Source organism: Rattus rattus, chromosome 2 (genome assembly GCF_011064425.1).
Source record: "Rattus rattus isolate New Zealand chromosome 2, Rrattus_CSIRO_v1, whole genome shotgun sequence".
In the NCBI taxonomy this organism is placed as follows: domain Eukaryota; kingdom Metazoa; phylum Chordata; class Mammalia; order Rodentia; family Muridae; genus Rattus; species Rattus rattus.
The window spans coordinates 95,785,995-95,929,880 of NC_046155.1; the positions used below are offsets into that span (position 1 = coordinate 95,785,995).

General features: G+C 43.1%; 4 protein-coding genes and 1 pseudogene across 4 annotated transcripts in view; 3 read left to right on the plus strand and 2 right to left on the minus strand.

The window, feature by feature from the left end:
- Nucleotides 1-11,467: 11,467 nt before the first annotated feature.
- Nucleotides 11,468-78,515, plus strand: Ints4 (integrator complex subunit 4). The gene is made up of 23 exons (XM_032892966.1): nucleotides 11,468-11,591; nucleotides 15,487-15,681; nucleotides 17,834-17,951; nucleotides 22,193-22,299; nucleotides 27,019-27,204; nucleotides 29,873-29,923; nucleotides 31,696-31,784; nucleotides 32,362-32,482; nucleotides 39,788-39,859; nucleotides 41,286-41,460; nucleotides 43,005-43,210; nucleotides 47,243-47,385; nucleotides 52,454-52,569; nucleotides 53,853-53,986; nucleotides 55,294-55,451; nucleotides 63,207-63,300; nucleotides 65,724-65,804; nucleotides 66,985-67,115; nucleotides 67,494-67,553; nucleotides 69,724-69,883; nucleotides 70,104-70,247; nucleotides 74,638-74,758; nucleotides 78,145-78,515. Exons 1-23 carry the CDS (start codon nucleotides 11,538-11,540, stop codon nucleotides 78,321-78,323), a joined length of 2,895 nt encoding a protein of 964 aa, XP_032748857.1. The 5' UTR covers nucleotides 11,468-11,537; the 3' UTR covers nucleotides 78,324-78,515.
- LOC116891699 lies at nucleotides 37,486-37,749 on the plus strand (annotated as a pseudogene).
- Nucleotides 49,102-49,570, minus strand: LOC116891698 (28S ribosomal protein S18c, mitochondrial-like). The gene has a single exon (XM_032892965.1). The coding sequence runs from the start codon at nucleotides 49,559-49,561 to the stop codon at nucleotides 49,130-49,132; it is 432 nt and encodes a 143-aa protein (XP_032748856.1). The 5' UTR covers nucleotides 49,562-49,570; the 3' UTR covers nucleotides 49,102-49,129.
- Nucleotides 78,516-86,572: 8,057 nt separating the features above from the next.
- Aamdc (adipogenesis associated Mth938 domain containing) lies at nucleotides 86,573-116,025 on the minus strand. The gene is made up of 4 exons (XM_032892967.1): nucleotides 115,897-116,025; nucleotides 100,492-100,641; nucleotides 94,161-94,256; nucleotides 86,573-86,970 (listed from the first exon to the last, which is right to left on the minus strand). Exons 2-4 carry the CDS (start codon nucleotides 100,621-100,623, stop codon nucleotides 86,830-86,832), a joined length of 369 nt encoding a protein of 122 aa, XP_032748858.1. The 5' UTR covers nucleotides 100,624-100,641; nucleotides 115,897-116,025; the 3' UTR covers nucleotides 86,573-86,829.
- A 158-nt stretch (nucleotides 116,026-116,183) lies between these two features.
- The window catches only part of Rsf1 (remodeling and spacing factor 1), a 115,881-nt gene continuing 88,178 nt past the window's right edge, over nucleotides 116,184-143,886 (plus strand). Inside the window, exon 1 of the mRNA XM_032892968.1 lies at nucleotides 116,184-116,645. Within this exon, the coding sequence (XP_032748859.1) occupies nucleotides 116,447-116,645 (199 nt within the window). The 5' untranslated portion in view covers nucleotides 116,184-116,446. The remainder of the gene's footprint in view (nucleotides 116,646-143,886) is intronic.

Below are 143,886 nucleotides of genomic sequence, written 5' to 3' on the forward strand. Positions count from 1 at the left end.
CTATGTCTCTTCTGCCCAGCTATTGGTTGTCAGCATCTTTATTTACCAATCAGAAATAACTTGGGGATAAAGTAACCTAACATCTTACATACAGATTCTCTCATCTCTGGGATAACAAATCTTAGGGGCCCCAAATTAACATTAAAATATAAACGACATTAAGTCAACCCACTACATTGCCACAGTACTGCAAAGGGAGGGTCAACAAAATTGTTCAGTGGGTACAAATACTTACTGCCAAGCCTGGTGACCTGAATTCAATCTCCAAGACCCATAAGGAAGGAGAGAACTCCTGCGAATTGTCCTCTGACCTCCTTGAAAGTTCTGTGAAACACAGACACACAGACACACAGACACAGACACACACACACACACACACACACACACACAGAGAGAGAGAGAGAGAGAGAGAGAGAGAGAGAGAATGAAAGAATACAATTGTATGGTTTTAAGCTACTAAACTTGTGACAACTCACTATGGCAACATCAGGAAACTAGTACAGAAAATTATTTATTTGAAATTATTATTTGAAAATAAGTTATTATGTTATGCCTATATAAGGCAATGTTATACAATGTTATATAACTTATCCTTATAGATGATTTCAAATAATCGGAGAAATAAATGCTCATTTAATTCAAAACACTGCCTTCTCCTTTCATCTTAACAGAAAAAGAAAAACAGTAAAAGTATTAACCATGTTCAAGATAACTGGGTAGTGCTGGTGTATGCCTTTAATCTCAGCACTAAGGAGGCAGAGGCAGGTGGATCTTTGTGAGTTCAAGGCCAACCTGGTGTACAAAGTGAGTTAGTTCCAGGACAGCCAGAGCTGTTATACTAAGAAAGCTTATCTTAAAAAACCTAACCAGGTCTGGAGAGATGGCTCAGTGATTAAGAGCACTGACTGCTCTTCCAGAGGTTTTAAGTTCAATTCCCAGCAACCACAAGGTGGCTCACAACCATTTGTAATGCAATCTGTTGCCCTTTTCTGTTGTGTCTGAGGACAGCTACAGTGTACTTTTAAAAATAAATAAATCTAAAAACAAAACAAAATTATTTACCCCCCAAACCATAACAAACAAACAAACAAACAAACAAACAACAACAACAACAACAACAACAAAACCCACTGTCCAAGATAGTATGTTCCATTTATGTGTAAGTCTTTCATATCAGTTTGGACTAACTTAAGAAACGGCAAGGCTGGGGGTTGGGGATTTAGCTCAGCGGTAGAGCTCTTGCTTAGCGAGCGAGCGCAAGGCCCTAGGTTCAGTCCCCAGCTGAAAAAAAAGACACCATTCCTGTTACTGGTTGGCCAGGATTAGCTACTTTTCTCATCACTGTAACCAGATACTGGGCAAGAAGCAATTTAAGGCACGGTGGCTTGTTTTAGCTGGTTTGGAGAGTGGAGAGATTTAATCCATCTTGTCAGTGAGTCAAAATATTGCTTCCTGTGCATGTCCACCAGAAGACATCCTTTCTACAAGGGGCTCTAAAAAAGTAAATGGATACGATGGTCCAGCTTATGGTGTCAGTCTTTTTGACCAGTTTTTTTCATATCTGCTAAATGGAGTTATGAATGAGCAAAATGCCCCCAAAGGCTAGGCATGGGTTCTACAGGATGGACTTCTTCCCATCAAAGCTAATCTTGCCACTGATGTATGCCTAACCTGTCCACAGCAAAGACCAATGGTTAACTCCTGATAGGGATGGCGTTGCAGTAAAAATAAAAAAAGCGGTGGGACCGGTTCCCACGAGTACCCTGGCAGTCTGGTTCTTGCTAGTTCTGGCTCTGGCGGACCATTGGAACTAGTGCTAATTTATCTAGATGGTTCCATGCTGCCCCCATCTGCTTTCTGACCTACTGTCTGCGAACCATTCCAACATGGCACCCTGTCAGGCCGCCCCGACCTCACTCACTCTTGTCTCTCTTCCACCACACCAGGCATACACATCCCAATTCCGTGGCAGGCCGGGTGCATCCTGACATCATGCACTTTCTTGAACTCAATTAAGTCGCCACATGACAGAATACATCACACAATATTCTCTGATCCAATTGATAAGGTATAATTTGCTCATCTAGACAACACAAAATCCTGAACACATCCATCCCTTAAGAATAGTCATAACAACTTGTAATATGTGCAGAGAGGAATCTTAACATCCACCATCATGTTTTAACTACCCCCTCCCCCTCCTCTGCCTCTCTAAAACTTTTCCCCGCCCACCCTTCCTTCTTGTCCAATGACAGGTCTTGTTCTATCCTGTACCTCCTGTCACCTGCATAATGACATCAACTTACAGGAGGACATTATTTTGCACAGGACTCCTTTTTAGAAAAAAGGTTTCCTGTCATTTAGGCTAGCCTCAGACTTCCTACGTAGCTGAGGATGATGACCTTGAACTCCTTTTTCTCCTGCCTCCACCTCCTTCATGCTGGTATTATAGGCATGTGCCACCATACCTGGTTCCTTTGGGGATTGAACCCAGTGCTTCACACATGACGAATAGACACACGTTCTACCAACAGTGCTACCTCCCTATCCTACAAGCACTCGGGCAGCAGATTTATATCACTGCAAACCACACTGCTAACTTAACCAACTGTTGGGAGACACTCTGGCATTTCTGAGCAAATGGCATGACAGCTTTGTTTGAAGATGTTTACAAATCTGCTGAGAGGCTAAGAGCAGATTTACTTTACATAACGGGATAATAAAACTACTATATCCCTCCATTCTTGGAGTTATCTCATTGTGATAGGTCTGTCTCCCCTGGATTGGAAGGCAGCTTTGTTTCTGGGCCAGTATAATAAAAGGCATGTGCATATTAATGCTTGAATCTAATCTATTACATCACTACTTCTGCCACATTCTGCTGGTAAATTTTAATGCCAACCAAAATTCAAAGGAGGGACGATGGAGTCTACCTTACTTTTTTTTTTTTAAATAATGACAGGGTCTTACAATGTAGTTCTGAGAGACTTGAAACTCTTTAAATAAACCAGACTGTCTTTGAACTTATACAGAGATCTGCTTACCCCTGCCCTGGAGTGCTGAAATTAAAGGTGTGTGCCACCACACCCACAGGATCCAGTGTGCTGCAGGCACATTGCTGATTGAGCCATCCTCTTAGTCTGTATGTATGTGCATGTGGAAGCCAGAACAACCTCCTTTCTAATGACTCAGTGGGTAAGCATAGGAACTGAATTCAGACCCCAGTAACCACCTGGTTGTGGCAAAGCACCACCACTGGGATTCAATGTCAGTCTACCCAAAATAACAACAAGTTCAGGGGTCAGTGGGGGATACTGTCTCAAGAAGAAAGGTGGAAGTGTTTGAGGAGGACACCTAACATTGACCTCTGGCTTCTCACCTATCTATGGACACACCACATATACAAAGGATCTCACCTATGTAGTGTTCCCCACCAATCTGAGAAGCTGAAACCTTTGCAATCTTTTGTTTAGATGCAGCTTTAAAAATATGGAATGCTTCATGAATTTGCATGCATCGTCTTTGCAGAAGACATGTTAATGTCAGTTATCATTCCAATCTTATCATGTGCTGTTGAACAAGTGTTTTATTTATTTATTCACATGTCATTTATGTTGAAAGGTATAATACAGATTGTTTCCTATTTGTAGGATTATAAGCATTACAGCTCAGAAGGAAAAGGTATCCTGGTATCAGGAGCCAAGGCATACAATAAAGTCATACCACACAACGATCCTCACACAAGAGATTTAGGGAAAGAAAAACCCAGAAGCGTGGCTACTTCTGACTGGGAGAGAAGCAGCAGAGAACTGGGCAGAACACAGGGTTTATATAGGGTCTCTCGGAAGGTGGAGCTTTCCAGGGTGCCCTGGGATTGGAGGGATTATGCAGCCTGATCTTGGGACAAACTCAGGGATTGATGGGATTTTTTTCCCTGTAGAGCAGGACCTGGCCACTATCCCACCATGAGGCTAGAAAAGAGCCATTAGGGTATATAAGGAAGTACGGAGGTGGGGCCTATATGTTATATTATATGTTATATAAGTGTATATTATATATGATATAAATATACAATAATAATATATATTATGGGTTAAAACAAAGTAACCAATACCTTTTAGAACTTTCCATTCAACATTTCACAACCTTCTTTTCTTTTTTCTTTTTCTTTTTTTTTTTTGAGTCAGTGACTTTATTTGAATGCATCTATTAAGATCTCACGTACAATGAAAATCTGAGTCTATGGAGGAAGAGAGAAAGAGTAGCAAAAAAAATTTCTGCTTAAGGTTTTCTACAGGCTTCAAATGGGAACTGAGAGATAAAGAAGCCCGGAGGGCATAGAGAAGCTGTGAGACTTCCAAGACTGGAGAGACAAGGTCACAGGGGTCCAGAAGTGCTTAAGGAAGCTGTGGGGCTTAGCGGGCAGCTCCTGAGGGAGGACTGCAATAGAGAGAGAGGAGCAAGTGTCTTAATAACTAGAGAGTTGCCCAAATTGTCGGGCCCTGGAGAGTGTAGCAGGCTCCAGGAGCCAGAGAAAGGCTCCTCACAAAGTAGGCAGGGAGAGACGGATGGGCAGAAGAGGTGGACGGAAGAAGCTGCTGAAGAGGTACACTCTAGAATTTGGAACCAAATGTAATAGGTGGAGGAAGACAGCAGAAACAGATGAACTGACCTGACTTTGAGTCACATGAGTCACAGGTCAGTTTGGAATGCTGAGACACAGGCTTGGCCCAAAGGTTAAGTGCTGCATCCTCTACCATTGTCCTGAAGAGAGAGGACTCTGGAAGCTGGTAGCATTTGAAGACCCTTGCTTTGTATGTAAGAGATGGTATAGGAGGTGAAAAGAGAAGACTGTAGGGTGACCTGAACATTAATGTGGTGGTTTGAATAGTTATGGCCCCTATAGTCTCATGTGTTTGAATGCTTGGCTCATGGGGTTGACACTATTAGGAGGAGTGGCCTCATTGGAGCAGGCATGGCCTCGCTGAAGAAAGTATGTCATTGTGGAGGCAGGCATTGAGATCTTACATATGCTCCTTACACCCAGTGTTGTACACAGTCTCCTGCTGACTGCATATTAAGCTGTAGAACTCTTGGCCCCTCCAGCACCATGTCTGCCTGCACACTGTCATGCTTCCCATCATGATGATAATGAACTACACCTCTGAAACTGTAACACAGTCCCACTTAGGTTTTCTTTTGTAAGGAAACATGAGTTGACATGATCATGGTGTCTCTTTACAGCAGTGGAAACCCTAACTAAGACAATTAATCTTTTTTTATTTGCATAGGTAAAGTTCGCCACACAGGCAAGGAGCCCATTCTTGGACAGTATAGTCCAATTTTTTGATAAGTATGCAATAGAAACAAAGGAAAGTCTTGGTAACCCAGGACCCCCAGGGCTTATCTCTTCTTTTTTATACATGGAGATAGAAGGGGTGATTTAGTTTTGGAAGATGGAGGAGGGTCTGTTGAGTAGCTTAGTAGTAGGTGCAAGAAGGGGTTAGTGTGAGGGGCCAAGGGCCACCTCCTACAGGAGGAGGGTCAGAAAAGAGAGAAAAAAAAACCCTAAGTGCTTAAGAAGCTGGTCACTCCTAGGAAGGATAGAATTTTATCCTTGGTGGTGGGGATTGTGAGTGACTGTATTAAGCGTTTTTTTATCTAGGGTAATGGCCTTTTGAGTTGAAGTGATAGCTAATCTCAGATACATAGTCTAAGGAGTGGATAGCTGGACCATAGAGGGTGAGACCTATATCCCCAGCTGTACAGAAAGTTTCATAGGGTAGAGGCATGTCAGTCTGGCTAGTTTTCAGGGATGAACTATAAAGGAAAAGATTGGCTATGTATTGTATAAGACTGAATTTAGGAAAAGACAACAGAATAAGTCAAAGGCTAGAGCCTGGTCAAATAGGTGTGGGATGTCCCAGAACCCTGGGGTAGGATGGTCTAAGTGAGTTCCACCTGGATGGAAATGAGAGTGTCTGGGTCAGTCCAAGTAAAGGCAAAGATACTGTATGGCTGTGGTCCCAGAGGAACAGAAAAGAAAGCATTGTTGAGGTCTAGGACAGAAAAATGGCAGGTCTCTGAGGGGAAGGTGGGTGGCAGAGAATAAGGTTGGGTACTATGGGGTGAAGGGGAACCACTGCTGAGCTGAGAAGTCAGAGATCCTGAACCAAGTGGGAGGGTCCACTGGGCTATTTTTTTAACCATTGAGCATGGGGCTATTAAAGTAAGAATAAGTGGGCACAGAAGATTCCTCTTTAAGAGGTCAGAGATAAGAGGCTTAAGTCCCCGGAGACCGTGGAATGAGAGAGAGTGGGACTGAACCTTGGTGATATATTTGGTGGGGTTTGGTGAGGCAGGTAAAGCTGTCCCCTACACTGAACAAAAAAAAGATGCAGGTCCCTAAAATTTCACTGGGACTGAGTAGATGGTCCCAGTGTCCAGAAGGATGGATATGGATCACCCTGATACTGTGATGTCTATCCAAAGCTCCTGATCAGAGAGGTGGTGGTCAGGCCAAGGAAGCCCGGGTCCCCTTGGTTGTCCATGGCCAGATCTATGAGGTCAGCTGAAGGGCAATCTGGGCTTGATGTTCCCATGCCATGTGGGACACGAGGGCAGTCAATACCCCAGTGCTGTTTTTGATGGCACCTCAGACATGGTCTAAGTGGTTTACAAGTGTTAGACAGGCCTGGGCCCAGTGACCCTCCTGACCTCTTTTGAAATGGGGATATGGAGGTTTTCAGGCCTTGGGAGCCTGGGCAGTTGTGTGGTTGGTCAAAAGACCTTCACTAGCATCAGGTATAAAGGCTACCACTAAGACTTCTGACAGCAGAGTCAGGGGTCCTTTCTCTAGACATTTAGTTTGGCTCTAATATTAGGGAAACTGATATTAGAAGAAGTAGGCCATAAGGAGTTGCTTTCTACCTGAGGTCTCGGGATCCAGACTGGTTTATGTAAGAGGCCTTCCTCTGTAAGGCTGTCTAGGAATTGAGATGGGTTTTTGTATTTGTCCTGGATGACCTCTTGGATTTTTTTTTTTAAAAAAACCTAATTTACTGCTTTGAGGGTGGCCTTGTGAAGTCCAGCCAGGAGGTAAATTATCAACTAATCTCTAGCAAGGATGCCTCCTGGGTTATTGCAATTCCATTTAAGGTCCTGGTAGGGGACTGCTTCAGCCCCGACTGGGTGAGTAGCCTGTTGCTGAGGAGGAAAAAAGGATATTAGAGAGGCTGGAGAGGAGTAGAAAGGCCTGTGGGTGCGACCGACAAAGGCTGGAGGCTCATTATTGTGATCTAAAATAGTGGAGGAATCATCTGGTTTGGACTTCACGGCTAGGAGGAGTTGTTTTTTCCTTGGTTGGCTTATGCCATGTGGTCACTTTTAATCAAGATGGGAGTGAGGTCACATGGCAAGGTTAATCCTTTCCAACCCTAATAAAGATGGCCGTCAGCCGCGTGGATGCCTTCATCTCAATGTGGGGCAGGGATGAGGTTAAGAAGGCAGCAAGCCGCATTTGTTTAAGATTACCTATGTGTAGATTTTTAACTACCAACCCCAGTGTTAGGAGTTTTCGGTTAAACCCTTTTAAAAACTGTTTTTAATCACACCCAATATGCTTACACATTTTGAGGTAAGCTATATAAACCTTAGCAAAAATTTTGGAGAGTTAAACTAACCAAGAGCACGCGGTGAGTGTCAACAGTCCCCGTTGTGAATGGTCCGTCCTTTTACTTCGTTTGTTCTCCTTTCTCTGCTACATAGTCAGGCTCGCCTGACACGGCACAGACATTTTACAGGAAACCTTTTTTTTTTTTTTTTTTTTTTCGGGGCTGGGGCCCGAACCCAGGGCTTTGCGCTTCCTGGCAAGCCCCTTCCCCCTGAGCTAAATCCCCACCCCCCCTTTTTTTTTTTTTTTTTTTTTAAAGTATTTCTTATGTACATTTGGGTGGGTGGGCACACGCTAACTCCAGAGCCAGCTTTTAATTGAAGTAGGACAGCATGAAACAATAGTCTAATGCCACTCATACTTAAAGAGCACCTAAAAGACACCCGAAACCCCATCAAACCGAATCCAGTAAGCTGAGAACAAAGGCTTGGAGACAGGAAATTGTTGAGCTCTAGCTATAGACAGAGGACACTACTGGAGGAAGCGGAGGGTTGCAGTAAGGAGTGTGTGTCAGGTATGTGAAGTCTGTTGCAGATGCACTGGAGATGGGGAAATAGGATCCCAGTGTGGCCCAGACTCCACACCCTGGGGGGAAACTCAGGCTAAAGGAAAGTCTCCCGAGTCACCTCACCACAGATAACTGTTATAGCTGCGATGGAAAAGGCATCCTGGTGATTGGGAGCCAAGCCATACAATAAAGTCATACTGCACAACACACCTCACACAATAGATTTATTGGGAAGGAAAAACACAGGAGTGTGGCTGCCTCTGCTTGAGAGAGAAGCAGCAGAGAACTGGGCAGAACACAGGGTTTAAATAGTTTCTTGGAGAGTGCAGCTTTCCAGGATGGCCGGGGATTGGAGGGATTATATGGCTTGATCTTGGGGTGAGCTCAGAGATTGGTGGGAATTTTTTCCTGTAGGGTGAGGCTTGGCTGCTCTCCTATCTTGGAGCTGGGACAGGGACATTAGGGCCTAGAGGAAAATGGGAGGTGGGGTGGGGAAGGTGGGGTAGTACCTGGCTGTTAAATTCCTCAGTTAAGTGAAGATGGGAATAATGGGGATAGTGTGGATGATGGGGATAGTGAGGGTGGCCACTTTTATGCCTTGAGGGTTTATAAAGGGAGTATCTATCCACACAGGGAGTTGGCATGAGTAGCCAACAAGGATGGCCTTGAATTCCAGGTTCTCATATCTCTACATCCTTGGTGTTGGGATTACAGATGTGGGCCATTATGCGTGTGTGTGTGTGTGTGTGTGTGTGTGTGTGTGTGTGTGTGTGTGTGTGTGTGTGTGTTTATTATAAAGAATGGGTTTCAGTATGGCATTTTTACACATATGTTATTATACTTTGACTTTATCCATTCCTTTATCACTACTTTTAGTTTCAGTTTTTTTTCTTCCCTCATATATTACATCCCAAAGGCAGTTTCCCCTCTCTCTACTTCTCCAGTTCCTCCCCAACCTCCCCTCCTCTCCAGATCCTCCTCTATTTTCCTTACATAGAGCAGTTCTCTCAGGAACATCCACTGAACATGGCCAAAGAGGATGCAAACCCTCATAGCAAGGCTGGACGAGGCAACCCAGGAAAAAAACGGTCCCAAGGCAGTAAAGGTACAAGAAACTTAGAGAACACCAAACAGATTGGACCAGAAAAGGAAGTTCCCTCTCCACATAACAATCAAAACACTAAATGTACAGAACAATGAGGGAATATTAAAACCTGCAAGGAGAAAAGGCCAAGTAACATATAAAGGCAGACCTATCAAAATTTCAGTTTCTCTTAGTGTGACATATAAAATAATAGTTAGCATAGGCTTGCCTTAAACTTGCTATAAAGCGTAGGCTAGCCCATAAGAGATCCTTCTATTTCGGTCTGTCTGGGGTTGGGAGTACAGGTACAAACCCAGCAGCTAGTGGTTTTACAGTTACCACCAACTTGGATTAGATAGAATATTCAAATATTGGAATGACAAAAACAGCTAATGTTTACTCAATGTACTGTTTGCTAATTATTTTCTTTGACACACTGTTATGCTCTGTTGTCTCTGATGCCTGAGATTCCTTTTTCCCCCTCTGGAAAATGTACTCTTTTAAAGTCAGATGAAAAACCCTCCTGAGGAAAGCTGGTCTCTTTGTAAGCCTCTTGAGGTGCATGAGTGTCTAGGTCTGCCCCACCCTCAGGACCTCCATCCACCAGCTTCCATCCACAGAATGCCTAACAGCCAGCCCCAGCCCCAACTCTAGAGTTTCAAAATAAATAAAAAGCTCTAGACTTGAAACAATCCCACCAATCCCCACCCTGGAAGCCAACCCCCACCCCCTAGGAATCCTATATAAACCCTGTCTCTCCTCAGACCTCTGTTGTTTCCTGTCTGAGCATTGGCAGTCACCTTCTGGTCTTTTCCCTGCCAACGAATCTTACGTGAGGTTTGTTGTGCAATGTGACTTTGTGGTATTCCCTGGCTCCCAACTCCTAGGATACCTTTCCATTTGAGTTGTAACACAATCTTCCCACATACAGGATAACGATAATCTTTTATGTGTTTTGAGTCCTCTGTGCCTACCAACCTCTTGTATCCTGCTCTAAATATCCCATCTTAACTTTTTTCTGGTTATAAACAAAGAACAGGTAACATTGCATGTGGACAGCACCACATATATTTGCTCACAGGGTGTTCTTGTTTCTGTGTCATTTCATTCCACTGTAAGCGTGTTTTTGTTAGATTAGGCATCACCAATATGATTGTCCTGAAGGTTACCTGTTCAAGTACCAGAGCCTTAAAGGAGTTTTGTGGTATTAGAATCTGATCCCTTATTTCTGCCTTCACTATTTACTTTAATATTTAATTAAACAAGAACAGGGACTCCATTCTCCTCATTGTTCAGCTTCCAGACTTGTTTCCAGAGTCTTGATATTTTATTTGTATTTTTTAGGTAAATTGAGATTTATGTTCCTATTACGCAGACTGTTTTTCAAAGAAACAGACTACCAAGACCTTCTGAGAATTAGGCTGCCTTGACTTGAAAATACAAGGCTTTCTGAAAACTGCCAACTCCAATGAATTTAAAAACCTGTAACTGTTTAAGTGCTGTAAAAGTTCCTCTTTTATTAAGCTTTGCTCGCTTGCAAAAGTCATAAAGAACCTAGGTAAGAATCCCGCTGCTATATTAGATGCTACCCCATCCTCCTACTAAGGGGGACTGTATTGATAAACTTTTTGCCTTTCAATATCAACATGTGGCTTCATCCTCAGTCTCAAGATTCTTTTCACTGCTTGCCAACTATCAGGAAGCATGAGTGTCTTCACCAGAGATACATGGAGCACACTGACAGTTCTGACAGAGACCTGGCTCCCGGGTGGACCACAAGCATTCTTATATCTTCAGACTTGCAGAGTAGTACCATTCAGAAAAATGATCTTAAACCTTTCATTGATTCAACACGAAGATTTTTGGCTTTCTTTTCTTTCTTTCTTTTTTTTTCCTGCTTCTTTTTTATCGATGGGTAACTTTTAAATTACTGGAAAGAAGAAAAATGAACTTCGGGGAGGAGTTGGAACTAAGGCAACATTCACCCTGAGGTTCTAGCAGGGAACCTCCAAGGTAGCCCCTAAGACAAAGCTCCGGGTTTTGCCCCCAGCTCCTAACAGTTTTTACTCCACCCATCTCTCAGGACGCGATCTAATTTCCGTCTCCCAGCAGAAGCGGCAGCCAATCGACTCACTGGGCAGTCGAGCTTCAGGAAGCGGCCTCTCTAGCCAGCTACCCCAGTGCATTGTGGGATTGCGGCGGAGTCGGTGCTGTAGAAAGGTTTACCTCCGCACTCTTGGCAAGTACAGTAGCCGAGAAGGTCCGGCGCGGCCATGGCGGCCCACCTGAAAAAGCGGGTGTATGAGGAGTTCACTAAAGTGGTTCAGGTAAGCTCTGGCAGAAAAAGTCATAGACCGGTCAGCGCGGGAAGTTGTCCGCACCCCTGCCTGTTCCGCAGATAGGCGCCTAAACTTGTGTGTAGCCGACTTAGGGTTAGGTTCTCAGGCTGCTTGTCAGGCAGGGGGCGTGTTAGGTCGAGGCCTCTGTTCTCAGGTGTACTCTGACTTTGGTTTTTGTTGTTGTTTGTTTTTTGTTTTGAAAGTTCTGGGGATAGAATTCAGGGTTTTAGGCATGCTAAGTTATTATTCTACCCCTAAGTCACACTCCCAGCCCACTTGAAATCAAAACGAAACAAAATCATTAGGACAAACAAAGTGATGTACAGTTTTAAAAACTGTCTCAAACTCGGTTGTGCCATATCGGGTTACACATGCGCCCTCCTGTCCTCAGTTAGGGGCATAACTCCTCACTCTTGTACCCCTAACTTTCAGAGACAAGTTGGGCAGTATGCAAAGCCCCAAGGCTGACTAAAGGTCTGTAGAATTCAAGGCCCAGAGAAAGCTGGCAAGAGTCGCAGGACCTCAATTCCATCAACCTCACTCAGTCTTTTAAAGGTGGACCAAGCCCCTGTCAGAACTGACAGTGTGCTCCATGGTATCTTTGTAGAAGAGTCATATTCTGCTTCTTAAATTTTCTTATCTTGAGGAATACTTAATTTTTTATTTATTTATTTTTTGTAGTAAGGGAGATTGAACCTAGGGCCTCGTGCATGTTGAGACGTGCTCTACCACTGAGCTGCTACAGACCCAGGTCACATTTTGTTAAATGCAGATTAAATTCAAAAGGTTGGTGAGGTGAGGCAAGATCTGCATTTTGACCAGGCCCCAGTTTATGCCAGTGAGTCGCCAGCATTCTTAGATATTTAAGTAGAGTGGTACCATTTAGGGAAAAAAAATTCTTTTTTGAGATGGGATCTCGCTATGTAGAGCAGGCTGTTCTTGAACACGAAGAAATCAGCCTGCCTTTTCTTCCCAAGTGCAGGGATTAAAGGTGTACATCACTATTCCTGGTGGAAAATGATTCTTAAACTTTTCATTTGCTCATTAAGTCAACAGGAAAGTTTTAAATTTTTTAAAATACTTTCAAAAACTTGAGTGATTTCTCTGTACCATTTGTGTGGTAGGAAGTCTTTGGCTATCAGAACTCTGCCTTTTGGGAGCACATAGTCTAACTGGAGAGCCAGAGCAGTGTATCTGTGATTGTCACAGAGAGAACTACATTGGCAAGACAGTATTCTTTCATTCTCTTTAGCATTTTCTCCTTTTCCTAAAACCAAGCTCTAACTTTCAGTGATCTAGTATTTTTGTCCCCCACTCTATCCTTTCTGCTATCTTGGCACATTTGTTTATTAGCTTTCTCTTTATTCTAACTTTTTCTTTAAAAAACTTAAAATTGTTGTTCTTTATGTTATGTGTATGGCTGTTCTATCTGCATGTATGCCAGTGTACCACATGTGCAGTGCCCACAGAGGACAGGACAGAAGGGGGCATCAGATACCCTGGAACTGGTTGTGAGTTACCATGTGGGTGCTGGTTATTGACCTGGGTCTTCTGCAAGAGCAAGAATTGCTCTTAATCCCTGAGTTATCTCAGCAGGTCCAACTTTTAGAACACAAACAAACAAGATCTCAGCTGGGGTGACTGTGGTAGAGGGATGGTGAGGTAGGGGTGAGGTGGCACACACCTTTAATCCCATCACTCAGGAGGCAGAGGCAGGTGAATCTTTGTGAGTTTGAGGCAAGCCTAGTCTCAGAGCAAGCTCCAGGACAGCCAGGGACTACACAGAGCAACACTGTCGGGGGTAGGGGGGGGCACAAAACAAAACAAATAAGACAAGGTTTCATATGGTCCAGGTACTGAAAACTTGCCATGTAGCTGAGGTTGAATTTTAAACCTCTTGCCGTCACTTCCCAGTTTATGCAGGGGATTGAACCTGGGACCTGAGCATGTTAGGCAAATTCTCTACAAACTGAGCTATGCTCCCAGCAGCCCTCAGGTAATAACTTTGACTGAACATTGGCTTTAATATTTTATTCTTCCTTTTTTCCATATAGTCAGTTCTGAACCTTTTGAATGAGTCAAGGGTCTGAAAGCTTTTCTAGCTTTTCAGAGCTCCTGCCTCTGTGGTTTCCTTTCTGGGATTTTCTGGCTCTGCCTTCCTTTCCTTCCTCCTTCTTCCCTTCCTTCCCTTCATTAAAGATAGATTTTTATCTCTGTGTATGTCTGTGAATGTCTTTCATGTGTTGACCAGAAGAAGGTCACTGAAGCTGGAGTTAAACACGTTTGCGAGCATCTGACCTGAGTGCTGGGGACTGAGTGTGGGGCTCTGAGTGAGCAGCAAGTGCTGCACCATGGAGCCATCTCCCCTCCCCTTTCTCTCTTGGCGGTAGAGTAAGCTTGCCGGCTTTCCACGATTGCTTTGCTTTGCTTTGCTTTTTAAGTTAGAGGCGTTCAGAACATTCATGTTTTTATATAGTGCTGCTTCTTTCGCTCCCTTTTCTACATCCCTTTTCTAGCACGCCATGTTTCATAGTCTCTGAACTTTCATAGTTGTCTGTTTTATACAAAACGCGTGTGCTTTAAGACCTGACTGAAAGTTCAGCAGGCGGTTAGCTTCTCGTGCTGCTTCCATCTACTATGTGTGCTCAACTACTTGATCCCATCGCCCAGTGCTGCAGTCCCTGCCAGTGTCCGTATGTCCCTACGAGTGTGTGTTCTTCCTTGGCGGCAGAAATATTAGGGCCTGGCTCCATAAAATGTTACTGACAGTGGCCGAGATTATTTCCTTCTTTACATATTCCCTCCAGGGTAAAATCATTCTTCACTCTTGAGCTAGCTGCAGTCCAAGTAAATTTGTGTGTTAGAGCTTCATGCTTCTACCTCCTGAGTGCTGGGGTTACAGGTGTAACCTGGGGGTCCAGTCATTGGAAAAACTGATTTTTAAATTTTTTATTTTAAATTTTATATCCATACTTATCATAGGGTGATAAAATGAAATCTCTGTACTCCTGGTATTTTTTCTTTGTTATAAAGATGAGGAGGGGGCAGGGACTGGCATGTGTTTAGGGCCTTTCACGTGTACAGTAAAGACAGGGTACTTTATGTTCCTCACATATCCCCTGGGAACGGTATTGGAATGCCCTTTCATAGATGAGAAGGCCTCGTCTAGCTAGCAGTGTGCAATTCTTCTGACTTCAAAGCCACTTTTTTCATGTTATATAATGTTCCTGACTATAATTATCCTGATAGAGAAAATTAGACGGAAATGATTGTTACCTACACTAAAATATTATAGTAGAGGGTAAAGAAAGTGATTCAGTGTGACATTTATCTTAGTTACAGTTTTTTTTCTGTCTGCCCATTGTGTCAGGACTTAAGGAACCTATAGGGATAGGTTCCCTTCTATACAAATTTAAACATTTTTAAAATATTTATTTTGTGCAAGTGTATATGTGTGTGTTTGTGAGTTGGTTCTTGGGGCTCGAGAGATGGCTCAGTGGTTAAGAGCACTGATTGCTCTTCCAGAGGTCCTGAGTTCAATTCCTAGCAACCACATGGTGGCTCACAACCATCTGTAATGGGATCTGATGCCCTCTTCTGGTGTGTCTGAGGACAGCAACAGTATACTCATACATAAAATAAATAAATCTTTGAAAGAAAAGAGTTGGTTCTTTTTCTACTATGTGGGTCCTGGACCTGGAACTCAGGTCAGTCATCACTTTACCTACTGAGCCACCTCACTGGCCTCAGAGGCCCAGAAATACTGTATTTCTTGTTCTATTAGCTAAACATATGTGTTAGAAAGGAAAATTATACCTATCCTGTGAATGCAGGTTAAATTTACAGACTGTTCTCACCTCTTACCGTCTTTACTGTCTTGCAGCAACAGCAGGAGGAAATCGCTACTAAGAAGCTCCGATTAACAAAACCGAGTAAATCTGCTGCTCTCCACATAGATCTGTGTAAAGCCACCTCCCCAGCAGATGCTTTGCAGTACCTACTCCAGTTTGCCAGGAAGCCGGTAGAGGCAGAAAGTGTGGAGGGGGTAGTCAGGATCCTCTTGGAACATTATTACAAGGTGAGAAGGCTATGAGGACCGGGTGGGGTTGTTTGTCAGAGCTGTGCTGTGTCTGCAGACTGGGTTAACATTGTAGAGGAGCAGGAAGGTGTTGACTCATACACCAGGTCCTGTGGGTACCCAGATGAAAATGAGGTATGTGCTATCCTCGGGAGCTTGCCGGGTAGTCAGAGGAGACAGGCATGTAAAGGACTTGCTTAAGGTACTGGGAGCTCTGCGTGTAGAGTGAAGTGAGAACACAGAGGAAGACTTAGTGTCAGCCATGTCTCTTGCTTTGTTCAACACTGGAGTGTACTTTGCTCATCATCCTGCTGTTCCAGGTTTAATTTAAGGTCCTCATGCCTCCTGTGATAGCCCTCTTAGTTTTTAAAGCAAAGTGGCATTTTTCTCCTTTATAGAGTGCCTCGCTGTGTAGCCCAGGATGGCATCATATCCCCTAGAGCTGGAGTTACAAATGGTTGTAGCTTCAGTCTACGTATTGGTAATCAAGCCCAGGTCTTCTGAAAGAGCAACAACTATTCTGAACTGCCTAGCCATCTCTCTAGCTATTGATATTCATTTTTGTAAAGAGTTTATCTTTATACTAGCTCAGGCTGGTTTCCACCACTTTCTCTTTCTCTGTACTTATACATTAAGATTAATTTTTGCAGAAAATAATGTTCCCAAAGTAATGTATAGGCTAAATGGCCTGGTCGCATCTGGTGCTTCTTTAGAAACTAAATGAGCTGGTGGTAGTGCATGCCTGTCCTCCCAGAGCTGGGAAAGCTGAGTCAGGGGGATTGAGAGACTGTAGCTAGCCTGAGCTGCACAGGAAGCTTCAGGCCATCGGGACTGTAGAAGCAGACCTGTCTCAGGAGACAATCCCAGGCCAGTCTGGTAAAGGTGCTTGCTGTGTAAAGCTTGACAACCTGAATTTAATTCCCAGAACCCACATAAAGAAGCAGATGCTGGCCAGGCTGTGGTGGTGCATGCTTTTAATCCCAGCATTTAAGAGGCAGAGGCAGGCAGATCACTGAGTTTGAGAGTTTGAGGCCAGTCCACGATAGCTATGCAGAGAAACCCTGTCTTGGAAAACAAAGACAGACAGACAGACAGACAGACAGAGAGAGAGAGAGAGAGAGAGAGAGAGAGAGAGAGAGAGAGAGAGAGGATACTGTGGCATATTGGTAATTCCCAGCATTCCTATGGAGAGAAAGGAGGCAGAAGCAGAAGAATCTCCTGGAATTTTGTGTGGCATGTGTATACACACACACAGATACACAAATAATAAATGGAAAATAAAAAATAAAACCACAACCAAAAATACATAGGTGAGGTGTGTGTGCAGAGAGGGTGGTCACATTTGCATGGCAGTTGATTTTTCCAACCCAAATTTAAATACTTTTGTCATTGGTATAGAAAGGTTACTTAATGTCAACACTGACAAGACCCTCCTCACCCCATTCAATTTCATATATATTTGTTAAACGTCTTTTCAGTCTTGGGTATTGTGCCAAGTACTTAACTATACAGTATGATAAAGAAAGAGACTTAATTTTTGTCTTGGGGAGACATTGCTTATCACAGCAATCTTAGAGATTAACCTCCTACTCTACACTGAAATGGCCGACATTTCATTTCCCTTTCTCCCTGAAGCTAGAGCCCAGGGCACATGATCGCCCTCAATCACTTGCACTTGCTTGTCCCAGCCTTTTTCTCAGGACCTGATGGTCCACAGGAGTCAGCGATGAAGGGTTTTTTTCTAGTGGTAAGAGTGGCCGCCCTAGTTCCCACTCTCCATCCATTCCAAGAGCAGTGGTCCCAGCAGTGGTGCTGGGTGTCCAGTACCAGCCATGTTGGTGGTGAAAATGGCTATGACATCCAACGTTTACTGAGTAGAGGAGGTAAGATACTTTTAGTGTCAAGTGCACATTTTTCAGTTTTAGAAGTTAACTACATCAAGAAGACTTAAACATTTCCATTTGCAGTATGGGTATGTCATTAATGGGGCAAGGCTGCCTTTTAAGATACATGAAGTGAATTTCTCAGAAACAAAGCTCCGGACTAGTTGGCTCTTTGAATGTACTTGGGATGTCAATCCTGTGTTGTGTGTGGTTGATGGCTGAGAGTAAGTTTTGAATGACAGATGTGTGTTGTTTCTTGTTTTTTCTAGGAAAATGATCCATCTGTGAGACTGAAAATCGCATCGCTGTTGGGATTATTATCAAAGACTGCAGGATTCTCTCCAGATTGCATAATGGATGATGCCATTAACATACTACAGAATGAAAGTAAGTTGCAGCTGACAGCTATGGAGTCTGAGTGCAAATCTTCAGTTCTACGTACAGAATTTACAACGGAGTTTGGTGTTGATTGTCATTAAAAAGAATTTTTTTTTTTTTTTTTAACAAGGTAGGGTCTTACTCTAGCCTAGGCTGTCCTGCAACTTATTAGGTACCCAGGATGACCTAAAATCTGAAACAGTCATCTGTCTGAGTCTCCTTAAGAAGGAGTTTGAAGATGGTTTAATGGAAGCGTGTACATGTATCTATATTAGGGCTGAAGTATAGTTTTATGGTCCAGGGATGTAGCTCAGTTGGTAGAATACCTATTTGGCCTAGCATGAAGCTGTGAGCTTAGACTCCATCACTGCATTAACGGGGCAGGTCATAGCTCAGTTGAAGAGGGCTTACCTAGAATGAAGTCCTAGGTTCTATACCTCCCCTTACCCATCACCACATAAAGTGCACATGGTGGTTCACAATGTAATCCTAGCACTTGGAGGTAGACTCAAAAGTTTAGGGTTATCCTTGCCTGCACAGGGAGTTAAAAACTTTAAGGTTCTGCCTCTGTCTATAGCTTCATTTAACAACTATCATTGTGACCTTACAAAGTGCTGTATATTTATTACAGCTTATTTAATATAGAGGTTGGATATTAATTTCCCTTTAAAAAATAATTCTAAGTACTTTTTTCTTTTGGGTTGACTTTTTGGTATTTTTGAGACATAGTCTGGTTGGCCTTGAACTCGCATTATAGGTTATGTGGGCCTCACAACTCACAGAGATTTGCCTGCTTCTGTCTTGAAGTATTGAGATTAAAGGTATACATTTCCAAGTATATTTTTAAAATGTTATTTTATAGCTGGGCAGTGGTGGTACACACTTTTCATCCTAGCACTTGGGAGGCAGAGGCAGGCTGCTCTCTGTGAGTTCAAAGCCAGCCTGGGTAGCCAGGACTACACAGAGAAATGGTGCCTTGAAAAATGAAAAAAATTACAAAAAGTTTTTTTTTTCTGTGTATGCACGCATGTGTGTGTGTGTGTGTGTGTGTGTGTGTGTGTGTGTGTGTGTGTGCGTGCGTGTGTGTGCGGTGTGTGCGGTGTGTGCGGTGTGTGCATGCGCGCGTGCGTGCACATGTGTATACCTGTGGAGGCCAGAAGATAAAGTCAGATTCCCTGAAGCTAAAGATACAGATGGTTGTGAGCCCTGATGGGATGCTGGGAACTGAAGGCAGGATCTCCAAGGTGAGTAAGCACTCTTAACTGCTGCACCATCTCTACAGCTCCTGATGTCCCAATTTTATAACTAAGTAAGGAAAGACTCAGTGAAGTTATTTGTTCAAGCCACATGCCATGTGGCAAGGTTGACTGTACCTGTCGTACATGCGGTAGTGTGAAGGAGAGGGAACATGTCAGTAAAAGACAGAGAGCTGGGAAACCAGGAGGTATTTAAGGAACTTGAGTGGGTTTTGTTTTTGACATAGCACCAGGGAGTGGTGATATGCTTTGAAGATAAATGTTAAGTCTTGAGTGCTAAGGAATGTGGGCCCCACGTTGGGCGCCATCTGTCATTGTAATATTAATTTTGGGGCTGTCTTTTACCTCCTCATAGGTCCAGCACCGTAGTGCCCCACATATCTGGTAGATATCTTGCCAGAAGCACACATCCCAATTCTGTGGTGGCCCAGTTTCTCCAGCTGCCACACACTTTCTTATACTTAAATCGCTACATGAAAGAACACACAACACAATAACCTCTGATCCAATGATAAGATATAATGGTCCACCTAAACATACAAAGCCCAGTACACATCCATCCCTTAAGAACATTCATAACAACCTGTAAAGGTACAGCGTGGAATCTTAATGTCAGCTTCCATGTTGTTTCTGCCGCTTCTCTCCATCCCTCCTCTCTTCCCCTTTCCGTTCCAGTCACCTCCCCTTCCCTCAGACTTTTCTCCCGCCCATCCTTCCTTCTCAGCTCTTTCTATCCTGTACCAGCCCTTACCTGTATGACATCATCCTACAGTGCAGGACTGTGAAGTTTTATGATTGAGGACAAACAATGATCAAGTCAAGTTTTAGAAAGACTATGGTACCTCTGGGGAATTTTGTTTGATATTGGGGCATCATTTACTGTCTATGTAGAAATATCCAGTCTGATTGCTCAGAAGCTCAGGAGAGAAACTAGGATCAGGATTTAAAATGTGTGTGTGTGTGTGTGTGTGTGTGTTGTGTGTGTGTGTGTGTGTGAGAGAGAGAGAGAGAGAGAGAGAGAGAGAGAGAGAGAGAGAGAGAGACAGCCTTGTGTGTAGGTTTCTTGAAGGCTAGAAAAGGGTGTTGAATCCATCAGAGCTGGAATTCCAGGCAGTCGTAAGCTGCTTGACCTGGGTGTGGGAAATAAAATTCAGTCCTGAATTAGGAGCAAGCTCTCTTAAAAACTGAGCCAGCTCTAGCCCAGGATTCCAGATTTAGATTGGATTTTTGATTTATCAAAATCAAATGTAAGCTTTGTAAGTTTTAGTTAGCTTTTTGTGGATGTTTCCTTTTTAAAATCAATATGGTAGCATTGAGGGTGTCTTTGCCTCTTAGGTTTCCTGTGATTACCTTTTCATATTTGTGGCTTATTTTATATGTGAGTCCCTTCTGCAGTTTGATCTGAAAGCCTTACACATGGTGGGCAAATGTTACCAGAGAAGTAAACTTCTTACTATAGCCAAGATCACTTGAATTACCTAAAATCCTCTTGTGTTCCACCAACATTATAAGGACTGTATTTTGAAAGACAGAAGCATGTGTGTGTGTGTGTGTGTGTGTGTGTGTGTGTGTGTGTGTGTGTGTGTGGTTTGCTGAAGTTTATTTTTGCTTTTTGTGTTTTCTTATGAGATAATTCCTCTGGTCATGCTAGCCAGTAATTTCGGCTGATCACAGATTTGTTTAATAGTCACTTGTCAAGCACCCATTTGATCATTGTGATGGGAAAATACATCCAAAGCATGCATACAATCAGAAGTTCCAGAAGAGCCTTTATATAAGGATGATCTAGTTGAAAAGATTGATGTAAGCCTTTTGTTTCTTTGTTTTTTGATTTGGTTCTTTGCCATTTATTAGGTATTGATTGAGCGCATAATAAGTTATTCTAGATTTTGAGACAATGGAGGTGAAGAAAGTATGGTCTTTGTCTTCAAGCATCTTTCTGTTTCTGGTTTAGTGTGATGGGCAAGTAAGTAAAGTTTCACGCCTGTGTGGAACCAAGAGGAGATGGACGATTAATTCTCTTGGGGATTAGGATAAACTCCAAGGATTATTAGGTGCACCCCGAAGGCCGAGAGGACAGTTTCTAGGTAGTCAGGTTAGAAGTGAAGGAGGTTGGGAAAAGTTCTAGAAAAGAGTTAAGAGTAACCAGGTGTGTGGCGCCCCTATAGCCCAGCACTGGGAGACGGAGGCAGCAGGTTCAGAGTCCTGCGTCAGCTTTGGCTACACTGAGAGTTCAGGGCTACATGTCTCAAAACAAACACGGGAAAGATCGAACACTTGAAGATATGAGTTACAAAGGGCAGGTTAGAGGCCGAGGGGGATGGTATGTGTGTGGGAAGTGGTACGTGTGCATGTTTGGACTTTGCTTGGAAGGCTTCCTCTTCATGTACCATTTTCTCATTTTCTTTTTGTTTTTTTTTTAAGGTTTATTTATTTATATAAGTACACTGTAGCTATCTTCAGACACACCAGAAGAGGGCATCAGATCCCATTACAGATGGTTGTGAGCCACCATGTGGTTGCTAGGAATTGAACTCAGGACCTCTGGAAGAGCAGTCAGTGTTCTAAACCACTGAGCCATCTCTCCAGCCCTTGTTTTTGTTTTTCAAGAAAGGGTTCTCGGTGGAACTGCCTCTGCCTCCCCAGTCCTGGGATAAAGGTGTAACCAGCACACTCAGCTCAGTGTACTGTTTGTTTGTTTGACACAGACAATGCTTTCCTGCTTTAGTGGCCTTCTGATTCACTAGTGCTTATACTAAATGTTTCCGAAGGACCTGCTTGGTGCATAGGACTATGCCTAATCCTGTGAAAGTCTCAAATTTCCAAGACTAAGTTCCTTTGGAAATTTAGTTTTTAGTTGAGGGGATAAAGGATTAGACAAATAATTAAGAAGGAAATAAATAAGTAAATAAGAATCTACATTCCTTCCCAAAGTAAATTAGTGTTGACACTGGTCTGTTGAAATGTTGTAATTCAACCTTTCCTCTTTCCTAGAGTCTCATCAAGTTCTAGCTCAGCTATTAGACACTTTGCTTGCCATTGGCAGTAAACTCCCAGAAAATCAAGCTACCCAAGTGCGATTAGTGGATGTGGCCTGCAAGGTAAGAGGATAAGTAGTTTTCATTCTGGGACAGAGAAGCTGTTGGATCTTTGTGAATTCTCTGCCCTGTTGTTTTTAAACAAAATCTCAAACGTTCAATTTTACTAGTAAAGGCTGGGGAGCCAGATGCAGGGTGAAAGCCAGCTAGCTCAGCGAGGCAGAAAGAACCCCGCAGATCTTCTGCCTCAGCTGACACCCAAGAAGGAAAAGGAAGCTCTCCTCCATACCTGCTCAAACAACACTCGGTGTCCTCCCTTCTACCTCCTGTGTCTCTATCCCCCCTGCTGACTTCCTTTTACTCTCTCTTCCTGTTAACTGTTGCTTGCTCTGCCTCTTGACCTGTTGTTGACTGTATGTAATTCTGTTTGCAAAACAGAAAGTTCTTGGATTAAAGGTGTTTGCTAGGTCTGAGCCACACCACAACAAGACACGGGTTTTTCCAGTAAACAGCACAATCTTGGGTTGTTCTTTTACAGTGTGATCAAACACCCTCCAGCACTGCCCAGTGTAGTCCTCAGAGTGAGAACTCTAAGAACTCTCGGTGACTGTAAAAGCTGCTCTTTTTAGTCCTTGGTGTTTGGCAATTAAGCTAAGTGCTGTAGTAATTCTTTAAAACAAATACATTTATTTGTTTATTGGGTGTAGGGGATAGCGAGTCCTAGCACATATTGGAAGTCAGAGGACACCTTGCAGGAGTTGTCTTTCTCCTTCCACCATGTGTTTTTGAGATTGGTATTGAACCTGGCTGCAGAGCCTTTACCCACCGAGCTGACCTGCCAACCCCTCGGTGATGATTCTTGGGAGGAAGAGTAGCTTGGATTAAAGTAGTGGACAGATGGGAGATGGGAGATGCTAGATTTTGAGAATTGCTTAGGGGGTAGTATGACATTGACTTTACTTATTTGTTTGTTTTTATTTTTTCTGGTCCAGGCTTGCCTCACACTTGCTATGTAGACCAGGCTGGCCTCGCACTAGACTAGGCTTGCCTCAAACTCACTGAGTTCCACTTGCCTCTGCCTCCTAAGGCATGTACCACCACACCAAACCTGTTTTTATTTTTCAACAAACTATTACGGTTACTAGAGATGTGATTTGTTGACTCACTCTATTAGTGTAAAAATGGTGGCACTTTGTGGCCTAACACAGTGCACAACAGATGGTTGGCAGCTAGCTCTCTTTTAGAAAATTTGTATGTGGTTTGTAGGCAGTGGGGAGGGTATGTTTGCCTTTGTTTGCATGTGTGTGCGAGTATGTGTGTACATATACACGTGTGTACGTGTGTGCATCTGCATGCATGCACGCATAAGCCAGAGGTCAATGTCAGGCATCCTTTTTTACTGCTCTCCATTTTTGAGACAAGGTCTTTTATTGACTCTCTTCTGCCCTGTGAGCCCCTAGGACTCACTGTTCTCCACCCTACTACCCTGGGAATACAGGTGTACTGGGCCACCATGATGGGATGGAGGTGGTGTGGAGGTGCTAGAGCGAGCTGGAATCAGGTTTCCATGCCTGAGTGACAGTCACTACTCACTGAGCCATGGCCCCAGCCCCACTTGGCAGTTCTTAATGATGATGGCTATAATGTGACCTGTGGGGGAAGGACATCATCATAAAATTATATTTGTTGCCTGGAGGGTATGACTCAGTGTGCTAAGATGAGTAATATGTTGGTTATGCGTCATTGTTGCCTGGTTACCTTCATAGAGGCTAGAAGGTTTTAGTTCAGTTGAAAATCAAATAAAGCACATATAACAAATGTGACATGTCTTCCAGGGGTTGTTTCAGGCAGTAGTTTGGTTATGAAAAAGGATGTTTCCATACTAAATATAAGTCACTTTAAAAGCTAGTAACTGATGGTCGTTGTCTGCCTCATAACTGGGTTTTACTTTTCTGTTCAGTGCCATATTTTTGTGAATATTTTGAGCACTTATTTATGAGGCTTTGTGGAGACAGAAGAATAGGCTTTAACATTTTAAAAAAAATTATTACTCTATGCGAGCGTGCGTGTGTGTGTGTGTGTTAGGGCACGAGCAGAGGTCAAGATGACAAATTCGTGGAGTTGATTCTCTCTTTCCACTTTTATATGGGTTCCAAGGATTGAACTCAAGTTTCCTAGTCTTTCAAGGCAAGGATCCTTAACCTGCTAAGCCATCTCGTCAGCCCTCACAGTTTTCTTTTCTTAGATATGTGCAGGCAGAGAATTAACTGAGGTAAAATGCTTGATGGTACATTTTTGGAATTTTTTTTCTGTGTTGAGATTAGAATTTAAGGCTTTAGGCATGGTAGGCAAAACCTCTACTAGTGAGTCACACACTCAGCCCCTGAGTGGGCCATTTTTATAATGGAGATTCCCATGCCGAGAGCCCAGCTTCTTGAAAAGGAGCTTTCTCCTGTAATTTCCTTTGTCTCGTGCCCATGTAAACCTGTGGTATTGAAGCAAAAGTTAAGAGCAAAGCTAGGCAGGTGTTCTGCCACGAGTGCAGCCCCAGCTGACCCGATTATTCTTCCCTTATGAGTTGGGGATTACTGAATTAGAGCAGGAGAGGATTGCATGATTTCCAAGATGCTAGAAGAGACTGTGTCCCACATCAGAGACATCAGAGACAGAGTGACAGACTGACAGAGACATGGGACAGGGCAGGGGACAAGAAGGAGGGCAAAGGGAAGCTAATACTGCATATTTAAACCAGTGATTTTATGCATAGAAAAGAAGCTAGGTATTCAGACTGGGAGGAAATAGGTAACTTGTTTTGGCAGTTGTGTGTGTGGCTGTTAGGTCCTGAAACTGTGTGTGTAACTTTTTACTGTCCTTACTGTTTTAAATGACGGTAGCAATAGTTGATATTAATACTATGGCTTATAGTAAAAAGTTATTTTAAATATATTTTTATTTCTAAGCTTAGCTTTTTGATAGCTCATAAGGAAGACAGATGAGGAGTGTGCAGTTCTGAGAGTCAGAACCTGACCAGACTACATGGCCAGTTGTCACAGCTGCAGTCTGACATGATCTTTCTTCTTTCATGTATCTCATGACTTAGAGCTTACTATGCATGCATGCATGCTTGCTTGCTTGCTTTTTTTCTTTTTTTTCTTTTTTTTTTTTTTTTTTTTTTTTTTTTTGTTTGAGCTAAATCCCCAACCCGCTTGCTTGCTTGCTTGCTTGCTTGCTTGCTTGCTTGCTTGCTTGCTTGCTTGCTTTCTTTCTTTCTTTCTTTCTTTCTTTCTTTCTTTCTTTCTTTCTTTTCTTTCTTTCTTTCTTTCTTTCTTTCTTTCTTTCTTTCTTTCTTTCTTTCTTTCTTTCTTTCTTTCTTTCTTTCTTTCTAGACAGTCTTGCCATGTGTCCCTGGCAACCCTGGTACTCACGTTGTCTAGGCTGGCCACATTTATGCAATCCTCCTGTCTCAGCCTCTGAGTGCCAGGAGTACAGGCATGTGCCAACACCCCCAGTTTTTTTGCAGTCTTGACTATATTCCATAATTTTGTAATTTTTTTCATCTCTTCAGTTTTTGTCGTGCTGTAGTATTTTAACACGAATCTCTTGGCATCATGTTGTCCTTCACAAGGACTTCAGAATATCTCTAAATGATGGATGTGTTAAAGAGTATTGAGGGCACAGCTCTTAGCAGGAACTTCTTAATAACATACGTGCTTGTGTTAATTGCATTAATTGCACTAAATATACCCTTGGCTTTGTTTTTGTTTTAGATTAGGATCTAAAAGACCCACATACTTGTGTGGATAGTCTCAAGTTTCTTTCAATCTCTTAAGACTATTTTTACCTTTTGTGTTTTGTCTTTAAATGCCATTGGCTCATTACCTTGTGGAGTAGTCCATGTCTGTCTGTTTTGATTGCTTCCGTTGGTGTCATGTAAATATTAACAGTATCTTTAGATCAGAAAGGTGGCTCACTGGGTAAAAGTGTTTGTCTTGCAAGCCTGGTGACCTGAGTTCACTCCTTAGAACCCCTACTGGGGAGAAAAAAGTGACTCCTGAAAGTTGTCCTTTGACTTCCACATCCATACTGTGACATACATGTAACCAAACTCACACATGTACATCATACACAAACATATAATAGTAATAAAATTAAAGAAAGGCTGTATTGTCTTTACTTTCTGACACATAATATCCCAAATTCTTCCACAGAGTCTTACTTTGTAGCCCTGCTGACCTAAAAGTCTGTATGTAGATCAAGCTGGCCTCAAATTTGCAGAGATCTGTCCGACTCTGCCTCCTGAGTGCTAGATTTGAAGGTGTGTGCTACCATGCCATTTCTTTATCTGGTTCTTAGTTTATGTATGTATTTAGTTTGTGAGAATTCACTGAGCTGGAAACTTGTTTTTTCATGTTTCTGTATGGCTATTAAAAGTTCCTAAAATTGGCTTTGAAGAAATGACTCAGCAATTAAGAGTGTACACTACTCTTGCAGAGAGCAGGAGTTTGATCAGCCCTAACACCCATGTCGGGTAGTTTATACCACCTGCCCTCCATCCCCAGAGGATCTGACACTTCCTTTTGGACTCTTTGTGGGCACCATCACTCATATGTGCCCAGGTGTGCATATATAATAAGTGAGTTAATTAATTTAATTAAAAAAAGCAACATTTGGGGAGGCAGATGAGTCCTTTGGCAATGTGATGCTACACATTTTCCCCAAGTTTTTGTTAGTGTTTTAAGCTGTCTTAATTATGTTCTTTGGCTTTCTCTTTTCTTTTTATAGCACCTGACAGATACGTCCCATGGTGTCAGAAATAAATGCCTGCAATTACTTGGCAATCTTGGCTCTTTGGAGAAAAGCGTCACAAAAGATACTGAAGGCTTAACTGCCAGAGATGTCCAGAAGATTATTGGGGACTACTTCAGTGACCAAGACCCACGTGTCAGAACAGCAGCGATAAAAGCCATGGTGAACATATAAAAAGTGAAAGGGGATACTTAAATTCTTTTTGTTTTCTTCTCTTTCTTTCCCTTCTCTTCCGATATAGGGTCTGACTGTGTGTAGACCTTCCCTTCTCTTCCGAGATAGGGTCTGACTGTGTGTAGACCTTCCCTTCTCTTCCGAGATAGGGTCTGACTGTGTGTAGACCTTCCCTTCTCTTCCGAGATAGGGTCTGACTGTGTGTAGACCTTCCCTTCTCTTCCGAGATAGGGTCTGACTGTGTGTAGACCTTCCCTTCTCTTCCGAGATAGGGTCTGACTGTGTGTAGACCTTCCCTTCTCTTCCGATATAGGGTCTGACTGTGTGTAGACCTTCCCTTCTCTTCCGATATAGGGTCTGACTGTGTGTAGACCTTCCCTTCTCTTCCGATATAGGGTCTGACTGTGTGTAGACCTTCCCTTCTCTTCCGATATAGGGTCTGACTGTGTAGACCTTCCTTCTCTTCCGAGATAGGGTCTGAGACCTTCCCTTCTCTTCGAGATAGGGTCTGACTGTGTAGACCTTCCTTCTCTTCCTGATGTGTGTAGATATAGGGTCTGACTGTGTGTAGACCTTCCCTTCTCTTCCGATATAGGGTCTGACTGTGTGTAGACCTTCCCTTCTCTTCCGATATAGGGTCTGACTGTGTGTAGACCTTCCCTTCTCTTCCGATATAGGGTCTGACTGTGTGTAGACCTTCCCTTCTCTTCCGATATAGGGTCTGACTGTGTGTAGACCTTCCCTTCTCTTCCGAGATAGGGTCTGACTGTGTGTAGACCTTCCCTTCTCTTCCGAGATAGGGTCTGACTGTGTGTAGACCTTCCCTTCTCTTCCGAGATAGGGTCCCTTCTCTTCCGAGATAGGGTCTGACTGTGTGTAGACCTTCCTCTCTTCCAGATAGGGTCTGACTGTGTGTAGACCTTCCCTTCTCTTCGAGATAGGGTCTGACTCTTCCGAGATAGGGTCTGACTGTATGTAGACCTTCCCTTCTCTTCCGAGATAGGGTCTGACTGTGTAGACCTTCCCTTCTCTTCCTTCTCTTCGAGATAGGGTCTGACTGTGTGTAGACCTTCCCTTCTCTTCGAGATAGGGTCTGACTGTGTGGACTTGAATTTGACTGGTGTAGACCTTCCCTTCTCTTCCTAGAGATAGGGTCTGACTGTGTGTAGACCTTCCTTCTCTTCCTAGAGATAGGGTTGACTGTGTGACCTTCCCTTCTCCAGGGTCTGACTGTGTTGGACCTTCCTTCTCTTCTGACTAAGAGGGTTATGTAGACCTTCCCTTCTCTTCCGAGATAGGGTCTGACTGTGTGTAGACCTTCCCTTCTCTTCCGATATAGGGTCTGACTGTGTGTAGACCTTCCCTTCTCTTCTGATATAGGGTCTGACTGTGTGGACTTGAATTTGGGGCAGTCCTTCTGCTTCAGCCCACACTTGGCTCATCTCTAAGATTATGGCGTGTGCTACTCTTGATGTGTTCTGAAACCCCCCAGTACACATCTTATTGGTGGTGGCCTTATAAAACTGAAGATACAGGTTTCTGTATGACAGGTGTTGGGGTCCAGGAACTGCCCCACAAACCACATGACACTGATCTCAAACAGAGATAGTTTACTGGACACACACCTCGGACTGATAGATCAGTGGTGCAGGTCAGACTTGGGAGCTGAGATGGTGATCCCAAGCCAGAATGCAACAGAGCTTTTAAACCTTAAATCCATAAACATCTGTACCGAGTTGCCCTACCAGTCAGGATTTAGGGATAAGGGACTTTCTTAGGACCATGTCTTTGTGGTACACTTGTTTTGTTCCCATTGGTTGCGTTATTCAACTGTGCTGGGGCAACCTGTCTTATGTCAAGCAGGATGCCAGTTACCCAGGGGGGGGTCTTGGGAACTTAAACTTTATTAAACCACTTATTAAAAATTGGAGTTTTTTTTTTTTTTTTTTTTTTTTTTTTTTCAGAGCTGGGGGCCGAACCCAGGGCCTTTCGCTTGCTAGGCAAGCGCTCTCCCACTGAGCTAAATCCCCAACCCCTAAAAATTGGAGTTTTATTAAAAATGGCTGTGGTAATGCCAGAAAGGCAGTTGTTATCTAGGCCTTAATGTGCTTTTCTTTGGGCTCTGTTGGGAGCCTTTATCTCTGTCTCTGAAGCAAGGATGATATACTCTGTACTTGTTACAATGCCGAATTAGAGCTCTGCTTTAGGTATCTGGTTCTACTGAGAAAGAGTGTGACTTGGTATTATGTTAACAATGTAGTAGGTGGTGCCTTTAGAAATGTGGGTGAGAGGAGAAGTGTTTTTAAGGGAAAGTCTTGGTAATCAATTGTTCTTTGAGATTTTTTTCTTCTGGTGCTCAGAACTGAACCCAGAGCTTTGTTAATGACAGGCAGATATTTTACCATTGAGCTGTATATCCAGCCGCCTTCTTTTTCTTTCTTACTATTATTTCATATTTTTCTAACACTTTGAAATAGTGCTTGGGTTAGAGTTACTGAATACCCTAAATGTCTATAGAGAATAGTCTTTGACCATGTGTTGTGTTGAGACTGATGGTACCTGTCTTAGTCTGATGTGATGTTAAACGTGGGATGATGTGGAGATGTTAGAAACACTGACCTTCTTCACAGAGGCTTACACTGTATTTTTTATCTAGTTGCAGCTCCATGAAAGAGGACTGAAGTTACACCAAACGATTTATAATCAGGTACCTTAAAATGATTACTATGTGGAAGGGGAGGAGCTCCGAGAAGCTGGGAGGGTATCCCACTCCTCAGAGTTTGAAATCATGAAGGCTTTAGCTGACTACTAGTGGCCATATTTGTTGGGCCATATCTGAAGCATACTTTTGAGAATGATGTGGGATGTGTATGTAATTCAGTGGTACTAATGCATGTAAAATTATTTGTAGTGAGATTTGTGTAACTCAGAATGCGTGAATGCTAACTACACGAAGAAAGTATGATTAGAAGTAAGAAAAGTGGGCTGGGGACGTGACTGGGTGGCAGAAAGCTTGCCTAGTATGCACAAGGTCCTGGTTCAATTCCTAGTACTGAAAAGCAGTAATAATTAGGACAGATTAGAGTCTTGCTATTTACTCTTCGACTGGGCCATACTTGAAGTCAGTTCTGGCACCACACATGGTGAACTAGAGAGTTTCTGGAGGGTGGCTAAGACCATGGATCATATGAGGAAACGGCGTACGAATTTAGTATTTTAAAAAGGCATAGTGGAGCTGTGGAAAGGCTGTTTGACAGCTGAATCAAATGCCTTTCAAGGTGGCATTTCAATATTTGTTTGGTTGTTTGGTTATTTGAGACAGGATTTCTTTGTGTAGCCCTGGTAGTCCTGGAACTAGGACCTTCTGTAGACCAGTCTGGCCTCAAACTCACAGAGATCCCCAGCATCTGCCTCCCGAGTTCTGGACTAAAGGTGTGCGCCATCATGTTTGGTAGTCTACGTCTACCCTCACCTCAGATTTTGATATCTTACCATGAATGGTTTTACCTCTTGGTGGGAGTTAAGATCGGCCACATCTCTGGGACTAAGGTGTAAATACCTTTTTTGGTACTCTGGGCTTTGAGTGCTCTGAGTAGCTTTGTTAGGTTTGATGCTATTGTAAATATCTGTTCCACTGTGTGTTCCACTGTGTGTGTGTGTTCCACTGTGTGTGTGTGTTCCACTGTGTGTGTGTGTTCCACTGTGTGTGTGTTCCACTGTGTGTGTATTCTACTGTGTGTGTGTGTTCCACTGTGTGTATTCCACTGTGTGTGTGTATGACACTGTGTGTGTGTGTTCCACTGTGTATGTGTGTTCCACTGTGTGTTCCACTGTGTGTGTTCCACTGTGTGTGTGTGTATGACACTGTGTGTGTGTTCCACTGTGTGTGTTCCACTGTGTGTGTGTATGACACTGTGTGTGTATATGACACTGTGTGTGTGTGTTCCACTGTGTGTGTGTTCCACTGTGTGTGTGTGTTCCACTGTGTGTGTTCCACTGTGTGTGTGTGTTCCACTGTGTGTGTGTGTTCCACTGTGTGTGTGTTCCACTGTGTGTGTATTCTACTGTGTGTGTGTGTTCCACTGTGTGTTCCACTGTGTGTGTATGACACTGTGTGTTGTGTCCCACTGTGTGTATTCCACTATGTGTGTTCCACTATGTGTGTTCCACGGTGTATTCCACTGTGTGTGTTGTGTCCCACTGTGTGTGCTCCACTATGTGTGTTCCACAGTGTATTCCACTGTGTGTGTTCCACTGTGTGTTACAGCTTCTACTTTCCACATAGGCTATCATGTAGCGTAGTTAGAATACAGCCTGAAAAGCTTACACACGCTAATGTTTCTTTGTTGGGCAACAGTCAAAAGCATTTCGAAGTGTTTTGACTGACATCCTTATCTAGCCATCCTATCTTCATTTTGAAAGTATTTGAAAATCATTTGTGAGAACCCAGACTGACAGACGTGTGATCCTTCTTTGCAGGCCTGTAAACTGCTCTCTGACGACTACGAGCAGGTGCGCAGTGCTGCGGTCCAGCTAATCTGGGTTGTCAGCCAGCTCTATCCTGAGAGGTCAGTAGGTGCGAGTCTGCCGTAATGCTGAGCCATTCCTCTCTCCTTCCACCATACAGAAAGCCACCTAGCGGAAAGAACATTGTTTGGATATTTGGAAGGCAGTGTGAAGTAGAGGGGAGAATATAAGCTCTGTGATAATCAGACTGAAAATGAGCTCCACTTATAGTTACTTACACACACAGACACACACAGACACACACACACACACACAGGTCTGTCTAGAGCTTACTTTTGTCAGATTCAGACTTCCAGGTCTGTTTTGCATAGGTTCTAGGGAATTGAATGGGGGCTAGCACTCACTTTACCACTGAACTATGTATACATCCATCCCCCAGTTCTTGGTTTCTTCATAAATCCTTGAACCTCTGATGGGTTGCACACTCTTATTCAAGACATTGAAAGTTTGCGGTGCGGCTATTGGCACCCTTTTCTCTGGGCGGGAGGCCTGCTGGAGAGTGTCTTTCAGCCTTAGATTTCCTACACACAGTTTTCGTTACTTGTCCTCAGAGTGCTGAACTTGCAGCTCAGGCACGTGTTTTGTCATGTGTGCTTTCTCCCTTTTCTTTTTATTTAGTATCGTTCCAATACCTTCTTCTAATGAAGAAATCCGTCTAGTTGATGATGCATTTGGAAAAATTTGCCACATGGTCAGTGATGGCTCCTGGGTAGTTCGTGTTCAAGCTGCAAAGCTATTGGTAAGTTACATGTTTTTAATGAACAGAGTGCTTTTAAGTTGTTACAAACATTTTTGAGAGACCATAGACATGGTCAGATATGTCTCATTTTTAGAAACCCCATAATTTCTTCAATGGCTTGACCTCTGCACCCTCCCCCTTTTACGTTATATGCTTCATTACTGTGTTTGTCTACAAAAGGAGTGCCGTGAATATGTCATTAGCAAAGACAAGCAGCAGTCCCTGAGCTGTGACATCATATAGATGTCCCTGCACGGAGGCTGGGGGTGGAGTGTCAGGGAGAAGCACACAAGTGAATAGAAAAGGGTTAAACCCTCACCACTCAAGTTCAAGAACACTCGGTCTTCATCCATGTGTGAGCCAGGGATTAAACTCAGGGCTCCAGGCTTGTCGCAATGCCCTCATTCGGTGAGCTATCTCATTTGCCCACAGTTTGTAGTTTTCTTGTCTATAAAATGAAGACTCTAATATAAAACAGAGAGTTTAAAAGATTAAAGATTTGCCTACAAAAAAGTGCACATAAATAAGTATATATAAGTATTGATATAAGTATATTTCTATATAAGAAATTAGGCATAAACTATATGTAAATATGTGCATATATATGACTAAAAAGCCTAGATGGCTAGAAATGTTATAAATAGTAGCAACTATAATTACTAATGTTATTAGCAAGATTGGATTATTAATCACTCTTGAATACAGACATAATTACATAATTTGGAGCTGTGTAGATTTGAAGTCACTAAAGCAGGGCTGTAGAGATGGCTCACTGAGGAGACGGGCCTTGCTGAGGCTGAGGAACCCGTTTAGGTTGGCAGTAGTAGGGAAGTAGTACAGTGTCGTTCAGGCTAACAGGCAGACATGAAAGCTCCCAGTAGTGGATAAGGGATGTGTAACAGGCTAAACTCAAGGGGAGAGGAGAAACCGAGGAAGGTGCTTAGGTGAAATGATACGGTGTTAGATGTCTGTGCCGCACAAAAAGTGAGAATTTCCACTCTTCGTTATAGCAGGACAAAAAACTCCACATGTGGGTTTATTGGAAAACTTAAGACCATTCAAAAGAAACTGGATTAATAATATTAATAACAATAGCAACACTTCTCAAGAGGTTAAAAAGAGGTGCCCCGAACTGTGACTTCTAAGTAAGCGGATCCATGCTGCCATTAAGAATACAGTCACTACTTTGAACTTAGGTCTATCTGGGATGTGGATTTTCAGTGTGGGAGCGTCTTCAGAGTATATTGAATTCCTCTTATCCTTTAAGGATTAAACTACATTTAAGTCTTTGTTCTTAGAAATTGCAGCTTTTTAAGACTCTTTGTGGTAGTGCTTCCCAGTATGTCAGGCACTGGTGTTCCCTGGGGCAAATGCTGACGCATTGAGTTAGTTAGGGGGGACTTTATATCGGATACACTGTCCATCTCTGTTGGTGTTTTGCTGTCTTTCAATCTCCTAATAGATGGAAGCTAGAAGCCTTAAGCTAGAAAAAAAAGACTTAAGAGCATGGGCCAGAGATGGCTCAGCTGGTAAAAATGCTTGCCACACAAGCCTTGTGACCTAAGTTTAATTCCTGGAAGCCATGTGTAGGTGGAAAGGGAGAAGACTTCCAAGAGTCTGACTGACCCATGGGCGTACATGCACACACATAGTATGTATATGCACACAGTAATAATACAATTTTTGAAAGCGGTTTTTGCTCTGGAAGCATGTTTGACACTGTTAACAATCTTGTTTCAGAGATTGTTTGTTTTATGTATGAGTACACTGTAGCTGTCCTCAGACACACCAGAAGAGGACATTACAGATGGTTGTGAGCTACTGTGTGGTTGCTGGGAATTGAACTCAGGACCTCTGGAAGAGCAGTCGGTGCTCTTAACTGCTCAGCCATCTCTCCAGCCCATCAGAAACAATTTATAGAGCTCCAGAGGGATTACAGTTTAAGTTGATGGTGGTAGTATGCAGTTGGGGAGGTATGCTGGAACTAGCTCTGTAGATCACGCTAGCCTCCAGCTTACAGAGCTCTGCCTGCCTCTGACTCCAAAGATGTGTGCCACCACCGCCCAGCCTTAACATATCTTTTATCCATCGGTTCATCATCTTGTATCAGTTCTGTCCCTGTGATATTACCTAAATCCACCCTTTCTCTTCTCCCTTTCTGCTGGGCCCATACTAATGTAAGCATCATCATTTCTTGGTTGAATTACTGTGCTCTTGACATTTGTGAATTTAAAATGGAAAGTTTAGCTATTATTAGATGACACCGGAAATGTATCACAAGTGACATTAAGTGAGGCTCGACATGAATAATACCTCTTCTGCGCTGGTGTAAGAGAGCGCAGCTGAGAACACTGAAGGAGGAGGAGGGTATTGGAAAGTGTGGACAAACAAACTTACTAAGAAGTCAGTAGAAGGTTCCTTTGTCAGGGAAAATGTTCTTCAAATCCAAGTAATACTGTGATAAACTTCAGAGAAAGTCAGAGATCTCACCAGTGTGTGGTGCATGCTCGTAATCCCAGCAGTTGGAAGCCAGTCTACTTTTATGTAGTAAGTTCCAGGCCAGACAGAGAAGAAAGATCCAAGCCTGTGTGAGCATTTCCATGTGTTACCATAGGAATCCCAGAAGTACTCAGATACAAGCTTATGGATGTCTCAGGCCTACTTTTGTAGACTCCTATGCTGGCAATTTTGCTTTCATTTGACTGTGTCTGGTCTGTTCACCACATTGCTTCAGGGAGACCTCTATGAGATATAAATCTACTTTCTCCTTTATTTGAAACAGGTAAACTAGCTAATTTCACCTTCAGTTTTTCACATTAAAAATAGATATTACTGGTGCTTGAGAAATGGCTCAGTGGTTAACAACACTTACTGCTGTTTCAGAGAATCCAAGTTTGATTCCCGGTATCTACATAGCACACATCCGTCTGCAGCTCTAGTTCCAGAGGACACCCTCTTCGGACCTCCAGGGGCAAAACATCTATGCACATAAAAGAAATTAAGATTTAAAAAGAAGAAGACATGGTTAAGTTACGGTTTAGTCAGGTGTAATGATTCAGGCCTGCGATCTAGCACTTGAGAGGATGAAGAGGGATTGCCAGGCAGAGTTAGTTCAAGGCCAGCCTGGCCCACATTAGTGAGTTCCAAGTTAGCTTTAGCTAAATGAAAATAAATAAAAACAAGAAAGTTACATCGGCGGCGGTGGCACATACCTTAGTCCCAGCACTGGGGAGGCAGAGACAGGCAGATCGCTGAGTTCAAGACCAGGCTGGTCTTTGGAACGAGTTCTAGGATAGTCAGGGCTACACAGAGAAACCCTATCTTGAAAAACCAAAAAAAAAAAAAAAAAAAAACCAAAAAGGCAAAAAAAAAAAAATGGGATGGGGATTAAAATTCACGGGTTGGGGATTTAGCTCAGGAACCCCAAACCCCAGGAATCAAACCCCAAAAAAAAAAAAAAAAAAAAAAAAAAAAAAAAAAAAACAAAAAAAAAAAGAAAAAAAAAAGACATTCGTTCTTCATGGAATTAGTAGGAGAGTTAACTTAACAGGAAGTAAACATTTTGTACACTGTTGATCTTATTTAATGGTGGGTCTTATTGTTTTTGTAGTTTTGTTGTGTTTCCTTATTTAATTGTTTATTGATTTCATTTATTATTTATTTATTTTGAGACATAATATGTAATCCCGATTAGTCTGGAACTTGCTATGTAGACTGAGCTGGCCTTGAACTCACAGAGATCTGCTTACTTTTACCTCCTTAGTGCTGTAACTAATGGTGTACACCACCATACCCAACTGTTTTAAGTGTTTATTTTTTATTTTTGTTTTTTATGTTTTGTTTTTGTTTGTTTTGAGACAGGATTTCTCTATGTAGCCTTGGCTCTCCTACAACTCGTTCAATAGACCTTGCCTTGGAACTCATAGAGAGCTGCCTGCGTCTGCCTCCTGAGTGCTGGGATTAAAGGTGTGCATCACCAACCCCTGACTGTATTTAGATTTAAACAGACAAAAAACAAAAAAGTAAGCAAAAAACAAGACAGTTTTATGTGTGCAAGTATTTTGCCTACACATATGTATGTGCCCATGTATGTGAGGTCAGGAGAGGACTCTAGTTTGTTGACTCTAGTTATGTAATTATATACATAATTACATAATGAGATTATGTCTCGAAGTAAATAATAAACAAATGAGTCCGTCAACAAATAAACAAGTAAATGTCACAAATGACAAACTAGATCTCCTGAATCTAGTTACCAGTGTCTTTGAGGTACCATATTGGTGCTGGGGACCAGACCCTGGTCCTCTGTAAGGGTAGCTGGTGCTCTTAACTGCTAAGCCATCTCTCCAGCCTCTCCTGTGCCCCTTGCCTTAAATTAAATGCTGTAGCGATTATCTAATACTTTTTTTTTTTTTTTTTTTGTTCTTTTTTTCGGAGCTGGGGACCGAACCCAGGGCCTTGCGCTTCCTAGGCAAGCGCTCTACCACTGAGCTAAATCCCCAACCCCATCTAATACGTTTTTATCAGGCGGACTCCTTACTCCTGATGACAGGATTTTTTATTTAGAGTCCGATCCCGGTCTTTCATACCTCACTTTTGGTCCCCTTGGCCTATGTTCTGTTCATAAAGCCACTTATTAGTCCTTTCCACATGGCATTTCCTCGTACTTCACGTGTTTGCGCTGTGAGTTCCCATTCCCCAGCCAGAGGTGTCTTAATCTGTACTCATGCTGCTGATTCTCTTCGTTTCTGTAGCAGCCTTTATACTTTATAGATGCATATTTAACCTTTCATACCATAACAAAGTTGTCTTGGTCTTTTTATTTTGTTTTCCTGCTCCTGATAATTGTAAGCATATAATTTAATCATTATTATGTAAATACTTATTTTAATATTTGAGAATATATATAAATAAATGGTTGGAAAGAGTAGAATAAGAAGGAATGGCCTGATGGGAGGTGGAAACATAAATATTAGGAGTTCAAGACCAGATTCGGGCCGGTTGCCAAGGCCTCAGGATGGCTCGGACCATGGAACCCCTGGCAAAGAAGATCTTTAAAGGAGTTTTAGCTGCTGAGCTCGTGGGCGTTTTTGGAGCTTATTTTTTGTTTAAAAAGATGAACTCAAGATTGCCAAGATTTCAGGCAAACAATGAGCAAGACATTTCCCTTCATTTTGGAAGTTTATTACAAATCCATTGAACAGTCTGGAATATATGGGGTTAGAGAAAAAGATCAGCAAAAATGGCTGGGTAGCAAAAATTAAGGATCTGGTCCCCGACCAATGTTTATCTCTACAAGAAACCAACGGTATCACTCAGGATTACAATCCCACAGCTGACATGGATGGAGTTTCTACTGTGTGAAACAAAATATAAATTGTAATTCAGATCTTATTCTTTGGCCTTGAAAAAGCTGACTGAAGAATGTTTACTGTATTATCAATAAACTTTTATTTATGCTACTGAAAATAAAATGTATTAAAACTCAAAAAAAAAAAAAAAAAAAAAAGACCAGATTCGGGGGATAGTGAGGTCTATCCTGGGCTATATGAGACCTTGACAGCCCCCCCCCCAAGATCTCTCAGACACTGGACCACCAACCAGGCAGCATACACCAGCTGATATGAGGCCCCCAACACATATACAGCAGAGGACTGCTGGGTCTGGGTTCAGTTAGAGAGGATGCACCTAATCCCAAGAGAATGGAGGCTCAGGAAATGGGGAGGTCTGTTGGTGTGGGTGGTGGTGGGGTGTAGACATCCTCATGGAGACGGGTTGGGGAAGAGGTATAGGATGTGGAACAGTCAGAGGGTGGACCAGGAGGGGATAAATCTGGAGTGTAAAAATATTAAATAAAATTTTTAAAAAAGGAAGAAAGGAATGAGGGGTTGGGGATTTAACTCAGTGGTAGAGCGCTTGCCTAGGAAGCCAAAGGCCCTGGGTCCGGGCCCCAGACCAAAAAAAAAAAAAAAAAAAAAAAAAAAAAAAGAAAAAAAAGGAAAAAGGAAGAAAGGAATGGGAAAAGATGATGAGGGGTGGCTAAAAGAAAGTTTCTGGAGTCTCAGTTTTTATTTCAACTCTGGATTTTGTGACTGTGTTACTTAATATTTTTACATTCCCCCTTGCATAAAATAGGACTAATGATGGTGTTAACTTCATAGTATTCTACTGAGAGTTAAGTGGGTTGAAATATGTATACAGAATAGTATATATATGGAACAGAGTAAGTTCTGTGAGAGGTATTTCTTCTACGCTATCGTTGGTATTTTAGTTCACGAATATATCCCTGATGATTTAGAATTTACAGATATCTTAGCTATCAAGAATATTGAAGGGCTGGAGAGATGGCTCAGCGGTTAAGAGCACCCGACTACTCTTCCAGAGGTCCTGAGTTCAATTCCCAGCAACCACATGGTGGCTCATAACCATCTGTAAAGAGATCCGATGCCCTCTTCTGGTGTATCTGAAGATAGCTACAGTGTACTTTATATAATAAATGAATAAATCTTTAAAAAAAAAAAAAGCAGAAAGAAAGAAAAAGAATGTTAAAAAAAAAAAGAAGAATATTGAAGAGAGTCCTTAAAAGTTATGATAAAAATTATGAAGCTGATGGTGTGGGGTGGGACTTCTTAAGTGGGGTGGGGAAAGACTCAGTCACCTTTAAGGGGCTCAACATTGGGAGTTTGACTATGCTCCAATGAGTATATAGGCAATACAAATTGGACTTGGTGTGTTGGAGTGTTTTTTGTTTTTTTTTTGGTGGGGGAGTGGGGGGGTAGGAGGGCACAAGGGTAGGAATGTGGACCTATGAAGACTGGGAAGCAAGTGTGATCAAAGTGTATTATATGAGATTCCTAAGTAATTAATAAAAATATTATGTTGGAGGAGAAGAGAGAGGACATAATACACCTCAAAACAACTTCAGGAACTCCCTGAAACCGACAGGATTCAGTCTGCTTAACTTCCATGAAGAAATTCAAGTCACTCATGCTGCTTAAAAGAGGTTTCACAAATTGAGCCACTGAGATCAGATGGTTTTTCATCTGTAGATGTACCTACATGTGTGTAGTGTGCTCTGGGTGTGTGGTTTTCATAAGCTATTTCTCATGCTGGTTTGGAGTTAAATAATGGCAACTGTCTTTGAATACCTTTCAAAGCATATTTCTCTAACCCAATAAAGTTTGTTACTTTAACAGCAACAACTAAAAGAAAAATGTTACCTTTGCATTTACTTTTAAACTTTGTTACTGTGATGTTTAAATCACAGGAGTTGTTCAATATGCTCTGGATTCTCTCTTTTTACAGGGTTCTATGGAGCAAGTCAGTTCTCATTTCTTGGAGCAGACTCTTGATAAGAAGCTGATGTCAGATCTGAGGGTAACTTGACTTCTTTGTTTAAACTGGGTTTCTATAATCAACATCAGTATAGCTATACGTTGGGCCGTGTTGATTTAATTTAACAGTCCACATTTGTTACATTAGTGTAGGTTATTAGATTACATTTTAATTCAAAATTATAGTAACTTGAACCAAATTAAAGCTACATCATGAATTTCATTTTGTAATAAAATACTTTGCAAAGGTTGTGTCAAACAAGAGGTAGGATTTACTTTCTGTTCCTTATAAACTATGGCATTCTGGTATTTCGTTGGACATGTGACATGGTGGAAGCCCTTTTTAGTACAGTTCCCATGGACGAGTGAGTAGAAAAGTGACCCCCCTTGTCTGGACAGTATCCAGCTGCTTCTGGGGAGCGCCTTAGACATTGACTGTGATGCTCTCGAATGTGTTTGGTACTCATTGTCGGTAACTTATTTTTGAAATATAAGTTTATAACAGTTGCTGAATTTTTTATAAATATATGAGAAAATAGCTTACTTATAGTCCCAATAGCTTTAGCAATTTTGATATCTTCTGTAGCTTTTTAAATGTGTGTTTTAAACACCGAGCCATAAGTATATTCTTCATGTCTTTAGTGACTGTGTACATTGTTAGGTACGTGTGCTCTCACCCTCTAGCCTTTCACTATGCTAGGCTTGTAGATTCTCTTGACTTTTCACACTGTAAATCATGGAAAGGATGCTATTGTGGTGTCCTTTGTGACCTTTATTTTATTTTATTTTTTTTTTGAGTTATTCCATAACTCAATGGAATGGTTCCGGAGTTGATATATGTAGAGTTCCTTGACTCCAGTTGGTATTTAGGTATGTTTTTGGTAGGCTAGGGGGAGAGTAAGGAAGGACATGTGCTGAATAAGAGGAGATGAGAAATTTTGGTTTCCAAAACACATTGCAAGGTACAGGCTGTGATGTGGGACGTGACCCACATCCTTATAGACTCTGATACTTTGATCCATTGATGCTTCTGAAGTGACCATGCATGAATCATCAGCCCATTTCTAAGATGTTTAAAAATTACTGTGTGAAGCAGGGTGGCAGTTACTTATTTGGGATGTCACCACCACTGGCAAAACAGTGTTTCCTAACGAGACTGAAAGGCTATTGTTCTTACAGTGGGTATATTTTCTGTAGAGGCCGTATTCGAAGAGGCACTGCTCGCTTGCCTCTCAGGCTCTCCTTTCCCCGTGTTTAATGACGGCATAACCACCTGACCAATCACCACTGTCTAGGTCACTTGGACATTATTACAGACTTGTGAGACTTGTCTCATTTTAAGTTGGATTTGCATTTCTCTGCTCTGAACAGGCAAGTTGTCTTCAAGAGTAGTTTTGTTGCTTACTTGCTCTGTTTGAAGTACACCTTAGTGTTCTCTTGCAAGTAGTAATTGTTGTCATCTTCAACAGAGGAAACGCACCGCACATGAGCGTGCCAAGGAACTTTACAGTTCAGGGGAGTTTTCCAGTGGCAGGAAATGGGGAGATGATGCTCCCAAGGAAGAAATAGATACAGGGGCCGTGAACTTGATAGAGTCAGGAGCATGTGGAGCCTTCGTTCATGGGCTGGAAGATGAGATGTATGGTAAGTATGCTTGTGATGTCAGAGCACCCATGTACTTTGCTTTGTGTGCATCACCTGCCCCTGCCAGGCTCAGCAGGCAAAGGTACTTCCTGCACAGGTCTGGAGACCTGAGCTCTGAGAACCCACAGAAAGGGTAGGCGGAGAGTGCCGACTCTGCACACTCCTTTACCTCTGCACATGTGCCATGGCCCTCGTACCTCGCTGACACTCATATCGCACATGCAGATAACATTTACAAAGTGCATCTTTTCGTTTAGCCTTGCGATGACTGTGTAAAGTACCTATTATGAAGGAGAGGCATAGGTCCACAAAGTATAATGCAGTGGTTAAATTCACATTTCAGCATTTCTGTAAAGTGGGGGTGATAATAATAAGCTTTTTTTTCTGAGCTATAAAAATTAAATGAGATTCTGTACACATAAAGTACTTGGTGTGAGATACGCAATCTATTTATAGTAAGCACTTCGTAATAAAAAAGTCATACTAATAATACTATTTTAGTTACTCAGATAGCAAGATTTAAAGTCAAGTGTTTGTGATCAGAAAGTCTTTCTTTTATCTTCCTTTGGCCTTTGTGTAAAATGTTGTGTCATATTATCTATCTGTCTGTCTGTCTACCTTCCTACCTACCTGTCTCTGTCTGTCTGCCTGCCTGCCTGCCTGCCTGCCTAATGGAGTCTTACTGTATATCCCTGGCTGGCCTAGAACTTGCTATATAGACTAGGTCAGTCTTGAACTCCGAGATCTCCCTTCCTCTGCCTCCTCAGTGCTGGGATTGAAGGTGTGCATTGGCAAACCTGTCCAGTTATCCCTTGAAAGCTTTTCTGGTTGCTTTACGCTTTATGATCCTAGAGGTTTCTATGGTGTCCCTCTGCATCCCCCTTCCCCCCATTTCGTTTCGCTGTGAGAAGTATCTCCCCATTTGACTCTTTCTTCCTCCTTTCCCCTTTCCTTTCCCTTCTCTTTGTGTTGTTTTCAACCTAGAAAAGTTCAGTAGAGAGTTGAGGTTGTAGCTCAGCTGGCTTGTTACTTCCTAGCAGGCATGAATTGGTGAAGAGGTCGCTGTAGTCTGCTCTGAGACCTCTCTTCGTAGGAGCAGCATGTCCCTTAAACACACTTAGCATGACACTAGCCTGGGATTACAGGTGTGGGGGCTAGCGTTTTCCCTTACTGACTTTGAGGCAAGTGAACAAATCTTTATTCAATCTTGAAAGTGGTAAGTCACTTAACATCTGACATTTAAATATATTTTCATGTAGTTGGATACTGAAATAAGGCAACACCATTTTCAAGAAATTCAAGAAATTTAGGAAGCTGTGTTACTTTATTACACTCATGTGGATAAAATGAGGGCCTTCGCCCTTGGAACAAAAGGCCCACGTTAAGAATCAGTGTAATGGGAACAGAAGGATGTGCTCCAGGGAGAATCTGTAGACTGAGAGAAGAATAGAGAATAAGAATGGTCTGAGTGAGAAGGAATCCACGTTTTTATGGCTCTTAAGTAGTGTTCAGTTTAATTTGTGTTTTTGTTTTTCGTATTTCAGAGGTTCGCATTGCTGCTGTGGAGGCTCTGTGTATGCTAGCCCAGTCTTCGCCCTCTTTTGCTGAAAAGTGCCTTGACTTCCTCGTTGACATGTTCAATGATGAAATCGAGGAAGTGCGTCTGCAGTCCATACATACCATGAGAAAAATCTCTAACAATATCACCCTCCGAGAAGATCAGCTCGATACTGTCCTGGCTGTGTTAGAGGTGAGAGTTTCTAGCTGGTCGTTCATTTCTTCATCAGAAAGCTTTAGGCTAGCCCCTTTTAAAACCACATATCATTTTGAGCACTGGTCAGTACATCAGACAGCACAATTCTGCCATCTCACTATAGTCCTCCCCAGAGTGGAGCTGGATATTATGGGAAATATGAATTAGCTTGCTATGGTACGACCAGGGAAGGGAATAAGAAGAATGTCTAACGTGAGTTGGCTGAGTCAAGGAGATAGAAAACATGCTGTGAGGACACTTTGGGGAACAAGGAGACATAATGAGGCATTTGTCTTTAGGAAGGAAGTGGTACCATTGACTAGGTAGACGGGAAACAGTTTACATGGTTTCTGAAGAACCACAGGTTAGCAAGCACAAGACACCCTGGAGTTCACAGGTGCTCATTGCGGTGGTAGCATATGGTTGAAGATCTGAGAGAGGGTGGGAAGTACCTGTCGATGAAGTAGCAGATACACAGTGAAGAGTTCTTTTCCATTTTCCTTTTTATTCTATTTAGGTGCTGTAGCAGGAGAAGGTCTTAAATTTCAGTTCTTTCCACCGTATGGTTTTATAGAGAAATAATTTGTCTGCGGTCACAGTCAGTTAAGTGGTTGCTTTGTGTCACACAAATTCTCACTTCCTAGACTGTAGAACTCGTGTTCTTGGGTTATTTTTCTGAAGTGTCTGGATCCACTAGCTGACATTGGCTTCTCACTGTTCATACATGGGATCTGGCCCCTTGCCTACACCCATCAAAGGAAGAACAAATTTGATACCTCACTATTGCATAATTATTTCAGATTTCTGCTGCATTCTTTTTTCTTAAGATGAGCAGGTTTTTCTTAATTACTTATCTTTTATGTGCATTGGTGTTTAGCCCGTATGTATGTCTGTGTGAGGATATTGGGTCCCCAGGAACTGAAGTCACAGTTGACAGCTACCATGTGGTGCTGGTAATTGAATCTGGTCTTCTGAAAGAGCAGCCGGAGCCACCTCTCCAGCTCCTCCCATCGCATTCTCTGTAAAACACAGTGCTTCTAAAAGGTCCCTATCACTTTTCCTGAGCACGGAGGTCCATAGCATTTATTTATGCTTTGTGTCTTGTTTGTCATAGGTAGTCTCTCTCCTTTTTAGTTTCTTTTTTCTTTTGTTTTCTAGACAGTGCCTCATACTGGTTAGAACACACTGTATCCTAGGCTGGCCTTGAACCCAAGATCGTCCTCCTCCTTCAGCCTCAGTGATGGGATTACAGACCTGAGCCATCTGCCTGTCATTTTAGTTTTCTGTATCATGGTTCCTGACCCTGAGTTTCATCCTATAATCACTTCTGTGTCTGCATGCCTTGACTTACTACTTTGCCTTCCGTGTAGTTTTCCCTTCTGCTTAGGAAACTGCCACTGTTCACTCAGTGGATTCTGTTTCTCTCCACAGTATATACGCTCTTCCCCTCAGATATTCCAAGAATTCAGACATATAAACTATTTTCCATTCTGCTGGTCACAGCTTCCTTACATTTCCTGTGTTACTGTCTTTGCTTTGAACCTTAGCTAGCCAAATCTTTCAGCTGGAATTTCTGTTTTGGACTATGCTGGGATATTGTCCTACCTAGAGAATTTGTTTACTCATCAAGTACTGTCAATGGATTGGAAATACTGTGTCATTCTCGTTGAGCATAATTATAGTCTCAAGAAAGGTAACAGTTTCAGATGGTGACAGATCTTGTACATAAACTAAACTGTCTAGACATGTGGGAGACGTTATGATATGTCATCCAGTTAGTCCTGCTTCTTAAAGGACAGAGCAGCCATGCCTGTGAAGACAGGTAAAGATCTGTTCCTGGAAAGGCTAAGGGTCAACACAGTTAAGAATTTCAGTTCAAGTACAGCTTAGTGAGTAAATGGAGGTCTCAGAAGTAGTGAGAGGACAAGTGACTTGTAGGCCACCGAATCTTCTTTTAAGCTTTTTTTTTTTTTTTTTTTTTTTTTTTTTTTTCGGAGCTGGGGACCCGAACCAGGGCCTTGTGCTTGGTAGGCAAGCGCTCTACCACTGAGCTAAATCCCCAACCCCTTCTTTTAAGCTTTATGGAACATTGTTGAAGGATTTTGTGGAGAGAAGTTGATATGGATTTGCCTGTCTTTCAGCATTTCTCATTTTTGAAACCTTTTTGAAGTTTACATCAGATTGTTCTATTCTGTCAATCATTTGATGCATGTTAAATACCAGTCTTATGTGTCTCCCCTTTATTTTTCTTTTATCATGTCTATCGGGTTTGTCTGTTTTATCCCCCAATGAGATCATTAACTCTGTAAGTAGTCACTGTGTGATGACTGTTTCATTATGTTCTTTTCAATCGAGTGGCTTAGTTATAGTGAATGTGTAGCCAATATTTCCTAAAACAAATCTGCACAAGTTAACTATATAACTGGCAACTGCATAGTACTTAAGAAACACAAATTTAAATTGTTTCTTGCTAGTTTGAACTTTATTGTTTTCAGGACATCACTGTAGCTTCCACGGTCAGCAATGGAGATTTATGGTTAAGTTGGCAGGGTTTGGAGTCAGACAGATCTGAGTAAGCTGTCCTTTCTTTGGTTTTTTCCTTTTACCTGTTGTCTTTAGTATATCTGATGCCTTGTGCCAGGCACTGCTGTGGGAGAGGTAATAGTGACTGAAAGCTACGATCCTGCTGTCTAATGGGAGTCAGAAGTAGTTATTAGAAAGGCAGAGTAGTGAAATAAGCACGCAGTATGAGTGAGACACTGTAAGATCCGTCAGGGGAACTCAGTTCTTTAGGGTTAGGAAGTACAGTAGTCAGGGTCTAGAGGATCTAAAGGAACTAGGGACTAGTGTGGCAGGAATTGTTGACACTGAGGTGGAAGGACATTGCCAGTAGAAGAGCAGAGATGTAGGTCTGCTGTGAGTGGGAATGTGGCACATTTGTAATTTGTATTCTAAGACTAAAGAGGGCTGTGCATCAGGAAGACAAATGACTGAAGTGTGCTGTGACATTGTGCGGGAGGGGGTGGGGAGCTCATGCAGTGCACATCTCATTTGTCGGTTTGTCTGGCCACACAGACTTCCATGCTGCTGTTTTGTTTTTGTTTTTGTTTTTGTTTTTGTTTTTTTCTTCTTTTTTCTTTTTTTCGGAGCTGGGGACCGAACCCAGGGCCTTGCGCTTGCTAGGCAAGCGCTCTACCACTGAGCTAAATACCCAACCCCTTCCATGCTGTTTTTAAGCATTCTACTCTAAGGCCTTTATGGTTTTTGATCCTTTTGATTATAAAATACTCAACTCACCCTAGTGGTCTTTCTTTCTTTTTTTTTTTTTTTTAAAGCTACCTGCCTTGTATATGTGTGGGGCTTGTTATGTATTTAGACTGCCCTCAAATTGTCATCCTTCTGCTTCTGCTTCCCAAGTGCTGGGGCTGCAAGTGTGAGAGCACAGCAGCACAGCCTGCTCTTTCCATGGTTGTAGGAGCCTCTGATAATGTAGACATTGAAGGAAAAGTTTCAGACACTGGGAAAAGAAAGAGTAAAGAGCAAAAGGGGCTGGGCATGATGGGACAGAGCAGTAATCCCAGTGCTTGGGAAGTGGAGGCAGGAGGATCGGGAGTTCAGGGCCATCCTCATGTCCTCAGCTATATAGTTCAAGTTGAACTTGGATTGCTTGAGACCCAGACTCAAAAGAAGCCAGGTGAGGTGATGATTTCCTTTAATTCAGAGCTAGCCTGGTCTACATAACAAACTCTAGACCAACTAAGGCTACATAGTGAATGAAACCTTGACTCAAAAAATAAACAAACAAAATAAATAAAAACAGGAAGAGGGAGAGAAAGAATAGAAGGAGGTAAGGCCCCTTCTTAGATCACTGAAATGAGGTCTTTCCCAGGAATTTTAACTAGCAGATTTCTAAATATTTTTTTCATATGCACACGCTAAATTGAAAAGCAGTCATGGAGAAGGGGATGGTATACGGAACACGAGCTACTATTGTTAATTATAACCTTTCTTTTTTCTCTTCTGAAAAAGGATTCATCCAGGGATATTAGAGAGGCTCTTCATGAACTCTTATGCTGCACTAATGTCTCAACAAAAGAAGGGATTCATCTCGCACTGGTGGAGCTACTGAAAAACCTAACCAAGTACCCTACTGACAGGGACTCCATATGGAAGTAAGGGCACTTACCTCATTACTAAGTCTCGTCTAAAGAAACGTGCAACGCAATTACTTGGTGGATCATCTTAGACTAGGTATAGCCCTTAGTTTCACCTTTACTTTAGAACCTGGGTCACCTTTTCCAAACTCAGATTCCAAGAATCAGATTCCTAAAATGAATATCGATATTAGATTAGATGTTCCCACCTATCTATCTCATAAATACCATGTACCTGTCATGTATGGACTGTCAAGTCTTAGGGTTTTAGAGAGGAGTCCTAGGTTTCCCTTTTCTCATACAGTGCCTTGCTCTTTCCCACATTGTACAGCATTGTAACCATCATCATTGAGTTTAAAGGTAGAGCTAGCATTTGGTTTACACATAGGAAATCTCATAGTTATCCATCCAGTTACCATCAGCCTTACTGACTTCAGCCAAACTTCTTTTTTCTTCCATTTTTATTAAATTGGATATTTCTTATTTACATTTCAAATGTTATTCCCTTTCTCGGTTTCCAGACCATCATCCCCCTAGCTCTTCCCCATCCCCTTCTATATGGGTGTTTCCCTCCCTATCGACCCCCCCATTATTGCCCCCCCCAACAATCCTGTTCACTGGAGGTCCAGCCTTGGCAGGACCAAGGGCTTCCCCTTCAACTGGTGCTCTTACTAGGATATTCATTGCTACCTATGAATTTGGAGCCCAGGGTCAGTCCGTGTATAGTCTTTGGGTAGTGGCTTAGTCCCTGGAAGCTCTGGTTGGTTTCAGACAAACTTTTAATACTGTTTATGAACCTCTATTTGAAGAACTACCTGTATACATGTAATATAAAATACATGTTTTAGTATCTTACATATTTCAATGACTTTATCTGCTGAAGTCATTCCAAAAGGGAAAAAATCATGTTAAAAGAAAAACTGTTAAGCTGGGGATGGTAGTACACACCCTTAATCCCAGCATAGACAGCCAGTGTATCTGTGAGCTCAAGGCTGCCCTGGTTTACAGAGCAAGTTTCAAGACAGCCAGGACTACACTGAGAAACCATGTCTTCAAAAGAACAAAAAAGAAAAGCTATTAGTAAAATACCTGTGGGTTAAATCAGGTCCTGGGAGATGTACACACACACACACACACACACACACACACACGCATGTCAGTGCTGAGATAAATGATATGGATCTTTTGCTTTGCCATGTGGTGGGCAGTCTACCACACAGCCATATTCCCAGCTTCCTGGCAGATACAAACTAAGAAATGCCTGTGGAGTCTTGTTCTAGATCACATTTTTAAAATTATGTTTATTTGTGTGTGTGTGTGTGTGTGTGTGTGTGTGTGTGTGTGTGTGTGTGTATGTATGTGTGTATGTATATGTATTGGCCATGGCAAGTATGTGGAGGCCAAAGGACAGCTTGTAGGAGTCAGTTTTTTGTTCTACACTGTAGGTCCTGGAGTTTGAACTTGGGTTGTTACTCTTGGCAGTGAGTTCCTTAACCCACTGAGCTATTTCACTGGTCATAGGTCACATTTTTTTTAAAAAGATTTATTTACTATATATAAGTACGCTGTAGCTGTCTTTAGACACACCAGAAAAGGGCATTGGATTCCCATTACAGATGGTTGTGAGCCACTATGTGGTTGCTGGGAATTGAACTCAGGACCTCTGGAAGAGCAGTCAGTGCTCTTAACTGCTGAGCCACCTCTCTAGCCCATAGATCACATTTTTGATACCTATTTTTTTTTGGCAGGAACTTTACAAAATTTATTCTCGGTATCTGATGTTGCAAACTTTAGGGTCTTTGAGATATGCCGGATCCTTGTATGTAACTGGCATAAACCCCATTTTCTGGGCTCGCTTAATGGCTTTAGTCACTTCCTTCTGCTTCTTCCCACAAAGACCTGTTATGTGCCTTCCATAAATGCATCTGGTAAATGGAGAAATAAACTGGGACAAAAGCTGTACATTCTTGTAATCTACACGTTTCTCACACAAGACGCACTTCTTAAGAGGCTCCTTATAGGGGTTTTCCATTGGGATTGGCAGGTCTTCATTGCTGGTTACCTGTTCATACTGTGAAAAACATCTTCTCCATGGCACAGAAACCGCGTGAGTTGCGCGATCCGTGAAGCAGCCAGTCGCGGTTGTCAAGTTCTTCCTCCCTATACAGCTGCGCAGAGCAAGCAGAGCTGCCATGCTTCTCCGCCCTTCTTCTTCCTTTCTTGATACCTATTTTTGCTATTTCTCCATGTTGTAAATCTATTTCAGCTCAATTCAACATATATTTGTTGATTGTCTTTAAGGAACATTGTTGGTCATTTGGGGGGTAGATACATAATGGTGGCTCACAGCTCTATCAGTGAGTATAGAGACACGAAGGACTAATTCTCCTTTCATCAGAGGTGAGATTGTGAAAATTTGTAGGTGCTGGAGATCTAGCTCAGCAATTAAGAGCACTTGCTGTTCTTCCATGGGGCCTGGCTTCTATTCCCAGTACTCACATGGTGGCTCTCCAGTCCTAGGGTATCTGAGGTCCTCTTGTGTCCTCCAAGGTCCCTGCCTGCATGTGATGCACACACAGCCTTACATGTAGACAAAACACCTATACACATGAAAACAATTAAATTTTGAAAGTAAAATATAAAAATGAAAAATATTAATGGTTGTTTGATCTTCTGTGGTTTCTGTGTACACATACATGCATACATAACACACACAGTTGTGTGTATACACATACATGCATACATAACACATACACACAGTACATAACACATACACACAGTTATCTTGGTTGGGCATAAAAGGAAATAGGAGAAAAAGTCTTATCTCAGAGTGCTTCACAATATTTTGAAGTTACTTATTTTAATAGTCACTTAAGCCTTTTCATTCTCTAGAAATGTTAAAGGAGACAAAAGGAATAAAGGGACAGTCAAAGGTGTGTTCTTAAACTGTTAAAAATAAGTGCAGAGATGTAGAAGTGGTTGTTTGTTTTTGTTTTTGTTTTTTTGAGACAGGGTTTCTCTATGTACCCTTGGCTGGCATGGAATTTGCTGTGTAGACTAGGCTGTCCTCAAACTCATATCGTTACATCTGCTTCTGCCTTCCAAGTGGTGGGATTAGAGGGTGTTCTGTTTCTGTGTCTAGTTCATTCCTGAATGTTTACTGAACACTTGTGTAACACTTGTTATAATGCCATCCCTGTGTTAGGTCCTGTGTTGGAAGGTTTAGAAATGGCTTAGCTTGGGCTGGAGAGATGGCTCAGCGGTTAAGAGCACTGGTTGAACTAAGAGGTCCTTAGTTTAGTTCTTAGCAATCATATGGTGGCTCACAACCATCTGTATGGGATCTGATGCCCTCTTCTGGTGTGTCTAAAGACAGCTACAGTGTACTCATATAAAAAAATAAATAAATCTTGAAAGAAAGAAAGGGGGGAGAGAGAGAGAGAGAGAGAGAGAGAGAGAGAGAGAGAGAGAGAGAGAGAGAGAGTCAGTCAGTCCATGTTGGGTAGCTTCCTTCATGTTGCTTTCCACTTTATTTAATTTTTAAAAATTGTTTTATGTGTATGGGTGTTTTGCCTGAATGTGTATCTGTGTACCACATGCATGGCTGATGCCCTGGGAGACCAGAAGAGAGCCTTAAAACCCTTGGAACTGAAATCACAGATGATTGTAAGGCCCCATGTGGGTACTGGAATTAAACCCTACATCATCTGGGAGAGCAGCCAATGTTCTTAACTAGTGAGCCATCTCTTCAGGCCGTTTATGTTTTGAGACCAGGTATCTTAAGAATCCAGAGTTTGTTGCCTGGACTATCTGGCCAACAGGTTCCCCAGAATCAGCCCATTTCAGTCTGCTAAGTCTGGCATTGCAGGCACAAGCTGTCTAGTTTTGTGTTTTGATGATTGCATGTGTGCTCGGGGTTTCTGTCCACAGGCTTCAAGCTTTTTACCACCCTTCAGCTCCTCTTTGTAATTCAGTGGAGCCAAGCTATTTACACTTCTAAACCAGAACTTAAGAAACAAAATTGCCTTTCCTGTGTAGTTTTGTAAAGCTTGGAAAAGCCCTTCACTTTCACAGTAATAGCTCGTTATTACTGGGCCCTAACTAAAAACACTCTTAAGTACTTTGCCTTTTTTTTTTTTCTCATTTAAACCCTATTTTATAAACAACCTGCTCAAGCTAGGTAGTTTCAGGACGTCCCCTAGGATATCAGTTGTGTTATTTTGACTACAAGTTTAAAAAAAAAAATCTGGCTCAAATCATCTTAAATAATAAATCTAATGTTTACATAACAATCCATGATAAATTTGTTTCAGGATTGACCAGCTTGTCAGAGTGAGAGTCCTGGTTGATGACTTCACTCGGCTTTCACCCCATAGCTACAAGATGGTTCCTTCATAAGACAGCATCTAAAGACCCAAAGGAAGGGATGTTCCCTTCATGCGTTTCTTCCTATATGCTTAGAGAGTCATTACTGAGCAGCTCCCCAGCATACTTCTCTTGCTCCATTTACCACAATTGAGTTTCTTGACTCTCGCAAACCAGCCCCATGAAATGATGTGAATGCTGGGGTGTGTTGAACCGATGCAGTGCAGCCCTTGGGCTGGCCATCCTTTCTGAGCGCCTTACTGCCTTCCTGGTACCTGAGGAATCAGTTTTCTTGGCAAGGAAGATGGAGGAACTGGTTGTTAAGCAACCAGTAATCTGGGGCCTGGAGAGATGGCTTAGCAGTTAAGAGCACTGACTGCCCAGAGGTCCTGAGTTCAATTCCCAACAACCACATGGTGGCTCACAACCATCTGTAATGGGATCTGATACCCTTTTCTGGTGTATATGAGGACAGCGACAGTGAACTTAGGTAAAACAAACAAAAAACCAACCAGTAATCTGCATTTGAGCTCTTTTAACTTCATGATGGCCCTTTCTACAAGAACTGAGTCCCTGAGTAATTGGATGACTTACCTGAAGTTGTACTGTTGTGGAAAGTGGATAATTATAGTTTCCATAGCAAATAGGCTTTCTGATATAGTTCCTGCACTTGTTGAAGCACTTGCTAATTACTAACATGGTTCCTGTTTGTTTGTTTCAGGTGCTTGAAGTTTCTGGGAAGCCGGCATCCGACCCTGGTGCTTCCGTTGGTGCCAGAACTCTTGAGCACTCACCCATTTTTTGACACTGCTGAACCAGACATGGATGATCCAGCTTGTATCCTCTCTGCTTAGCTCACATGGGCCCTGCTGTCTTAGCAGAGAGCAGTGGATTCTTCTGACTTTTACTTAAAATGTTTTCGTTTGGCGCTGTAGTATGTCAGAGGGACTCTGGTGGCTATCCCCGGCTTACATGGTTTTTATAGTAATTTCATCTTTGCTGTTTAATAGTAACAGATATTACTACCTTTTATTTACCACTTCAGACATTGCACATATTCATCGTATATTTTGTATAATTTATTATGACTTACCACACAACCTTGGAAGTGGAAGGAGGGGGAAGGGGATTTTTATCTTTTTTTTTTTTTTTTAAGACATAATTAGGTTTTAAGTAACTCAAAAAAATCAGATTTGTAGCCAGATGTTATGCCGTACACCTGTGGGATGCTGTTGTGTCAAACCTGGCATACATCCAAGATATACTGTGAAACTGGTTTTTTTGTTTGTTTGTTTGTTTGTTTGTTTGTTTAGTTTTTAAGATTGGGGTAGGATGCAAATGTAGCTTATTGGTAGAGAGAATGGATGGGCTTGAATAATATAGGCAAGGCGCTCTTCCTCTTCCTACACCACAAGAAAGAAAGAAACAATAGATCTGCCACTAAAGCTTGGATGTTTGATTTCAAGCTTACATACTTTTCTGTCTTGAACCCTGCTCACCCTGACCTGCAGCCTGAGAGAGTCTACCTGGGGAGTGCCTGCTCACTGCTTCTAGTTGAACTTCAGTGACTTTGGCTTTCTCATGGAGCTTGACAAGGGACTGGATTGTTTTCCAGCAGTGGGACTATGCTCACACCAGTGCATCCTTACACTCCCTAGGTTCCTTTGCTCCACATGCAGATCCAGATGCAGCCTGAGTTTTAGGATCATTATTCAAACATAATCATCCAAACATGTGAAAAAAGGAGATCATTGCACTCTCCCTTAGTCCTGTTTACCCTCACAGTGTGCTGGGTTTGTTTATCAGTTTAGACAGGTATATAACCCTCTTTGGCCTTGAGCCTGATTTCCTGGATCTCCCGAGTGCTATTACCTGAAGTTACAGGCCTGCCCCAGTGTGTGATGTGGGATGCCCCAATTCTGAGGATTGCACCCAGGGCTGCTGACATGTCAGACAGGCGCTCAACAACTGGGCTGCAGCCCTGATTTTGCAGTGTTGTGATTATTGGCAAATTGTGCTTCTTTAATGGGAACTTTGGAAACAGGAAGCGAGACGACAGGTTATATAGGCAAACCTTAATCTTTCATATTCCAAGTTCACTTAACCCACTTACGTACCAGACATTGCAGTTTTAGTTCTTATCTTCAATGCTGCTAAAACCTGTCCTACAATGCCAGCACTGTTCTCAGATCACACCCTCCGGCACTATGCCTACCTCCGAGACAGCCTTTCTCACCTTGTTCCTGCCTTGAGGGTATGTTGAAAGCAGGTTGGTTGGCTATCTGTAGTGCCCTGTGGTTTATTAAATAGCACTCTAAGCAGACTGTATAGTCTGTGGAAATCCATCTATCCACTCATTCTTTTTTATCTTGGGCTTTGTTATTCTGTACTTCTAAGATTTTTATTTTGAGACAAGATCTTTCTGTGTAGTCTAGGCTGACCTTGAACTTGCAGTTCTTTTGCCTCAGTCTCTGCAGTACTTGTGCTGTTGTGCTTGACTTCCTGTGCTCCAGCTTCTGTGGTCATGTCCCCCCCAACCATGCTCCTCCTTCCCACCCTCTCTCCCACCCTTCCTCCCTCTCCTTCTCTTCTTTACCTCTCTCTCTTGTCTTTAGGCTGAATATATAACCAAGGACACCTGCCTATCAATTTGTATGAGTGTGTCTGATTCTTAATTATATAATGTTAGATAAGAAAAAAATCTTTAGCACTAGATTACTAAGGGTAAACTTGTGATATTATCTTTACAGTTATTAGTTTGTGTATGTGTGTAGAGGAGCACGCATGTGCTGTGTCATACATGCAGATGGAAGTCAGCTAATGGGAGTCAGACCTCTACTATGTGATTGTGTCTGAGTATGTGGGTATGTGATGCCAAGCCACGTACATATCACAGGTCAGAAGACATGTTTTGGGAGTTGCCACATACATATCACAGGTCAGAAGACATGTTTTGGGAGTTGCCTCTCTCCCACCATTTAGGTCTCAGGGACAAATTCAAGTCCTTAGGCTTGGTGAGTTTCTTTACTTGCTGAGTCATCTCACTGACCCTCCATCTCTTTCTTAAATAATAACTTCTTCTAACTATTAAAATAGGAATTACATTACCCTCGTATAAAACATTTTATAGCATGCTTCCTAAAATTGGGAATAAATTTATCAATCTCTCGTTAAATGAAACACAAGTCTTAAAAATAAAATGTAACACTCAGATTAACTCTTGGTTCTATTTCTATGCTCAGCAACTGAGATACAATATATTCTTTTTTTTTCCTACCATATTATTGGGTGGGTCATGTTAGCATTCTCATTTATATTTGTGCCTGCTTTCCTAGCCTTTTTCCTTGTGTTCCTCCCCTCCCCTGCCCATGTCTCTCTGTTTCTCTCTCTCTCTCTCTCTCTCTCTCTCTCTCTCTCTCTCTCTCTCTCTCTCTCTCTCTGTGTGTGTGTGTGTGTATGTGAGAGAGGAGAGAGAGACAGACAGACAGACAGACAGACAGAGAGAGAGCCCATAAATTGAGCCATAGAATTTGCTGATACTGATGTTCACTCTTTTCTTAGTTACCAGGGAGAAAACTGGTGTCCTCCGCTGTCCCCTCTAACATCACCCCCCATGAAGATCCTTCCCAGCAGTTCCTGCAGCAGAGCCTTGAAAGGGTGTACAGTGTTCAGCACCTGGACCCTCAGGGAGCCCAGGAGCTGCTGGAATTCACCATCAGGTAAGCAGTGTGGCTACTTCCTCTGAGAGCTAGCACTCTCATGCTCAGCCTGATTGCTTTGAATTCCTCTAGTTTCTGATTGTTGACCTTTACTCTTGGGATTGTAGTGGGTTATTGTTTTCTAATGCTGTTTGCATTCATGAGTCAAAGAGTAGTGCAAATAGCAATAGTTACAACAGCACAGGCCTTTAGTCCCAGCACTTGGGAGGCAGAGGCAGGTGGATCTCTGAGTTCGAGGCCAGCCTGGTTTACAGAGCAAGTTCAAGGATACACAGAGAACCCTGGGGGCGGGGAGGGGGACAGAAAGAAAGAATTACAAAGACACTTTAATTCCCTTTCTTTCTTATATATTAGTTAGCTGAGTGACAGAAGTGCAGAGGAAGGACGGTTTAGGAAGACAGCCTAGGAAGACAGCAGGTTCACCTCCCTAGTCTCACAGGGCTGAGACCAGCATGGGCCCATGCTCATTTTCCCTGCGTCTGTCTTCCGCTGCCTGTGCTCTCTCTGCCCTGCAGTCCCATGATCCCTATTTCTGGTCTACTTTTCCCTGTGTGGAGAAGAAAAGGCCCTCATTCTACATCTCATACTTTGAAAGACAGGTTCCAAAAGGTGTATCTTCCAGGTTTTTATAATATTGACAGGATAGCCACATGATTCTCTGTCTAATCAGGGAGCCAGGGTCGGTGATCGGTATTGTGGGTGACTAGTGTCTGGGCAATTACGGCTTCTATTAGGAAGATGCTCTGCTGAACAGCATGGAATGGACCATGCTGTCCAGCCAACCTTTTACAGCTAGTGGACTGCCACTTTTGTATGCTAAGGGCCAGCCATGGCTCTGGGAGCCAGAGCTCCACTGCTCTTGGTAGCTATGTGAAGTGGGCTTCCGCTCTGTTTCTCTTTTCTTCTTCTCCGTGATAGTGTGTAGTTTTGGAGGCCACTAAAAGCCTTCTGGCCCCAAGCCCAGGAAAATAAGCTTTGATTCCTGATTCATTCCCATCTAATTAAGCATTTAGGGCTTGTCCTTGACAGTTTATCCTGTTGGCACTAAAGCAAATGTAGAATGCATAAAACAGGCCAGCTTGTTTAGCTTCTTTAGCTGTGGTACTGTTGGTAGGTCTCGGTAAACACCTGCTGGGTTGTGTTGTCCTCATGAGCTAGTGTTTTATCTTTTTCTCTTACATTTTATTTAGTATGTTTCTCCGTGCACACACATGCATGCTACCTACATCCCCCATGTAGAAATAAAAGCACAATATGCAGGAATTGGTTCTTTCTTTCCACTCTGTGGGTCCTGGGGATTGAACTCAAGTCATCTGGCAATTGTCCTTTTAGGCTTTGAGCTGGCAAGACCTTTGTTCTAGTGCCCTGGCTTGAGTTTCTGGCTTGAGTGCATTTGAAGGAGCATAATCAAAAGAGTGGGGATACATGGGAAAGGAAGCAGTGGAGCAGTAGTATTGAGCGAGGCTCACTCTGCTTTATAGACATTGCTGGATGTGTTGGGACCAGAATGTGAATGGAGCTCTGTCTGACTCCCAAGTTCCTGTTGTGGGATATACAGTGGTGTCATGTAGAGATTAGAGCAGATGATCCTGTGGTTTGGCCTGATAGAAATGTCACGGTTGGCAAGGGGCTTGCAATAGGACCTGAACTCAATGCCCAGAACCATATAGCAATGCTGGGTGTTGCCTGTAAGCCCAGTGTTGATGAGGTGAACGGATCAGATTCCTAGGTCTTGTTGGTCAGCCAGTTGAACCTTACTGGTAAGCTCCAGACTAAAGGCAGACTCTCAACAGAGCTGGATGGTGCCGAGGATAACTGACTCCCAAGGTGGTCCTCTGGCCAGTGTGCATGTGCATATACACAAACGTGTGTGTGTACATTAAAAAATGATGATCCCTAAAATTCCTCAAAAATTACTTTTTTTGAGACAGAGTGTCTCTACATTGTCCTGACTGTCCTACAACTTACTTTGTAGATCAGGTTGACCTCGAACTCACAGAGATCTACCGGTCTCTGCATCCCAAGTTCTAGAATTAAAGGCGTACGCCACCACACTCAGCTTCAAAAATGACCATTTTTATAGTTGTTAAAAAGTGTTGGTTGGAGCTTTATGTACAGAATATTCTCTGAGTACACCCACAGCCACACATTCATTGCTAATGATGTGAAACAAGCTTTACTCTCGTAGTTACTCCCCTCGTTGTCATATCGTACCAGCAACATTTAGACTTTACCAGGCTCTCATCTGTGGGAATTCTGACAGTTCAGTAAGAGCTCAGGGAAATTTTATTTTTGTTTTATTTTATATGAGCTTTACATAGATACTTTGCCTTCATTGCTGTGTCCATTATAGGGATTCAGAAATGCTTGTTACAAACAATAATTGTGACAACTTAAGCAAGAATGATGGTCTGATTAAGTGGTTCTCAGGCTGTGGGTCATGACCCCTTTAGGGTCAAATGACCCTTTCACAGGGGTTACCTAAGACTGTGGAAACCACAGGTATTTATATTGTGGTTCATAACAGTAGCAAAACTACAGATATGAAGTAGCAATAGCAGTGAAAATGATTTTATGGTTGGGGCCACCAGAGCTGTATTGAAGGGCAGCTTTAGGGGGGTCAAGAACCACTGCCCTAAGTGGTGAGGGAAGAATGAGGAGTTAGCTAAGTGAAGAGGAAAGGAGCTTATCACAGACTAGGGATAGCAGAGAAGGACTACAGCTTGGTCCCTCTCGCCTCCTGTTGAACTAACATTTGTCCAAAGTTAAAGCTTCTAGCGTAATGAGATGTGAAGGACTGGCTCACATTCAACCTACGATCCATACCTAGAACCTACAAGGGAAGAGAGCATAGACTCCAAAACGTGTTTTCATCTCTACACGTGTGTTCTGTTTCGACATATGTGTTGACCCATGCCAACAGAGACAAAAACTAGGTAATAAATAAATGTAAACCAATTAAAAATTAACAAATTTGGGCTATTTTGTTAAAGATTTTTTTTTTCTTTTCTTTTTTTTTTTCCCCCCGGAGCTGAGGGCCTTGCACTTGCTAGGCAAGCACTCTACCACTGAGCTAAATCTCCAACCCCTTGGGCTATTTTGTAAATCATGCTTTTTTCCTTTTTAAAATTACAATATATTTGTACTTTCTTTTGTTTGTTTGTTTCATTTTTCCGTTTGAGACAAGGTTTCATGTGGCTGAGAATGGTCTCACACTTTCTGTGGCTGCACCCAAATTCCGATCTTCCTGCCTCTGTCTTCCAAGTGTACACCCCACACTAGCTTGCTTGCTTTATTTGTTTGTGTTTGTTTGTTTGTTTGTTTGAGACAGGGTTTCTCTGTGTAATCCTGGCTCTTCTGAAAATAGCTTTGTAGACCAGGCTAACCTCAAACTCAGAGATCCCCCTGCCTCTGACTCCTGAGTTCTGTGATTAAAGGCATGTGCCACCATGCCTGGCTTAGCTTTAATATTTCAAAAATGCTGTTTGTTGGCTTTATGGACCAAGGATCACTGATGTGTGTTTCTGAGGGGGGCATTTTTGTCCTGCCAAATCACATTGTAGAAATAGAGTTCAATATAGCTGGTTTTTGGTTTGGTTTGTTTCATTAATATTTTATATATTTCTCAAATAAAAAAAGCAAACAAATGGGGAATTATATGATAATGGTTAAAGAAAAGGGTTTTAGAATCAGACAGGCCTGACTTTGTGTCCTGGTTTTGCCATTTTTAATTCTGTGACCTTGTGCAAACTAGGTAATGTTGGTCTTTGGTTTCATGCTTTCTGAGACAGATTAACTGCGATTCATGTTGTGAGGATTAATGGACTCAAGTAAGGAAATACCTAGCAACAGTACAGCTGCACACAGGAGGTGCTCTTTGTACCTTTCACTGTAAAGGGCTCACAGTCTGACAGTAGTGTCTAGACCAAGGCTTCCTGACAAAAAGAGGACAGGAGGACACACGCTGGAACATAGACGACTTCACCGTGGCTAGCAGTTTCCATTCGTGCCTGTCAGTAGTTGAGGTCTCTCACAGCTAATTGGGTAGGGCTGTGACTTGTTCTGAGAAACTGAGAACCATTGCTACACTCCAGGGGCAGTGGACTAACATGAGACCTGCAAGCACGCAGTGCATGATCAGCTTGGCAGTGTTCTTTTAATAGTAACAGAGGGCAGAATCTTGCCGACAGTAATTGCTTCAGCAGTAGACGGAGTCTGCCCTTCTCTTGAAAGAGATGTATTGGAGAAGTGAACTGCAGAGGAGTGAACTGCTGGCCACCAGAATTGTAGTTCATAGACATGGATAAGCCAGGGTCTCTCCTTCTGTGTGGTTGGGCTCCTCAGGACAGAGCAGGCCACTCAAACACATGACATGATATTATCCATAGACGTCCATGTCTTCAGTCACTGGCTGTCTTTGCTCTGGGCTTGCATGTGGGCACCTCCTTCCTACGTTCATCATCGTGCTGCGCATGCTGAGCATGAGATTAAAGTGAGGCACTCCTTCAATGGACAACTTTGTCCGGGCTACAAGTAATCTGCTATGCCTGAAATGACTTCTCAAGTGATCCAAGCTTTCTGCTTTTCTAGGAAATTTTATGTACAGACTTTTTATGTTGCCATTGAAAAATAATGAGGCAGGGGCTCAGTAGGTGAACTGCTTTCTGAGCAGGACCCAAGTTTGGATCATCAGTGCCCACATTTAAGAAAAGATGGGAGTGCAGGGCATGTGCCTGTAGTCCTGCTCTTGTCAGTAGGTGAGCTCCAGGCGCTGTGAGGGCCACGACAGAGGAAGACATCTTGGCCTCTGGCCTCCTTAGGATGACATATACTAGTTAACTTAATTGGATCCAACTCATTACCTAGAGATGGGTTTGAGTGTGTGTTCTCTGGAACAGAATCAGAGCTCAGCTAGTAATAACGTGGAAAATGGCTTGTGTGTGTGTGTGTGTGTGTGTGTGTGTGTGTGTGTGTGTGTGTGTATGTGTCTGTCTGTGTCTGTGTGTCTGTCTATGTGTGTGTATGTGTGTGTATCATATTTTATCTTACATATGTGTGTTTGCCTGCGTGTGTATGTGTGCACTACCTTGTGTTTGGTGCCTTGTGGAGGTGACAAGATGTTGGGTTCTGGGTCTGCAGTTAAGGATAGTTGTGAGCTGCCGCCATGTGGGTGCTGAGGATCAAACCTGGATCCTCTGCAAGAGCAGCAAATGCTTTTCCCCACGGAACCAGCTCTCCAATCCTTTTTACTCATAGAACTTTGAAAATACTTATAAGCTTTTAAGAGGTTCTCTCTCTATAGCCTTGGCTGTTCTAGATTTCACTACGTAGACCAGGCAGAGATCCACCTGCCTCTGTCTCCCAAGTGCTGGGATTAAAGGTGTGCACCACTACAAGTAGCATTATCAATTTTCTTTTACAATCTTTATTGACATTTTTTTTCTCCAGAAGTCATGTTTGGTTGAATCCTAGGTCTCTGGGATGTCCTGCTTCTGGCTCCTGGCAGTCTAGGCAGTGTCAGTTGTGGGCTCCCTCTTGTGGCCTGGGCCTCAAGTTGGGCCAGAAAATGTCCCCTCCCACAGGTTCTGTGCCACCATTGCTCAGCACATCTTGAAGACAGGAGAGGTTGTAGGTTGAAGGTTTTATGGCTGGGTTATGTCCTACTCCACTGCTGGGAGCCCTGGCTGGTTGAAGAAGACAGTCAGTTCAGGCTCCATATCCTCCATTCCTAGGTCACTCTTCGCTAAGGTCACTCTTACAGAGTCCAGGGAGCTTCCAGTGCACGGTGTTTCTACATTGCCCCTAAATACCCCCAATTCCAGTCTTCCCTCCCAGTACTCTCTTCCTCTGTCCTTCTGACCCCCACACCCTCCCTCACCTGATCCTCCTGTTCCCATCCCCACCCGCCCTCAGTCTTCCCATAAAATCTATTCTATTTCTTCTTACCAGAGAGATCCATATGTTCCCCCTGGATCCCTCCTTGTTACTTAGCCTCTCTGGGTCTGTGGATTGTAGCATTGTTATCCTTACTTAACAGCTAATGTCTCCTTACAAGTGGGTCTGGGATATCTCACTCAAGATGGTCTTTAGTAGTTGAATCCGGTTGCCTTTAAATTTCATGATGTCATTGTTTTTAACAGCTGAGTAATGCTTCATTGTGTAAATGTACCACATTTTCTTTATCCATTCTTTGGTTGAGGAACATCTGGGTTCTTTATACATTCTGGCTACTATGAATAAAGCCACAATAAGCATGGCTAGGCAAGTGTCCTTGTGGTAGGATGAAGCGTACTTTGGGCATATCCCAAAGAGTAATATAGCTGAGTCTTGAGGTAAATTGATTCCTAATTTTCTTTTTTTCTTTTTCTTTTCTTTTCTTTTTTTCGGAGCTGGGGACCAAACCCAGGGCCTTGCACTTGCTAGGCAAGCGCTCTACCACTGAGCTAAATCCCCAACCCGATTCCTAATTTTCTAAGGAACTGCCATATTGATTTCCATAATAGCTCTACAAGTTTGCACTCCCACTAACACTGGAGGTGTTTTCCTTGCTCTGCATCTGTGCCAGCATGAGCTGTCACTGTGGTTTGGTCTTAGCCATTCTGATGGGTCTAAGATGGAGTCTCAGGGTCATTCTGACTTGCATTTCCCTGGTGGATAAGGATGTTGAACATTTCTTTAAGTGTTCTCAGCCATTTGAGATTCCATTTTGTTTTTTAATAGATATAAAGTATTTTATTTGGCTGCACCATAATTCACTTAGCAATATTTATCTTATGGATCTTTAGTTAGTCACTGCGTTTTTACATAATAGTCTTCATAGCAATGAATGTTATAGGGCATAAATCATTTCTGTTGATTGTTTCCTGAAGGATTATTTCCCAGCATAAAACTTTTGATGAAAAAAAAATATGGCTTTATAACAATAGTTGTAGGCACACATTTTTTGCAACCTACTTTTAATAAGTGTTCAACTGCGCTAGCCCACCACCTAGCAGAGGTAGTGAAAGAAAAGTTATTACGATAATGGGGAAGTAGACTCGTCTAGCAATAGCTCTTTGGGGGCAAGCTCTGTCCTCTTTGGCAGCAGCTGCAGAGCAGTACTCTAAGCAGGCAGACACCACACACAAACCAGCAGTCGTAAGTCAATCCTGAAGAAACCACAAGGCAACCTGCCTGAGGTGAGGCCTTGGAGCAGCAAGCTGCACCACAGGAACCTCACAGGCAGTTCTTGGGCGAGTTTCTGCCTGGCATCTCCACTAGTGGAGATCAGTGGTGCTAAGAGGAACCAATGCGTGAGTGTTGTTAGGGTAGAATAGCGAGGCAGAGCAATCCAAACCAATGCTCAGTGCTTCTCTCCAACTGCCTGGGGCTACGTTTATGCTCCTTCCTCACGGGTCCTTTCAATGGACCCGTTATATCAAAACCCGTTATATCAAAGCATCATTTGACATAACTGACTTTCCAAAGAAACCACAGGTTCCACTTCAAATAGTTGTGTTTTACAAGTGAGTGTGTAAGAGTAAACTGCTTTTTAAAAATTTACAGGAGGGTCTGGGAGAGATGTGTGGCCTAGTTTCAGTATAGCCACTCCAGTATTGGTATTGTCACCTGTTACTTGGGCCCGTTACAGCTATAAAATGGTTAAACAGTTGTGACTTGACCTTTACATAATTTGTGGCTTTATCTTCCTGCTTTCTCTCACCTGAGTTGGTTTGCTTTGTGTGTGTTTGTTTTCTGGTTTTGTTTTTACCGTAGAGATCTGCAAAGACTTGGAGAACTTCAGTCTGAATTGGCAGGGGTAGCTGACTTCTCCGCCACCTATCTTCAATGTCAACTGCTCCTCATTAAGGTTTGTTTGGATCAGTATGTGTATGATTTTTGATGCTAAGAATGAACTTAAATTGATCCAGCAGTGTTTGAGACCCTAAGTAGAAAAACTTACTCTGTGAAACCATCAACAATGGGAAAATCACACATCTACAGGACGTTGTATTCTATTTAAATAAATGTTAACTCATATAGTATGTTAGACTTTCTCTTGCTGTGATGAAACACCCAACCAAAACCAACTTGAGGAGGAAAGGGTTTGTTTAGCTTACTCTTCCATATCTCTACTCATCACGGCAGGAAGTCAGGGCAGGAACCTTGAGGCAGGAGCAGATACAGAGGCATGGAGGTATTTCCTCAAGGGTCCCTCCTCTCAGATGACTTTAGCTTGTGTCAAGTTAACATAAAACTATCCAGCATATATATGAATTTTTTATTTTAGAATTCTTTCATCATTATCAAATTAGAACGTGGTAGTACACACCTTTAATCCCAGCACTTGGGAGGCAGAGGCAAATGGATCTCTGAATTCAAGACCCGTCTGGTTTACAGAGTGAGTTTCAGGACAGTCAGACCTACACAGAGAAGCCCTGTCTTGAGAAATCAAAGCAAAACAAAAAACCAAATTAGAGTAGGTTTTAATTTTAGAATCCTAAGGTTGAAGCAAGGGATATTTACTTCGTTGGTAGAATGCCTGCTTAGTCTTCCGAGGCCACCGAGGAACGGAAACAGCAGGGCTATACGTTTATGGCCAGGCCAGGCACCTTAGTGAGACTGCCTTCAGACTGAAAACAACTGCTGATGCAGCTCAGTAGGAGACCATTTGCCTAGCTTGTGTGAGGGCAGGGTTGCTGGCATGAGACCCTGGCTCACTGAAAAAGAAAAACGAAGTCCGCTTCTCTTAGTAGCACAATATGAGAGGGGAATAAGAAGACATTGCTCAACTATGCTGATTCCTTACTCAGTCTGGAACCTGGGCTATGAGTGTGTTTATAATAGGGAGGAGCTGAATAAATTGTGGCATCTACTCAACCCTTAGGCCTATGGTGGTAATGGTCTGTGTGGAGAATCACACCACAATGTAACAAAACCAGTGTAATATTATGTACTCCAAAAAAGATACAAAAGCATTCTACTCCAACAACAAGCTGTGTGAACGCTTTATGTGGGAAGTGATAGGAAGTATGTATTCACCTGTCGTGGAGTAGAGTAAGGTGGAAAGGCCCGGTTAGTAGGTATGGGTTTAACTTACTTAAATCACTGCTTGTACTGCCTGTTTGCCAAGCATGACTTCACTTGCAGCCTGGAACAGAATGACCTGGAGAAATATCTAAAACAATTGGTTGTTGCCCTTAACAACCTGGTGATTGCCACTTATGCCTTCTGTAAAATCTTGCTTGCCTGCCCAGCTTGGAGTTTTTAGAAAATAAAATGAAAATACCCAGTGGGCTTGGCATCGAGGCCTCTCAGGACCTATCTGGCTTCAGCCCACTGATAACATCTCCCTCCTGTCATGGGTGACAGGGTGCTTATTCACGAGATTCCTGCAAGAGTCACACTAGTAATTTAAAACATACTGACCCAGCACTTGTTCTTCCAGAGAAGCCAAGTTCAATTCCCAGCACCCACAGGCGCCTCTTACCCATCTGTAGCTCCAGTTCCAGGAGATCGATTGCTCTCTTCTGCCCTCTGAGGCATGCATATGGTTCACAGACCTAGAAACAACAAGACAAACAGACAAGCAAAACCCATCACATTTGTCAAAGTGCTACTATGCTGGAGTCAATCGAGTAGGATAGGACAGGATAGATCATCAGGCATGATTATGCTTACTTGTAATCCTGGCTCTAGAGGGGCTGGGACACGAGAATCCTAAGTTTGAGGCCAGTTTGGGCTACATACTACATAAGGCTACCCTTTCTGAAGAAAAGAGCAAGGAAACAAAAGAGGAAAAGGAAGCTTCCCAAGAATAATCTTCCCCAGCAGAAGTGAATGAAGCTGGGTCACAGACAGAGGGGTCGGTAATAAAATCTGTGGCTGTTGGTGATAGTTTTGACTGTTGAGAAATTGAGAAAAAGGAGACCGTAGGAGAGCTGCCTGACCTGTAGTTGGGTAAGTGAGAGGGTGCATTGCAGGACACTGCGCACAGGTGCAAAGAGAATGGGTCTCTGCTGCAAATGTGACAGGTCAGGGTTGCTTGGGTTGGTGCATTGGCCCTGTGAACAGCCCCAGGGCTGACCTGCCTGCTGATTTTGGTGAGGGTTTTTAAGCACCAGCTGCCATTCTATGTCTGCTTAGGTAGCTTTATTATAACAGTAATCGTTATGGAGAGGAAGCCCTAAGCATGGTCCATTTTCACACACAGCAGGAGCACAAATCTCAGTGTGAATCGTTTTCCCAGTTTCTGACCGCTGCATCTATCTCTTCTTTCATTTGTCTGAGTAGGCCTTGCAGGAGAAGCTGTGGAATGTGGCTGCCCCCTTGTATCTAAAGCAGAGTGATTTGGCCTCAGCAGCAGCAAAACAGGTGAGAGGCTCCTCAGACAGGTCTCTGTCAGAGAATTACCCAGTCCAGAGGCTCCTATGGCCTGTCTCCGGGCTTCTGAGTTTTCAGGCTCTGGGAGAGCTAGTCAGAACTAGGCCTTTGTGACTGTGCAAGCACTGGGCTTTGGAGTCAGGGGACTTGGGTTCTAGTCTCAGGTCTTCTCCACCTCACGAGGTGATAAATTGAGTAAGCTATTTGAGTCTCCTGGAGTTTCTTCCTCTTTAAAATGTGGCAGTTGAATTGCATGATTTCTGAGATGCCTTTATTTATGTTCTAACATATTACCAGTTTGTGGGCCAGTGTGGTGGCTGGTTACAGTACTTATTGTGTAGGACTGATAACCTGAATTCAGTTCCTGAAACTTAAAGCACCCACACGCTCACATATCACATATATAAACACGTTTTTATTATACCATTTATATTAGTATTTGTTTCAGATAGATTAAAACCCAATAAAGATGTGAATCTTTCATCTAAAAATACATGTAAATTGATTTTGAGGTTGTTTAATATTTTTATTCTTTGATAATTTCATACAATGGAAGTTTTTGGTCTTTTTCTTTTCTTTCTTCTTTTTTTTTTTAATGAGACAGGGCTTTTCTATGTAGCTGTGCATGACTGTCCTGGAACTCCCTCTGTAGACCAGGTTAGCCCCAAACTCCAAACTCACATCGATCTGCCTGCCTTAGCCTTCTGAGTGCTGGGGGTTAAAGGCATGTGCCACCACAGACAACTCATACAATGTATTTTTATATTCACTTTCCCTAAATCTACCCCTACTTCCCAATTTTGTGTGTATGTATGTGTTTTGTTTTGTTTTGTTTTCGTTTTTCTTTTTTTCGGAGCTGGGGTATGTATGTGTTTTAAAAATGATCTGTTGAGTCTCGTTCATGCTGCCTACATGGCTGTAAGCCCACCCATTGGAGTGTGGTTAGCCCACCAGAAGTCAGTCATACTCTTAAAGAAAACTGATCTTTCACATTTCTCTCAATAAACGAGACCATTACAAAAACAACAACCAAAAAAAAAAAAAGAAAAAAGAAAAAAGAAAACTGATCTTTGCCCAGAAGCCATCAGCTGTCCATAGCTCCTCAGTTAAGGACAGAAAGCCCTTTCCTGACAGGATATTTTACTGATTGCTAATTGTCTTTTCCTTATAGATCATGGAAGAAACCTACAAAATGGAGTTTATGTACAGTGGTGTGGAAAATAAGCAGGTTGTGATCATACACCACATGAGGCTTCAGGCAAGAGCTCTGCAGCTTCTAGTAACTGCACGGACTACCCGAGGGTAAGACGTCCTGAGCTGGGCGGGTAGGTGCCAGCTGTGTCCTGAGGATATGGGCAGACACGCTCACAGCTCTCTAAGGCTATCGAGGAGCAAGACTTAGGGAGGTCACCTAAGAGATGCGTCTGCTTGTCCGTGCTTGGGTCAGGGTAGATCCTCAGAGACAGCACTGCCTTTGCTTCTGGCTGTTGTCTAAGAGCTCAGTTTTACGGTGTACCAAGGTCACTCTCCTCGCACAGAAGCTCAGGACTCTGGGACTTTTTGTCCTCCTTAGTTCAGAGTCATAAGTTTTTTTATTTTTTTGGAGCTGGGGACTGAACCCAGGGCCTAAATCCCCAACCCAAGTCATAAGTTTTTTACACTTTGCTTTTTTTCCTACAGAGTTGACCCCTTATTTGGAATGTGTGAAAAATTTTTACAGGAAGTAGATTTCTTTCAGAGGTGAGTATTTTTTTTTTTAATCTTGTTTATGCAGAAAATAACTGGCACCAAGCAAGGTCACATAACTTGTGCTGCTGAGCTATTTGCTACCTGTTATCAGTGTGTCCTAATGTGGTATTCTCTTTACGATACATAAACTGTTGTGAGTCTATAAGCGTACACCTCAATAATAAAAACATCAGGAACCATTTGGATTCTGCACTTAGCTGCGCTACAGAAAAAAAAAGTTCTCAGTATTCTTGAGAAAAGATCTTGCTGTGTTGCCCAGACTGGCTTTGAATTATTGATCCTCCTGCCTCAGCCTTCTGAATGGTAGGATTACAGGTATCCTAGTATGCCTGGCTTTGTTCTTTGCCCTTTTGAGACAGGGTCTCAAGTAGTCTAGGCAAGCCTTGAACTTTCTGTATTGCTAAAGCCAGCCATGAACTACAGACCCTCCTGCCTGTACTTCCTGGGTGCTAAGACTCTTGGTGTGTATTACCATACCCAGATACTCTGTAATTTTGTAGGTGAAGAATAACAAGCCAGGGTTGGCGAAACATATTTTTAATATCAGCACTTTGGAGACAGAGGCAGGGGATCTCTGTAAATTTGAGGCCAGCCTGGTCAACTGCTACATAGTGGAATGAACTCTGGGAGAGAGAGAGAGGAGAGGGGAGAGAGAGAAAACACAAGTGAACACCTCTGGCCTATACACACACGTGCATATACACACATACGCGGGCATATATATATATCCACACAACTCGTGGGGGAGAGAGAGAGAGAGAGAGAAAGAGAGAGAGAGAGAGAGAGAGAGAGAGAGAGAGAGAGGAGAGAGAGAAATGGAGAGAAATGGAGAGTAGAAAGACGATTGAGCAGTTAAGAGCAGTTGCTTTTCTTTTAGTGAAACTGAGTGGTTCCCAGCACCCATATTGGGTGTTTCAGTCACCTGTAATTCCAGTTCACGGGACTTGTTGCCCTCTTCTGGATGCTGCCCGTACTTGGACTAATGTGCATATACGTACACACAGAAACATGTGCACACATAATCAAAATATTCATAACTCTTTTTAAGTAACAATAAATACATAAATAAACGTGTCTCGAGCCAGGCACCAAAGAGCGCGCCTGTAATCCCAGCTGGATCTGTTGCTGAGGCAGAGGGTTCACTTGAGCCTATGACTTTAAGACCAGCTTGGGCAAAGCAGTGAAATGCGTGGCGTGTGTGTGTGTGTGTGTGTGTGTGTGTGTGTGTGTGTGTGTGTGTGTGTGTGTGTGTGTGTGTCGTCTTTCCTGAGACCATACCACACTGGACCTGGAAGTGGTTGGCTTGTCTAGGCCGTCTTGTCAGTAAGCTCCAGGGATCCTCCTGTCTTAACTCACCCAGTGTATAGATGTGAGCTGCTGCTCCCAACTTTTTAGGGTGGAACTCAGGTTCTTGTACAGTTGAAATGTTTCCTCAGCTCTGGGTGTGGTAGCCCACATCTTTAATCCCAGCACTCGGGAGGCAGAGGCTCTCAGAATTCAAGGCCATCCTGATCTACAGAGCAAGTTCCAGGGAGCCAAGGACACAGAGAAACTCTGTCTCTAACACCCTCCCCCTCAAAAAGAAAATAAAAAAGTTTCCTTAGAGTATTGATGAAATAAACTGTTTAAAATGGATACAATAGAAGAGCAGAGGGGTTGGGGAAGTAGTGGGGGTGAAGGTAGTGAGGCCAAACTTGTTTTGTGTTGACAATTCTTTTTTATGGCAGGGAGCATAGTGGCAGACAGGCAGGCAGGCAGGCATCGTTGGTGCTGAAGCAGTACCTGAGGTCTTCACATCTTGAGACAGCCCCACAGAAAGAGCCCTGCCCCAGGGTAATGCCTCCTCCAAACAAGGCCACACCTAATTTTGGTACCAAGTATTCAGACACAACCTAGGGGAGCATTCTTGTTTAGACTACCACAGCCATACAACTTTAACCATCGTGTTCATAGTTGCCATCATTGCCCCTGCCTTCACAAAGCTGATAAACCAGACTTTAAAAGATTCATTTACTTTACGTGATGTGTCTCTGTGTGGGTGTGTGTACCATCTGGGTCCCCGAGGAGGCCAGAAGAGGGTGGTGGAGGCCCTGGAACAGGAGACACTGGTGTTGGCAGAGTGTGGGCTCAGCCCGTGGTGAGGGAGTTGCTGTGTTTGCAGGTGCTTCATTGCGGATTTGCCCCATCTTCAAGATAGCTTTGTGGACAAACTGCTTGATCTCATGCCCCGACTCATGGCTTCTAAGCCTGGAGAAGTGATCAAGATTCTGCAGACAATGCTGCGGCAAAGCACCTTCCTCCATCTTCCGCTTCCAGAGCAGGTCAGAGTCCTGTGGCCCCTCTGCAAAAGGGGAGCAGATGAGCTAGGGTCTTTCCTCTGAGTGTTTATAATTACATGTATTAATGGGGGAGGGGCACCGCACATGTGAGGTTCCCTGGTCCCTAGGGATCAAACTGGTTATCAGCCTTGGTAGCAGGGAGCCTTTCCCACTGAGCTCTCTCATTGGCCTAAGAATCAGCATGTTTTCTTGTTGCTTGCAGATCCACAAAGCCTCGGCCACCATTATTGAGCCAGCAGGAGAGTCAGACAACCCTTTGCGGTTTACATCTGGGTTGGTGGTAGCCTTGGATGTGGATGCAACCCTGGAACATGTGCAAGACCCCCAGAACAGTGTCAAGGTCCAGGTGTGTGGGGTTTTACACTGACATTGTATATAATTTATATAATTCCCTAAGTACCAGTAAGTCTTTACTAGTGACAGGTCCCTCTGTGTTTGTATAATATAGACTTTAGATCTAATCCTTTTACACACACACACACGCACACACACACATTGAATTCATCAAAGTGTTATAAGTTCCATTGCTTCGTCAGGTGGTGGACAAACTCATAGATGGAGAGAATGATTATTAGGATGCCTTTTTTCCAAAGTTAGATAAATAAGCTATAATCACAGGAGAAATTTGGTGAGCCCGGCACTTCCAGCCACCCCTCTTTCCTTCCCTCCCTTCATGCATGTGTGCTTTCTTCAGTGTGCATGCTAAGGGCTGGAGCTGTGGGGCAGTTGTGAGTGAAGGTCATTGCTTCGGCACACAGGCGGCACACTGTGCACACAGTCAGCACACAGTCGGCACGCTGTGCAAGAGAGGCAGGCTCTGTGGAGGTGCCGGCATGTGGTGCAGCCTGAAAGGATGTATCAGAGCAAAACGGAATAGCAGGAGGAGGTAGGGATGAGAAACTGAGCACTGGCAGGACAAGTAATCAGATGGGAGATGATGGCCTGCAGTGGGCACGGCACAGCAGGCTTCCGAGACAAGGGGATGTAAGAGCGACTTTATTCACCTGATGTAATTGTCTGGGAGCTTCTAGCCTCCATACAGTCTTAGCTAGACCTAGAATGTTTTCACCCTCTGAGACTTACTGCTGAATAAACTCACCTTTCCTTGTTCTTTCTGAACTCTGGCTGGCTGGTTCAGCTCAGCTGTAATGGCTCAAAACTCTCCACATTCCATTCTCTCTTGGCCTCTGACTGAACTGTTCTGCTTGGCCTCAGACTCTAGCAATCCATTCAAATCTTATGGCTGCTCCTCATTCTCTTGCGTGGTCTGTCTTCACCCGTGTCTAGCTTGTTCTCTCTCCAACCTACTCTGTAAAACTCTTCTGGTGAATCTGCTTCCTTCCTGTCTCTCTGCACTGCTCTCTCTTATGTTGCCTCTGTTTTCTCTCTGTTCTCATGAGAGCTGGACAGATCCTATTCTGTCAAATCTTTCTCTGATTCATCACTTTGTCTGCCACTAAATTATATATCAGTTTCAAACATGAGTGCTTCCTTGTACAAACTAACTTTACTTTAATTGTTTGGGAGTCAATGTGTGTACTAAGGGCACGTCTCTATTCCAGCCAGAGGGATTAAAGGTGTGTGCTAAAGGCTGAGCCACACCACAGCTAGAAACAAGTAATTTTAATAAATCACACAATCTCAGGGTTCACAGTGTGATCAAACACCTTGTAACAGATCATACCTATGAGGACTTCTGAGGAGTAGAAAGCTGTAACTGCTGGACTTTTTTATGTTTTAAGGTTATCCACCCTGGCTGTACTTGTTGGTTACTTAAAAACTGATAAACAGGGGCTGGGGATTTAGCTCAGCGGTAGAGCGCTTACCTAGGAAGGGCAAGGCCCTGGGTTCGGTCCCAACTCGAAAAAAAAAGAACCAAAAAAAAAAAAAAAAAAAAAACTGATAAACAGTCCTCATTGATCCTATACCAGTTAAATCAGAATCCTGAGACTAAGCTCAGAGTTCTTTCTAAGAGCTCACAGGTAAACTTAATGCACTGTGTAGTCTAATGGGGACTTGTTTTGTTGTGTCTCTGAAAAGTTCTCTGGGCGATTAGGCATAGACAGTTGCAGGTGGATTCTTGACAGGTCATCTGCTAAGTATCCTGAAAAGAATCCACTCTTAAGGCATCTCTGCAGCCTTCCAGGCATATACACATCTGCATGGGATCTAATGGGGATGCTTTCTGCCCTGTCATGAGACACATCTGTAGCAGTTTCAAAGTCCAGCTACCGTACTCAGAATACCAGAACAGAGGTGCTCAACATGCAGCTGTCACCGTGCCTCAGAGACTTCATGGAGTCTATTCTCTGTTAAAATTATGGATGTCTTGGGGTTTTTTGTTTTGTTTCTGTTTTTGGGTTTTGTTGTTATTGTTGCTGCTTTTTTGCATTTTTTTAGTTTGTTTTGGTTTTTTGGTGGTTTAAGACAGAGGCTTTCTCTATATAACCTGACTGCCCTGAAACTTTCTATGTAGACCAGCCTGGCCCAACTTCAAACTCACCTGCCTGCTTCTGCCCCCCCAGTGATGGAATTAAAGACATTTGCCACCATGCCCAACCATGTTGTCTACTTTTAAAGCAGCTTCACTGAGAAAGCTTAAGGGTTCTGCTGCTTTGTCCCTTTCTTCCTTCTTATCCTTCCTCTCCTTATATACCCTCACCCTACTTTTTAAAACAGGGTCTCATAGACCAGGCTGGCCTCCACCTTTCTCTTTGAACTTCCGATCTTACCACTTCACTCCCAGGTGCTAGCATTGCAAGCAGGGACTGCTTGGTGGGTCTAGAACCTGTGTCTCACACAGGCGAGGCAAGCACTCCAGCAGCTCAGCTCTATCTGTGCCCTGGATATGTCCCCCTATTCCAGCTCCTCCTGGACACCCACTCCATGATCACCTCCCAACTTCTCCTCCACCTCTTTTAAAATAAGCTCTTAAAGATGACAAAGTTCTAGAAACTACAGCTTCAGATGGGGCCAAAGCACCTAGGAGCAAAGTAAGAGAGAAGCGGCAGTAATTACTGTTTTTGCTGTTGTAGCCAAATGCCCGAGGAGAACAACTTGAGAAGGAAGGGCTTGATTGAGCTCGTAGTTTCTAAGGTCTCAGCCTGCAGTTGGCTGGTTTCATTGCTGTACTCCTCGGGTGAGCTGTAAGGGTGTGGCGAGGAGTGCATGATAAGACGGAGCTGCACACCTCAGGACGTATAGCAAACTGGGAAGGAGGAAGGACTGGAGACATGGCAGGCCCTTGGTGACCTGCTTTCTCTGCCTCCCCACAAAGTACATGAAATTATGAATTTACTTTGTCTCTTGATTAATCAAAGCCCTAATGATCCAGTTACTTTCCTTAAGCCCTTACTTCTGAACATTACTTGAGGGACTAAGCTTTCAACATACAAGTGTCCATCTAGCAAGGCTGGACTTAGTGAGCAAGATTAGAATTTCTAGAACATAGAAATCTAGGCATGGCCACACATTCCTGTAACAGCCTGGGCGAGAAGGAGTGGAGGTGGGGTATTCCTGGGAACCCACTGCCTAGTCAGGTCAGTCCTCAGGTCCGGTACCTCCTCCTGGGGTCTACTTCCTCCCCTCATACACACCCTCCCCCAGAAAGAGAGACAGACAGAGACAGACAGATTGAGAGATTGAGATTTGTCAGCCCTTGGGAAGGCCTAAGGTATGTGGAGAGACCTGAATTTCAGAGGCGAAAGGACAATCTGATTTCTATGTTTACACAGAGCTTGTCCAGTCTGGTCCTACAGTTAGCTTTGTTTCTCTTTTGCTTGTTCTCTGTGTCCCATAGTAGACTCCACAGAGGTGACGGCTGGGAGGCCCTCATGTTGTTGTCCCATTGGTGAGAGGTGAAGACCTGGCTATTGATTTGAACAGAGCCTTCTTTGAGTACTCTGTAGAAATAGGCAGATAAATGCTTTCCTATCTGATTGAAATCCGGTTAGAGACTAGTTACAGAATATGCTTTCTCACCAGATCCTAGATGAGTACTGAGTGCTGGGCCCTGAGATGCTGCAGGGCCAAGGAGGGAAAGGGGTTTTCCAGTTAGACTCATTGTCTGCTGTCTGTTAATAGATGCACTGTTCCCATCATTTACTTACCAGACACTGCTTCTGCTAGTGTCATGCCACCCCCACCCCCCTTTATGTTCAGATTTTTGAGACAAAGTTTTTCTGTGTAGCTCTGGCTGTCCTGGAACTCTCTCTGTAAGCCATGCTGACCTTGAACTCAGAGATCACCTGCCTCTGCCTCTCAGATACTGCCCTTTATTTATTTATTTATTTATTTATTTATTTATTTATTTATTTTTAATTGGTTCTTTTTTTTGGAGCTGGGGACCGAACCCAGGGCCTTGCGCTTCCTAGGTAAGCGCTCTACCACTGAGCTAAATCCCCAGCCCCGATACTGCCCTTTAAGAAGCAGTTTTTAGGGCTGGAGAAATGGCTCAATGGTTAAGAGCACTGACCACTCTTCCAGAGGTCCTGAGTTCAAATTCCAGGAACCACATGGTGGCTCAAAATCATCTGTAATGGGATCTGATGCCCTCTTCTGGTGTGTCTGAAGACAGTGTACTTATATACAATAAATAAATAAATTTTTAAAAGAAGAAGCAGTTTTTATATAATGGCTCCGGTCATCTTCCTGCTACTCATGTCTGGGTCACAGTAGATGTTATCAGTTTTCTGAGCCTATATATCTTCTGTCATCCCGTTCCTGTCATGTTGTAGGTCTTGTATCCAGATGGCCAGGCTCAGATAATCCACCCCAAGCCAGCAGACTTCCGGAATCCTGGCCCAGGGCGGCACCGTCTCCTCACGCAGGTGTATCTCTCCCACACTGCCTGGACAGGTAAGAGCCTGTGGGGCTGGGCAGGCAGGGAACATGTCCCCTCTGATCTCGGTACCTTCCCATTATGATTTGTTCTTTTGTTTGTTTGTTTGAGATAATGTGTCACTCACTATTTAGCCTCAGCTGGCCCAGGACTCTGTAGACTAGGCTGGCCCCTAACTCTGCCTGCCTCTGCCTCCCCAGTGCTGAGATTAAAGGCATGTGTCACCATACCCTGATTGACTTGATCTCGTAAGTGAGGAATTCATAAGCTGCAACATTAGTATATTTGGACTGACTAATTTGCTGTTTGCATAAGGAGGGACCAAGCTTTTGTTAGAAGACACTCAGGAGACTATAATAGTGTGGAGACTCAAGGAAAGAGGTTTACCGCACACCAGAGACTAACTGCCTATGATACAGCCTTGTTCTCGGGAAGTCTCTCGAATCTTCCTCTTCACGTCCAAAATGAAGATAATAATTCTCAACCCATAAATTACTGAGGATTATTCTGGAAATTAAAGTTTCGTGCTTCTTAAGAAGCATTATAAATCATTTTCTGTTTGTATACGGACAGTCCAGCTTACTTCCCTGAAACAAATAAGTAACTGTCCTCATCTATGAACTGTATGGGGGCTAATACGGGTGTTTATTTTTACAGACTTAGAACCAAACCTGGATAGTTAACGTCTGTGTATGCACAGACAGACAGACAGACAGAAAGGCACACACACATTATATATCATATATAAGATACAATGGGAGGATACAGATGTGTAAGACTTTTATATTGCAAGATACAGGCCATGTTTGGTTACAGTGGTGTTCGTGAAGTCACTGAGCTAACTTAGGAAAATGATTTTTACTAGGAAAGGTAACAATGCCACCAATTTGATTTAATAAGTAGGGGAATACCTTCTAGAATTTTATACTTTCTTTTTATTTTGTGTTTTAATTTTTTTTTCCTTCAAAACAAGGTTTCTCTGGCTGTCCTAGAATTCACTTTGTATCTCATACTGGCCTTGAAATCACAGAGATCCACCTGCCTTTGTCTCCCAAGTGGTGGGATTTATGGCATGTGTCACCAAATCCAGCTTAAGGGTATTTTGTTTGTTTATTTTAATTCTGAAAAAAAAAAAAAAAAAAAAAAAAAACCAAAAAGGTAAAAAGCAATTGAAGGAGACACTGCTCTTGACCTCTGGCCTCTGACTCCCACCTGTGGCTATACATGCCCCAGTACACACGGAGTAAAGAACGCACACGGCAAACTTCAGTGTCATCAAGGTCTCCTTCTGTCAGACATGCTGGGTGCATGATAATGAAGTTTTTATGAAGAGGTGGTTAGGGAGCCCCTTCTTTCTGTGATCTAGGACCTGGCTTCAGGGTATCCTGGATCTGCTTCCCAGTGTCCTTTGTTCTGTATCCTTGTAGTATCTGTTTGTACTATTTGTGTGTCTAACTTTTGCTGTCTCTCCTCTCCCTTCTTCCTGAGGCATTGGCTTCCATTGCCATCTGTTATCAGATGCTGGTAGAGGGGGTGGGGCAGAGACTTTGTATGTCAGTACTATATGGAGACTTTGTAGGTCAGTACTATATGGCCTCCTCTCACTTGCCCAGTACTTAAGTACTGTGACTGCCACAGGCACTTGTGATGTGCTGTCTGGGGTGGACTAGGAGTGTAAGGAAAAAGCTAATGCTGGTCTTGTCCAGGGTCCAGCCTGAGTGGGAGACCGTTCTGGTATTAGAGCAGCACTTGTGTCATTACTACATGCATGGCTGCGTCAGGCCTGGTTGTGGGTGTGTGTCTACATGGTTAACGATATGAGGCTCGCTTGGTCCTCATGCTGGACTCAGTTGGCCCAGGTACTCTGGCCTTAGCTTCTTGGAGGATAGCAATCTAGTCTTTGCTCTGACCCTGAGAGACCAGAAATAGACTAGGAGTCCTGGAGTCTTTGTCCTGTTTAATGTGAACCATTCAGCTCATTCTTGTCCTTTGCGGTTTTTAGCCAGACACTTTTCTTTTTAGCTCTTACACCAAAGTAGGGAGCATACCCAAGCTCGTTTTATTCTCTGCCTTGCACTTGCTATTGGTCCTTCTGAAATCTTCCCCTCTCCTTTCTGTGGAAGCCACATGATTACCAGAAAAGACTGTGAACAGAACTCAGTTTCTTAAGGGTGGATTTGGGCAGCCACTTAGAACTGTCTGAGCTCCTGGACTTTTGTCAAGATCGTGACAGTCTTTTTTCATGGTATGGCAGAAAAAGAATTCCTAGGGTTTTGTGCTTGGCACAGAGTGGGTATTCTATCCCAGAGCCTTCCTGCACTCTCTCCTCAGTACATTTAGACTCACTTAGAGCATGTCCACTGCAACTCAGCTGCAGCATCCAAGAACTCATAAGGGAGTTTGTTTATTCTCATTAAACCTGCCACAGACAAACACAAAATCTGCAGTGCAACCTAATGAACGAAGCAAAAGAATTCTGATAGTTGAGGTCTATGAAGCATGTTCCTTTCCAGTGTGACTAAATTTTGCCAGAATGTTCTTTTTTTTACGCCTGGTTTTGCTGGGCATGGCAGCACACACCTTTTTTTTTTTTTTTTTTTTTTCCCCAGAGCTGAGGACCAAACCCAGGGCCTCAAGCGCTCTACCACTGAGCTAAATCCTCAACCCCCAGAATGTTCTTTTAAAGATAGACTTGTCTGTTTGTTTGTTTATTATGAGTACACTGTAGCTGTCGTGAGACACACAAGAAGAGGGCATCAGATCCCATTTACAGATGGTTGTGAGCCACCATGTGGTTGCTGGGATTTGAACTCAGGACCTCTGGGAGAGCAATTGGTGCTCTTAACCACTGAGCCATCTCTCCAACCCCAGAACTGTTTTCTAACTTGAAGCTCTCCTCTCCACTAAATAAGTCAGTTCCAAGATGCACACAGCCTAGAGTCTTAACATTGAACTCCCTATCTTCTAGGCCTACAGCCCCTCAAGTTCCTCTCAGGTGGTCTCACTAGTTATAGCTCGGAGCTGCAGGAAACACATAGTCAGGAGGCAGTGGCAGAGAAGCATCTGCAGATGCAGGTCAGCCTCACAGGGTTCAGGCTATAAAAGTGTTTTGTGTTTGAGGGCCAAGGAAGGATGCAGACATAGGAAAAGTCCATCTTTTATATTTTGAGACAGCATCTCACTATGCAGCTCTGGCTGTCCTAGAGCTCACTGTGTAGACCAGACTGGCCTCGAACTTACAGAGATTGTCTGCCTCTGCCTCCCTAGTGCTAGGATTAAAACTGTGTGTAACATTACTTGGCTGTGTAGCCCATCCTTGATGGGACTTTATTTGCAGGTTCATTGGAATCCCTAAAAGTTACCTAGTGATAGACTATTTCTTGGTTTGTTTTTGTTTCTCCAGAACCATGCCAAGTGGAAGTGAGGCTGTTGCTGGCCTACAACTCTGGTGCACGAATTCCAAAATCTCCATGGCTGGAGGGTAGTGAGATGTCACCACAGGTGGAAACCAGCATCGAGGGCACCATCCCCTTCAGTAAGCCTGTGAAAGTCTACATAATGCCCAAGCCTGCAAGACGCTGACCCACAAGCAGCCATGGACTAGAAACCCTTTTTAGGCACCAGGGAGCCTCACCTGGAAGTGATGTGTATGTTTAGGCTTGAAGAACATGTAACCCTTGCATACCATACACAGGACCAATTATTTCTGCATTAAAACAAGAAATCTGCTGGTTTATTTCCTCTATCCCCATAATAAAGTTGAGAAAACACCTAGCTCTTCTAGTTTCTTGTCCTTAAAAATAACCCGTAGCAGTAATAACACATGCTTAATCCTGAGATGTAAAATATATGGTCTGATTTTCCAGGCATTTCCAAAGTCCTGGTTATTCAAGCCATAGTCTTGCTTCTTGAAGTAACAAGTTTGTTTACCAGAGTCAACTCCAAAAACACTTTAGCAGCTGCATATTTATTACCAAGAGATTCTGAAGGGCCTGGCCACCTGTTGCCTTCCTGAGAGACCTAATCTCAGACAATGGATGGGCCGAGAAGTGATGGGATAGCAGGACAATGAGTCCATTTCATTGTGAGATAAATGCTTGCTCTTTGCCTGCCATTATTCTCAGAATCTCGTTGCCTTTAATAAAGGCATAAGAACCATATTTTGGAAAAGAAGTGTTATGGAAGATGGTTCCCAGTAGAACAAAGGAAGTCCTGTCTGGCAGCGTCTCCGCTGTACTGGAGCTGTGTAAGAGGTCCAGGTGAGATGGAGGAAGGCTGTGCTACAGAGAGGTTAGCAGAATAGCGGGGCCTGTACTGTGTACCCTACCTTGTCATTTCATGTGAACAGCATCCACATACGGCTTAGAAATTATGCCACAGCTTGGAGGCTGTGGTTAATACTCAAGCCTGTAGTGGTTTCAAAGGCTCAGGCTGTTCCACTAGAGGGGAAGTATGTGGGTTCTGGCTTGAGTGTCTCCCACATGCACATCACAACATTGTTGGAAGGTAGGCCTCACAAGGCTTGGTACAGTTGTGAGAGCCTGCGTTAATTTCATTATGATAGGAATGGGTTACTTAGCAAGAACAACATTTTCGGGGCTAGCCATGGTGATGCACACCTCTAATCTTAGCACTTAGGAGGCAGAGGCTGGTAGATCTCTGTGGGTCTACATAGTGAGTTCTAGGACAGCCAGAGCTATCTATTGAGACTCTAAACAACAACAACAAAACAACAACAGCAACAAAAAATCCCCCAAACCCAGCAAGGTGGTTTTGTGTGTGTGGTGGTAGCAGGGTGGCTAGGAAGAGCTGTGCATGAGGACCTGAGTTTGAATTCCTAGCACCCACATAAAGCTGGACTTGGTGTCAAGTGTAACTGTAGAATGGCATTGGAGGAAGCAGGAAGGTCCTGAAGCCACCATAGTCGAACTGATGCCTCTAGATTCAATGAGAAGACTCTGTCTCAGGAGCAAGGTGGGTGGGGGTGGGGTGGTAAACCTTTAATCCCAACACTTGGTTGGCATGGGCACGTGGGACAGCCTGGTGTACATACTGAGTTCCAGGACAGTGAGGGCTACCCAGTAAGAGGAAGAACCCACTGCAGTGCAGGACAGGAGGATTCAGTATGTTTAAGTGCCCAAGAGCCTGCCGCTCAGTTTGAGGGGCAGTCCTGGATTAGGTGGTCCATGTGCTCCAAGTCCCAGCCTTCCTCCTTCAAGATAGAGGACGGGACAGGTTCTCTTTCCTTTGTGAAGGGCAGGGCGTCCTGGAATGGGTTCGCCCCGAGAGAGGGAAGCAGGGGCAGACTCACCCAGAAGCTCACGGGCAAGCTACCATGCAACATGCAGCACGGGAGAAACGAGACCTTGCCTCAAAACAGTGAGAGAGAGAGCCAACTCCTGAAGGGTTTCGTCTGCTCTGTACACACACTGGCAAACATTTAGGCATATTCAAACCATACACTCTCATATACAATGATAAATAAATACACTTAACATACATTTAATTTGTATGGTTGTTCTACTTGCCTGCCTGGTGCCCTCTGATCCCATGGGACTGGAGTGACAATGTGAGTCTCCATGGGGGTTAAGGTAGAGAGCAGTTGAGGACCCCTGAAGTCACCGCTGGCCTCCACATACGTGCACACACTTGCACCTCCATCCACACACAAAGCAGTGTGAAAATCCGTAATAGACACCAGGCAGGACTCACGAACCAAACAAATTTCATAAATCGCCTCTTCAGGTATTCTGCCACCTGACTTAGACATTTGAAATGTAAACAAAAAAAATCCAATAAAATAAAAAAAATAATGACTTCAGACCTTCAAATGTCTGGCTCTCAGGCGTCTTGTAAAGTAGGAATAAGTACACATTGTGCTGGCTAGTTTTATGTTAACGGCACAAATCTGAGAGGAGGGAACCTCAGTTGAGAAGATGGGGCTGTAAGGAAGACTGTAGGGTATTTTCTTAATTGGTGATTGAGGGAGGGGTGGGTGATCCTGGGATCTATAAGAGAACAGCTCGGCAAGCCACGAGGAGCAAGCCAGTAAGCAGCATTCCTCTATGGCCTCTGCAGGGGCTCCTGCTTCCAGGTTCCCACTCAATTGAGTTCCTGCCCTTAACTCCCTCAATGGACTGTGACTTGGGATATATATAAGCCAAATAAACCGTACCCCTTACCCCGCCCCGGGCTTTTGACACTGTGTTTCATTTCAGCAATAGTAACCCAAACAAACACATGTCAAGGATTACTGATGAAATGAATCAGGTGGTATTTTGTAGTATCTGCATCTATAGTCGATCTTGATCGTACTTGTAAGTTAGAGAACTTAGAAAAATAATAGTAAGAGACCGTCTTTGATGGTGCATGCTTTTAGTCCCGGCACTTGGGAAGTGGATATTTGTAAGTTCAAGGCCAGCCTGGTCAACAGAGCTAGTTCCTGTACAGCTAGGGCTACACACAGAGAAACCCTGTCTCAAAAAGCAAAACAATTAAAATTTAGAGAAACTGAGCCAGTAATGTGACTCAGAGCAAAAACACTTTCACCAAGTCTGATCTTGAGTTCCATCTTTGGGACTCAAATGGCAAAGGAGAGAACCACCTCCTATAAGTCGTATTCTGACATCCATGTTCCACGTCATGTGTGCTCCTGCTCCTCCACCCTCTTAAATAAATGCAATCTAATTCTTTAAAACCCATTACAAATTTAGAGAACTCACATAACCTGCCCTTATAATACTGCAACTAGCAGTACACTAGCAACTGGCATACCTAAGACTTTTAAGCCTTGCCTGCCTGGTATTCTGGCTTAAATAGGCTGTAACTGGGGCTGGAGAGATGGCTCAGCGGTTAAGAGCACCCGACTGCTCTTCCAGAGGTCCTGAGTTCAATTCCCAGCAACCACATGGTGGCTCACAACCATCTGTGATGTGATCCGATGCCCTCTTCTGGTGTGTCTGAAGACAGCTACAGTGTATTCATATAAATAAAATAATACTAATACTAATACTAATAATAAAAAGGCTGTTGAGCTGGCAGCGGAAGAGTGGAGGGAGTGGATTTTCAAGCGTTTTTCTTTTTCATAGCTCAAAGATGTCAAAACAGTACAAGACACAGAAAAGATGCCTACCATGGAAAATGAAGGTTAAAGGCACCTGGCCCTGAGCTGCCAAAAAACTGACTGATAAATGAAAACATTAAGATCCATGGCTGATAACCGAACTAAAAGTTACATTAATGAGTAGCTTTTGAGAACCTAATGGAAGAATGTGCTGGACACTCTTCAGATACCCCTCTTTAAAAATCCCTACCAGGCCTGGAGAGACGGCTCAGTGGCTTGTGTGCTTGCCGTTCACTCCTGAGCACAGCGTTCAACTCCAGTATGTCAGGCGACTACAGACACACATCAGATCTACACCTCCAGCTTCGGATTGAGGGCTCGAGCCTCTCCCGTCCTTCACAGGCATGGACAGATACTTACAACAGCAGGTGCACACACGTAAGACTTAAAAATGTCTTAAAATGTCGCTTCAGCCTCTCCGTTGCAAGTGGGCCAGGCTTCGAGGGAATATCTGTTTCCTCAGAGCCCAGGCTTGCACCGTTCTCAAAGCTCCAGATGTCCTTTTCCTGTACAAGGTGGACGCACATTATGGGGCAGATTTTGGCTTAGGAAACCTTTTTCAAAGCTGTGTGAGAACTGGACAGGCTAGGGGATGTGGAATGTGCCATGCTGGTGGGGTGGGGTTGGACAGAGCTTCAACAAATCCTGACAGGCCTCTTCCTGAGGAATTTGATTATCTGAGGAGGTAGGCTCAAACTTTTAAATTTCTTGTGCTCAGAAATGTCTGGTTCTATAAAATACGCGTTTTTCCTTTTCTACATCTGGCTCCATGTTGTTTCCAGCGATGAGAACTGCTGGTGGCGGTGTGTCTGCAGCCTAGCTCCTGGCATGTGCCAGGCAAGGCCAGAGCCTTGACACTCATCAAAGCAGGCCCGAGTCCGAGCTGCTGAAAAGGCATCTGGAGTTTACAGGACCAAACTGAGGCACTGCTATGCAGCACACGGCTGATTCTTGTCCTAGGAACCACTCAGGCTGGAATAAGCAGAGGCTGTGCTTCCTGAATCAAAGGCCTTAAAGGATTAGCACACAGAGGTAAGTATAACTGCGCAGGCCAACAGCTTCTCTCCAGGTTCCCTGCCTATCGCTGGCCACATAAACCAGATTGGAAGCGAGTACTTTTTATTAGCAGCTTTCGTATGAATGTAACGGCGATCCTCCTCAGCGAGGTTTTACTGCTTCCCCCTTGGTTTCTTTTTAGTTCTGTAGGGACAATGCAGCTTGTAATGCAATTACAACCACGCCTGACTCAGTACCCACTGGAGCCACCTTCATTTAGGGGGCGGGGGGGAGGGCGGGAATCACACTACCAGAGATCCTCATAGCTACACAGGATTGGCTTACCTGAGTCTGCTAACTTTTGCACACCTGCTGCCTCCCAGTCACCCCGCCTCCAGCTCCCCTCCTCACGCTGCTGCTGTGCTCCTGCTAGGCCCCTGCAGAGGAGCGGGGATGGCCAGTCCTCCCACAGTGGGCCTTGGGTTAGGTGACTGGTACCAGAGCCAGCAGCAGCCTCCTGCCTCTCTTCCTTCCAACCACCTGTCCATCTCTATCTTCTGTTCTGAATTTAACTCGCTGCTTCTCTGGCAATGACCAGTGGGAGGCAAGGGGCAGGGCCCAGGCGTCTTGAAGCCAGAGCACAGTTACCTGGGCATGTGTAGATACTGAAGGTGTTGACCATTCATGCCCCTCTACCTTAACAGCCCCTAGGAAGTGCTGATATAGGCCCCCATTTTGATTCACTTGTAACTTAATGATTTTAAGTATTAAAATGTTTGTTTGTAAAATAAAAAAAAATAAATAAAAATATGCCTTACTGGGCCACCCATGTAGCTCAGAGCAAAAAAAAGAAAAAGAAAAAGAAAAAAAATCAGCCTTTAAGGCTGTTGCTGTAACATCAGCCCAGGCAGAGTGATTTTACTTAGTTATTGTCTTAGTTAGGGTTTTACTGCTGTGAAGAGATCATGACCAAGTCAAGTCTCATAAAGGACACGTTTAATTGGGGCCGGCTTACAGGCTCAGAGGCTCAGTCCTTCATCATCAAGGTGGGAGCATGGCAGCATCCAGACAGGCATGGTACAGGAGAAGCTGAGAGCTCTACATCTCCATCTGAAGGCTGCTAGTGGAAGACTGACTTCAGGCAGCTAGGGTGAGGGTCTCATAGCCCACACCCACAGTGACACACCTGCTCCAACAAGGCCACACCTCCTAGTAGTGCCACTCCCTGGACTGAGCACACACAAACCATAGATGTGATAAACACAACAACTAGGAAATGTCTAGTTCAGGCAGCTGCCAAGTGAATCTGGTGAGCCGATGGACACTGAAGTCTTTTTTCCATTTATTTACTATGTGCATGAGTGTTTTGCACATGTATGCGTGTGTCACAGGGGCCAGAAGAGGGTGTCAGATTCCCTGGGACTGGATGTATAGACTGCTGTGAGGCACCATGCAGGTGCTGGAACTCAACTCTGGCCCTCTGGAAGAGGCCAGTGCTCTTACCTGCTGAGCCATCTCCAGAGACTTAGCTGGTGTCGTCTCCTTGGTGGGGTCCCTCCTCGTTTTCTTCCCATCCTGATGGCGCTCAGTCCATCTTTTCTTTGCACAGGCACCAGATCTTGGAACTAGGATCTTACCATATAACCCTTGGTGACCTGGACCTGCTGTGTAGACCAGGCTGGCTGGGAATTAGTGGTGATTCTCCTGCCTCACCTCCTCGGTGCTGGACTACAATTGTGATTGTCCCGCCTGCCTTCCCTCATGCCATTAAGGTTAAGAACAGTAAGCTGCACCTCTGCAGACTCCTAAGACCCAGCCACAGCCGGTCCTAGAAATGCAGTAGCTATGTCTTCAGGAAGCGAGCGTGGGGGATGATTGCTGAGTAGGTGGGACTGCATCTGGGCTCCCACATGCAGTACATCCGTGAACTATAGAGGAGGTGTGATGACCTGTTGGTTTACAGTCGCTCTACAAATGGAACGATGATGGCAGCGATGTTTTCGGTTTATTGAGTCCTCACCACATGCCAGGCAATGAGCAGAGAGTTACCGAAAGTTGTCTCATGTCATACCTACAGTGGCGCAGGTACTGCCAGTGGAGAACAGTGGAGCTCGGGAGATTAAATAAAGGCCCTCCCCATGACCAGCAGAGAATGGTTCTCAAAACCAAGGCTGTTTGACAACAAAGCCTGCATTCACAACCCTCTCCTGCACCCCCGTCCCCAGACTCCTCATGCTGTCATTTTCAAACTGACTCTTTCTCTGTAGCCCAGATGGCCCGGAAGTCACCAAGTAGCCCAACTTGGCCTCAAGCTCCAACCTTCTGCCTCTGCCTCTGCCTCTGCCTCTGCCTCTGCCTCTGCCTCTGCCTCTGGAATGCTGGGGTTACAGCTATGTGCCACGAAAGGGAAAAATAAGGAGAACAAAGATGGCTTGGAGGTTAAGGGCACTAACTACTCTTCCAGACCTGAGTTCAATTCCAGCACTTAGGCAGTGACTCACAGCATCTGTAAGTCCAGTTCCATAGGGTCCGACATCTTCATCTGGCCTCTCACACATATGCTACACAAGCATACATGCAGACAAACATCCATACATATAGAATTTTTAAAAATAAAAATAATAAAAACAAGGATGATGATAGTTTAAAGTTCTCTCAAAATAGGCTGAAGTTTCACAGAGGCTACCCTGTTATACTAGATAATAGGGGAAACTATCTGAGCCTGTAGGAACTTTTAAAAGGCATTTTGAAGCAGGGTTTCTCTGTAGCCCAGGCTGGCCTCAAACTCATGAAGAGCTGCCTACCTCTGCCTCCCAAGTTCTGGGATTAAAGGCATACACCCACCATGCCCAGAAGGAAGAAGTTACTTTAATGGAGAAACTCTCCCTAGCATTGACCCATAAGCAAGTCTATAGGCCATTTTCTTGACCTGTGATTGGTGTAGCAGGGCTGTGGCTGGGGCCATCCCTGGGCACTGGTCCTGGATGCCGTAAAAGCAGGCTGAGCAAGCCATGGTGAGTAAACCAGTAAGCAGCTCTCCTCCATAGCCTCTGCACCAGCTCCTGCCTTGGACTCCTGCCCTGACCTCCCTGCATGATGGGCCCTAAGCTGTAACCTGAAACAAACTCTTTCCCCAAGTAGCTTTGATTATGGTGTCTCATCAGAGCAATAGAAACCCTAAAACAGACTTCTGGTCCAGCCTCAACATTTTATATTTAGGGGTCTGAGACCTGTTGGGCTACGGCCCACAGCCAGTTACGAGGACGGTCAGCCTAGCTGCTGTAAGTGCTCCTGGACTTCACTCAATGCTTGTCCATGCCAACTGCACAAGATCCTCCTGACCACATATCTGAAGCCTCCTTCACCCATCTTACCACTCTTTCTCACATCTGAGTTCAGTACAGCCTATATTTCTTTACTAGCATCATGAAAACAAGTCATTTTGCTATTTCTCTGGAGCCTAGATCAGTGTCTAGTGTATAAAGTGCTTTAAAAAATAGTTGGGTTGGGCAAGGTGGTGCACACCTTTGACCCCAGCTCTCAGGTGGCGGAGGCAGGCAGATCTCTGAGTTTGAGACTAGCCTGGTCTACACGGCAAGTTCCAGGGAGATGTGGTCTTAAACCCTCCTATCTCCTGCCACCAAAAATAGTTTGGATTAATGTTCCAAAGCATCAACTATGGTGAGATCTTTAATGCTCTCAACCTTTCTCATTGGCTTCTAAGCTTCAACCTTTATTTTTGTATGCACTTTCTCATACTTTGAACCGAACACATAGTACAATATTAAAATCAGCAAATCTCTCTTCTGATTTAAGCAACCTGGAGGGCAAGAACTTTGCCTTAGCCTCCCATCAATCTGTTCCAAGAACATGAACATGTGTCCAAAGTACACAGTGGAGGCTGATGTGGAGATGGTAAGGCAGTCAAGGCATTGCTGCCCAGAGGTTTATTCTCCTCTGTAGGCTGCATCAGCAGGTGGAATGGAAGACACCTCCTACCCTTATCCCCCGGTCAGCCAAGGCATTGTACTCCTTCACTGCCTGCTCTGTCTGGAGGACTCGCACATCAATGCCTTGTTTCTGGAGGTACTCCACAGTCGATGGAGGCACCTGGAAAGAAGGAAAAGAGATGAATGAGAAGGGGAGGAGCCCAGAATTCTTTTCCCAGTACAAGGCAAATGCACTTTACAGGATTAGACAGAACACCTGTCACTTCTCAGTCATCTGATGTGTCACCGTTCCAAAATTAGGCAGGAGCCCCAGTGAGTTTCAGAGGAGTCTCTGAGGAGCTGGGGTTGCACTACAGTGGCTCAGAGTGTATGAGCATGCACGAGGCCCTGTGTTCACTCCCAGTACCACCAGGGGAAGAGCAGTATTTGTGGATCTGCCCTGGTTAAAGCCTTTCTAGCACTGTAGTTCTGAGTAAGGAGCCAAACTTGGGACTTATTCCTGTGATAATAAATCAGATCTAGTCATAACAGGTCCACAGGGCGTTATGAGAACTGAGTTAAGGTATAGAGAATGTCTAACTTGGTGCATATCCTATGCTGTGCAAATATTTAATCAGTAGTAGTTTAACCAATAGTTTGATCATTCCAATTTAAGTCTAAAGTCAAAGTTTCCCATGTACCAAACCAAAAGACCTTCCATCAGCTTTTAAAAGTGTCCAACCCTCCAGTTTGCAATATTTGTATCACAGAATTTGTATGTGGATGTCACTGATATGCATTTACTCTGCAACTCAAATATCTTCTCAGGTTAGCCTTTCGAGACTAATCATACGCAACCTTTCCCAAGGCACCATTTTGTTTAGAGTATTTGTTATCTGAACTTATCTAGTTTGCTTTCTTTTCATTTTTAAATAATTTTTAAAGATTTTATTGTTTTCTGTGTATGGTGCTTTGCTGGGGGCATGGAATGTAATTGGTACACAGACATACATGCAGGCCAGATGTTCTCTGCTTACGAGGTCAGCAGTAAACACAATGAATGAGTTCCAGAAGAGCTGAGGCTACAAAGTGTGACTGTGTCTCAAAACAAGCAACCAACAACATATCTGTAGCTAAATTTATGACTATTTTAAGTATTTTCTATAGCTTAGCCATTGTTTTTTATCTTAGCCATTTCGATTGGTACAAGGTAAAGTAGCAGGGTTGATTTGTATTTCCCTGATGACTAAGGATGTTGAACATTTCTTTTTTTTTTAAAGGTATATGAGTACACTGTAGCTGTCTTCAGACACACCAGAAGGGGACATCAGATCCCATTACGGATGGTTGTGAGCCACCATGTGGTTGCTGGGAATTGAACTCAGGACCTCTGGAAGAGCAGTCGGTGCTCTTAACCACTGAGCCATCTCTCCAGCCCAAATAATAACTTCCTTCTTTTTTTTTTTTTTTTTCCTTCAGAGCTGGGGACCGAACCCAGGGCCTTGTGCTTGCTAGGCAAGCGCTCTACCACTGAGCTAAATCCCCAACCCCGAACATTTCTTTAGGTGCTGCTCAGCCATTAGAGATTCCTCATTGAGAATTCATTGTTTAGCTCTGTACCCCCCTTTTTAATTAGGTTATTTGTTTTTGGAGGTTAGTTTCTTGAGTTCTTTATATATTTTGTCTATTGGAGGTTGGGTTGGTGAAGATCTTTTCCCCAATCTGTTGGTTGCCAGTTTGTCCTATTGACAGTGTCCTTTGCCTTACAGAAGCTTTTCAGTTTCATGAGATCTCATTTATCAATTGTTGATCTTAGAGCCTAAGCCATAGGAGTTCTGTTTAGGAAATTTCTCCCTGTGGTAGGATTAACATAGTAAAAATGGCCATCCAACCAAAAGCAATCTACAGGTTCAATGCAATCTTCATCAAGATTTCAACACAGCTCTTCACAGACATGGAAAGAAAACTCTCAATTTCATATTGAAAAAAAAAAAAAACCCAGGATAGTGAAAACAGTTCTTAACAATAAAAGAACTTCTTGGGGAATCACCATCCCTGACTATAGAGCAATAGTGATAAAAACTGCATGGTATCAGTACAGAGACAGACAGGTTTCTCAATAGAAGAGAATCGAAGACCTACATACAAGTATAAGCCCCCATACTTATAGACACTTGCTCTTCAACAAAGAAGCCAAAAACATACAATAGAAAAAAGAAAGCATCTTCAATAAATGGTGCTAGTCTGACTGGCAGTCTGTATGTAGAAAAATGAAAATAGATCCATATTTATCAGTTTGTATAAAGCTCAAGTCCAAGTGGATCAAGGACCTCAACATATAACCAGATACTCTGAATCAAATAGAAGAGAAAGTGGGAAAGAGCCTTGAACTCACAGGCACTGGCCTTTCCTTAATTACTGCTAATTTCTTAGTTCAGCTAACTAACCAGCATCAATTGTCAGAGTAATCACTTCTATTCTTGACTCTAAAGCCAGTGCCACACGGCTGAAGCTGCTGAGTTCTGTTGCTTGGTGGGGTTGGAGCATGCTCTCCCCCATATTCTACTGCCAGCTTTCTGTTTTCCAATTCTTTCACTGCCTAAGCTTGACCGACCTAGAACTTGTTCTGTAGATTAATCTTGAACTCAGAGAGCTGCTTAACTTTGTCTCCTGGGATGAAAGGTTTGCACCACCTTGCCTGGGCCTAAGCTTTCTATGGCCACTGTTCCTCAAGATCTGGATCAAAAGCCCATGTCTTTCAACCGCAAGATCTGGATCACAAGGTGTGCCCTCCATTTCTGCCTTGTAGTTCATTCCAGATTAAAAGTCCAAACAATTCCTTGTTTAACTGCAACCATGTAGGATGATGTCATTATGCAGCAAGGCGGGTCCAGGATAAGGCGCAGCCTATCATTGGATGAGAAGGAAAGGTAGGCAGGGAAAAGTCTAGGAAGGCGGGAGGAGGAAGAGGAGCTGGAAAATCAAGATGAAGACAACAGACAGAGCAGGATGATCCAGATCCAGGTGGATTGGCTCGATGCTGTCTTGTCTAGGTGGGCAGTTTAAAAGTTTATTAATTGGCAGTGAATTTATTGTGTGGATGAATTATGGATTGAAAATTTAACATGTAAATCTAATTGCTAAATTACAAGTTTCTGGAACTTTGATTTTACTGGGCTATAGAGGACAGCATGTGAAAGAAATGGCTGAGAGGCAGTTAGAGCATGAGGATCTGGTTCTGTTGCCCGCGTGGAGTGAGAATGCAAGGGCCGGCAGAACAAGGGGGTGTGTGTGTGTGTGTGTGTGTGTGTGTGTGTGTGTGTGTGTGTGTGTGCCAGGAGCAGTATCTACCGCCTAGGGGACCTCACAGAGAGGGCTGCCTGGGGACCTTGTGGTAGAGTAGCAGCTGGAGTGAGCGGATCAGGCTCTCGGAAACTGAGAGCAACAATCTTTAAATTTTTACTGCAACAGGTGGCAAACCAACATGTTGGGCAAGAGCTCACTAGAAAGTTAAGATTATCAGCCTAAGACTTAGAGAGAAAGTTTTCTTTTTTTTTTAAAGATTTATTTATTTCATGTACATGAGTACACTGTCACTGTCTTCAGACACACCAGAAAAGAGCATTACAGATGGTTGTGGTTGCTGGAAATTGAACTCAGGACCTCTGGAAGAGCAATCAGTGCTCTTAACCACCAAGCCATCTCTCCAGCCCCCAAAAGTTTTATTTTCTAAGTAAGAGGGGGCCAGCGCCATGTTGAATCACATGATATCTCAAGCTCGGGAACCTTAAACCTAGGCTTGCAGGCTGTAGGTCTTCTGCTGTGGTAAGTAGTGGCAGCTCAGAGAGTTAGAGATTAGAAGCTGTTTGCTTCTTTAACAAAAGTCGTTTGGAAAATAATTTAATTTAGGTTTGGTTTAATTGCTTTAAAGATAGTAGAAAGAACTAATGCTCTACTAAGTCTTACGGGATTCTCATATTCTTTCTTACGTGGTCTCCAAGGGAATTTTGGGTTAAAATCCTGGTTTGACAAGTTGCCTGCTTCTTACTGACAGGTATTAATGGAAATGTGATTAAATTTGTTTTTATAGTTAGAAGGAGAGAGTACAGAATTTATCAGAATCACATGGGTATCTTCACCCACGGTTTGGAACTAAGATAGGGAAAATTAGTCATTGACTCCAAGTAGAGAGTGGTGATATCTACAAGTTAATAAAGTTATTAAAAATAGAAGTCTGTACGCCAGGCAGAGAAATACAGACATATGTTATGGAAGTTATTAATAAATAAAAATCTGAGGCTCCAGGTAGAGAGCTTGACGGGTCGATGTATTTTGGGCTAAGGTTCTGGTTTGATAAGTTGCTTACTTCTTATTGGTATTGGAATTGATAGAAGGTGTTTAATTTGTTTTATGAATTACCCTGCTAAAGGCCACATGGCTCGATGATGCTAGCTAGTGAGGGTTGTGGTTATTTTGATATTTACCACAACAGGAAGCTCGGGTTCTCTTAACGTGGGTTCCATGGGAATTTTGGGTTAATTTCCTGATATGACAGATTAGAAAAGCCTAAACAGGATCATACACTATTGTTTAGCATTCTTTTTTTAAAAAATTGTTTCAAATTTCATAATGGGTGTGATTTTGAGTCTCGTTATATTGTTCCTCTGGGAGAGTGCAAGATACAAGCTTTTCTGGTTACAGACTAAATAAAGAACATGGTATTTGGGAGAAAGGTTTTGTCTTTGTGTTTTTAAAAAGGGTGATTAGGCTGGACACCTTCCAGAGTTATGTGGATCAGATTTGATAGAGGGAGACCACCTGAAAAACTAAATTAAAGAGAATCAAACAAAAAGTTATCTTGATGATGCTAAAACCTTTGTCTTGAGAATTATGTATTGCAGAATGTACCTGCTTGGATTCATGATCTCAAGGTCTTTCAGCTGGGTCCAGCTAAGACAGACACATCAGGCTACAACATTCTTCCATTTTCTCTACCCTGTGCCCCCAAGAATATCTCAATGCCCACATACAGCTTGAAGAAGTTATTGAAGAGTTGTCGCCCTGATTCCCTGGACTTTGGGGGGCTGAAGGTGGTTATTCTAAGGTTGTTTTTAAGAGGAATTTAGAAATGGTCATAATTTAACAGGGAGGAATTAACTAGATTGTTTTGTACAGCCATAACCTCATTTGGTAACCAAGCTAAAGTCATATCTTTACTTTGGTATAGAACTGATAGAAAACGTCCTTTCTAATTTTTTTTTTGAAATTATATGACAACTTTTTTATTGGATTTTTTAAATTTACATTTCAAATGTTATTCCCTTTCCCAGTTTCCCAGACATAAGCCCCCTATTCCATTCCCCCTCCCCTTCTTCCATAAAGGTGTTTCCCTCCCCATTGACCCCCCACCCCCCTCATTCTCCTACATTGGGGGTCCAACCTTGGCAGGACCAAGGGTTTCTCCTTCCTTTCTAATTTTTACTTCAACACAACCACACACAGTAATCTTAGCTGGGTGGGATCTTGCCCTGAGACCACCACTCCTTTAATCTCCTTACCTCCTTGAACACAGGATTCAGCTCCATTTAATTTCCTGGTGCCCCTTTATTATTACTCGAACCATATATTTTTATAGTGTTCTTGCTACACTTGTTCAAAACTCTCTTCATGAGACTTAATCAGAGAACAATGCAATTAATATAAATTTCTTTACCTTGGCCTCAGGTAGACTCTTCAGACAAGGGCAAAAAGCAGCCACATTCTTCCCCAAAATACCACAAAAAACAGTCTATAGGCCACATACTGAAATTCTCCACTGAAGCCACTTGGACTAGGTCTGCATAGTTCAAATCACTTTCAGTGACAAAGTCTTCCATACTCCTTCTAGGATAGCCTATTACACCTCACTTAAAGCATTTCATTGCCTTCCAAATCCAAACTCCCAAAATCCACATTCTTCAAAACAAGAACATAGTCAGGCCTATCACAGCAATACCTCAGTTCCTGGTACCAACTTCTGTCGTAGAGTTGAATTGCTATGAACAGACACGACACCATGTCCATGACCAAGGTAACTCGTCTAAGGACAACATTTAATTGGGGATGGCTTACAGGTTCAGAGGTTCAGCCCATTATCATCACGGTGGCAGCATGGCAGCATCCAGGCAGGCACGGTGCAAAAGGAACTGAGAGGTCTACATCTTCATCTGAAGGCTGCTAAGATTGGTTCCCAAGTGGTCAGGAGGAGGGTCTCAAAGCCCATCCCCACAGTGGGACACTTCCTCCAACAAGACCATGCCTTCTCCAACAAGGCCACACCTCCTAATAGTGCCACTCCCTGGGTCAACCATATTCAAACTCCCACAGCGTGACAGGGCCGGGTCTGCACAAGTGCATCCGTGTCAGCGTAAACATATCTGCAGATGCACACAAAGGACGGGAGCAGTGTGAATTCTACGTACAGGCTGCAGGGACGCACTCTTTCATCTCTACTTCTAGTCAGTCACTGACTCTTGGATGCTTTACCATAAGTATATCCTATTTTACAAATCAAATGAAATATACATTTATTTTCTGAACATGACAAAAAAGCATAACTTGAAAGAAAACAAAATTGAATACTATAAAATATCCTATCAAAATGTAAAGTAGTGAGCTGAACACAGCAGCTAATGCTTCTACCTCCAGCACATGGAAGGAAAGGCAGGAGGACTACACCAGTCTCCAGGCTAGTTGGGGATACAAGGAACACCCTGTTGAAACTAAACTAAACCGATGGACCGGAGGGAGAGCTCAGTTGGTCGAGTACTTCTGAGCATGTGTGAAACCCTGAGTTAATCCCCAGAATGGCATGAACTGTGTGTGACAGTGCATACTTGTAACCTTAGCAGTCAGGACGTAGAAGCAAAAGGCCCAAAAGTTCAAAGACCAACTATAGTTATGTACTCCTTAATGGCTTTTTCATCCAAAATTGGACCCCATGTTTAAGTGTGGTTCTGTAAGAGTACAAAGCCAACTGGCACCACTGCTCTCTCTGTGTATACGCATATGTGATGTTCACATAGTGATAATTTACTTAACAATGCACTGCCCAGAGTGATCCCCTTTGTTGACCCACATGACTGACTGACTGACCTGATAACCACAGAAGGTGAGCAATTCCCTAAGAGCGGTATTGGTGAGGAATAGTTGAACAATCAGGGATGGGCACAGAGACTTGGAAAGTCCAGGACTGACAGTGGAGTGGACACACTGTTATACATCCTAGGCTCAGCAAATGAGAGGCCGTGATATTTAGAGCTGAACTCTAATGAAGGAAGGTCTGAGAGATAAGTGTCCATCCTCAGGAATGTTATAGACATCAGAACCTACCTTCAAGGCCTCACTCATTCCTCTGCCAATCACAAGAGTCTGTACGCCCTTCTCAGCAATTTCCTTTACGTCTGCTGGCTGCACTCCAGGAGAATGCTGGATATGGAGGAGAGAGCAGAAAGGTACCAATCTTTCTTCACAACCCAATTCTTTAAAAAAAATTATGTTAAGTGTATGCCTAAAATACATAAAAATTCCTTAAGTGTTTTGCCTTCATGTATGTGTGTGCAGCATGTGTGTGCCTGGTGGCCACCAAGGCCAGCAGAGGGCGTCCGATCCATTGGAGCAGGAACTGGAGAGAATAGTTGTGAGCTGTCATGTGGTGGATGGAAACTGAACCAGATCTTCTGTAAGAGCAGCAAATGCTTACCTACCGAGCCCTCCCAACAGCCCTCACAATAGACATCTTTATGGGGTTCATTCTAGAACTGTTTACTGAGGTTTACTTTCTGCCAAGCAGAGTCCCATCCTCTAGGCTCTGCAAAAAGATACAGAGCTGCATTCAAGGAGTTCCAGTGTAGTGAGGAATACACAGGATGGCTTTCTCCTCTCTATTGGGCAGAGCTCATGTAGCCCAGACTGGCATTGAGCTCAGTCTACAGCCTGTCTTTGAACTCCTGGTTCCCGTCTCTAGTGATGGTGTGCTGGGGTTTAGGGATATGTTACCATGTCCAGCAGGCAGTCTCAGTGGGATGAGGGGCAGTACTAGTCAGATGTCTCAGGGGTTACGAGTGTGTCCTTGTGGAGAGGACCTGCTTCAGCTGCGACTTCTACACTGGACAGCTCACGACTGCCTAGAACTCCAGCTCTGGGCGATTTGATACCTTATGACCTCTGCACTCACGTGGACACACTTACACACAGATACACACATAATTTAAAGTAAAGTATTCATTATGACTCAGGAAAAATGACAGGTGTGATCAGAGAAGACAGCTAAGATTTCTATTTAGAAAACAATTAAGAATCCTGCACACGGGCATGTAGGGAAACATAAAGAAACCCTGTCTCAAAAACAAAACAAAAAAACAATAAAGACAATATAAGAAAAGAAAAGGGGAAAGGTAAGCACAAAAGCCTCCACTGTCATACCATAGATAAGGAAGCTGACGCTCGGGAAAATACACAACTTGGTTAAGATGACATGGCTGTTAAGTGGTAGAGCTGGAATTTGAACTCGGACACACATTATTTCTGCTATAATGAGCTCTTTAGTTCTGCTATAATGAGCTCTATAAAGAGTGGAGCACTTTGCTGGGCTCTGATACCAAGGAACAGCCTCCTTGAAGCTTGAAAGAGAAAACATAAAACCGGGTGGTTTAATCCCAGCACTTGGGAGGCAGAGGCAGGTGGATCTCTGAGTTTCAGGCCAGCTTGGTCTACAGAGTGAGCTATAGGACAGTCAGGGCTACACAGAGAAACCCTGTCCCAAAAACCCAACCAACAAACCATAATGACTAGCATAGTTGTGCCAAGCCCAGTAAGTGGCCTGTATAGTCCCACTTTTACAGGAGATTCTCTCTCCATGCCTCTCTTCCCCTCCATTGGACACTAAAGGGCTGAGAGAGAGAGGAGGCAGAATAAAACTTCATTAAAATTGAAGAAAATCAGCCTGGGAGCTGTAGAGACCAGCCAGTGGTTAAAAGTACAATCACAACTCCTAGGTGTTCATCTTAGAATCTTGAAACTCATGTTTACACAAAAACCTTCTTTTTCTTTTCAAGACAGGGTCTCACTGTGTAGCTCTGGGTGTCCTAGATCTCACTCCGTAGACCAGGCTGGCCTGGAACTCACTGAGTTCCTCCTTCCTCTGCCTCCCAGGGGCTGGGAATAAAGGTGTGTGTTACCATGCCTAGCATCATATAATACTTCCAGATGAGAGTTCTGGGTACTTGTATTCATAGTGCCTATGGTTGAAAACAATGTAACTGATGATCGTCAATCCTGAGTAAACAGATTTGTTAAAAGTGTCTGGTGGACTCTTACTCATCAATAAAAAGGAACAATTTAATGATATACATGTCAACATTCTTGGACAGCTAAACTTAAATAGAGCCTGTATGTTAGATAACAGTATTTGCTGTGTTCCTGACTTTAACCATTGCCTTGTAACTACAGAAAAGAACATCAGGCACAAAAGTACATCTTCATCTTGGGACGGAACACAGAGCTGAGAGACTCTGCAGGGTGTCTCCAGTTTCTCTGTTCTCTACCAGGAGCAGAAGATACTGAGAGGACCAGACTGTTTTCTTAAAACATATTTACATTTATGGTCTAGAGAGATAGCGCAGTTGTTCAGAGCACTGTCACACCTGTAGCACACACACATTTAATCCCAGAACCCAGCAGAGGCAATTGGATCTCTCTAGTTTGACACCAGACTGGTCTACAGAGTGAGTTCCAGGATAGCCAGGGCTACACAGTGAGACCCTGTCTCAAAACAGACAAACAAGAGTACTTGTTTCTCTTTTGGAGGACCTGGTTTGGGTCCCAGTATCCACATGGTGGCTACAACTGTCTGCAACTCTGAGTCTCAGGAGATCCTAGGCTCTCTTCGGATCTCTGTGAATACTGCATGCAAGTGGTACACAGACATACATGCAGGCAAAACACCTTTGCACACAAACAAAATAAAAATGAAATTTAAAAGTATTCGTGGCTGAAAATGTTTTTGAATTCTTGTGTGTAGGTGCTTTGCCTACATGAATATTTGTGCACCATGTGCGTGTCTAGTGTCTGTGGAGGTTAGAAAGGGGTGTTAGATCCCTTAGAAATAGAGTTAGACAGTCCTCTGGAAGAGAAACAACTGCTCTGAACCTCTGAGACATCTGTCCAGTCCCAGTCTGTAATGTCTTAAAATTACTTAAAAAATTTAAAAGGCAAAATCAAACAGGGACAAAGCTATATGATTGTTTTATAAATTTTAAATGATTACTTTATTTTTATTTTATGTGTATTAGTGTTTTGTCTGCATGTATGTCTGTGTGAGGGAGTCAGATCCCCTGGCATGGACTTACAGACAGTTGTGAGCTGCCATGTGGGTGCTGGGAATCAAACCTGGGACCTGGAGAAAAGCAGCCAGTGCTCTTAATCATTGAGCCAATTCCCAGTCCCATGATTACAACTATTTATTAAAGACTATACCAGAATTGAACCAGATGTTCTTTTTAGTCCCATAATCTGTGATCAACCCTAGATCCACCCTGAACTTAATAAATATGGTTTAAATAACATTTTTTTCTGAAGCTATGACCACAGTGAATGTTTTTTCTTTTCTTTTCTTTTTTTTTTTTTTTTCTCAGAGCTGGGATCGAACCCAGGGCCTTTTGCTTGTTAGGCAAGCGCTCTACCACTGAACTAAATCCCCAACACCCACAGTGAATGTTTAAGAGAATTACAGATCATGGTTAGAGAGCTTTACCTTCCTTAAATGCATTTCAAATAAATGTTTTGAATAGAACCTTGATTCCCAAGGTCTTAGGGTTCACACTGTTTCACTGTTGTAACTGTCAGGAAACAAGACCATTCTGACTGCTAGAAATGCTATGCAAGGGCTCTAAGGAGTGAAGACTATAATCTGGAGATTCAGACTAGAGCGAGCTATAGCTGCTCAGAGCCGCTCAGAGTTGCTAGAACACATGTGATGAACTCAGCTGCTGCGGCTGCCGTCCTGCAGGCCCGTGGTATCCCATACAACCTAACAGCAGGAGCCTGTGGATCCAGGCACTGGCAGGAATTACTCTCAGCTTCGTGTGGAAACCTGAGCTGGGACATCGGTTACCACGCATCTCCACACTGCCCTCAGCTCCTCTGTGCTTCCGATTCCTCAAGACAACTACCAGGACTCTCGTGGAGTAAAACCCCAACCTTTATTAGGAGGCTTTTATGACACAGCCCAGGGTTGTAAAGCTCACTGTTTTTCTTGGGGGAAAGCTATTAATTGTAGAACACTGTCTTGTCTACCACCCATTGTAGCAGCCAAAAAGAGGAGTTCATCCTTTGGGACTCAGAGATTTTACAATCAAATTGAAAATGAAATATGCCTAAATTAAGTTTTAAAAAAATTATTCCTGTCTGCCAAAATTGACGGCTTGTAAATGGACAGGAGTAGCATTAGCTGGCTGCATTGTGTTAAAAGTAGACTCTATGAAGGGTAAAGGATTGCTGGGATCTATGCCCTGGAGACACTGTCTGAGTTATGTTCTCATTGTTCTCACCTGAATGAACAGCCTCTTGACTGATCTCTTACTCTACCACGGCACTGGCTGCTTTCTGCCACAGTCTTGTGAAACTTCGGGTAACAGTTCTCCAGTGATTTCAGCCTCCCACATCGCAGCCATGGGCCACAGAGCCCTGAGTTTCACGTTGAACAATCTTGCAGTGGTTCTACTAATAAGGGGAGGTTGAAAATGGCCTGCTGCTGCATGCTTGCCCATGACCAGCACTCTCAGGAATGGGAGGTCCTCTGGGGTAGCGCATAAGAATCAGAACCAAATCACACCAGCTCTAAATCCTGCATCTGTGAGCCAGGGTTGATAAGGCCCACACACCAGGAACTTGAAATGTCCACCCCTTACCTCAGGGTGCATGGCTGATTTGGGCTAGAATACTGTTCCTTAGGAACTAAATTCCCAACAACAAAACATGAGGTAAGCTTAGGGAGTCATGCGGAGGAGGGAGAAGGACGATCGGTGGAACTAGAGGGGTCAGGGACATACCATGAGAACAAGGCTCACAGAATCAACTGACCAGGGGCCTGTAAGGGTCTGACCTTGGTCCTCTGCATATGTTAAGGCTGAGTAGCTTGGTATTCTCATGAGAATCTAAAGAGTGGGGTCAGGGGCTGTCTTGATTCTCTCACTCACTTGTGGGACCCTTTCCTTCTAAAGAGCTGCCTTGTCCAGCCTTGATGTGATGGTCTGTGCCTGATCTTACTGTAGTCTGTTATGTAGTGTTTGGTTCATGTCCCTGGGAGGTGTGCTCTAATCTGAGGGGAGGCTAACAGGGGTGGATCTGGAGAAGGGGGGAGGTTATCGTGGAGAGAGGCTAGGGGTAGGGGAGGGAGGCAAAACTGCAGTCAGGATATAATATATAAGAGAAGAAAAATAAGAAAAAAGACAAAACCCCAAAACTTGCTAAATTCTGTGATTTCCCCCCCAAAACATGACATTTATATAAAACTGAGGAAATCTGGTGTTGGTAATGTATGCCTTTAATCCCAGTACTTGGGAGGCAGAGGCAGGTAATCTCTGTTGAGTTAGAGACCAGCCTGGTCTACAGAGTGAGTTCCAGGACAGATGGGGCTACGAAGAGAAACCCTGTCTTGAGAAAACAAAAACCAAAAAACAAACAAACAAAAAAAGAGAAAATAAATAATAAAACTATGGGAATTAATAAAGCATCAGTTTTGCCAGGAGCTGGAGGTATGAGATGGAGGAAACGGCACTGGACACTCATGGTCGTGGGGGTGCTTTGGGGGGGGTGATAAATATATCTTGGGATTAATATACTAGTCACTGTATAAACCTATGAATGTGAATTGAATTTAGGCGTCCATCATATACATATATATATATAGTTTTTTAAAGATTTATTTATTTTTTTATGAGTACACTGTTGTTGTCTTCAGACACACCAGAAGAGGGCATCGGATATCGGATCTCTTTACAGATGGTTGTGAGCCACCATGTGGTTGCTGGGAACAGAACTCAGGACCCCTGGAAGAGCAGTCTCACTGAGCCAGCCCCATCATATATATTTTTAAATGACTTATTTTTTGTTTTATGTACATTGATGTTCTGCCTGCTTGTATGTGTGTGAGAGGGTGTCAGAGCCCTCAGAACTAGAGTAACAGACAGTCGTGAGCTGCCATGTAGGTGCTGGGAATTGAACCTGGGTATTTTTGGAAGAACAGCCAGTGCTCTTCACTGCTGAGTCAACTTTCCAGCCCCATGGTTCCATTATATTACATGTGCAGTTTATGTTGTGTGTAGAGGTGTCTTGCCTACATGTGTGTCTGTTGCACCATGTACATGCCTGATGCTGGAGGAGGCCAGAAGAGTATCTGACACTCTGACACTGAAGTCACAGATGATAGTGAGCTGCCGTGTGGGTGCTGGGGCCAAATCCGGGTCCTCCTGGAGAGCAGCCAGTGCTCTCGACTGTTGAGCCTTCTCTTCAACATTACAGCGTGCACTTCAAAGGGGAAGTTTAATGGTGATATGCACACTTGGCAAGGAAGGGAAGAGATAGTGACTTGGTGGTTCAGGAGGTGGGAAGTTACTTGGTCAGCTGCCTGCAGTGTCAACCAATCTAGTCACTAGAATCTTACCTCAGTTCCTGTTTCTCTCCAATTCCAAGCCCGACTGCCTCCTGGCCATACTTTGCAATCCTTATAGGTTAAGGTAGAGCCTTGAACTTTCATTTGTCCCCAAGAGAGGGAATCAATTTTAGGGGAAGCCATAAGCAAGTGAACTGAAATCTGAAATTAAAAGAAAAAGGTGCCAAGTCAGCCACTAAGGCAAGTTGAAATTGCTCCAAAATCAAGGATAGGAAGTCCCAATTCTCCACAACATGAGAGGTCCCCTTCTCAATAGGAGTATTACCCTACTCGGTATACAGGCCTTTACTGATGACTTCCCTAAAACATACTGTTCTTGGGAGGTGAGTCATGTAATCACAGAAAGCAGATAAAACAATTATTTCCAACACTCCAGAGGCAATCCTCAGGATATTTTATTAGAGATAAAGTTTGGAAGTGAAGCTTCACTTCAGTATGATGGAATGAAGAGGTGGCGTGGCCTACCTCGATATAAGCACAGCGAACAAATCCTATCAAGATGATTATTTGACCAGCAAGAGGCTACCTGGCACCAAACACAACCACTCTAATTCAATCCCTGAAGCCTCATGGTAGGAGAAGAGAACTGACAATCTCTCTCTCTCTCTCTCTCTCTCTCTCTCTCTCTCACACACACACACACACACACACACACACACACACACACACACACACACACACACACACAAACCCAGACTGGAGATACAGGACACGGAACACTTGCTGCTCTTTTATGTGACTTAACCTGGTTCGTAGTACCCATGTTGAGTAGCTCATAATTGCTGATAACTCCAGTTCTGGGGATCCAGTGTCCTCATCAGCCTCCAGAGGCACCCACACACAGGTGACATACACTCATTTATATGACAAAATTTACACACTCATATGAATAAATTTAAAAAACAAACAAAAGAAAAGCATAACACTTTGCTTTTAAAACAATTATTTGTCATTCTAGAAATAAAAGGAAAGACCTACCATAAACTGCTTATTTATGCAAAGCAATGAATCTCACATTAGTTCAGCTCCTGGGAATTCTCTATGCAGATTCTGTAGGCACCTAAGTTCCACCACATAGGAGTATGAAAGCAAATAGTCTTCCTGCTACTACAGAGTAGGCAACTGACTGGTGAACTAGGACTGAAATACTCCAAGTGGGAGACATGGTTGGATGGCTGAGTTAGTAAAGTGCTTGATGAGTGTGGTGATTCAAATAGGTTTGCCCCCATAGACCATGCAGTTTGAATGCTTGACCCATGGGAATTGGCACTATTAGGAAGAGTCACCTTGTTGGAATAGGTGTGGCCTTGTTGGAGGAAGCGTGTCACTGTGAAGGTGTGCTTTGAGGTTTCTTACTGCGTGAGCTCCACCCAGTGTGGAAAGAGACCCTCCTCCTGGCTGCCTACAGAAGAGTCTCCTTCTGTCTACCTTGGGATCGAGGTGTATAACTCTCAGCTCCTCCAGCACCATGTCTGCCTGCCCAGATGCTGCCATGCTTCTGTCATGATACTGGACTGAACCTCTGAAATTGTAAAGCAGCCCCAATTACATGCTGTCTTTTCTAAGAGTTGCTTTGGTCATGGTGTCTCTTCACAGCAATGAAACCCTAAGACAATGTACAAACTTGAGGTCCAGAGTTAGATCATTAGCACTCATGTAAAAAACAAAAAACCAAAAACTGGGCATAGCTGCACACTGGTAATCCCCATGCTGTGAAAGCAGACAGGATCCCTGGAACTTGCTGGCCAGCTAATCTAGCTGAATCCTCAAGTTCTAGATTCAGTGAAAGACCCTTTCTCAAAAAATAAGGTAGAGGGCAATTGGTGAAGTCAACACTCATATGTCTACATGTACACACACACACATACACACACACACACACACACACACACACACACACACACACACACACCCTGAGTGAAAGAGACCTTTCTCAAAAATAATGTAGAGGGCAATTGGTGAGGTCAACACTCACATGTCTACATGTATGCACACACACACACACACACACACACACACACACACACACACCCTGATATGTACTAATATGTATACCACACACAAAAGATAAAAAATAGTTCTCAAGAGTGACACAGTCGCAGAGGCCTTTACAAACTCTCCATGTATCCCAATTAGACCAGAAGCTATGAGCTCATGCTGCAAAGACCTGGGTAGGTTAATTCACTTGAACATTACACGCTGCTAACCCCTAATCACAGGAACAAAGAGAAGAGGCAGAAGAGGGCTCAGCAGATACAAAAACCAGTACAGACAAGTGGGATTTTCAGTTCACTCTTCAGTGCACACATGGATCCATTAGTAGAACACAGAATTCTTGCTGGCTCAAAGTGTATGGCTATTGACTTAATTTGTGGCTGGATACTAATCTGCATAGACATAGAGGAAAACACTCAGAAAACCACGCTGCAGAACAAAACCAAGATGAAACAAAGCAAAGGGCTGAACAGGTATTTCAGTGGCCACATACCATGTGGGAACCAGAAAGAATAGCATTAGTATTGTCGTTTGGTTCTTTTTTTTTTTTTTTTTTCCGGAGCTGGGGACCGAACCCAGGGCCTTGTGCTTCCTAGGCAAGCGCTCTACCACTGAGCTAAATCCCCAACCCCTAATTGTACAGTTTTAAGACAGTTTTTATGTTTTGTCTTTTTGAGACAGGGTTTCTCTATTATGTAGCTCTGGCTGTCTTGGAACTCTTATGTGGGCCAGGCTGGCCGTGAACTCACAGAAATCCACTTGCCTTTGTCTCCCAAGTGGTGGGATTCACAGCACACACTACACCAGGCTGGGTATGTACCCTGCCCAGATGCTGCCATGCTTCTGTCATGATACTGGACTGAACCTCTGAAATTGTCAGAAATGAGCTAGGGTCTAATGAGTCTCAAGCTGGGTTTGAAATCATTACGTAGGATGATCGTCATTTTTGGTCCTCCTGCCTCACCTTTGTCAATTTCCTACCCCTCTCTCCCTAAAGTACATCACCTTCCGTAAAGACAATTACAAATCATACTTTTACCCAATACTATTAACTAATAATGCAACTTTACCACGTCAACTTCTAAATGATCATTGCAGAGTTCAGAACAGAGAAGATAAGCATACTGTTTAGAGCATGGTGAGAGGAAGACAAATTTAAAAAGCATGATTTCTGTTTTTAAGGCAATGACACTATACTATAGGAGAGAAAACACATACAGTTTTCCAGGCATCATGGTGCACTTTTTTAATCCCATCATTGGAAGGCAAAGGTAGCATTACTCTGTGTGTGTGTGTGTGTGTGTGTGTGTGTGTGTGTGTGTGTGTGTGTGTAAGTGCACAGACCATGCCTATGTAGAGGATAGAACATCACTTAGGAACTGCTTCTCTCCTGCCATCTTGTGGGATCCTAGGGTGGAACTGAATTCAGGTAGTCTCCCTTACCTGCTGAGCCTCTACCTGTCACAAGAAAACTTTAGAGAAGCAATATAATGACTTCTAGGAAATAGGAAGCTGGAATGAGCAGAGGATGTCTGGATCTGTATCTTGAGGAATGTGTTATAGTTTATAAAACAAAATACCACAGATGGCTTAAAGGACAGATTCCTTTTCTCAGTTTGGAAAAATAGAATACAAGATTATGATGCCAGCAAGGTTGGTCCCCAGTGAGGCCTCTTTAAAGTTTGCAAACAGATACCTTGCTGCATTTTCACGCAACTCTTTCTATATTTGTGGCGCTGCTTCCTGTTCTTTCCAAAACAGATTTATGTTTACATATGTGTATGTGCGAATGCCTGAAGGAGCAGAAGTGTAGTGCATGCATGCAGAGAGACCAGCAGAGGGCACTGGACCTTTCGGAACTAAAGCATAGGTTCACTGTGACCTATGGGTCACAACCCTTTTGGGAGTTGGTCACATATCAGATATCCTACATATCAGATACTTACATTACAATTCACAACAGTAGAAAAGTTACAATTCTCAAGTAGCAATAAGATAATTCTATGGTTGGAGTCACCAGAACATGAGGAACTGTAATAAATGGTCACAGCATTAGGAAGGTTGAGAACTACTGGACTAGAGTTTTCAGATGGTTTTGAGACACCTTGTAGGTGCTGGGAACAAGACTTGGGTCTCCTTGCAAGAGCTGTGAGCATTTGTATCTGATGTGCCATCTCCAAAGCTCCTCTCTGTAGGGAGTGGAAGATTCTGAGTGAGTGAGTGCACAGCCACTCTAAGGACCAAGGCCTCAGACTCATAGAAGTTAGCAGCCTTCTTCCTTGTCCAAGTGTAAGTATTTGCAGACAATTAATCAGTGTATACAGAACCTAGAAACCTAGTTGTCTTCTCCCTTCTTCCTGTTTTCCTACAGAGAGTAGCTGTCCCTCGTTCCCCAGGCCATGCACACTGAGGTGTCAAGGCAGTTGGTGCGGAGTCATTAGAGTGAGCACAGACCTGAGCCCGCTTGTCCCTGTCTTTGTGTAATTATTTCTTTAGTAATTTACTGCTCTTTCTTCATTCCTTGGCTATCCCAGTCAGGTGTCTAGACTCAAGGCACAAGCTTCTCTGCTTTCTCTCTGTCTCTCTCTGTCTCTCTCTGTCTCTCTCTCTCTCTCTCCTGGGTTTTACCAGATAGTCATGGCTGGAAAAGAACTCACAGAGACATACCTGCATCAACCTCCCCCTTTCTGAGGTTAAAGATCTGTACCGCCACACCCATTGCTATTCGTTTTTAACTTTTATGTGTATGGGTGTTTTGCCTGCACACATTTCTGTGCATCATACAAATGCCTGGTGCCTATAGAGGGCAAATAAAGGGTAGAACTCCTGGACATGGAATTATAGGCAATTGTGAGCTACCACGTGAGTGCTGGACATCAAAACCAGATCCTCTGAAAAAGCAGCCCTTGCTCTTAGCTGCTGAGTCATATCTTCAGCCCCCACTTTACATTGACATCACACCAAACATTACGAAGGTATTTGAAATTAATATTGAAAATCTATCTTTAAAGCGGGAGGTGATGGCACATGCCTTTAATCCCAGCGCTTGGGAGTCAGAGCAGGCTGATCTGTGAGTTCTTAGTTCAAGGCTGGCCTGGTCTACAGAACAAGTTCCAGGACAACTAAGACTATACAGAGAAACTCTGTCTCAACCCTCCCCCCAAAATCTATCCTCATAGCTTAAAAGCCAATGTGTAAACTCTCCTAATAGTAACAATACCAATATCAACAATGAACAAAATTTAGAATAATATTGCAAAGGACACACACACACTACAATTTCCATGTCTGGATATGGAAGGTAACACTGTAAGGTTAAATAGCTTTAAGAGAGTTGTAATTAGAACCTAGGTCTGTCAGACTCCCATCTTGCCACACTGTGTGGATACTAGAAACGTTCTTCTGCAAGGAGATAAACTGCCCCTAAGATCCATCTCCTCTGTACCACAAAAGGGTCGGTAGTTTCCTTGTTCCATTCAGTTTGACTTCTGGGCTTTTCCTTGCCTGTTACTCTTGTAGGAATTCCACATCCTTTATTTCTTCTAACATCCCAGCTATGTAGTTTCTTGTCAGGAATGAAACTGTTGCTTCCTGAATTTCTTACTCAGTAATTTTTCTTGGAGCATATGTACTGCAAGCATGATCACATGCTGCAGTTGTGAATTTGATGTTTCAAAAATTACTTATATATCTACTGTTTATCTTCGTGCATTTATTCATCCAGTTCCTGCCTCTCGGTGAGGAGCTGTGACAGCTCAGTGAGTTGCTGCACAAACCTAATGGTTTGAGTTCAATTCCCAGAACCCATGTGAAGATGGAAAGAGATAACTGACTCCCTCTGCAAAGTTGTCCTCTGGAGGACTGCAAGTGATAGATGATAGAGGTGCTTGCCACCAGACCTGGCCGGCACCCAAGTTCAACTGCCAGAATCCATATGGTAGAGAAAATCAACTCTAACAAGTTGTCATCTCATCTCTACAAGCGCTCGCACACACACACATCCATGCGCGCACACGTACACATACACGTACACACACACACACAAATGTAAAAGAAATTTTAAAAAATTATCCTCAGATCTCCAGACATATTCATGTGCATACACCCACCCTGAATTAAAAAATACAATCAATCAGTGGGTTCTACACACATTACTTAGATGTAGACTTTTCCTTTTGCCAGGCAGTGGTGGCACATGTTTTCACCCCAGCATGCAGGAAGCAGAGCAGGCTCCCAGTTCAACCTGGTCACAGAGCGAGTTGTGGGACAGCCAGAGATACACAAAGAGAACCTGTCTCAAAAACCAAGTCAAACCAAAACAAAGGTTCCCCTTCTACTCCATTGATAAGGTGGCCGTTTATTGGTCAGCTTGGGCTACTATAACAAAGTGTTAATTGCATCAACAGAAAGTCATTTCTCACAGTTCTGGAGCCAGGGAATTCTCTCTAGTCCTCTTATAAAGCTACCTATCCTATCGTATTATGGCCCACCCTCATGACCTCACCTAACCTTAGTTACCTTCTGAAGGTACCCTCTTCAAATATCCTTAGTTTGAAAGCTGGGGTTTTGGAAGTTTGGGGAATGCAGCTATCCCACAGGAAGTATCCTCTGGTGGTCCTCTGCAATCTTGGTCACAGTAGCCTGAAGTTCGATTTCTTCAACTTTTCCTTATTATTTAAAATTATGTAATATTCTAGGGGTTTTACATTTCCACATTAATGTTGTGATCATCAACAATTTCTGCAGACTCCCGTTAGAACTTTGATGGACAGTATGCTGAAGGGAACCTGTAATTCGATTCAATACAGAGTTCTGTCATTGTATCAGCATTGAATCCTCTGTGGGTGTAAGTCAGGGGCAGAGTAAGTTTACCCTCCATTCAGACTCTGGGTTTGATCCTAGAATCAGAGAAAAGTCTTCCATCTATGAATATGGGTTGTGTTTCCATATCAAAGTAAACTTCTTTCCAGTGTTTATTTTCTGTAGTCTTATTTTTATTTGTTTGTGATTTTGGTTTTTGCTGTTGTTTTTGTTACCTTTGCTGGCTCCGGACTCTTCATTTTCCTGGTTAGCTTCGTAAGTGATTAGAGGTAGAGCCATCATTCGTGCCTCTTCAGATTTTTAGTTTTAGATTATTTTATTGTTTTAGATGCTATTGTAAAGACTTTCCCTTTGGGGATGGTTCCTGGCTGTGTTGCCTATGTCTCCTGAGTTGCTACCTCCCTTGATAGAATTCCTTCTTAATTTCACATTTGGATTTTTTTCTTATATGCTGAACTATACTTGATTTCTGAGATTTTATTTAGAATCTTACAAACTTACTTGTTGGTTAAAATTTTATTTAAAATTCTGTTTCGTAAGACTTCTTATGTATAAGACCATGTCACTTAAGATAGAGCATAAATCCATACATGCCTCTCCCCATCCTAATTTGGATACATTCTCTTTCCTTTCTGGTTGCCCTGGCTAGAACCTCACTCTGGTGTTAAATACATGCCTTGCTCCTGATTTTAGGGTGAAAGCATCAGTCTTCATCATTAATATGTTAAATGTTGGGCTTCCGTAGATATTGCTAAATCAATAAGGTTGAAAACGGTCCCCAGAAGTTCCTAGTTTACTGAATATTTTTACCACAAAAAAAAATATTGAATCTTCTCAAAGATTTTTTTCCCTGCATTTTTTGGGTTGCATCTTTTTGCCCTGCACCTGACTGGGCTTGTTTCTTTATTCTGTTAACATGATGTAATACTGAGTTTGATTTTGTATGTTAAAACAAACTGTATACTTGCGATAACTCCACTTAGTTACTGTACATATAATTATTGTGAAATTGTTAATCTCAAACATGGGAGGAGAAACACTACCAATTCTAATCATCTCCAAATTAATTAAAGCAAGCTTTTAAAATCTGTGTACACAGACTGCCTCCCCCTAAAGCAGGGTTGAGAGGTCAACAAGAGGAAGACACGGTTTTTATAGACCAGGGGTAAGGGGTCTCCAAATGTGGAGTGTTACCTCCCTGGAGTAGAACATAAGCACAACATGTTAAACATAACGACCCCCTGAAACAAGGACACGATGGTAAGGTGGTCCTAACAAGGGCGTCATAACAAGTGTCACATAACCTCATGAGACAAAGGTAGGATTGCGAGATGGCTACAAGCATCTTTTTGAAACAAAGAGAGTTGCCCTTTTCTGGAACCATCTGTAGTGAGGTTAGAGGTGGGACACAGCCCAGTGCTTGAGGAACAGATTTAATCATACACAGGAATGAGCCTACTTAGTTTTTACTATCAAATGACTTTCAAGCCTAAGAAGGAGGCAGGCTAGGTTCATCAAAATAATTCTTATCCTTGGTATTTGTGGGATCTTGCTGAATAATTAGGAGTTAGACAGACTCCCGGGTAAGAAGACAGACAGGGAGAGGGCCATGGCTAGGTAAGAAAGGTAGTGAATCTCCAAGATGGCCAGCTTCTTCCTCCTCTTCTCTGGACTTGAGACAAAAGCCTAGCAGCTTAAAACAAAAAGCCTGTCAGTGGCTTAGCTCAGGACACTTCACACACAGCCTTGGGCCAATCAACTACACTAACTTCCTTCAAACTGACTAACTGTAAAAGCAGGGGAGGAAGACTCTTCAGAGGCTTTAGCCTCCCCCCACCCACTCCACACCCACCCCACACCCACACACAAAGACTGCATTTTTCAGCTTCCTCAGTTCCTTCACTGCTATACAGGGGGCCTTTTCTCTCTGTTTCTTTGCCCTGTGCGTTTCCTCAACCTCAATAAACACCTTTCTTTTTTTCAACTGTTGACTCTGTTTTGCGTATAGATTACCCTGCTGCTTGTTACCTATTGAGCTTAAGCTTTTTCTTGCCTTTTAATCTTTTTCTTTTTTAAAGATTTATTTATTTTATACATGTGAACACACTGTCACTGTCTTCAGACGCACCAGAAGATGGCATCAGATCCCACTACAGAGTGTTCTTAGCTACCATGTAGTTGCTGGGAATTGAACTCAGGACCTCTAGAAGAGCCTTCAGTGCTCTTAACTGCTGAGCCATTTCTCCAGTCCTGCCTTTCAGTTCTTTAATTGGCAAAAAAATAAATTAGACCAATGTCCCTAGACTGACTATGATGTTTTCCATTTTTTTTGTCCTCTTTCATTTTTTAGTATAATTTTTGATCCTGATGCACTAAATTGATTGTAAAAATACACCAATGAATCATGAGTCACAGTTTGAAACTGCTACTATCAGCTGGGGGTATATTAAAAGTATTTAAGAATGAGGCAGTGCAAACATCGACCACATTAAAAATGGGAATGCTGTGTTGGGATAAGGTCCTTTTGTGTCTGTATTAAATATCCTGTTGCTAGAACTTGTTGGAGAGGCACTTGCTCAACAGTATGGCAGAGGTATGCTTGGGAGGCTCCAGGCAAAGGCTCCATGCAACTAAAATGTAAGCAGTGTGTGTATAATTCTGTGGTCCACACCCCCAGTGAGTATCAGGTTTTGCTATGTAGCGTACCAAACTGCATAACAAGATCTGTGTGCTTAAGTATCTAATAGAAATGTTAAAAATTAAGATATAAAAGGTTTGGGATATGGCTGTGGGTAGAGTGATTCCCAGGCCTCTTAGAAAGTGCTAAGCAGGGGCTGGGGATTTAGCTCAGTGGTAGAGCGCTTACCTAGGGAAGCGTAAGGCCCTGGGTTGGTCCCCAGCTCCGAAAAAAAAAGAACCAAAAAAAAAAAAAAAAAAAAGTGCTAAGCGTGGTGGCACATGCCTTTAAACTCCCCCACCTCCGCACGCCCCAGGGCTCTGGAGGATGGAGCAGGCAGCGCTCTCTACATTCCAGGCAAGCCTTAATTAGATAATGGTGTCAAAAAGGCAAGGGAGGGGTGGGGGTGGGGTGAGGGGTGAGGATGGGAGGGGGAGCGTGGGGATTGAGAGGGGGAGTGGGGGTTGGGAGGGGTTAAAGGTTAAAGGCTCAGTTGCTTTTAACTGGGTGGCTTTTAACTTTTAACTTTAGTTCCAGCGGAGATCTGTTCCCTCGGAGCTCTGTAGGCACTGCCACATGTGTTCACACCCATGCAGACATACACATGTACACATAATTTAAAAATCAAGATAAATCTTTAAAAGGGCACAGGGCCCGATGGCAAACACCTATGATCTCAGCACTTCCGAGGTGGAGGCAGGGGGGATGAGCTCAAGGCCACCCTCAGCTACACAGTGAATTGGAGGCTAGTCTGGGCTGCAAGATTCAGAGGCAGTGGATTTTTGTCTCTGTCTTCTTTCATTCAATGTACTTTTGAGGTTCATCCATATTATAGTGTTGTTGACAGTATATTTCAGTATTTGAGTATTGATAATTTACTTCAGAAATATATCACAATTTACAAATTCTTTTGGATAGTTTGCTGTTTTTAATAAACAATAATACAAACATTAAGCAAAACTCAACCGAGTGCAAGTAAGTGTGTAGCAATAAATCTACTGCAGGTTTAATAAGCAGCTGCCAGTTTTCTTTTCAACATTTATTTATATAATGTATATGAGTGCTCTACATACACCTGCACCAAAAAAGGGCATCGGATCCCATTACGGATGGTTGTGAGCCACCATGCAGTTGCTGGGAATTGAACTCGGGACCTCTGGAAGAACAGTCAGTGCTCTTAACCACTGAGCCATCTCTACAGCCCCAAATAGCTGCAATTTTATCTTTACATTCCAATCTGGGATGTGTGTGTATGTGTGTGTGTGTGTGTTTGTGTGTATCTCAGGTATTTAAATTCACAAAATGGGATTAAACTTGCTTGTACATGTATGTTTTCATGGTTTTGAAATAGGACAGGGGCGTATCATGTTGCTCAGGATGGTCTGGAACTCAATGTATACTTAGCGTGGTCTCAAACTCAAGATCCTTCTGCCTCCATCTCTCTAGCACTGGGCTGACTACATGCCAATAACCTGCAACTGAACTGGCATTAAAGTCTTTTAACCCACACTTTGTGTTAGCCTAGAAAAGCTAGAGATGGTAACAGTAGTGTGGGGGTATGTTTCCTCCCCAACAACGGACTTTGTGAAGGCATGACCTTAACCTTGCTTTGTAGTAAAACGCCTCTCATCTTTTGGGTGGATGTAACTTTCAGATGCCTAAGGACTTTGCTCTCATTCCAGTCTGGAATGCTGAATCCAATCTAGAAGGGCAGAAACTCTAGCATTAGTTATCAGTCCCCTCTGGAAAAGGTTGCGAATTGAAGTCCAATAAAAGAAAACTACAGCATGAAAGCCTTTTCTTTCTTAGGATGTTATCTTACAACCTCATGGGAAAGTGGGAGGCAAGGAGCAGGAAAGCTTAGTAGCAGGTAGGGTGGGTAACTCCTTTAATCCCAGCACATAGGAGGTAGCGACTGGAAGGTCATTGCAAGTTTGAGTCAGGCCTGTCTAGTGAGATCCTCTCTAAAAAACTGACAGGAACAAACAAACAAACAAACAAACAAAGCACAAAACAGAAAACAAGAGAGGGGCATGGTGGAGCATGGCTGCAGTCCCAGCCCATGTAAGGTGGGGAGGAGTTCAAGGAACCTCACATACACAGGCAGTTAGAGATAAACCAGGGCTCATGGTATCCTGCCTGAAAAGAAACAAAACAGCTGAAAATCAAGATGGAAACCTGATAGGCTTTATATAACATGTAATAAAACCTTCCACTCCCTTCAGTGTTTCTTTTCATAGAAATTGTTTCGCAAAGGTATAATTCAAAATATTGTGTGCCTGGCTTGTTGTTACAAAACGGTTGATAGAGATGCATTCTGGGTCAGATTTTCTTTCTTTCTTTAAACATTTTTTTTCCATTTAAATTTTCCATGCGCGTGTGTGGATGCCTGCACGCATGCTTGTGGAGGTAGGAGAACAACTGGCAAGAGTCAGTTTTCCTCTACCACCTCAGGTCATGGAAGCTTTAATCACTGCCCCATCTCACCAGCTTCTGGGTCAGATTCCCTTCAGTCGGGTCTCTAGGTTCTTGTTTTTTCCTCCCCCAACCCCACATTTTACATTTTGAGACTTCTATCAGAATTCTTAGTTGGATATTCCCAATTTCAATGGTTGTCTAAAATACATAGTTTCACACTTATTAAAACTTTGAGATAATAATCCAGTCATATTTCCCCTTAATAACCAATGTATTAATTTATGAGTGTGTGTGTGTGTGTGTGTGTATGTGTGTGTCTGAGCATATGTATACATCACTTCCTGTGAGCCTCAGAAACCATAAGAGGGCACCAGATGCTTAAAAATTAGAGTTAAAGGGGGTTGGAGTTGCTGGACACGGGCTGGGAACCAAACCTGGGTCCTGAAATCTAACCTTAGGTCCTCTGGAAAGAGTTTTCTTAACTGCAAGCCATCTTCAACTGTACCATCTTTCTCCCTTTTGAGACAGTTTCACTGTGCAGTCCCAGCCAGCCTGAAACCCTGAGACTGCCTGCTTCTGCTTTTAGGTCCTAGGATGAAAAGCCTGTGTCATCATATCCTGCTACAACCATATTTTCTTAGAAACCTAAACAAACAAAACCCCCCAAAACCTTATTGTAGTAAAATATATATAACATAAAGAGAACCATTTAAATAATTTTCAGTAGTATTAAGCATATTGGGGTTTATAATTTCTTATCTCTCCTCTCTCTTGAAGAGAGAAGGTCTCTCTACATAGCCTTGGCTGCCCTAGGATTCACAATGCATACCCTGGCTGGCCTTGCACTCAAAGAGATCTACCAACCTCTGCCTCCCAAGTGCTGGGATTAATGGTGGTTTTGATTTGAGGACTTGTTTATCAGATGGAGAATCATTATTCCGGTGGCTGACTAATAGATGGCTAAGTGGATAGGCAGGCTTGGTCTCCCTCCAGAGAACCCATGGTTCCTAGCACCCAAATCCAGCAGATACAGCCACCTGTGGCTCCTGCTTCAGGAGATCTGATGCTCTCTCTTCTAGATTACACATGAGTGTGCACATGGACACAAGATCATTTAAAATACAAACAGACAAACTAGTTATGGTAACACACATCAGTAATACGGATACTGAAGTTTAGCCAGGAGGATCAGAAGTTCAAGGTCATCCTTGGCTACATAGGAAGTTGGGAGGTCAGAATGGAATGCATGGGACCCTGTGTGAAAATAATAAAATGAAAAGATTATTCTAGGACCTAGAGAGATGGCTCAGTAGCCACTGCTTATTGCTTCGTAGATGACCCAGGATTCAGTTCCAAGTACCCACATTTGTAACTCCAATTCTATGGGATCGATGCCTTCTTGCCTCCAAGGGCACCTATACACATGCAGTGCACAAAGTAAACACAGGCAGGCACACAGGCATATACATTAAGAAAATCAATCTGAAGACAAGGTTCATTTTAAAGACCAGTAAGACAGTCAGTGAGTAAAGGTGCCTACGGAAGAAGCCTGGACACTTGAGTCCACTCCCTGGAGCCCACATAAAAAGTAAAAGAAGAGAAGTGATTCATCAAAGTTGTCTTCTGACATGCAGGCAAACAGCACAAATGTCTGCACACACACAAATAATATCTCAAAAGAATCATAATTCTAGGTAATAACTTTCTGAGAATTCCTTTTCTCTTGAGAAATGAGTTTCTTTGATAATGACAATGATATAGAATATTATGGTTTTCCCCTCTTTTTACCTGGAAATACATAACATAATCTAATGTTTATCTGTGTAGCCAATGTTTCTATGTTCCTGTCATAATTATTTGCCCATTAAAAAATCTTTCTTTAGTTACACATTTTCCTATTTTATCAGATTTAGAATATGTGTTGCCTCCAATTAGTTTAAGGAAGTACATATTATGTAAGTTTTAAATATATTCTTAATATTTTGGCATAACATAATAAATCGTAGGCTGAACATAGCTGGATTTGATCTAAATGATATATTTTTTGATAACAAGAAAGATTTGATTCTTTGAAACAGTCTTACTTTATAGCCCTAGCTGGCCTGAACTCGGTGTTCTTCCTGCCTTTGCCACCTGCCAGGACAAAAAGGAATATTTCAAAGTATATACAATGTGGCAGAAAACTTATACTAACCACTTTACTGTGAACCTTCCATGCTGCACATATTATCTCACTGTACTAAAGGTCAAAGTAATCGAGAAACTTCAGAAGGTTATAAAGTAATTAGGGATAGGACTCAAGTCTGGCTCAATTCAAACTTCTGGCTCCTAAGCCTACAGTATACTGTTTCCTAGCTGTGTGTTCCATTTTACATTGTTGATGACTTCCCCCTTTCTGGGATTCTTTCTGAGAGAAGGCCACATCCAACTCTTGAATGGAGTCAAACTCTGCTTCTTAACAAGTTTACTGCTGTGCAGTCATCTCCCAGCTCTCTAAGTAGAATCCTGCCTCACCCTCTTAGACCCTGGCCACCTCAGAGCCTGAGCTAAGCCCAGTCCTCGCATCTTAGTTTCCCAGTAGAGAGTGGTTTCTCAGATTCTGTCACCCAGCAGGGGCAATTCCTCACTAGTGATCCACAGAGTACCTCAGGTCCTAGTCCACTGGCAGAGCTCTGGGACCTGAGACTCTTCAGTGTTGTGTAACAGTGTCCATCTGTCAAGGAAGCTCTTAAAACAGGGCAGTAAAACAACTCAAACAGCTCCAGGAAGTCCCTGAAACTAACCAGATTCATTAGGTCCTTCTCTGTCAGAGTAAACAATAAAAGGTGAGAGTCTCTCTCAGACTAAAGGAAGTTGAGCTGCCAAAAAAAGCACCTCAGACAAGCTGCCCTGCAAAGATGACTCTGCCATCAGACTAACTAACTGCCTGGAAGAAGCAGAAGCCAGCTGAGCAAGAATTTCAGACTAGAGTTACTTGGAAAGGACACGCCAACCCATTGAGCTGCCTGCAGGCTGTGCAGGGTGCTGGAGGTTCCCAGTTTTTATAATCTGTCACCCATGCTGGTGTGGGCCCTGGGGATGTAGCTGTCCTTGAGTCATTCTTGCTTCTCTAAGTAACCCCTCATCCATATTGCTGTAAAAATAAAACGTATTGGTTCGCCAAACTGGACTTTGGTGTTATCTGTACTTTGGTCTGTTGGTGGGAGCCCTATCTGAGGTGAAATGTGTTTACCGTCTCCCCAGGAAAAGTTTCGTCACACAACACTCAGTAGAGGGCAACACCCCTCAGCAAACTTTCTGAGAGACTTCTCTTCACGGTCCTGCGCCAAGCCACAGCTGCACCTTTCCTTTTCCTAACCTCTCCCCACAGTGGCGTTCCCCTCTTCCCCTTTGCCATTCTCCTTTTTTCTGCGTCTTAGTGTCTCTCTTCAACTTCCCCTCTCTCTCCTGGTCGTCTCGGTTCCCGGATCCCGCAGAAAACTCACGCAGCGCTTCTGTTCTTCGGTTGCTCCTCCAGTCGGCTCCGCGCTCTACCTCTCCCTGCAGCTAGCTGAGAGATTCTGAGCCACGGCCGTTCAGCTATCAGGCCTGGAACTAGCCTTCTGCCAGCTGACACCCGAAGCTCCGCCCCCTCCCCCCATTGGCTATCGTTCTCAGAAAGTCCCGCCCCCAGACTCGCAGCCCGCCTCTCCGCCCCGTTTCCCTTGTTTTCATTCCCCCTGTCACACGAGGCAGTAGCAACCCTGAAGTGGGAGGGGAGGAGTCGGAGCGGAGTAGTCGTAGAGGGAAGGGGACGGGAAGAGGGCGGAAAGTGAAGGGCCCAGAGTGCCTCTCTGTCCCCGATCTAGCTCAGTTCTCGACTGCTCCGGGCCGGCGTGGTATTGTGGGATCGCGGCGCCTGGCCGGAGACGCTCGCATCCGCAGGGGCGTCCACTCGAGAGCGCCTCCTGTCGTCCATAAGGCTACCCTGCCATTCCTCGGCCCCCCAACTCCTCCCGCTCCCCCATCCCCTCCTCCTCCATCCTCCAGTTCAAAATGGCGACGGCGGCGGCGGCGGCAGCGGCGGCGGTAGCGGCGATGGCTCCTCCGGGCTGCCCGGGTTCGTGCCCCAACTTCGCCGTAGTCTGCTCCTTCTTGGAACGCTACGGGCCGCTGCTGGACCTGCCCGAGTTGCCGTTCCCAGAGCTGGAGCGGGTGCTACAGGCGCCGCCGCCAGACATCGGCCACGGAGAAGGTAAGCGATCGGCCCGTACGCCCGGCGGGAAGCGGCCCTGGCGCGCTTTAGCTCTCCACAGATACCTTGCAGCTCTGCGGCCGGCCCTCTCCAGGGATTGGGCTCCGCGGAGTCCCTACTCCGCGTAGCCCGGGGGGTTCCTGGGTGCTGGGGAGGCGGGGCGGAGGCCCCCTAGGGCCACCGTGCCCCGCGGGGACGGAGGTGGGGGCGTCGCGGGCCGGGTGTGGGCTAGGGCCCAGGAGGGGGTATTGTGCGGGGCTGACGCTTGGGGCTGGGTCCCCCGCGCCGGTGTTGCATCCAGTTCTTATCCCTTTAGGTGGCGGGGGAAGGGGAGCACAGGTTCCGGCCAGCTTTGCGCTTTTCTCTTCCCCTCCTCCCACCAATCCTTTCCACCGTCTCCCGGGAGGCTGGGCCCATCTTCTCCCGGCGCCCCCTCTGCTCACTCCACCTGAGTGGGAGGGGGGCCCGCGGACACTCCACTCTCCCCGTGGTGGGAACTCCCCCGAGGGAGTCGGCTCCTATCTCTTACCGTCCCCCTGGAGGCTGGCCTAATCCCCCCAAACTCCTTCCTCGGGAGATCTGCTCCGCTGACCAGGGAGGGGGCTTCCCCCCTGTTCTCGCGTAGGAAGGGGAAATGAAGTCGGCCCAGCTTCTCCACTCTGGGGAGGAGAGGGTTAATATCTCCTCCTCCATAGTTTTTCTCCTCGCCACCTCCCCCAAAATAATAGAAAAGCATCTCTCCACTTTTCTCTATCCCTTCCCCCTATCTCGGCTATAGGGCTTAAGGGAAGAAGAAGTCACTCTTCCATTTGCTGGCTGGTGTGGGGTGGTTAGTCTGTAGGCTGGAGGAGGGGCTCAGACGGCTGGGGAAACAGTTGAAGAAGGTGCTTGTTGCTCATGTTTCTCTCTGGTGCCGCTGGTCTATTATTGGTGTTCGCAAGTGGTGCTCCTTCCACATAAGGCCACCGCGCGGGTGCAGGGCGCATGCTCTGCCCGGCCCCATTGAAACTTCCTGCTGCTGCTGCTGGTGGTGGTGGTGGTTCTTTTGCTAGAGCATCTCAACGCGGTGTTTGCTGCTTGCAGTCCTCACACGCTGAGTGCTAACCCTCTCCCCTATTAATCCCGATCCATGCCGCTCCTTTTCTGGTACTTTATTCCCTTAGAGAAGGCTTATTTGTGTACTCCGAACATTGCCTTTGTCTAGCTACAGCCCTTGGCAGAAGAAGAAACGTTTTCCAAATAGGTCTTCTTTTCTTCTTTTTCTTTTGATCTGTGCGTAGATGACCAGGGTGGACTGGGTATTGTACAGGCATGATAGCTGTGACCTTTCTAAGAAAGCTGAGTTGCTTTTTTGTTCTCTATAGAAATTATGTTTCCGATATTATATGTATTTACATAGCTGAGGAAAGACCCGAGTGTGAACTCATTCAAGGTATTACCCTGTAGAGAAAAATGTGTGATATACAATGTTATTAAGTATTAATCCTACAGCAGTTTATTAGTACAGCGGTCGTATACTTTCTTTCCCCTTTCTCTTTTGAAACTGTCCTGGAACTCTGTAGACCATGGTGGCTTGGAACTCTTAGAAATCCTCCTGCCTCTGCCTGCTGCGTGCTAGGATTAAAGGCATTTTTCACTACACCAGGCTCTACACCTCTTTGCTGGTTCACATTTCTTAGACTCTCTGGCTACAAAAGGCTAGTTTTTTTAAACTATGAAATCGGAATTAAATTACTTTAGGTTAAGACTTTTGCAGAATTTCTTTAAACATTAAGCTTCTAGTGTATTTCATTATCAAATTATATTTATATTCTTTTTGAGGCAAGTAGTCACTGTGAAGTATAATTTTAATTTTCTCACTTAATTTTAGGATGCTTTAAAAATATAAGTAATTTATTTGTCAGAAAATGTGAGAACTTGAGGGGAAATGTTTTTAGAATTTATTTGGGCCAAGTTAAGAGGCAGGCATGAATTTTTGGGGGTGCCATGGCATTTTGAATAGCAGATAAGCTTGCATTTCCTTAATTTTTAATCATTGCGCTTTCTTGGTATTAGTATTGAAAGAGAAGTTATTAGAATAGGTTTGGTATTTCTAGCATTGAACTTTGGGCTATTAACTAAGCAGAAATGGGAAAGAAGCTGGGCTAAGAGGAATCCTTTAGCTCAGCCACACACAGCATTGCCATCAATATAGTTACTAAGAGGGCTGATAATAGATCTGTCGTGGGGAATCTAAGAATAATTGTTAATGTCACACGGTTCAAGACATGTGGCAAATGAAAAGTCTGAAGGTGAAAGTTTTTACTGCACAGGAAAAAGATTTTCAAACTTGGATTATGGCATAATTTAACAGTCGTTCAGCTAATAAGATTTGACTCAGTCTTTTGGGGAAAGATTTGGAGATACTAGAAAGGGTTAAAAGACTAGTGTTTGTGTTGAGCAATGTAATATATAGGTTATAGAACAAGTTGATTGATTTATATGGACCTCACTTTCTTCAGTAGACAAAGATAGTGGCTAAGAGTCAAATGAAATGTTACAATTTTTTTTATAAACAAACTACTTATAAATACTTTTGTACTAATTAAAGATTTTTCAGATAAAAGATACTGTGTCTTTTATATGTTTTATATGTTTTTTTAAATATATTTTTTTGAGCTGAAATTACACTGTAGCGCTCCTATCGCTAAATCCCAAACCAGAAGAGTACCTGACATCGAATCCCAGATGGTTGTCCCAGAGCCACCATATGGTTTGCTGGGAATTGAACTTAGGACCTCCGGGAAGAGCAGTAACTATTGAGCCATCTCTCCAGCCCCTATCTTTTATATGTATTATTTGTAACTAGGTTTAAATTTTAAGTTGGGAATGTATGGGGGTGTCTGTCATAATCAAGTGAGTTCTACTTTGTATAAGTTTTATTAAGAAACAGCTCTGTGCCATTTAAAAGTTTTAATTAATCTGAGCAAGGTGGCACTTGCCTTTAATTCTAGTAGATCTTTGAGGCCAAGGCAAGCCTGGGCTACAGAATGAGTTCAGGACAGGCCAGGGCTACACAGAGAAAACCTATCTCAAAAAACAAACAAGCAAAAAAAAAAAAAAAAAAAAAGCAAAGTGTTAATTTTGCTGGCAGGATAGCTCAGTGGGTAAAGATGCTTGTTGCCATGCCTAGTTCTTGTTGTCAAGCCAAGATCTGAGTTTAATTCCCTGAACCTACAGAGTGGAAGGAAAGAAAGAACCACTTGCAAGCGGCCCTCTAACCACTACTGGAGCTTTTTGGCATGTGTGTAGAAAGAGTGCCCATGCCTGCACAGACACACACACACGCACGCACGCACGCACGCACGCACGCACAGAGAGAGAGAGTTTAAAAATACCTTATGGGACTGGCCCTTAGAATACGCTTTTATTTGTCCTTTTCAGTTCTCTGCTCTACCAACTGGGGGTATGGGAAGGGGTTAAATACTTGAATATAGCATTTATTGAGGTAGACTTAGCAATAGCATAGCATTCTTAGGTAGAAACTAGTTTACTAATTTGTCCTTGTTTAAGTACTTTGTGATCTTTTTCTTAGTTGTCTGTAAGCTTTAATTTGATATTGTAGCTTCAGTTTAGAGTGCCTTGTTCCTTAGTTAAGAAAGGCCTCATGGAACAGAAAATAGAACCAGTGTCTGTTCTAATTCCAAAACTTGATAAGTTGTTATGTACTCCATAGTAATTCCCAATAGGTAATTCTGGTTGTTTAAAGATAAAATAAAACTGTTGAAAATTCAATTTATTTTTTTTAAAAAAAGAATGATTAATTGTATGAGTGTTTTGCCTGTTTGTTTTCACATGTATTCATGTGTGCCTGGGGTCCTTAGAGTCAGGAGAAGGCATCAGATCCCCTGGAACTTGAGCCACCATGTGGGTGCTGGGAATCAAACCTATGTCCTCTGCAAGAGCAAGGTTCTGAACCACTGAGTCATTTCTCCAGGCCCTAGATTTAATTTTCAATGGTTTCCAAATACCTAATAAGTGGAACTGATGTTATTTTTTGGCATAGAGCTGCTCTAAGAAAATTACTGAGACACTGAGAATATCATGAATCTGCAGTGCTTGGGAATTGCTGCTTTAGAGACCATTACTAAGTTTTGGGACTAGAAAGAAAGAACAACTGCTTCATTTAAATTACAAGGAAGAGAAATTAAGACAAAGGGATAGATTTCAAGCACATACACACCTGGCCATTGGTGTTATTTATACTGTGGTTTGAAAAGTTGGCCTAAACTATCCCCCATGAACAGATTCATAATTGATGCTGGGATAGGAAAAGGGCATTCTAAGTGAAGGCACTGCGCATTCTGCTTCACTGCCCGGCTCCGTATTCAGTCTGGAACTGAAGTGCTTCCTGCTAACAGGAAGTAGGTGACTGTGGGATACAGGTAAAATAAGGGTTGATATTTTTTTTGTCAGATTGTTAAGTGTCACGTGTGTGTGTGTGTGTGTGTGTGTGTGTGTACAATGTAGGTGCACATGCATATGCGTTACATGGTATGGAAATTGGAGGACAACTTTCAAGAGCTAATTCTTGCTTTTTAAATTCCATCCACTTTGTCAAAACAGGTTCTCTCATGTTTATGACACTGTGTAGCCTACTGAAGCTTTAGGCCAATTCTCTCTGTTGTACTTAGTAACTCTGTAGTTTAGATGTCAAGCATAAAAGGATATGTCTTTCATATTTCAGTGAACTATGATTCTAACTTCATATTCTCTCTTCCAATAAATTCTCTGATAGTACTTTTTATGTTTTGAATGAATTTGATGAAGTAAAAAGATGAGCATTGAAACCAGTAATACAGTCTTTTAATTTAAGCATATCTCAGAAGTGTACACACACATGGGTTTATAATGGCAGGTCATTGGTCAATGTCCTTACTGAGGCAAGAGCCTAGGCTGGTTGAAAACTTCCAGTTTTGGCACTTCTGACTTTGAAGAAGTAAGATTCTTTATTTGTCTTTGAGTTCCACGCTGTTGAGCCAGGGTCTCTCTTGTGTCTGACACTATGTAGTGTGTTTTTGGTACATCACAGGATCGAGGAAGCCTGCAGTTATAAAGGTGTAAAGGAAGGCTGTTTGCATTGTCCTAGGACAGGAGCTAATTAATTGGAACAGAAAAGGTTGGGTTAATGTGAGACTCTTAATGCAAAGAGGCCTGCTTTCTTAGTCTTCTGGTTATTTAGCGACTGTCTTTAGGGGCTGACCAGGGGCTGAGTCAGCAATTAAGAACCCTGGCTGCTCTTCCAGAGGACCCAGGTTCAGTCTTGGCACCCACATTATCTGTAACTACAGTTTCAGGGGGATCTGATACCTTTTAGTCTTTGTAGGCATCAGACATACATGTAGGCAAAACAAACTCATACACATTAACAAAATAAGGTAAAAAAGGGTCTTAGAGGTTGGCTCTTTGCATGAGGATCTTAGTTTATATCCTGAGCACCCACATAAAAGCCAGGAATGATGGTTCATGTCTGTAGCTCTTATGCTGTCAGGGAGGTAGAGGGGTAAGGAATGAAGTTAGCTGTGCCCCTGGGATTTGTTGGACAGCCAACCCAGTGAGTTCATGGTCCAGTGAGAGCCCTTGTCACAAAGTATAGTGGAGGGCTGTAGAGGAAGACACCTGAAGTTGATCTCTGGCCAACACATTTAGGTCTGCATGTGAGCACATATCACATAGGCACACATACCACCAGGAAGAAACACCACACTGCTTGCTTACTTCATTAATATAACATGTATACTGACCATCTGCTGCATGGTAATTCTAGCAATTATTTTAAGGGTTTAAAAGAAAACAAAAATGTTAGAAATGGGTCTATTTTTAAAGAGTTTCTAGTTTAATAAGAAACTAAAGTGAGTTTGTATGTTACCCTTCAAGGACATTTTCCCCCTGGGATTTTATTAAATGGAGTAGTAGTATATGCATTCTAGACTATAGGTTATAAGCTAAAATTATCTCTACAGGCTTTTGGTGAGGTGGATGACCACATGTGTTGTGGAAGAATAAGAGTAACTAAGCTTAAAGAACATTTAACCTGCACTGTGCCTTAAAGGAGGGTACTTAATATGTATGCTAGATTTAAAAATGGACTTTTACTCTGGGCTTGATGACTATGGTCTCAATATATTATGTTTTTCATCTCTGATTTTACTATAATACAGATGCCATAACAGAAGTCACCAGGATGCTTCCTGTTTTCCATTCATGTTAGAACTTGTATAATATCAAATATTGCTTGAGAAAATAACTTCATTTAAGAAGTCATTTCTTGTCAGGCCAGCAGTCAGGAGGCAGAGCAGGCAGTTCGCTCTGAGTTTGAGGCCAGCCTGGACTACATTGTGCATTTTAGGCTGGACAGAACTATGTAGAGAAACACTGTCTCACAACAAAACAAGTTATTTCTTTCAGTAAGTGGTACTTGCTTTGCCTGCCTGCTATGTGCTAGATGAACATAAACCCTTGGAATGTATTGCTGTTTTTTTTTAAAGATTTATTTATTTAACTATGTAAGTGTTCTGTCTGCTTGTACACCTGCATGGCAGAAATTGGCACCAGATCCCATTACAGATAATTGTGAGCCATCATATGGTTGCTAGGAATTGGACTCAGGACCCCTGGAAGAGCACTTAGTGCTCTTAGCTGCTGAGCCATCTCTCCAGCCAAATCCAGTGAATAGAGCCACCTGTGGCTCCTGCATCAGAAGATCTGATGCTCTCTCTTCTGGATTACACACGTGTGTGCACATGGACACAAGATCATTTAAAATACAAACAAACAAACTGGTTATGGTAGCACACATCAGTAATACAAATACTTGGAAGGTTTAGGCAGGAGGATCAGAAGTTCAAGGCCACGGGACCCTGTGTGAAAATAATCAAGTGAAAAGATCATTATTCTAGGACCTGGAGAGGTGGCTCAGCAGTTACTGCTTTAGGAGATCTGATGCTCCTGGAGATCTGATGCTCCTGGAGATCTGATGCTTTTGAAGATCTGATGCTCCTGGAGATCTGATGCTCCTGGAGATCTGATGCTCCTGGAGATCTGATGCTCCTGGAGATCTGATGCTTTTGAAGATCTGATGCTCCTGGAGATCTGATGCTTTTGAAGATCTGATGCTCCTGGAGATCTGATGCTCCTGGAGATCTGATGCTTTTGAAGATCTGATGCTCCTGGAGATCTGATGCTCCTGGAGATCTGATGCTCCTGGAGATCTGATGCTCCTGGAGATCTGATGCTTTTGAAGATCTGATGCTCCTGGAGATCTGATGCTCCTGGAGATGACCCAGGGCTCAGTTCAGTCTGTGTGCTTGCAAGTACTACCACACTCATGGAGCTCAGAGGACAATATGAAGGAGCTAGTGCTCTCCTGTCTTGTCAGGCCTGGGAATTGAACTCAGGTTGTCAGGCTTGCTAGCAGGTGCCCTTACTTGCTGAGCTATCTTACTGACTTTCCAACTTTGAAACGAAAACTTACTTTTGGTCTAGTGGGCGGGACCAAGTTCTATGCTTCATCATTGAGATACATCCAGTACCTGTTTGTTTAATAAAAGGCATACTTTTCTGAAGAGGCAGAGGGAAGGGGACAGACATGGAGAGAAGAGCATGTTAGCTTCTTTTCATGACTGTGACAAAAACACCTGAATAAACAACTTGAAAGGTAGAAAGATGATGTTGGCTCCTGGTTTGTAAGGTCTTGGTGATAAGGTCAGAGGACAGTATGGAAGAGTTATAGGAGAAGGTATAGTAGCTGCTCATTTCCTAGCAGCTAGAAACGGACGGGGAACGAGACAGAAAGAAAGAAAAGAGGGAGGGAGAGGGACAGGGAGAGGGAGAGATACCTGTAGCACAAATCCAATAAGAAACACTGTTCAAAGGCATACCCCAAGTGACCTACTTCTTTCAGCTGTGCCCCAATTCCTATTTGTCCATTCAGCTGTGAATTCATTGATGAGTTAATCCATTAGTGAAGTTAGTGCCTTCATGATCCACTCATTTCTCAATAGTATCACAGCTGAGGAGCAACCCTTTAACACATAGCTGTTTTTGAGGGTGGTACTTCATATCCAGACTTTGCACTAGGCAACTTAACAAAAAGTAAAAACTGTGGGTAGGACTGCATTTGTCCTAGGTCAGGGGACCTTCCCTGTGTAGGAACACAGAGTGTGAGGATGTGCCAGTAGAACCAGCACTAAACTAATGGTGAGAAAGAGAAGGATGGGCCCGCACTTGGCACATGCCTCCAGCATGCAGGCTAGGTTTCAACCTTGTGTACTGCACAAAGTTTGCTTGAATTATAAAATTCAAGTACGTGAGTCATACACTGTGTGTAAGAAAACAGTCAGAAGCCAAGGCATGATGGCACACACTGGGGCAGAGGCAGGGGTTCGGGGCCAGCCTTGGTGCATAGCAAGTTTGAGTTCAGCCTGGGCTATGTAAGAACTTGCCTGGAAAAACTAGAAACAGAAAACAGACATTCAGAGTGAGGTTGAGTCTGTACTCATTCTAGATCCCAAGCTTTTCCCTTGCTATTTTCCCAGAGTAGAATTATAATTCTTCCACCTGCTTTTTCTTATATTTTTTGCAGCTTATTTTTTTTTTTTTTTTTTTTTTTTTTTTGGTTTTTTTTCGGAGCTGGGGACCGAACCAGGGCCTTGCGCTTCCTAGGTGGCGCTCTACCACTGAGCTAAATCCCAGCCCTGCAAGCTTATTTTTATAATGATCGTTTATTTCTTTTTGTATACTTTGTATACTTACGAACAGTAGTTTCCTGAAGAGGCATTCCAAAAGGGAACTTGAGTTGTACTTTTGCTTTTTTCAAAACAAGTTTCCTGTTGCAGTGAATGATACTTTACCATCTATTCAAGCTACCAAGACCAGAAACCAAGGACCAACCCCAGATACTGACAGATTGGTGTGCTTTGTTTGCTATCAGTGCTTGACCAGCCCATTTCCCTTATCCTCCTTTATACTCAGCCCTGTTCTGGTTATCTGTTAGCATTGTTACTCTTCACTCATGCTCAACTGCTCATAAGTCCCTGAAGGTATGAAAAGCTCTTCCATGGCTTATGCTCTCCTCCACCCCCACCTCCTCTAGAGTGACACAGAAGTCCCTCTTCTGTGGGGTAGTGGATCATGTCAGGAAACTTGGTAAGGTTGAGTTGGTTAGAGTAACGGGAACCCAAAGAGGATAGTAGAAGCTTTATGATGAGGCCCCTGTCATGTGACCACACTGTCTACATACATCGGAATGTGACCTGTGGTCATGTAGACCAGAACAGAATTTTCTATGTTAATGAAGTATCTAGAGAACCTGTGAGTTTAGCCAATACATTTTCCTTTTTGGACATTGTTTTTTGTGAAATGTATTTATTTAATCTCTGTTCCACCCTAAGGAGGTGGGATGTACCCATTTTTTATGATGAACAATCAATAAACAGTTTGGAACCAAGGACTGTCTCTTTGATCAAGAACCACTAAAGGGAGCTTGGAGAAAGCCTGTCTACAGAGCCGCTTCCCCACAGAAGGCCTTTCTGCTCTCAGACAATCTCAGCTAAGCTCAGGACAATCTCCAATGAGCTAAGCCAGAGTTCTTCATCCTTCTAGCCGGACCCAACTCGGTCCAGATGTCTAGGAGTTTGGGAGCCTCTAGCCCTGGGCTCCTCATAGAAGGCCTGTGGATGCCCAACCCTCCATTCCCAACTTTTCTGTGTTGTTTCTAGCAGCAACTGGACACCCTGGAGACGGGGAGCCCCAGTTTAGCCTCTCACATCTTAGGTTGTATTTTCCCACCCCCTGAGCAGTGTATCGGCACTTCCTGAGAGCTCATCACCAAGCAGTAGGCATAGGGTAAATGTAGTTAATTTTTTGTGTTTTGTCTGCCCAGAGAAGTTCCAGTACCCAAGCAGAGAGGCATGCAAAACCACATCTGGTGCCCAACATGGGACATACCCAGCCAACAAATACCTCAACTGGGGACCCACATAGACCCACATCAAAACTTCAAATTAAGCAAAGACTGCGAGTCACCCCTAACATTAAAAAGACCTAGGCCGGGGTTGGGGATTTAGCTCAGTGGTAGAGCACTTGCCTAGCAAGCGCAAGGCCCTCAGTTCGGTCCTCAGCTTGGGGTGGGGGACGACGAGGTAGGGGGAGGAGAAGAGACTTAGGCCTTCCCACTCTGAAGACAGACACTGTCTTCTTCCCACTTTTGTTTTCAAGAAGAGCTACTACATTGACCCCTGTCCAAACAGTCCAATGGACCATTAACAAAAACTCTGCTCCCTGCACCACAACACCCTCCAGCCCTGCCGGTACAGTGCCACCAAGTCCCTATGCTTCTTCTTTTTTCTCTCTACTTTTAGGGTGTACAAAAAACGACCTACCTCCAACCTTCTACCAATACTAGCCAAGGAAAAACACACAGGGAGGATGGAGAGATGGCTCAGTAGTTAAGAGCACTGACTGCTCTTCCAGACGTCCTGAGTTCAATTCCCAGCAACCACATGGTGGCTCACAACCATCTGTGATGGGATCCTCTGCCCTCTTCTGGCGTGTCTGAAGACAGCTACAGTGTATTCATAAGTAAAATAAATAAATCTTAAACACACACACACACACGCGCGAGGAGAAAAGGGACCTGCTAGAGTAGACAACCACAGCTGTGACATGGTAGAACAGGCCCCTTCCCCTACACCTAGGCAAAAAAAAAAAAAAAAAAAAAAAAAAGCTGCCAAGCATAGACAATAGATCAGATCTTGCTGATGAGAATTCACAGAAACACACCTAAAACCCTTAACCCAAAAATTTCATGCTCCTTTGTTTAAATGCTTGTTCTTTTCCTAGCAGGAACACCTAAAACAATGTTTGAGTCTTTTAACCAAAATTTTCATACTTCTTTATTTAAATGTTTGTTTTTCTCCTTAACAGGAACACCTGAAACAATGTTTGTGCCTTCTACCCTAAAATTGTCCTAAAATTTCTTTTAAACTTTAAAAATCATATTTAATCTACTCCCACAGGTCAAACCAACTATGTTAATAACCATTATTTAATCCTTAGTTAACAACTAGTTCCCTTTACAGACAAGCAGTTACTGCCTATGCCAGATACATAATTAACACGGTATTTTCTTCCTCAGCCATCAAAGCAGATGCGTTCTCAACTCTTTCCTCTGCTTTTCTTAATACAACACAGATAACTCCCCACTTAAAGGATGCCTTCCAGGACTAAATTCCTCAAACACCCTGCCTTTTTTCTAGGACCTGAACGACATCTCCCAAGCAAACTGTAACAGGCTTAACATATACATTACCTGCCCTATGCAGACATCCCCCTGCTGGGTTCTGCTCTCCCCTGTTGTGATCACTCTCCGGGCTTATCTATTCAAAAGGGCCAGATGGAGACTAACCCTCCATCTCCTTGGACCTGCCTGGGGCAATAAAGCTGCCTTTGTCCAGACACAGCATCTGACTACCCACTTCCAAGACAAGCTGATGCTGACAGCCTCAGGACCTTCCAGAGACAGATAAACTCTGCTTGGGGAAACTTACATGATGTCCAGGTAGATAAATCAAATGTTATTTAAAACCAATATTAATACCCTCACAAACTCTGTACAGACTCACTCTCAATTTCAATCCACTAAACAATTGATTAGTGTATTAACCTCTGGCTTATGTTGTGTTTTATCTTGATGCTTGCACCGTACCCCACTCAAAATTTTCACAAATAACATAAGAGACAGTCAGTCCAATGACACCTCTTTTTTTTTTTTTTTTTTTTTTTTTTAAAAAAAGTGTGTGGAACAGTGGACTGTGCCAGGAGACTTAGTAAGGTTGACCAGGTTGGAAGCCCTGGAACTCAGAGAGGATGGTAGGAGCTTCACCTGCTTCCAATTAGGCCACTATCATGTGACCCCACACTACACTCTACATAGCAAAGTGACCATCACCTAGATCAGAACAAAGTTCTCCATGCTAATGAGGTATCTAGAGGCTCCAAGGGTTTAGCCAATGAGTTTTTCTTCACAGACTTTACTTCCTGCAAAAAGTATTTAATCTCTGGTCCACACTGATGAGTTGGTACACACCCATTTTCTACAATGAACAATCGATAAACAGTTTGCAACCAAGGACTCTCTCTTTCATCATGTACCACTGAGGGGAGCATGGAAAAAGCCTTTCTCTACAGAGCTGTGCCATCTAAGTCTCCTGCAGAAGGCCCCTGGGCAAAACAGTTTCCTTAATGCTGGTATAATTTTCTACTCAGTTATTGTCATCCCTGTTTTGAAGGGTCTAAAGCTTTTCTGTTAGGAGGGTAAGATCTTTTGCATAGGGGTAGCTTTGGTTTCTTCTGCATAGGTTGTCATAATGCAGTGCCAGATGGGAGCCAAGTGGCCTGGTAGTTGGCAGTAAGCGGGAGCTGTGTAGCCTTGCCATTAAAATGGCCTCTAGGTCTCATCTAAGATTGGAGAGCTGTTGGGCAGCATGGTTTCCATGTCTTGGTGAGGTTTATGTTGGTTTCAGATGGCACATAGAGAGTAAAACTTAAAACTGCTGTGTTGAAGAAGAAAAAGAGTTAGGTAGAATGCACTTTGTTTGATATTTTGATCTTGTCAATATGAGGATACCATTTAGAACTTGTTGGTGATTTTGTCCTGATGCCACACTGAAGTTTGCTTCTCAGGTGTGCATAGTGGTGCAGTCCTGAAATCTCAGCACTTGGGAGGCAGAGATAGGAGAATTGCTACAAATCCTAGCCTGGTCTACAGGCCACCCAGACACCATCTTGAAAAACATGAAAACAGAGTTCATTTAATGGTTCTTACGAGAGAGAGAGAGAGAGAGAGAGAGAGAGAGAGAGAGAGAGAGAGAGAGAGAGAGAGAGAGACAGACACCTAGAGACATAAACAGCTTTTTGTTTTTGTTTGCTTTATTTTTAAAGGCAGTCTTACTGTGTAGACTTGCCTGGCCTAGAACTCAGTGTATAGACTGACTGGCCTCAAACTTAGACATCCAACCCGCTGCCTTCCAAGTGCTGGGATTAAAGGGCCTCCGCTTTCAAACATTTGAACAATACTAATTTATACTTATGTGCTGAGGAATGACCGTAGGAAAAATTTAAGACGTGTGGTGCTTTGAATGGGTATGGCTCCTATAGATTTATGTGTTTGAATGCTTGGCCCATGGTGAATGGCACTATTAGGAGGTGTGGCCTTGTTAGAATAAGTGTGTCATTGTGGAGGCAGAGCTTTGAGATTTTTTTTTTTTTTTTTTTTAAGATTTATTCATTTACTATATATAAGTACACTGTAGCTGTGTTCAGATACACCAGAAGAGGGCATCGGATCTCTTTACAGATGGTTGTGAGTCACCATGTGGTTGCTGGGAATTGAACTCAGGACCTCTGGAAGAGTAGTCAGGTGCTCTTAACCGCTGAGCCATCTCTCCAGCCCAGAGCTTTGAGGTCTTAAGTGCTCAAGCTACATTCAATGAGATGCACACCCAGTCTCCTGATGCCATTGGATCAAGACGTAGCAGTCTTGGCTCTTCCAGCACCATGTCTGCCTGCACGCCGCGTGTTTCTGTAAGGCTTGAAGTGAGTCTTAACTACCGAGCGACCCCCCAAGTGAGACACGAGAGTGGAGTTTGATGCAAGCACAAGAGGTTTATTTTCCAGCGCTTTGCGGTCGACCTTCAATCAGCCCCTTGTGAGTGTCTGGAAGGTGACCCCGAATGACTATAACAAGCAGTTTTTATACTTTGTAGGGGTACAGGTTGCATCAGCAAGGTTACAGTTTAAACTTATTGGCTAAGCATATTGACCTTTGAATCTATTGTCTAGCAAGCATATGACATGCATTCGAACTCTATCTGGGACCAGAGGGTCAGGTGACTATGTTAGTATATTCTTAGGATTTTCTAGAGTGTTCCTGTTCCTCCTGAGAACTGTGGGTGGAGAGTGGAACTTGGCCTAGCATTGACCCAAGGTGGGAAGCTGATACTTGGCCTAATCTTGATCTGAGGTGGTGGATTTAAACTGGTGAAAGCCCCCAGGGTCCCCATAACCTACCTACTTTCTATCAGGCCAAGCCTCTTAATAGCTCTTACACTTTAGTAAGAACTAGGGTCCTTCATTTTCCTCCACAATGATAATGGACTAAATCTCTGTAACTGTAAGTCAGCCCCAAGTTAAATGTTTTCTTTTGTAAGAGTTGCCATGGTCAGGGTGTGTCTTCACAGCAATGGAATCCCTGAGACAAGAGGCTTTATTTTCTATAATTAAATAATTCTATGACATCTCAGATTCATGGCACTGCTTCATTGTGAACTAACTTTTGTTATTGGGTGTTCAAAAGTATTTCATTATTAGCAAATTTTTCTCAACCTTCACATTCAGTCACATGACCCCATGTGGGTCATGAGCCACAGTTTGAGAAGCTGGGACATGCTAATGACTCCTAGTGGCCTGTTAATGTGTGTGGTTAGGTGCTTGGTCATCACTTGTCCTACAGGGAGAGTGGAGAGCCTTGGTTGTGAAGCTTTGGCATTTGGTTGAGTTTTCTCAGAGACTTAGCTTTCATACTTTATTCCTTTTGTGCTGAATAACTTACATTTGACTTTACAACTGTAACAGTAACTTCCCCCATGCTTAAATGTTAAAAATCTTCTAGGGACGGGGATATGATAGGCTGGGCTTTTCTAACTGACTTTTAGGCTGACTCTTTTTGGAGTTTGGACTATAATAAGACATCGAAAAACTGACTAATTAACTAATAGAGGCTGCTTGTTCATTGTGGAGCTCAAGATGAACTCAGGGCTTTGTAATGTGAGTTGAGGACATCACCGGTGAGCCACATTCCCACCGTTGGAGCTTCCTTTTTATTCCCATTACAGACTTGCTGAGCCTCAAGGATCTCTCTAATGTATGTATTGCTGCTCCCACTTGGTCTGGAGTCTGGACTCATTCTATAATTCCTAGTTTTAAGAAAAAAATTGTCTTATTAGGGTCAGATATCTTTTTTGTCTGGTTTTTGTTTTAGTTTATCTGGTTCAGTTTGCCATGATAACTGTGTCTTACCCCTTTCCTGTTTTCTCACATTTTGGACCTCTTCTTTCATCCTTAATTATCTTCTCCATTCTTATTTGTCATGCTGGAGATGCCCAGGGCATCATGTATGCAGATGACTATGCCACCACTTGAAAGACCCCCTGGAGTGGGGAGACCCTCACTCAAGTCTCAGGATGAGGTGACTCCCCAAGAACTCACACAAGACCGTCCTTGTTGTAATCACATGAAGTTTATTGATAGCAACCAGTGCACTGGGGGTCGAGACTCGTATCCCACGCAGGGGCAGTGGAGTTCAACCCCAAGAGGCTGGGAGAAGAGGTATTTAAAGGGAGAAACCATAACCCAAGGGGGCAGGAATGGCGTCATGTTTCCTAGGAGAAACTCTGTTTTTCAAGATTGTTTCCTAGGAGAAGCCGTCTCCTGCCTCTCAAGATTGTTTAACTTCATGGTCCGCTAGTTCCTAGGAGAAGCTGCTTCCTGCTTCTCAAGATTGTTTCGATAGGAACTAGCAGATGTAGGTAGCCCTAGGAGAGGCTTCCTGGAACATACAATTCTGAGGCCTAACCTGTTTCTTCTGCTCTAAACTTTGTGTCTAGGAGGGCAACTTTAAAACTTTTACCTTTCACACTAAGCTGCACCTCTGCTTTTCATTTTGATGTAGTGTACTTTTCTATTCCTGTGGGTGTATAGAGGTCAGAGGACAAAACGCCTGGGACTTGGTTCTTGCTTGCCCATTTTGGGATTAGGGATCAAACTGAGGTTATCAGGCCGGTGTGCAACCACCCTTTCTCTTTTGTATATCTGCACCATATGCATGCACGAAGTGCCCATGGAGACAGGAAAAGGATTTTGGATCCCTGGGACTGAATGGCATGAGCTGCCATGTGGATGCTGGGGTATTGAGCCCAATTCTCTGAAAGAATGGCCATGCTTTTAACCAATGAGCCATTTTTCCAGCCCCTATTCTTTTTAAAATGTGTGTGTGTAGGGATAGGGGGTGTTGGTGTGTTGGTATGGTGCACCCTGAGGTCTGAGGAGGGCGTTGAGTGTCTTCCTCTTTCATTTCCATTTTTCTTCACTTCATTTTTGAGGCAGCCTTACACTGAACCTGAACCTTGCCATTTCCATTAGGTTGGCTTGCCAGGATTCCTGGGATCCATTTGTCTCTGCACACTCAATATGGGGGTTACAGGCACATAGTACTGTAGGTGCTGAAGATCTGAACTCAGATTCTCTTGCTTTGATAGCCAGTGTTCTTATTCAATGAGCCATCTCCCTCGCCCTTATTCTGTCTAGGTAGACGAACACATAGATCAAATACTCAGTGTATTTGAGTCCATTATACAGATGAGGGTACCTAAGTGCTGGCCTCAGAGTTTATGGAAGCCTTGATACCATGAAAGACTGTTGAGCGGTACCATTTGAGTTGAGGTCGTGTTTGGAAAGAACATTTTTCTACCTGTTACATACAATATTAGGCAACACATGCTAACTCTACTATTATTTGTGCTAAAATTATAATCTTATCAGTTAATTACTAAAGAATAGTTCTCTTATCTTGAGAAAAAAATGTTACTGTCTAAGGAATTAAAAACATTTCTTCAGCTGTAACTATCAGTAATGTAAACAATTATGTATCTATTAGGAAATTAATGTGGGGGTTTTCTGTTTTTCTCTAGGGTTGATAATAGTGCATAGTATGTTTTACTAAGGATATATTAGATGAGTGTAATAACTCTATTTGTGTATGTAGTGTGTGTGTGTGTGGGGAGTAGAGTGTGCTTTTGCTGGTATAGGTCAGTGGTAGATGTTGGTTGCTTTTCTTCACCATACCTGGAGCTCACTGATTTGCTAGACTGGTGACCAGCAAGTCCCTGGGATGCTCTTGTCTGCTGGGATTACAGATGTGTACCACCATGCCCAGGTTTTGTTTTGTTTGTTTGGTTTTTTTTCTTTTTCTTTTTTCTTTTTTTCGGAGCTGGGGACTGAACCCAGGGCCTTGCGCTTGCTAGGCAAGTGCTCTACCACTGAGCTAAATCCCCAACCCCTGTTTTGTTTGTTTTAAAGAATATCATTCTTTTTTTTTTTTTTTTTTTTTTTTTTTTGGTTCTTTTTTTTTTTTTTTTGGAGCTGGGGACCGAACCCAGGGCCTTGCGCTTCCTAGGCAAGTGCTCTACCACTGAGCTAAATCCCCAACCCCAAAGAATATCATTCTTTAAAAAAAAAAAATGATTCATGTGTCTGAGTGTCCTTGGTGTGTGTATGGGTGCCTATTGGGACAGAAGAGGGTATGTCAGACCCTCTGGAGCTAGAGTTACAGGTGTTTATGAACCACTCAGGATGGGTGCTGATACAGGCATTCCGCAAGTGCACGTGAACTAACCTTTCAGCTGCCTGTAATCAGTTGTTTATGTGGGTGCTGATGGTTAAACTCAGTACTCATAATTACATAGCAAGCACTAAGTTGTCTCCTTAACCTCCAATGTGTGACACTTTACAGATTCTACTCCAGACCTTACCTCAGTTCATCATTTGGCCTGTTATACAGTTATTTTAGTCCCATGGTGTTTTTTTAAATTTAATATTTCTCAACAATATTTTAAGTTCCATGTTGTAATATCACTGTTCTGATGATTTCCATAATTTCCCTCCTTAGATTTGTTCCTTCTTGTGATACATCTTTTCCAAACAAGATAGTTAAGCAGAAAACTTTCAGTTCTGGCATGGTTGCCTTCTATTCTGACTACTGCTTAAACTGAAAATAGCGGTCCAGTATTTCCTCCTAAAAGTTTTCTACTATGCCTTTAAAAAAAAAATCTTCTAGCATCTACTGTTGCTGGTGAAGAACCTATCAGTCTGAGTCTTATTCCTTTGTAAGTGCCTTTTTTTCTTCCAGAAATATTTTATTTTTTATTACTTTCTATATTATATATATGAGTGTTTTGTCTGCATATATATCTGTTCATTGCTCTAGTTGGTAACATGGAGAATGGAGCCAATACATGAGGTGACTAAAGTCTTACCCAGAGGCCAACTTCATTCAGAGGATCAGACAGTTTATACTCTGAGGGTTAAGAAGAGTCACATAGTAAAGTGTACAATCACAGGACAAGCCACACAGCAAAAATGTGTTTTCCATAGTGGCATATAAGCAAATAATAGCCAGCTGTAATTAATCATTTAAGCTGAACTCACTCCTATCTGCTGCATCTGGGAGGGGCATGGAAGCACATTCCAAGGGCAGTTCTGGTTTTTGAAGAAACTGAGTTCACAAGACTCTTGGTCTTGTTTTCTTGGAGTTTTCTCACAAGTACTCAGAATCATTCTTGGATTATGTTTTGACATCTTCCCCTCTTATTTACTTATTTTCAATTAATTATTTTTTTTGACACAAGGTTTCTCTTTGTAGCCCTGGCTGTCCTGGAACTTGCTCTGTAGACCATGCTGGCCTTGAACTCAGAGATTCACCTGCTCCTGCCTTCTAAGTGCTGGGATTAAAGGCCTGCACTACCACCATCTGGCTGACTCTCTTGTTTATTTTTTAATAGCAGGCTATTCAGAGTGGTTTTGATTTGAGATGTTGTAGATAAATCTAATTGTCGTTTGGTGGTGCAAGAGTACCCCATAAGCAATTAAATTATAAACATAATGAAGAACATTAGGCTGATTAAAGCATTGTGTCTTATACTCTGGCATTAAGAATAGGGATCAACTATGTCCAGTACTATTAGCTACATTATTACATTGATCAGAAATATCTAGAGAAGAGGTTGAAAAGAGATCTACACGATTGGTAGTTTTGGTATATTGTGGAATGTAAGCCTATATTTGACTTAAAAGGAATACAAATGTTATGTCCTATACAGATCGGAAATGATTTAAATCCTGAGGAAAAAGTAAACGCAATTCCTTCAGCTGAATGAATGAGTCTGTTACTGTCCCACAGTCCAGTCATAAACAGGATCCTTAGAAAAAGGGACATATCCCTTGGTACATAGGGCCTTATCTTGCCCCAGGTGGGCAGACCTGACTTCTGATGATGTGCTTGGTATCTCCTTTGTCTATTAGCTGGAGGTTTGCTATCTTTCTGGTGACTTCCGATGTCTCCTTGCCCATCTCTATTGTCCTTGATGGTCTGGGGCTGGAGGAGCTGAGGGAACCATAATGCTTCAGTGGATCCGTCCGCCCCTTCAAATTTTTTTTCTGGAGAAGTAAAAATAGGGCAGGTTAATGCACCAGCTTGCTTATTTCCTTCTGCAATAAAACCAGGGATGTTAGAGCGTGCACATGTGTGAGTCTATTGCTGGAAATAATCCTACAACATAAGCAGAATTTGAACTGATATTTGTGGGGTTTGAATATGCTTGGCTCAGGCAGTGGCACTATTAGGAGGTGTGGCTTTGTTGGAGGAGGTGTAGCTTTGTTGGAGGAAGTGTGTCACTGTGGGGGTGGGCTTTGAGAGAGCTTCCTCTTAGCTACCTGGAAGCCAGTCTTCTCCTGTTTGCCTTTGTAACAAGATGTAGAGCTCTCAGCTCCTAGAGCACTATGTCTGCTTGGACACGGCCATGCTTCCTGCCCTTGCTGGTAATGGACTGAATCTATGAACCTGTAAGCTAGTCCCCATTAAATGTTGTCCTTTATAAGAGCTGTTGGTCATGGTGTCTCTTCACAGCACTGGAAACCCTAACTAAGACAATATTTAAGGGTTTATGGACTAACTGTAATAAATGAATAAATGGTTTATCTGTTGAGCTGAAGAAAAGGTAATAATAGACTGATGAATATCTGGACAGTGACTTCCTTCTGTATCATTTAAATGAGCCATCAATAAAATAAGTATCTTCCTGTGGAATGGGAAAGGTTGGACAATTTTTGTAATTACAAATTCGGTTTGTATGAAAAAAAATCCCAGTTTGCCAGGTGGATAGTGATTTCCTATCCTTCCATAGTAATCTGCAAATGAAATTTGAAAATCCATAGAGTTCTGTGACACTGTTTTCTTTTAATTTTTTAAAGATATATTATATATATATATGTACATTGTAGCTGTCTTCAGTCACACCAGAGAACATCGGAATCCATTACAGATGGTTGTGAGTCACCATGTGGTTGCTGGGAATTGAACTCAGGACCTCTGGAAGAGCAGTCAGTGAGTGCTCTTAACCGCTGAGCCATCTCTCCAGTCCCTCTGCAACACTGTTAAAAACAGGGTAAGATAATGCAGCAAGGATCAAACCCATTTATTGACATTGAGTCCTCTCCTGATTTACTAATTGAACAAGACGAGTAAGTTAGTCTTTTATGGCCCTTATGGTATAAATAAATCCATTCCAGAAGTTTAGCCTCTTGTGCTATAACTAACTATAGAAGCCAATTTAGTGGGGAAAATAAGTAAGTTTAAATAAAGGTAGTGAAGGATCCACACAATACACAGATGCCTCTTTTAGTCTACATTCAGTTAGCTGTAGCTTTTTTCTTGCCTTTTGTGATAATATGTGAGGTCTGTCTAATGCAGTTTTTCTTTTTAGAGTTTTAAATACACTGGTTAGTGCATAATTAGGTAAATATTTTGATATTGCTGAAACTGTACTAGGATTACCTGACTCATGAGTCCAAGGAGGAATTAGGAAATTAATTTTGTTTTCCTGTCCTGCTTTAGCTTGTTCTGGTTATAAAGTTAACTTTGTTTGTAGTCTCTGCTCAGTCCTCATCAAAAAGAGGAGAGAATTCAAGATTAGATTATCACATTCCTCACTCCATGCTTCAGGGTCCTTTTCAGGTAATGGAGGGCATACATCAGAGCTCCAGTAAGGAGCTGAGGGAACTGTCGTCAGCTTTTACTAATTTTAATGTTTGATCAATCTCATGATTTAATATGATTAATGTCCTCCTTATCTTCCTTAAGCATTTTGATAACAGTCCATAATGATGCCCAAGTGACCAAAAATTGAACGGGGATCTGAAGTAGAAACTTAAGGGTTCTTTGGAAAGTCAGTTGTGTTGGATGGTGTTTAGCTGGGGCAAACACATTTTCCTGAAGTGGGCACAGGTGAAAGGCTAAGGTAGACTTGTGAAGAAACGTTTGGCTTAAGTAGACACCGGTAAAAGGACACGTGATGAAGGATTCTTTGCTAACAACACATCAGCTCCATAGAGAGAAATGCACCAAAAATCTTCTGATGGTGTGCTGTGGCTTCTGTAAACGTGGACTGAGACAGACACACATGCTGAGAGAAGACGTGTTAAGACATGGCCTGTGAAAGACACGTGATGTTGGAAGGGAGTATAAAAAGGACTCGGCCAACAGTGATGGAGGCTGAGCTTGACTCACGGGTAGAGCTTACTATGCAGTGCTTGTTGGACTGCTGAGAGGCACTGGAGAACTTTTCCTGGCATTTCTTCTTGGTCCCTCGTGCTGTTCCATGCCAAGGCTGAGGCCTGGCTGTCTCTGCTAGGTAGTGCCACTGCTGCTAGTTCCTGTTTGCTATCCCGACTCTACTGTGAAGTGTTGTGAGTAGATTGTGCTGTTGTTGCTGACCTGTGAACTGAAGATTTCCAGACAATGCAGATGGGAGCTGCTCCTAAGAGCCATTTCTAGACGGCTCTACTTCCCCTGTATGCTAATAACTTTTCTACTACCTCTGGCAAATGGTGGGCTAAAAGGGAGGTTAAAGCGTTTAAGAACTGAGCATGTATTGTGTGTCTGCAAACAATACATGGTAAGGATTTAGGTGCCTAGAAGCTTATTTTACTTATTCTTCCACAGCTCCCTTTGTTGGCCTTGACATTATTTTTTAAATAAACCCATTTTGGTACATTGTTTTAGTTACTAATTTGTACTTTATCACATGAAAATAGTCTAACTCTTTAAAATTAATAGCGATTTAGGTTTATTCTGTTACTCTAGTAGCTTTGATAAAGGTTGGAATTGTTAGATTGAAAGGTGTGGGCCAAGTTTAATTTTTGGTGAACCCCGTTGCTCTTCACAGAGCTTGTGAGTTTGTACACTGCCAGAGTTATATGACAGTTCTCATTTATCCTTGTAATCAGTGCTTGAATTTTCAAACTTTCAGGCTTTGGCTAATTTGATTTTCAGGTAGTTCCATGTGGTGTCAGTGTTAGGAGGCTGAACATTTCTGGTTGTTTTTCAGTCTTGCTTTTTCATAGCACATGGTTTTGGTTCAAATTTCTAAAATTGGTATAGTATAATTGCTAACCTCTAGTTACTTAGAACTAGCTTTAGAATAATCACCAACCAATGAGATGCCACCACTTCAGACCATCCATGAGTAGGGTACCTATATTTCTGACCAACTGATTGCAAGTCTTTTGAGTCACCATGGTTTGCCATAGATTCTCTAATTCATTAGAACTACTGTGAAGACAATTCTATACTTCCATAGTTATGGCTTTGTCATAAAGGATGACGAAGCACACAGTCCAAAGAAGCATTTCAGAAATTATAGATGTTGCAGCTAGCGTGCCCAATGTTAGAATAGCTATTATAAAGCTAGACGTGGTGGCACATACCTGTAATCCCAGCACTTGGGGAGCCAGGGCAAGAGAATTGAGACATAAAGGACAGAGAATCTGAACTACAGAGAAGAATCCTGCCCACCCCACTCCTCATCCCCCAACATACACACTCCAAAACTGACATGGCATGATGGCAAATGCCTATAATTCCAGTGTGTTGGAGGCAGGGGCAGGTAGTGTAGTTTTCTATGAGCTTGAGGCCAGCTCTAAATAGCAAGCTTCAGACCAGCCAAGGCTACGTAGTGCATACATCACCAACAATACATTAAAACAACACAAGAGGCTGGAGTGATATAGCTCAGTGGTCAAGAGTATGCTTATTGCTCTTTCTGAGGACCAGGGTGTGTGTGTGTGTGTGTGTGTGTGTGTTTTCGGAGCTGAGGACTGAATCAAGGGCCTTTGGCCTGCTAGGCAAGCACTCTACCACTGAGCTAAATCCCCAACCCCTGTTTTTTTCCTCATCATCCACATGGGATGACTCATAATTGCGGAGAGTCTATTACTGTGAAGAGACACCATGACTGTGGCAACTCTTTAAAGGAAAGCTTGCTTACAGTTTCAGAGGGTTAGTCCATTATTGTCATGGAGGAGAGTGTAGTGCTGGAGAAACAGCTGAGAGCTAGCTACATCCTGATAGGCAGAGACAGAGACAGATATAGACATAGATATAGACACTGGGCCTAGCATGTGCATTTGAAACCTCCAGGCCCACCCCTAGTGATACACTTCCTCCATGAAGGTTACATGTCCTAATCACTCCAATCCTTTCAAATAGTGCTACTCCCTGATGACATTCAAATATATGATCCTATGGGGGCCATTCTTATTCAAACCAGCACACTTGGGTAACATCCCAGCACCACAAAAACTTTGGGAGTCAGTTATCTCCTCCTATCGTTTGGTTCTTATGGGGCTCTACTCAGGTCATCAGATGCTCTCTTTCTTTTTTCTTTTTCTTTTTTTTTCTTTTTTTCGGAGCTGGGGACTGAACCCAGGGCCTTGCGCTTGCTAGGCAAGCGCTCTACCACTGAGCTAGATTCCCCAACCCCCTCTCTTTCTTTTCCTTCCCTTTTCTTCTCTTTCTTTTTAAGACAGAGTTGCATTATATGTCGCTTTGGCTGTCTTGGAAATGGTATATTGATCATGCTGGCTTGGAATTCCCAGAGATCTGCTTGCCTCTGCTCCCTCAGTGCTGCTGATTAAAGGTGACAAGTGCTTTTACTATCTAGTCGTCTCACTGGTAAAAAAAATACTGAGTTTAGGGGCTGGAGAGATGGCTCAGTGCAAATAAATAGAAAATTAATTTTTCCTAATTTAAAAGGTCATACCTACTCCAACAAGGCCACACCTGCAGGTAATGAATGCCATTCCCTGGGTCAAGCATATTAAAGCACTACATGGTAAGAACATTCTTTTTGTTTGTTTTTCAAGGCAGGGTTTCTCTGTATCCCTGTGTAACTCACTGTAAAACAGGCTGGCTCAAACTCATAGAGATCTTCCTGCCTCTGTCCCCCGAGTATTGGGATTAAAGGTGTGCACCATTTCCAACAGCACAAAAATATTCTTTAATGATACTGTATTGAGTTAAAGAGTTTGGTTGTACAACTCACAGCAACCATTAAAAGTTCCAGCTAGGGGCTGGGGATTTAGCTCAGTGGTAGAGCGCTTACCTAGGAAGCGCAAGGCCCTGGGTTGGTCCCCAGCTCCGAAAAAAAAAAAAAAAAAAAAAAAAAAAAAAGTTCCAGCTCAGTGGGACAGAGTAGTTGTTTAGCATATGCAGAGCCCTGCACGGTCTATAATCCTGCAAGACAAAAAAAGTTTGGAGAAAAGTATTCATAATGAGTAAAGAACAGATAAAGTATGTAATAAAAAGAGGGGTTTGTCCATTAGTAGAAGACAGGAAGGGCATGCTGGGATTTATATAAAATAAGTGATAGGACTATAGATTTAAGTCCCACTCTATCAGCTCCAGCATTTAGTATCGTCAGGCTTAGCAGAGCTCTTCAGGTGAGGCCAGGCTGTGCTGCTGTAATGTGCACTCTGCAGACAGTAGGGAGGGAGTGAACGCAGCAACCTTGTAGGGACTGAAATTTGAATCTCCTGCAATTATCACGGGCCACCAAACTCTTTAGAAATGTGAAAATGTCTTGAGTTTAAAGGTTTTTAGTGTCTTTTGCCCTGGGGAATTTAGTAACCTTATATGGTCTGATGTTGTGTTGACCACCAGCCATAAAATTATTTTGTTGCTACTTCATAACTAATTTTCTACTGTTTGAAATCATAATGCAAATATCTGATATACAGGAGATCTGATGTGTCATGGGGTCCCAACCTACAGGGAGAATCGCTGCTCTAAACCTTTTTTTTTTTTTTTTTTAATTCAACACCAGTCTGTCCCATGTGGCATTTGAATTATAATTAAAATCAAATAAATGATGGAGGTTGTCCGAGTAGATAGAAAAGCAAAGCCTAAGTACATGTAGTCAATTTTATTGGAAAAAGTACAGGCTAAGGAAGCTAGATGTGCAAGGGCCTGGACTCTGTCCTTCCACTGCAAGAAGGAAGGGAAGAGAAATGGAGTGCTCAGACAGGAATGGAAGTGGGAATACTCTCTAGTCCAGAAGTGACCTCAGCAGGGAGAAAGGATCATCTTCATTGTTCTTCACTGACAACAGAGCTTAAAGACTGTAACTGAGTATATGCAGTCCTTGAGTATAACTTAAATTTTAATACTCTCTCTAAGGATAGGCATGGCAAGTGTTATTGACATTAACATTTATATAGTACTTCATCCAGCAGGGAAAAAAACATACAAAACAAAAAACCCACAACTTCTGAAGTGACTTAACAGTAAATGGTATTGGTGAGCACTGTCCCAGGTGCTGAAGGCAGACCTAGCTTGTCTAGTAACCAGAGTTTGTGGTCACTTTTGATGCCTAAGGACAAAATGGGCTCATTGTGGGATACTGGGAAGAGATGCTGTCCTAACGTGATGTGAAGGAGTTCTTTCCTACGGGGTGGTAAGTAAGCCTGTGAGATGCGGTAAGATGCGGCACCTAGGGTGAGGGAAAGTCTGCAGCCACGCAGCCTGGATGGAAGTTGAGTGGGATATTTAGGAATTCTGGGAATTTCAAGCTGAAACATTTTCTGAGTTATTAAATGAAACTAGCAATTCATTACTCTGAATTTCTTGTTACATGAGGAAAAGGAACAACTTATAAAACCATTCTGGCAGTCTTTTACCTTAACAAATTCTTCATCTAGTACAGTGACCTCATTAGAGATTGGAGCAAAGGGGACAAAAAGAAAATAGTCTAGGGGACACAAGAAAGGAATTTGTAAAATAGAACTAGCTTTCAAGGAAACAGCTGAAAGGTATCCTTCAGAGGTATCTGAAGGAGTTGAAAAAGAAATAAAGATGTAAGGAGGAGAGAAGCCTGAACTGGTGGACAGCATAACAGGCTGCACTGTGGCCGTTTGACTGCAAGCCGGAGTGTGGTGAGTCCAAAGTCAATGGCCAAGTAAGAGAGTTAGAGAACTCCTGGAGAACAAGACTGGATGAGCATGTGAAGGATACTTAAAAATAATATTAAATAATATTACTAGCATGTTAATCAATAAATGTTTATTTAACATAGTTACATATTTGATGCTCTTGTATTGTTTAAAGCAAATAGCAACCCAAAAATTCATTCAGTCATAAATGAAAGTACCTGGAAATTTTTTTTTCTTTTTTTCAGAGCTGGGGACTGAACCCAGGGCCTTGCACTTGCTAGGCAAGCGCTCTACCACTGAGCTAAATCCCCAACCCCCACCTTTTTTTTTTCCCCTTTTTAAAAGATTTATTTATTGTATATGAGTACACTGCTGTCTTCAGACACACCAGAAGAGGGCATCAGATCCCACTATAGATGGTTGTGAGCCACCATGTGGTTGCTGGGATTTGAACTCAGGACCTCAGGAAGAGCAGTCAGTGCTCTTAACCACTGAGCTATCTCTCCAGCCCCCCCCTTTTTTTTTTAAAGATATATTTATTTTGTATATATATATGAGTACACTGTAACTGACTTCAGACACTCAGACACACCAGAAGAGGGCATCGAATCCAGATGGTTGAGAGCCACCATGTGGTTACTGGGATTTGAACTCAGGACATCTGGAAGAGCAGTCAGTGTTCTTAACTGCTGAGCCATCTCTCCAGCCCCTAGTACCTGGAAATTTTATGGTCCTTCAAGAGACCTGGTCTGAGAAACTACCTAGAAGAATATGTGTTTTCTTCTACAGAGTGTGACCTTGGACCAGTAGTGGTCACTGTCATCATGGCTGTCTTTGTGAGTGTTCATGTGTTGCTAGGAAGGGAATGATTGGCTTTAAGCATGCTAGGTAGGCACCCTGTCAATGAGCTACATCACTAGTAAGAGCTGTCTTCCTTTCACTTAGGGCAATTAAGTTTTATGTACATAAGAGTTAAGTATTTAGACCATCAATTAGAATATCATGCCACGAGGATGTTAACGTTTCCAAAATAACTACTTAAAAATTTAAAAAAGTCTTATAACATTTATTTATTGACTAAGTAATTTGTGTATATAGGCAC

Excerpts from the sequence above, each read along its gene's own strand:
- Ints4 (XM_032892966.1), top strand. The coding sequence starts at position 11,538 with ATGGCGGCCCACCTGAAAAAGCGGGTGTATGAGGAGTTCACTAAAGTG. Across the intron at positions 29,924-31,695 it reads ACCAAACGATTTATAATCAG|GCCTGTAAACTGCTCTCTGA; the intron begins GTACCTTAAAAT and ends CCTTCTTTGCAG. Across the intron at positions 67,554-69,723 it reads GAAGTAGATTTCTTTCAGAG|GTGCTTCATTGCGGATTTGC; the intron begins GTGAGTATTTTT and ends CTGTGTTTGCAG.
- LOC116891698 (XM_032892965.1), bottom strand. The coding sequence starts at position 49,561 with ATGGCAGCTCTGCTTGCTCTGCGCAGCTGTATAGGGAGGAAGAACTTG.
- Aamdc (XM_032892967.1), bottom strand. The coding sequence starts at position 100,623 with ATGGCTTCCCCTAAAATTGATTCCCTCTCTTGGGGACAAATGAAAGTT. Across the intron at positions 94,257-100,491 it reads GGAGAGAAACAGGAACTGAG|CATTCTCCTGGAGTGCAGCC; the intron begins GTAAGATTCTAG and ends CTCCATATCCAG. Across the intron at positions 86,971-94,160 it reads GAATGAGTGAGGCCTTGAAG|GTGCCTCCATCGACTGTGGA; the intron begins GTAGGTTCTGAT and ends CCTTCTTTCCAG.